Genomic DNA, 144179 nt, shown 5'->3' with positions numbered 1-144179 from the left:
CCTGCTGACCTGAGTTCAGTCCCCATAGTAGGAGAGGACTGACTCTTCAAAGTTGCCCCTTGTTCTCCCCACCTGCACCATGACATGTGTCCACTTCCCTCAGAATAAATGATAAATCAATGTAATAAAGATATATATATATATATATAAAAGAACATCACTGAATAGACCTGTTTTCAAAGCCTTTTCTTTCACGTTCTTGGTGTCCAGGAATGCCTGTAGAAGAAATGCTAAAAAAGATTGTATGAACCATATTTATCGAGACCTTAAAAATCCATTAAGGGCTGAGTTAAATGTCTTACCTGAATCATCTCAAAACAAACCTAAAGATGTGAACGACAATGCTCCTATTTTACAGAGATGTGTCTGGAGAACACGACCCAGCTTACAATCACACAGCCTGTACTTAGCAGAGTTGATAGCACAGCTCCATCTTGTCTGATGCCAAAGCCTTTGCTCCTAACAACCACCTTGGCCTGAGAAACTATGAGGGGGTGTCAGAATGAGGGCAGAGATATGGCAGATCATATGGGTGTGAAATCCATTCCATCACTAGGAATTCATATATGACAATGAATTTAAGACTGGAATGTTGGATAGTAACAAAAACTCAATTCAAACTAGCTTAAGTCAGGGAGGAAAATACTAATGGGTTGGCTTATTTACTGTAAAGGTTGTTAGCTTCCAGAAGAGAATCAGTCTACTTTGATGCTAGCTTTATTATGTAGACTGGCTGTCTCCCTGATGAAGATGATAATTACTGGCATTCTAGAGTTACATAGTCTTTGTAGTTGAGGACTTCAACTAAGGAACCTTCCTCCCCAGGCATTCACCCCAAGTCCTTTATTGTTGTTGTTGTTGTTGTTTCACACCAATTCTTAAAAGAGAGTCTGGTTGATCTTGGATAACATGCTCATTTCTGGATTAATTACTATTGAGGGTAAGTTCAGTTCTCTTGTTAGCTAGCTCAAGAAATACAGTATGTTTTAAAAATGACCCTTTAAAGTAGACTACACTACTTGGACAAGGAAATATTTAGCTTATTCTTAAACGGTAGATCAATACTGCTGGAATAGTAACCTCTTTCCCTAAAGCTTTTTTTTTCAGTGTGTGTGTGTGTGTGTGTGTGTGTGTGTGTGTGTGTGTGTGTGTGTGTGTAAATCATGGATCTGCAGAACCATTGCTTCACTCTAAAAAGAAAAATTACCTTAAGTTTAAGAGCCATTCAAAAAGAAGAAAAAAGTGGAATGAACTATTTTTATCTGAAATAAGTAGGTCTGGTAGATTGAAAATGATCTTTAACTTGGCTACTCTCCTGACAAGTTATCTACTGACATGCCTGCCAAGAGGCTCATCTTTGTCTTCCTCATCAAGATTCCTCTCTCCACCCTCCTCCTTCTGGCTAGTGCTGGGAGGATGGCTTGTATTAAGGACTTGAAGCTAGGGCTATAGACAAACTAACCCAGGGACTCCTTTTCCATTCTTCCCTTCTCTCTCTAATTGCCTAGAAAACCAAGCTTTTAATTCTCCCCGGAATTCTCTGCATTTCTTCTAGTGGAGAACTCTTCTTCCGTTGCATCTTATGTATTTAAGTGTGTGTTTCCTCATTTTCTCTCTACCCTTTATCAGTAGCAATGTTCTTAAGCCTACTTTTACTAATGTTTTGTGTGTTAATGGGAGCTATTATCTGTTTAACATATAGTGGTGATCAATAAATATTGGCTGACTGACTGAAAACATTATTATTATTTGTAAAGTGGTAATTCTCTGGTTTGGTAAAGGACAAGAGAATAGAATTCAGAAAAGCATTTGGTAGAATGCAAAGCATCATGGACACACCAAAGTTAACGTCTCATTATATAATCATATACTTAAGTGTATTTCATATTAGATTTTGTTATGAAGTAGCAGAATCAAATGTTTAAAGAGGCAGAAAATGCATAAATTTAGATGAGTCTGGGGGTCAAACACACTCAGGTTCCACTGAAAGCTATTCTGGTTGTTGTTACTACAATAAATGCCTATAACAAGTAGTGGAATGACACAGAAACCAGGTAGCATTCATAGAAATCTTTCACACTCTTGTCATACATAGAGAAATCAAGCTGGAACTGGACTGGAAGCTTCCTCCCTGAGAGTTAGCTTTCATGGTGCTGCAAAGTGCTGTGGAAACTGTGGAAGGAGGAAACTCACTTGCAACATTAATGGCAACCTAGAAGGCAACAGTTGCTTACTAGGCAACAATGACATAACTTATGTGGAAGTAATCAACCACCTTCTGATTAGATTTGAGGCCCACTACACAGGAAGAATGCACACCTGGTACTGTAAACCTAGTCAAAGACCATGGCTTTGAGTATCAGAAACCCTCAAGGGGAACATACTACTATTGTATTGTTAATTGGAATGATGTCAAACTTCCTTCTAGATATGTATGTTTATACACATAGGTTAGTGCTATTCTCAGCCCTGGTCAGAGAAACTTCTGTTTCCTGTAGGGAATAGTTGATGCATAGACCCATAACTGATCAATGTGCTGAGAATAAGTGGCTGTGGATTATCCAGCCCTAAACAGAGCTCTAAAGCTCTTTCCCTCTCTCCAAGGCTCAGGAAACATCACAGAAGAGAGATCAGGAAGAGTTTAAGAACTGGATGGAGTATGTGAAAGAATTCCATAAAATTCTGTCATTCTTAACACAGCATAGAATTTACATCCATGAACGTGCAGCAGCAGTGTCTACCTGCACAGGACTGGTCCTGTCAACACTTCATCTTGGATGGGGGAGGACTCATAAAGCTCCATCCATCCCTGAAGAGCTATAGGCAGTTAATGATTGTGGGAGGATAGGAACTCATTCCTCAGTTGGGTAGCCACTGGTATTCATGTAAATAATTCCCCACTCATGCTCATGCAGGCAATTCTTATTAAATTCTGTGGGCCATACATGCACACATACAAAAGGCATGACTATAAGACAGTTCATTGGCCGGGCGGTGGTGGCGCACGCCTTTAATCCCAGCACTCGGGAGGCAGAGGCAGGCGGATCTCTGTGAGTTCGAGGCCAGCCTGGTCTCCAAAGTGAGTTCCAGGAAAGGCGCAAAGCTACACAGAGAAACCCTGTCTCGAAAAACCAAAAAAAAAAGAAAAAAAAAAAGACAGTTCATGTCTTACATGGGAGAGAAGAAAGGATTTGGTGGAAGGAAGAAAGAAATGAGAACTTTGATTAAAGAACATTAAAGCATAAATCTAACTAATCTTATCAATAAAAACCAGGAGTCAGATATCAGGGTAAAACCTGAAAGATGAGAGAAGCAGGGGAGCAGCCACAGTTGCTTCCTTCATCTTCTGTTCCTTCAGTCTAAAAGGGCCAAGATCCTCTCTCCACCCCACTTATCACTTCCTGTCTCTGCCCTACCTTATCCAGTTCCTGTCTCCTGTCTGTACAGACCTCCAGACCTCTATGATTAACTAGTGGCTAGCTCCTCCCTCTGACTCCAAGCAAGCTTTATTTGTCAGAACACAAACAGAATATCACACAACAGGATAGTGTGTGTGTGTGTGTGTGTGTGTGTGTGTGTGTGTGTGTGTTATCATGAAAGAGTAATTTTTTTTAAAAAAGAAAAAAAAACAAAAGAAAAAATCTCTCATGTCATTGTAATCAGATATAGGGCTACAATATCTCATGGCTTCCTAGTGTTGGACATTTAATTGCCCCACTCCCGTAACTGATAATTGACACTGAACTATTGAGCAGAGTGCTGACATGTGGCTTCCCTCAGATGAAGGTCTGAAGAAGATAAGATTTCCTATACACCCCTTGGTTTCCACTAGAAAAAGCACCACAAAAGAGCAACGTGGAAGCTGCATGACCTTTTCTGACCAAGCTTCAGGAGCCACTCCCGGTGGATTCTGTTAGCAATAAGTGAGTCACTGAGGTCAGCTCAGTTTCAAGAGAAAGGAACATATTTGAAATTCACCACTCAAGCTCCACCACCTAGCATTTGAGTAGGCAGAGGAAAAATTATTCTTTTGAATTTTTCTATCTGTAAAATGTGGCCCTTTGAGGATTAAAGGAGATTATGAATGCATTTATCTCAGTAAGCTTTTAAATTTTCTTCTATTATTGAGAAAAGATACATGGGGGAACCCTTGTAACCAGGAAAATGGCATCCATGAATTCTATCACCCTATTAGAGAAGAACATCACTCTCTTGTATTTTTCTCTAATAATTCCTTGCAAACCTCCCATGTACTGTAGGAGTATATTTGTAAAACAACAAATTCTAAAACAATTTTTAGACATAATCATTCCCAGTTCAATTCAATTAACACAAATGTGAGTTTGCTGAACCCAATTCATGGGTTTGTAACTATCAATTCTTTCTCATATCTGTGCATATAGCTCTATCTTTTATTAGCTATATGTATTATATGCAACATTGTGATTCTGTCAGGCATATATGAAAACATTTTACCAGAAAAAACATCTGTTAGTTATTAAATGATAAGAATTTTATTAGGCAAAGAGAAAACACGAGAGACTGGGAGTTGATCTTCAATTAATACAAGAGCAAAATCTTCAGAGATTATCAGAGTCTTGGCTAAAATGTCACACTGAGTCAATAACTAGACAGACAATTAGTGAAGAACAGGAAAATCAGTAACATGGGTGGGAACAATCATCCTTATTATTAATCTTTGATCAATTCCTTGTGGGCAATTAATCTCATCTAGCAGCATTCAGGGTTGCTCCCTTCCGGTTCTTTGCCTTTCACAGAGCAAGAAATATTAGATCTTAGGACAGGAAATTTTCCCACAGAAATGTATTAAAAGGCTTAATCAATAGAAACACGGCATAGTATTTCTGTCTAATACAGGAATGATTTTGCACGGAGATCTTGGGGATTCCTGAGAAGCCTCTACCTTGGAGAGCCCATTGCTATAATCATTCTCTCACACATTACCTCTCTTTCTGAGAATCTGTGACAGACCTGGGTTTGCCATAACTTTTATATTCAACACAAATTTTATATTCTAGAACTTTCCTTCATATATGGATCTTGAAACTGACAAAGAATTTCCTCTTAACTCTGATTACATTTCCTCATCTCTGGAACCCTTTGCTCTGTTTCTCAGGCACTGCCTTGCCTTCCAGAGGCTTCTGCACTGGAAAATGTTTCCCGTGTAATGCAAGCATCTGGAGCACCCTCTCTCTATCTCTGTCTCTCTGTCTTTCTCTATGTCTCTGTCTCTGTGTCTGTCTCTGTCTCTGTCTCTCTCTCTCCCTCTCTCTCTCCTGCTGTGTTGCTAGGGGGAAGGGAAGTTAGATTCTTTAGCAGGGCTTTAGCAGTGACCACCATTCTGTTTCTGGGACAATATTCATATCTTGGGCACAGCTGTGTCCCTTCCCACTGGATCTTTCAATGGCTTTACTTCACTTTTCTTTCTCCCAGTGACTCATGATCACTGTCCGTTGGGGAGACTATCCTAATCTCTGAAACTTCTTCTTGGTTGCCTTCTATCTACCCTGGCTCTTCTCTGAAATATGGGTGATGAATAAAGATCAATGTTCAGAAAAACAGGAAAGAAGGTAAATGTTCTCCGTGCTTCTACAAAGTTGATGTTCATCCTTTATTACTCCCAGAGCCCCAAACAGGCTGATTGGAAGCATGGGAGACTCTGTCCCATGTATGTGTGTGTGTGTGTGTGTGTGTGTGTGTGTGTGTGTGTGTGTGTGTGTGTGTGTGATTTATTGTATAGTGACTGAGGTCAGGAAGAGACCTGAGAGGGTTCTGGGAAACTGGAGGTCTTTGCTATAATTTAGTAATTTAGTAAAATTCCCCTGGTTCTGAGAAAGATGGCCTGCCCAATCTCCTCATGGATGCTACTACTGCTTGAATAAAGACAGAACAAATGCATGATAAATAAAAATCAGTGTGTAAATTATGCCAGCAGCAGAATAAATTAGAGCAACCAAGAAAACTGCATCTAAGGAAAGGTTTGAGTTAGGATGTTCTATCTATTGTGGTTTAGTATCCCTGCAGAAAGGCAGATCTCCATACATTTAGTCATTTTACAACGAATGACTTCTTTTGTATTATCTTACTTTTCCATTATTAAATGCCTCGTGGAGAATCATAAGTATAAATGTTTATGAATTTTTCTTCTGATATTAATGAAAATTAAACATATATGCCCAAAATATCAATACCCAACTAATCTCACTATTTAAAAAAATCAGCCATAATCCAGCTTAATTAAATTGATAGCTATCTTTAGTTCAGAGTAATTCATTCCAGAACAGACAAAATATAAAAGCAGATATTAAGCATGAAGGAATCCTTTACTACACTTATTAAGTACATGTCAATCATCAAATGGACAAGGCTAGATTCTTAAGCCTTGAAGCAGTGATTTCGTTGTCATAGAAGCTTTTGTGAAAAGTATTAAAGGCAAAACTCTACATGAAATTGACTGTTGTTTTCTGAAACAAGCAAAACTTTCAAAATTATTCTAAAGGCTACCAAAGTAAGATGCCGCTTTCATCTTTCAAAATTTTTGTATGGTAGTAAATGCCATGCAGTCCATGGTAGTGAATCAAAGACTATAGACTAATTACAAGCTCCCATTGTTTCTCTGTTTTAAAAATAAATCATAATGAGATAAATCACATGTTATTCAAATCAAAATGTGTATGCATGCATATGTGTGCATGTATTCACATTGTGTGTATGTGTTGGTGTGTACGGTATTATAACCCACATTGGGGTTTCCTCTTAAATACAAATCTGGGGTAGATAATGAGCAAGAGATATATAGCAAACACATGGAAAGGATGCTTTAAATATCGAAATAAGTGAATTATTTGGGGTTTCAGGTGTGATGTGGGATGAGAATTTTCTTTCCTGAGTCCCCACAGACCATATGATCATATTCACCCAAATATCACTAATGAATATAAACAGAAAATTAAGCCTGTGAACTAGTGTGTTTTCTCTATGCATATCATATCTAGCATGTCTGAGAAAGTGAGAGTTTGGGGAAATGATTGGAAATGATTCTGAAGACAGTTTTAGTAATAAGCAGTCCTTGCTCACTGCCTCACCGTCTCAGCACACTTAGACACAATTCTCCAGGCTGCTCTTGTCTTCCCTTGAAGGGCTATCACTGTTCAAGGTAAAAAAAAAAAAATCCAGAGATTCAGCTGAGCCAAATGAAAGAAAATGTGCAACAGAACTGGTCTATACCTCATGTGAGCTACGTGACCTTGAGCAATATTTCTTCTTTCTGACCTTTAATTTTCTGCTTCATAAGATGGAGATGATCAAACCTTGAAGAAGTTTGCTGGGAGGATTAAATAAAATAGTGAGCATAGAGTGGTGACTCTTAGTAAATACGCCCTGGACTTTCAGCATGCTCCTTTATTCCCTTATTAGTCACACATGATGGACCAGAGTAGAGTTGCAGCTTGTCATCCAAAAAATGAATGAGATGAGAATGTCCAAACTGCCCTCAGAGTAACTGAGAAGGTAAATGCTATAGAAACCCAGTAGCTATTCACTCCAAAATTCAAAATAAGAGTAAACAAAAGAAGCCTTCTTAAGAAGGAAGGAAGGAAGGGAGGGAGGGAGGGAGAGAGGGAGGGAGGGAGGGAGGGAGGGAGGGAGGGAGGGAGGGAGGGAGAAGAGCCTATAAGGATCTTCTATTTCAGTAAGAAATAGGGAGGGAGGGAGGGAGGGAGGGAGGGAGGGAGGGAGGGAGGGAGGGAGGGAGGGAGGGAGGGAGGGAGGAAGGAAGGAAGGAAGGAAGGAAGGAAGACTTGTAGAAAAAGTACTAGTCACCAGGTAGATGCCAGGAACACAGACAGACAAGAGAAGTGCAATGGTCCTCAACCTTCCTAATGCTGTGACCTTTTAATACGCTTCCTCATTTCGTGGTGGTCCCCAACCATAAAATCATTTCATTGCCACTTCATAACTATAATTTTGCTACTGTTAGGAATTGTAATATGAGTATCTGATATGCAAGATATCTGATATATGACCCCCCCCCAAAGGGGTCATGACCCATGAGTTGAGAACCACTGCTTTATTGAGAGAAATAAACAAGAAAATTGAAGACATGCCTAGGAGAGCTCTGACTGCAGTGTAAGCATGGAGACTGGGAAAAAAGTGTTGGGTTGACCAATGACCTTAGTTTACATGGTATGTAGTCCTGCAAATCCTTCTTTGGAAATTTCTCAGTTCTACAAAAACAGGACAATTGATCACCCTAGCTCTGGGACACAGAGCAGGCTCGCCAATGCAACCTGGGAGAGCATAAACTTATTGAGATCCTGGATGAAGGAAGACATTGTCAACAGTCATTAAGTGGGGGCTTGGGTACACAGAAAGATTAGGAAGCACCGTGATGCATATGGAACATGGTTCCTAGAGCTCTGTGGAGAGGAACTGATACAGATATATCTGGACTTTTGATATCTGGAGAGAGAAGGCTGACCAGAATACTGCCTATAAGGATCTTCTATTTCAGTAAGAAATACGACTGAATGCACACACCGTTGTAAAGTGAACCATAGAATGAACGACCCGAGAGCAGTTCAGGTAAAACTGGAGGAGCACGTTATGGGGCAGGCCTGGAGTAGGTGTTCTTGAGGATCTTGGGGTGACTTTATGGAGTAAATCACCTGGGAGAAAAAGTGGAGGAGAGCCGCAGGAGGGTGCAGAGAGAGGCGCCAGTGGAAAGCCAGGCCTGCTCTGCGGGAGGGAAGCAGAAAATACACCTGGCACCTCGTGCTCTGGCAGAACAGCTGAAGTTATGATGAGGAGTGAGTCATTCATCCAGTTTGACCCTTCCTCCTCAAAGTTTCACTCCCACCAAATATTTCCTGAGAGTTCTGCAAAACAGACTCGGCTGGAGGTTGGTTCCACTACTTCTCCCTCTTTGTAATTAGAGTCACTAGCTCTTTCTCCAGTTGCTCTTGGTCATCACAGGGTTAGCACGAGCTGAGCTGGCCATAAGCATGTCAGTAACCATCTTCAGGGTGTTTATTCTCCACAACAGTTGTTTTTCAGGAATAAATGTGGTGGTTTGCATGGGAATGGCCCCCATAAGCTCATATGTTTGAAAATTAGCCCCCAGTTGGTGTAACTGTTTGGGAAGGATTAGGAGGTATGGCCTTGTTGCAGAAGGATGTGTCACTGGAGGAGGGCATTGACATTTCAAAAGATTCTCATTGTTCCCAATATTCCCTCTTTGCCTACTGCTTACCTTCAAATGTGAGCTCCTGGCTGTTCCTGAAGCCAGGCCTTTGCTTCACTGTCATGGACTCTAACCCTCGGAAACTATAAGCCCAATTAAACGCTTTCTTTTATAAGTTGCCTTGGTCATGGTGTTTTGTCACAGCAACAGAAAAGTAACTAAGATAACGAGCTGAATGGGAATTGATAGCAAAGTTGAAATTGTGTGTTTTTCTAGTGATCTACTTCCTATGTCACTCAAAACTCCCGTAAATTGAGTCACACTGCTGAGCCACACTCCTCCCCCACCTCCAGCCCTCCCATAAAACACAACATTCACGTCTCATTTCTCAGCAAAATTATAAGACATGTTGAGTGTATTTTCACATTAATAATATTTTAGCTAACAACACTTTGAAGAGTCTACAGACCATTTACCGAGGAAACTAAATTATTTTAAATACTTGTGTCAAAATTAATGAGCCAAAGCTTTTCTAAAGTAGTAAGCTAACATTTTATTGTGGGTAGAAGCATAATTCCCCAGTATCTGAAATTCAGCATTCCGTATTAGATTCTTTCTTAATTACTGAGAGTAAAAGAAAGTCATGCTCTGTATTTTTCCACAGTTTTGGTGGCAGCCATGTCCTCTCTATAAAGTAATTCAAATGATTATGAAGCCCTTTTCTAATGTAAATGTATCTTCAGAACATCATGGAATTATTGCAGATGGGAAATAGAATTTATGTTCTTGCTATCAAAAATAAATGTGGAGGTTAACCTATCCTTTGTTTTGGCTGTCTTTTTGCCTCTCCTAATAGGTGCTCTTGGTACCAAGGTATTCCCAGTTGCTGAGAAGCACCCATTCTGTCTGAACAGCAGGCTGACCTTTTCAGAAAGGAGCCGTTGTTTGTAGGCTAAAACACAAAGGAAGAGGAAGGAGTTCACTGGGTGACTGTGTGCGGGAAGGAAGGTCATCACATCAGCAGCCCTGAGCATTCTTCACGTTTCTCCATTCCCCCCTGGCATTAGACTAGACCGGTCATACTGCTGCTGCAGACACCCACCGAGATGGCCTTCTCAAGTTCTTTGACATCCTAAAATTCTCTCATTTCCTGGGGAAGGAGGTGCAGAGAGGAAGCAGTAGATGGCACACCAGCTGTGTGGAATACAGCCCCACTGCTCTCGGGGAAACAGTGCATGTGATCAGCCTGCTGCAGGAAGGCAGGTGACCTGGGTTACCCCTCCCCGCCACCCGGTCACACCCATACTATTTTATATGATTATAACCAGATGTCCTCAATTCCCCAGGCTACAAATACACTTAACCTTTCTTCCCTAAACTTGTCTAATCTAAATTCTTTACCCTTCCCTTAACTTAAAAAAAGGAAATGGCACAGAATCTGCACGTATCCATAGTTTGACTTTTTACCACAGCTTTGCATATCCCTTTCAAATAGTCCCTTCCTTTCTCTGTCCTTTTTAATTTTACAATTTTGCTTCTCAGCAACCCACTAAAGATTCTGTGACTTAAAAGAAATATTATAAGACAAACCTTTTCCTGGTCCAAGGGCTGTGAAATTATTTGCATATGTAATCTCTTCCCAAGACTTCTGCTAGCATGGGCCTTTTCATCCCCAGTTCTCATGATGTAACAAAAGAATGAATTATGGTATTACTGATAGAACACTAGGCCCACAGTCTTCTGAGGCTCCAGAAGTTTTAATGGCAACCAAAGAAAATTCAAATTATGCATTCTTTCGTGAGTTTATTTCTCTGTTCGGTTTCCCTTTCCTATATTATCAACTTTCTTACCTTTTGGTATTCAGTTTCCTATCTGTCATAGAACAACCCTAAAGCTGCTTTTGAACCTTTCTCAAAGCTAGTCAGTATTCATTAATAGAGACGTAAAGGATTGATGTATTGCTTTGTAAGGTGGTTAGGTTTATCATTAAAGATTTATTTAAATTAATAAACCACCAACTTCAAAAAGCTGAAATGGATTGCCTTAGCATTTTGTGTTTATACAGCGCCATCTCGTGGCAGATAAAATTTAAAACCCCATTCCATTGGGTCTGGCTTAAAATCTCCAAGGTGTTCATTCCAGAGCTTTTGGAGATTTTGGTTAGTTGGTTGGTTTGGCTTGGTTTGTTCATTTGTTTTGGCAGGGACTGTTTCTCACCTTTCTCTCTCTTTTCGTTGTCATCAGGAGTTTGACAGTCTAATTTGTTTTGTGGAGCACAGAAAAGACCAGTCTATTTTAATATTTAGAAGAATTATTGCCTTTGAACTTTGGACTTCTCTATACTTTTACCCCTGCCTGTCACAAGAAAATAAAAGACATACTTTGCAGATATTAGTAAATCCAACAAAACAAAAGCCCTCGCTTCACTGCTCTCTGTTTTAAACCCTTCTGACTTAATCTGTCTTCCTCAATTTTTACATGTACTGGGGTCTTTGAAAGGTGTCTCAATTATACTTATTAAAGAGATATATGTATGAAGATAATAACCAGGTTTTAGAAGCTGGCTCACTATGAGCAAGACTGAAAATCAGTAACAACCTTCCCTCTGTCCGCATGGAAAGAAAATATCGAAGATCCTACACAGACCAGAAACTTCTTATATGATTTGTGCTTCTCAGAATCCTTTGGCCTATTCGGAGACCTCAAGCTTGTCCTTGAAGACGGCTTTGCTTCAACTATGAGTTACTTCCAGAATGAGGTCTCTCTCTTCTGTTCCCACCTCCCTGGCTGCAGGGGTTCCAAACCCTCCCACCTTTCCTAGGGCCCCTCTTCAGCTGCTCCTCTCCAGCCCACCAAACCTGCAAGTGGCAATGGCCACCTCTGCACGCACACCCACACACCCTGCTGGCGTGTCCCCTCTGCCTCCAGAGGACGGCTGGACTCCCTCAGGATCTCTTCCATCCTGTCATGCCTTCTTACGCCGTGCCATGGTCTTGTGGGTAAGCTGATGGGCATGAAAACAAATTAAAACATAAAACACGCTGGGAAAATCTTACATGTTTTGACTAACAGGAGACAATGAAAGAAATGACGTTCAGACTTCACGTGATGTCTGGTGAACTTTCCAGTATAACCCATCAGCTGAACCTTCCTCGCTCGATTTACTCTTCTTCTTAGGGTTCTTTGACGCTCGGGAGAAGGCGTCTTTGTCTTTGCCTTTTCATCACTAGGATACAAAAATGAGTATTCTTTTTCAGGGTGGCAGATTTTCAAACACATGCACTGTGTTGATCAGAATGAGACTAGGTGGCTGAGATGCAGAGACAGTTCTGTTGAAAAGTACTCCAACACCTTGTTCTTAATTTCAGCTAAACTACTCCTGCATTCTCCTTTCAGACGCGGCATGACGAGCGCTTGATCTCACAGCGCCGCCCCCAGACTCTTAATTCAAAGGCTCTCTCTCATTCTGTAGATGGCATTAGCAGTGATTTCCTAATTGGTGGGTAGAACTGACAAGCAGTGGAGTTTAAGTGGTTGTTGGGGTCCTTGTTGATTAAAGATTTTTAAATTAAACACCAGTTCAGTACTCCATGTTATTTGAAAGGACCAATCTTCCACAGCAGGAAGAACGCCAGGCAGCATTCACTTTCAACCTTCTCTTGCAGTGCCAAGTTTATTATACGTTAGAAATGGAACAGGATTAAGCAGCATATTTCTAGAATGTAATCATCTAATTTTCACATCAAGATATGAAGGCAGTTTAATTATTTTTTAATTGCATAACCAGACCCTGTTATGATACAAGATCGAGATGTGATGAATACACCATGTTACAACCTTAACTATGGCCAAAAGAAAAAAAAAACCTCTCTCTTTCTCACACACCTGCACGCTCACATGCACACTTAAACCATATACAGAAATTTATTTAAAGTAATATATAATCTATAATCCTTTGTTAGTATCTCTCCTTTTTGAGTGGCCATCCACTCAAACTTTTCTAAGGGATATGTTTTTTTAATTTTTTAGAAAGAAACTTTCCTCAGTGTTGTTTCAGGTTATCTACTTCTGGGGCTTTCTAGGAGCCTATAAGATCCTGTGCTGGCTAGTTTTTGTCAGTTTGACACAAGGACAATGGACCCTCAACTGAGAAGATGTATGTCTCCATCAGATTGGCCAGCAGGCAAGTCTGTGGAGCACTTTCTTGCTTAATGATTGATGTGGGAGGATCCAGCCCACTGTGGATGGTGCCACCTCTGGTCCTGTGTGCAAAAAGCAAGTTGGGCAAGACATGGAGAGCACGTCAGTAAGTAATCTCCCTTCGTTCCTGCTTGAGTTTCTGCCCTGACTTCCCTCGGTGATCCATTGTTATCAGTATGTATAAGCCGAATAAATCCTTCCCTCCCCAAGCTGCTTTTGGTCATGGTGTTTATCATTGCACTAGAAAGCAGACTAAGATAGCTTATTGTACTGCTCTTAAAAGCGGAACGGTGAGACTCAGTAGTAAGGGAGGAGAATAACTTGATTTGAGAGGACCCTCCTCCTCCTCCTCCTCCTCCTCCTCCTCCTCCTCCTCCTCCTCCTCCTCCTCTTCCTGTAATCCATCTGCCCGTGGCTGGCCTCTGCTCTTGTTGGCTGCATGGAGAATGAACATACATAGAGGTTTCAAGCAGGGCTTCACATCTCCCCACTTCAGAAGAACACAAACACATCTGTAGTGTTTTATAAATACTTTATAAAGTGTGCAGATTTCTAATAAAAGTTTATAGAGTTTATGGGTAGAGTTAAGAGTTAAGGACATCCATATTAAGAGACAAAATCAAAGTCTGATAATTCTAAGGGACAACTGGTGCCTTATATTATACTTCTTATCTTATGGGGATTTTTGTGCTCTGGCTGCTTAAGAGTACTTGACCGCTAGAGAGGAAGATAAAGAGATGTTTGCATTTTCATGGTCTAGACTTTAGTTCAATATAGGCGAAAGGACTGAATAGTTTAGAAAAAGAACAAGTCATTCCTGTGGGTTACAGTAAAAGGAAGGCTCAGTGTCAGGAACCTGGACCTTCTGGGCTTCACCAAGAGAGGAAATGAGCTGGATTAGATAAGAGTTCTGTAAGTAGAGACCCCAGTGGGAGACTGTGAGGTGGGGATTGATCTCTGTGTACTAGGAAGTGTCTGGGCAGAACCAGATGAGGGACCAGACTTCTGATAGTCGGTCTTCTTGGGGAGATATTTGTAAGGTTTGGATGGGAGTAGGACCAGAAATTTCTGTAATATCATGAGGTACCAATGATAGACCAGCAGAGGTATAGACAGACAGTGCTGTTGTGGGATATTTGTACACTGTGAAGATGTACTGCTGTGACTGGTGTAACAAAAAGCTGAATGGTCAATATCTAGTCAGGAGAGATATGTAGGACTTCTGGACAAAGAGAGATCTCTGAATAGGAAAGACAGAGTTGCCAGCCAGATGAGGAGGAAGCAGAATGGGCAGTATGGAGACAAGGTAATGAGTCATGAGAACGTAGATTAAAAATATAGGTTAATTTAAGTTATAAGAACTAGTTAAGGCTGAGCTTTCATATTTAACAATAAGTCTCTGTGCTGTTACTTGTGAGCTAGCACCCCCCCCCAAAAAAAATTCAACTACACAGTGTGTCATCAAGGATAAACAGCTGTGTCTGTGGACTAAACAAGGTTCTGAATGATAAGGAGGATAGGCTCTGTTCATCCATCTCTCTGTAACTATGAGTTTGATTTGACACAGCATGTTTGTGTTCCTATCTTAGTGGCTAAGATTTGAAGAGACGTATACTACAATGACTATGGCTCATGTATCTGTCTTATATCAGATGTCTTACATCAGAGTCAAATGATGTATAGAAGACTCACACCCCAAGGGGATTTTTCCTTTTTTTTTCTTTTGGGTTTTTCAAGACAGGGTTTCTCTGTGTAGTTTTGGTGCCTGTCCTGGATCTCACTCTGTAGTCCAGGCTGGCCTCGAACTCACAGAGATCTGCCTGGCTCTGCCTTCCAAGTGCTGGGATTAAAGGCATATGTCACTGCTGCCTGGCTCCAAAGGGATGTTTCTAAAGTAAATAGTAAATATATGCTTATAAATTTATGTATATGTATACTTATCTTGAAATGTTCAATTAATAAGTATAAAATATATTATGTAAAATATAAATCTGAATATTTACACACTCGATGTATAATATGTATTGTTTTGAAGTAAAGGCTTTATTCTCAGACATAAGCTGATGCCTCATAGTCCCTAGATTCAATAGTTCTTTTTCAATCATTCTTTCTGTATTAGTTACAAATGATTCTGAGAGTTTCTGAATTTCTAGAGGAAAAACTCTTTTTTAACATTATACATTTTTATTCTTTGAGGATTTAAAATGTGTACATAGTTTATTTGGAACATATTCACTCCCCATTTCTACCCCTAACTCCTCTCAGGCCACCCCCAACATGCCTCCCTCCCAACTTCACGGCCTCTTATTCTTTTCTATAACTTTCTGAGTCCAGTCAGTTCTTACCATGTGCACATAGGCATTGGGGTATCCACCGAAGCATGGCCAACATGCCAGTGGCAGCACACACACCCCCAAAGAAAAAAATGACTCTTTCATTCTCCCAGCAGCCATCAATTACCAATAGCTTCTCATGTAAGGGGTGGAGCCTCATGGAGTCTGGTGAAACACCGCCTCCCATCCACGCTGGAATTCTAACTGGGTTGATCTAGCACAGGTATCAAGCAGGCAACCACAGCTGTTGTGAATTCATTCATGCAATGGACATGTTATGTCTAGAACACAGCATTTCAGACTACCCCTCTCCATCCCCCCATTCTGACATTCTTCTCATCCCCGCTTCATTTACTGTGTTTTTGAGTATTTAGTGTGAGCAGGAGTTGATATAGATGTCCCAGGAATTGATATAGATGTCCCGTTAGGGCTGAGCATTCATAGTCACAATTCTCGACACTTTGACTGGTTATGAACCTCTCTGTATTAACCGCTGCTCAGAGCAAAGATTAGCTTCTTGGACGAAGATGGACAGCAGCGCAAATCTATGAATATAATATTATATAAACATACTTAGAAGGCAGCTTGACAACATAACCATTTAGTAAAATAACAATGATTCCCCCAGCCACGGGCTTTTGACCAGGTTTATAGTATCAGACATGAGTTCCCTCCTGTGGAGCAGGCCTCAATTTCAATTAGAAAGCAGCTGGCTAACCCAGTAACGTTCATGCCACTTTTGTACCCATGGGCACAGCTCACTTGCCAGGTCAGTATGCAGGGCCTAAGATTACCAGTGAAGCACCACCGTCTACCGCTGTGAAAGGTAGCAGCAAAGACAAAGTTTGCTGATCGGTTCCAGACTGGTTTATTTATGTTCCACAACCAAAGCAGGTGGCGTCTTCAGCAGTAGTGTCTTATCATCTAGTTGTGGTGAAAAACCAAGACCAATGGCAATTGCCTATGTTGTTTGTGTGTGTGTGTGTGATTGTTCTAGGCTTCCTGACCAATAACTAAAAAGGAGGTATCCTAACACTGAGATTTTCATTTAATTAACTCCTATCTTCTAGCATTGTCTACCCACACAGGACATCTCTGTTTAAACTCCTCTTTTCTTTTTTTTTTATATTTTTAGTTAACTTATAAAGTAGTGGGTTTCCATAAGGCTTTGTTGTACCACCCCTTCCTCTCTTCCATCCCCCATCTCTGCTTATACATTTACACCCCAGTAGTTCTGTGTTCTTCTTTTTCATGTCAGATACGCTCTACTATCCTCTCCCCATCTGAGACCTCTTCCCTTCCCTCCCTGATATGCCCCCCTGCTGGGTTTCTGACCCCTAAACACCCTGCAAGTTAAACATACAAATCTAAAATTCAAAGCTAGGCTCCAAAATGAGAGCGAGTATGTGGCGTTTGTCTTTCTGGACTTGGATTTCTCACTTAGGATAATATTTTCCAATGCTATCCATAGAAGCAAAATTACTCATCTTGTCCTTTGTTTTTCTATCTTTGAACCCTTGAACTCTCATCCATACTCTAAAGTGTGAGGTACCTATTAAAATGTTCAAACAAGGCAAAATGGGAAAGATATATTATTAGTTACTTGAGAATTATGTGCAGATGAAAAGTATAGCATTAAAGAAAAATGTTTTAAACAGGATACAATCATGACTCTCATACAAGTATAAAATTAACATCAAAGATTTTGTACAGCTTATACCAACCAGGGAAGCTGGGCAGTGGTGGCACACGCCTTTAATCCCAGCACTCAGGAGGCAGAGGCAGGCAGATCTCTGTGAGTTCGAGGCCAGCCTGGGCTACAGAGTGAGTTCCAGGAAAGGCTCCAAAGCTACACAGAGAAACCCTGTCTCAAAAAAACAAACTAACTAACTAACTAGCTAACTAACTAACTAACTAACTAACTAACTAACTAACTAACTAACTAACCAGGGAAGCAATAAGATCCTACAACTGATTATAGAAGGATTAAATTAATATGTGTATGTAAATGTGTTCTTCAAACTGCCTGAGATGGAAACCGGTGGTTTAATGAGAATGGCCACATAAGCTCCCGTGTTGGAATTCTTGGTCCACAGTTAATGAATTGTTTGGGAAGGATTAGGAGGTGTGGACTTGTTGGAGGAGATGTGTCCCTGGGGGTGACTTTGAAGTTTCAAGAGCCCATCCAGGCCCAATGTCTCTTTCTCTCTGCCTGCTGCCTGCAGATCAGGATGTAAAGCCCTCAGCGGCCACTCCAGCACCATGCCTGTCTGCTTCCTGCCAGGAAGATCATGGACTAACCCTCTGGAACTGTAAGCAAGCCCCCAATTAAATGTTTTCTTTTGTGAGAGTTGTCTTGGTCATGGTGTCTCTTCAAAACAATAAAACAGTGACTGAGACAGGAACTTTACAGCAATGTCAAGAGTATCAAGAGGTAAGACTTCAAAGGGTGATCAGGCCACTAGGCCTCCACCACTATTAATGGATTAATATCATTATGTCAGGATTGTATAGCAGAAGAGCAAATTAGTAGATAAAGGTGAGTTTTTCTCTCTCTCCCTCCCTTCCCCCTCCCTTTCCTCCCTCTTTCCTTATCAGATGACATAACACAACACAACAAGGAACCACTTACCTCCTTGATTCAGGACTTTTCAGCTCCTAGAATTATAGGAAATAAATTCTTTTCTGTTTTTGTTTTCTTAGACAGAGTTTCTTTGTATAGTCTTGGTTGTCCTGGAACTGGCTCTATAGACCAGGCTGGCCTCGAACTCATAGAGATCTGCCTGCCTCTGCCCCCTGAGTGCAGGGATTAAAGGCGTGCACCACCACTGCCTGGCCACAAGAAATAATTTCTTGTCTTTTTTTTTTTTTTTTTTTTTTGGTTTTTTGAGACAGGGTTTCTCTGTGTAGCTTTGCGCCTCTCCTGGAACTCACTTGGTAGCCCAGGCTGGCCTCGAACTCACAGAAATCCGCCTGGCTCTGCCTCCCGAGTGCTGGGATTAAAGGCGTGCGCCACCACCGCCCGGCTAATTTCTTGTCTTTTATAAATCACCCAGTATCAGGTATTCTGTTATAGTATCACAAAACAGACTGCGATATTCGGTAAGGAAAGGTAGTTAGAGAAACCAGTCTTCCTACCACCTGAAATTAACTTCCACATCTGTCAACTGGAGTGGATAACCATCAGCATTACTCTTGGTCATCTAGATGATGAAAGACTAGTGATCTCAAAGAATCAGCCCAGCCACTTGGTTTCCCTTTGTAGTTGTTTACACATCTTTTGGGTCCAAGACAAATTCTATTCAATTTTTTCTCCATGTTGAAGACATTGAAATTATAGATTGCTTTCAGATGCTCAAAAATAAAATCTTTTCAAGCCCCAGTCATTCACAAGTAACTCCAATTAGAAATTTTCCATAACCCCCTTCAGGTGGCTATGATAGTCATTTGTACCTTGACAACTCCTTTGTCTCTTATGGGAGTTTTTACTTTACTATCAATGATATACTTATGTATCTATCTTATTCCATATATAGAAAATTAAGTGGGTTTGTGACCCTTTGCAGTGGCTTTCAGAGTACTTAATATATGTAATGTGCTTAATAGATAAGTGGCATTCAATTTAATATCTCTCTTATATTAATGTAGTTAGTTATGATGAGCTTTGCTTACAGGTATAGATAGCAGCTTCCCACCAAGTGAGTTCTTGGAATCTCTTCCTCCATACTCACACAAATTCCAATTCTCGGCTTTTTTTCTGTAGATCTAATCTATTCACCTCTCTTTTCTCTCTCTGTCTCTCTGTCTCTCTGTCTCTCTGTCTCTGTCTCTCTCTCTCTCTCTCTCTCTCTCTCACACACACACACACACACACACACACACACACACACACACACACACTATGAGTGAATGGAGCAATTGTACCCCCAGATTTACAAGTGAATTTTGAGAACCAAAACATCATTAGAAAGAGGCTACATGAGAGCATCACTAACCATTAGCCACTGTTAATTTCATCATTTAGAAGCTGACCATCTTGATAGGTCCAAGAGAACAATGGTGAGGGATAGGAAGTAGATTCTTTTTTCAAAGATGGAATGAAGAAGCAGAACCCTTGGACTTACTTACGGGTGTGCTATGTCAACAGCAAGTGAAGATGAACAGGACTCCTTTGTGGTCATTTGCGAGATTTCTTTAGTACTACTTTCTCCTTTGAGTTTAGAAGTTTAGGAACAATAATCATTGATAACCATATATTAAATTTATTAAAGAGAGAAAATATAGTGTTTTTTTTTCTGGGTCTGGATTACCTCACTTAATATAGTTTCTAGGTCCATCCATTTACCTGCAAGTTTCATGATTTCATTTTTTCTTTACAGCTGAATAGTATTTTATTGTGTATTTGTACTATGTTTTCATTATCCATTCATCTGCTGAAAGACATTGAGGTTGTCTCCATTTCTTAGCTACTGTGAATAGAACAGCAATGGAACATGACTGAGCAAGTATTTGTGGGGTAGGATCTCTAGTCCTCTGGACATATGACATGGAGTGGTATAGCTGGGTCATAGGTGAGATTTATTTTTAGTTTTTTGGGGGGGAATTCTCCACAGTGATTTCCAGAGTGGCTGCATTCTTTCTGCTCTCTTTTATCTGCAGTTCTTAGCTCCAAATCTTCAGGTATGAATATACAACATGGAGTAACCCCAGAAACCAGGAAATTATAAAGGGGGAGGAGGCTAAAAGGGGAAACAGTTGGATACAGGTGATATAAAGCTGGAATCAGAAAAATGGAGAGGAAGGCTCCAATTTGGGAGTAGGGAGGGAGGCCAATACAGAAGGGAAAGGGGGAGGGACAAATAATACTAAGGGTGTTTGATGAAGCACCTTAATAAGTAATGAATCTTATTACTTTGTATTTACCTAAAATCGTACAGAATATACTAAAGCCTAGGAATATATATATATATACACACATATATACATATGCATATACTTATATAAAGGGATTTGTGCTACTAGGGCTGTAGACTCCCAAAATCTCTCCAGTACTAGGCACGAGAAATCTCCTTTAGAATGATTGGTTTTTGTAGCTCAAGTGACTCACAACTTATAGACTATGGTTGTTGCCCTTAGTTGCCTCTCAGTAGCTGAAGGTAAGTTTCCTCATTGCTGAAGATATTGCCCGAAGTCCAGGAAGTCTGCTGTGAAACAATCTCCCACAGAAATGGCTGCAGAATGAGATCTCGGCAATGGCAGTATTCCTAGACATGCTGACTTGGCAGGAGTAAAAACCTCATAGGGTCACACCTCAGGACAAGGAATATAGGCAACTGATGACTGCCGAGAGAGGAAAGGGTAGCCTCTCCCAGGAATGAGTCCCCTAGGTGGTTATTCAATACAAAGTGGTCAGTCCTGAAACCACATACCCACAAACAACCAAAACAGATTCACAGGTTGTATCTATATTTTTGTGCATACATATACACAAATGCACATGTATCTGTAACAATAATAATTGAGGAAGAAGAGACTACCAATTTGAGAGTGATGGAGAACATGGAAGGAGATGGAGGGAGGTGACTTGGGGGGATAAGGGAAGAAATGATGTAACTATATTTTAATTAAATACATATAATTAAAATTTTTTAAATATTAAAAATAAATTTATCTTTTTTTAAAAAAATGTATGTGTATGTGTCTATATGTGTATGGGTGCCCAAAGCAGTTAGAAGAGGGAATCAGATCCTTTGGAGCTGGAGTTTCAGAAGGTTATATGCTGCCTAATGTGGATACTGGAAATTAAACTCAGGTCCTCTGTAAGAACTACAAGCACTTTTAACTACTGAGCCTTTTGACTACCAGTGCTTTTAACTATTAGCCCTTGCATTTAAAATTTTTAAGCCTGATTTAAAGGATGCCTCTTATATTTTGAAACACAGTTTAGATCATGTGTGGGTTGGTATTATACTGAAATCCTTCTCTCTCTCTTTCTCTCTCTCTCTATCTCTGTCTCTCTGTCTCTGTCACTGTCTCTCTGTCTGTCTCTCTGTCTCTCTGTCTCTCTGTCTCTCTCTCTCTGTGTATGTGTGTGTGTGTGTGTGTGTGTGTGTGTATGTGTGTGAGTGAGTGAGTGAGTGAGTGAGAGAGCATGCGCTTGAGTGCATGCATGCACAAATGAATGCACCTTTGTGTGCTCTGAGGCCGAAGGAGAATGCTGAATGCTGAGAGTCATGAAAATATTGAGTGTCCCGCTCTATCACTTTCCACCTTTTTCCCCTTAAGAAAAACTGTACCTGAAGCTTGCCCTTTCGGCTTGACCAGGAAACCCTAGCAACCTTCCTGTCTATACTGCCAACAACACTGGGGTTATTGGCCAAGCATGTGCACATGTCCAGGTTTTCACATGGGTGCTGGGGATCAAATTCAGATCCTTAGGCTTGTGCAGCAAGTGACCTTACCCACTGAGCCATCTCCCTACTCCCACACTGATTTTTTTATATCATTAGCAATTCGAATAGACAGGAGGAGTTTAAAATATTTCCTTCAAAACTAGAAATAAGTGCATTGGACCTCAGAAGTGGTTGGCATCACTGCATAAAAGATGCTTGGTGTCAATTATTTGTGCAGTAAATGGATCTAGAATTCCAGATTAAATTATTCACAGTTTGAGTCAATTAGCTTTTGATTCAATGCCTATATCTTTAATGGCAAAGTTATTCCAGGAAAAGTTGAGCATTGGAAAACTTTTTCCTACCTAAGATTTCCCTGAAGGGAAGATGTGAGTCATTCTGTACTTACATTGGCCAATAAAACCACAGTGCATATCTGCTCCCTGCAGATTTTAATTTGCAGCAACAATAAACTGCAAGTAATGGGCCTTAGGTTAAATGGTTGAACATAAAGTTCAAGTCAGAAGTGGGATAAAAGGCGCCTTGACAAAAGGTGAGGTAAATGTCATAGGCCACGTGGTCTGAGAGGCCTCACAGAGATCCACCTCCCTTCAGGTAGCTGACTTCCAGCCCCCACCCCAGATGTCACCAAGTATGCTTGCACTTACTTCTGGGGGTAGGACAGAAATGTTATATTTTTACGTCGTGAAAACAGGGATTTTCCTTCAATCTCCTCCCCCCCCCCCGCCCCCCCCCCAAACACACTTTAAGTTACACTTTGATCTTCAAGGACAGTGTTTGGGCTGATTCCCCCCATTTATTTATTCATAATTTTCAATGTTTTTTCTTTATCATCCTCACTCATTTTTAGACTTTTATTCATTTTTAAACATGCAACTATTGAGAACTCATTGGTTTCTCAATGGATGTGACCCCGGTATTTTTCCCAAGAGAATCCCTGGTATTAGATGGTCTCCTATATTCAAGACGGTAATGGGTGAGTCAGGAAGAAAGTGAATCAAGGTGCCATCTTTGACTGCCTCCTTTCCTGGCACCACTTAAGAGACATGAACGTCAGCATGCCAGCTTCTTCTGAGACTAAGGGCAGGATCGTTGGTTAACAATACCCTATACATAAGAAATTTAAAAGTTTAAAAAGCAGGCAGAGTTCAAGTACTATGAAGGAAAACTCCAAGCTGTCGGTCACTCATTTTCAAGCTCTGGCTTTCATTGACGAGAAGTGGAGTAGCCCAGGCTGTTCAGTGAGTAATGAAAACTGCAAGCTGCATATAACAAAGGGCAGCACTAAAGATAATCAAGGCCTTACACTGACCCAAGGATGATAACATAACTAGAAGGTAAGCTGACAACAATAAACATAACTAGTTAGTTATTACCCTTGAGTTATAAGAAGCAACTTCTATCTAACAGCGGGTTAAATAATACTATGGTAAATCATTTTCACCTTCATTCATCCAGAAGAATGGAATGCTGCTTTTTCATTTAAGACTCAAGTGGCAGAAGAGGAGAGCAATTGTGCCCCTTCAATATGGACTACAAGGAACAATGTCCCTGGGTACCTTTTTCTTTTTCTTTTTCTCAGTATGCCCATCTGGTCTTCCAAGGTGTCTCTTTTTTCACATTGTATTGTCTTTGTCAGTTTTCCATCTCCTAGAACTTGCCAATATCACCAGCTGTATGCCTTGCTGACTTTTTCTTTCTTTCTTTTTTTATTATTTATTTATTTTGGGTTTTTTTCGAGACAGTGTTTCTCTGTGTAGTTTTGGTGCCTGTCCTGGATCTCGCTCTGTAGACCAGGCTGGACTCGAACTCACAGAGATCCTCCTGGTTCTGCCTCTTGAGTGCTGGGATTAAAGGTGTGCGCCACCATTTTTTGTTTTTTGTTTTTGTTTTGATTCCAATAAATTGCCCTTGAGTTTCCTTCTGTGTCTTTCCTTAAATTCTTTTATCGAGGAGATAAAGACATGAAAGGAGCCGGGCGGTGGTGGCGCACGCCTTTAATCCCAGCACTCGGGAGGCAGAGCCAGGCGGATCTCTGTGAGTTCGAGGCCAGCCTGGACTACCAAGTGAGTTCCAGGAAAGGCGCAAAGCTACACAGAGAAACCCTGTCTCGAAAAACCAAAAAAAAAAAGAAAAAGACATGAAAGGAGACCCAGTGCCCCACTACCATAGCATAGACGTGGATTATCCATAGCCTCCTCAATTCCTGAACAACCTGGCCCCTTTGCCCTATTTTCTCCTCTAGAAATTGCAAAACAATTCATTTCACAGTTTGCATTTCCAAACATTGCTAAGGAACTCTGGGTAAGGTCTATTCCTAGAGAGTATCAGGATGAGTAAAACAAGATTCTGAACTTCAGGAACCTCCCAGGGAAAACAAGTAAGTAAACATACCACAAGATGATTTAGATAATCCACAGCACAAAATGCTGACTCCCAAAGAATTTCAAAATGGCTTATCAGAAGAAGAAACACTCAAGCCAGAGACTGAGCCAAGTCTTGAAGAACAAATAAATGTTATCTGGACAAAGATTTCCAGACTCAGAAGAGGCCAAAAGATAATCAAGGTTCAGACAAATGGTTTGGAAGAGTGACAGACTCATCAAAGTTGGTCAGTGAAACTGGAGTTAGAGAGATGATGCCTGATGGAATGGACAGTTGGAGAACACACCAGAAGATATCACAGGCAAGAACATATTCGGAAGCAATTAGGGCATGAGATGATACTACCAGATCCGAATCTCAGAAATACAGTTCTGGAAAGGACTCTAGGACATGCCTTGGAAGAAACAAGTCTGGATACAAAGAAAACCATTTTGTGAATATTTGAGTAATTCAGAAAAAGAGCGAAGGACACAGGTATGGATTTCAGAGAGTACATAGATATAATAAGGACTACAGTAACACTTGTGGCAAGAACCCACCAAAATATACCCTTCATCGAACCAACTGTCTGCATTGCTCATCACAACAGGAAAGCTTCGCATCATGAGGAACTAAGGAGTTTCAAGGTGGTAGTATTTGTTTTGAGTAATTTGGGACATAATTTAGGGAAGTGGACTTAGACAATGGGGCAATTTTATGTTTGGGAATTTCAATACATTTTACATCTATTAGCTAAAGAGGGACTGGGTCCATTTTTGTGGGTGCATAGTGACCTTTTTTGGACCCAATTTGTCGTGGTTTACATTGTGTAAAGACAGCTAATGTTTAGCCATGAGTAAATGAGGCAGCAGTCAAAAAATAATGATTTAGTGAGGATTGTTTCTGGATTTTATTATTAGAATATCTGATCAAATTAATAAACTGAGGAACAACACAAAACAGAGAGTGGAATCAAGAGGAAGAGATAACTAGAGTAATACTAATCCTGATGGTGCACTCCAAATATTGCTTGATGTTTTATTTTAATATGCACTGGCTAAAATATGAGAACATCAAAGAAATGTGCTACTTCTCTACAGTACCTTTTCTGTCTGTCTAGTAGCTACTAATATCCATTTGGTGATCCACGTGATTCCAAAGAAATTCTTCCTTTTTAGCTCCTATGGTAATGTAAGTCTGAGTTTCATTTTACATTCCTTTGTCTTTCATGGCCAGAGGGAATAGTTCAATGGTATATATATGACCTATGAACTTGACTGTGAATATTAGAACATACTCTTTATATTTACCTGTTCAATATTAATAAAGAATGATTTGCTAAGGACATCTTGAGACCATCAGGGTCTGGTATGGAGGTAGGGCCAACCCCAAGAAAGAAAGCTGAGTAGAAAGATAAAAAGAAGCTCAGCCTTGCTCACACTATTTGAGCCAAAAGATTAGAATTCACCTGAAGTCAATTTTAACTTCGGAATTTTCACTATAAATGTGTTTTGCTAATTGAGACGTCTAAGTTCACTTTCCCTTGGTTTATAACTTTGTCCCTAAAGTAACTACTGTATGGAGTGGACAAAGGTGTGTGTTGCCACACCTGACAACCTGAGTTCAATCCTTGGGACCCTCTTGATTTAAGAAGAGAAAAACTGAAAGATAATCTCTGGCCTCCATATGCATACACACATGCACACTCACTGCAAGATAAAATAAAATAAATAAAACAATAAAAAGAATGATTAAGATGATGGTGACAGATTTAATAGATAAAGACTACCTGGCCTACTTCACTAAATTATAGAATCAACCAAGGTGTCCATCAACAGAAAAACAGATGAGTTGTTCTGAACTGTATCTTTTGAGGGCCAAAATCTTACTTTCTTTGTGATCATATAATTTACTTAGTTTAAAATTAAAAACAAACTTATTTGTAAATACACTATGCTAAATTTTGTGAGAATGTATCTAGACTTTTAATTCTAATATTCATATTATGTAACCAGGGACCCAGTCTTCTCTCTCTCTCTCTCTCTCTCTCTCTCTCTCTCTCTCTCTCTCTCTCTCTCTCTCTTTCCTATATCTATCTATCATCTTTCTATCATCTATCTATCTATCTATCTATCTATCTATCTATCTATCTATCTATCTATCTATCATCTATCATCTATCTATCTATGTACCTATCATCCATCATCCATCTATCTATCTATCTATCATCTATCTATCTATCTATCTATCTATCTATCTATCTATCTATCACTCTATCATATCTACCTATCTACCTACCTATCATCCATCTATCTCTGTCTATCTATCTGTCTATCTATCTATCTATCTATCTATCTATCTATCTATCTATCTATCATTTATCTACCAATCACCTCTATCTCTGTCTCTCGGTTTCCCCTTTCCAGTCCCACTCTCCCTCTTTCCCGCCCCCTATTTACATGTTAAAAGCTTAAGAAAAGACAAAATATAAGGAAAGCCCAAGTGAGCTGGTCAGATGGCAAATGCAGTGGGGTTTGGGAAGCAGAAGGCAATTTGCCAGTCAGTGGATATGGAGCAATTACAGAAGATTCCCCCAGAGCTCTTTCTTTTTTCTTTGCTAATCTGTTGGTACTAGAGCGGGCAATGGGCTTATTCTGCTTCTGATATGGGAGATAGGAGTATTTGTATCTCTGTGACCTTCTGAGCAAGTCATTTAACCTCTTCAAACTTCATCTTTCTCATTAAAAATATCCTTATTCTAAAATTTAGGTGATACATAATGATGCACCTTCATCACAATATAATAAATCACTGTTACTTGTAGTCATCTCATTGTGCTGTAGAACAACTGAACTTACTTTCTAACTTTGTTTTTGTGTCTTTTATCCAAACTTACTCCATCCCCTTGCCTTCTAAAGTTCCTAGCATCTAGAAACATCTCTTCACTTCCATGTTGTGGAATATTAGTTTAAGATGTGTTACATTCATTCATACTTTGGGATATTTGTCTAATGATGCAAAGATGTGTTGCATCCTTTTATGTTGCATTTATTTAACTCTGTCAGTCTGTGTTACTTTGCCTGTCTAAAACACCTGATTGGTCTAACAAAGAACTAAACAGCCAGTATCTAGGCAGGAGAGAGGGATAGGCAGGGCTGTCAGTTAAAGAGAATGAACAGGAGGAGAGATCTAGGCTTGAGAGAAGAGGAGGTGTGAGAAAAGGAGGAGAAGAGGACCCCAAGGGGCCAGCCACCCAGTCACATAACCAGCCATGGAGTAAGAAGGAAAGAAAGACATATAGAATAAGGAAGGTAAAATGCCCAGAGACAAAACATAGAAGAAGAGAAACAGGTTAATTTAATTTAGAAAAGTAGGCTAGAAACAAGCCAAGCTAAGACCAGGTATTCATAAGTACGAATAAGACTCTATATATTTATTTGGAAGCTGGATGATGGGCCCCCAAAGAGTTAAAACACAAAAACAACAACATCATTTTGGTGTTCCAATGTGAGGCTCGAATTTCCACATAGGGCCTGAAAAAGCTGGAAAAAAAAAAAGGATACAGCTCTTTTAAGAATTTATGCTGTACATCAGAGCACTTAAACAACCTTTTCCCATACTAAATAGAAACGAAAAACTAAATAAAAATGTTTGCCACAATACAGGGCACTGGCATTTCTGATCTGGGGTGTTGAATACAGTTCTTGGCCACCTACCTCTGACCAGGCCTGTGAGCTTTAGACTTGACTTTCACGGACCTGGGAAGCAAGAGGGGCCAGCCATCAAAGGTTACAACTGATCTTCCCAGGACTTGGCCATTATCTCAGTTTTCTCAGGGATCCTAAAGATGTCATTGCCCACATACAACAGGAAGCAATCTAGAGAAGATGACACCCACATTCCCAAGAGATGGTGTGGGTGGTTGTTGGTTCTTCGGTGGGCTATGGATGCTTGTTATCATTTAGGGGAATATAGGAATATAGGATAAAAAGACAATAATTAGTCTCAAATATTTTGCATTCGCATGGATTTTGGTATGTTGATACAAATTTAAAGTTATTTTTGTTATACTTTATATATGTTTCTACTCTTGTTTGTGGTATTGTGATTATACAGCTCTTTTAAAAATGCAATGTGTCATTAAGAAATGAGGTTAGTAGTTAATCTATAATAATCAAACTTGTATTCACATTAGTTACATTTTCAAGGTTAAACAGGTATATTTTAGACAGATAGATGAATTTCAAACACTTCAAAGACCTACAGAATATGGAATTTATGATGTTTAATAACCTATGGCAATGAGACACATCTGCTCCTGGCAGCATCAATTTACTTCATAAAAAGCTGATGGGCATTGAAGAAACTCCATATGGAGTTTGTTCTCAATGTGGTGAGGCTAGCCATTTGGGCAAGAACCTGCTCTTGCTTTGAGTGCTGCTGATAGTGTGTTGTACAGACTGGACCAGTGGGCCCCAGGAAAAAGACTGTTGAACTTTGCCAAGACAAGGCAGGACAGTCCTTTGAGATTTCTGTTTCACAGAAGGGTCTACCAGACATTCTACAGGACACAGAGGGAAGCAATTGATGAACTTTACCAATACAAGGCTGGATAGTCCTTCAAATTTCCTGCTTCACTGAAAAGTCTGCCAGATGTTTTAGGTCTGTAGGTTGAAGATAGATCCCCCAACACTGCAGAGGAACTTTGGATGACTGTCCAGTAAGCCAGATGTCTCTATTGTTAGGTAATATTACATTCTTCTGGGGTCTTTGATGGAGTTAAAGACTAAATAATTAGAGTTATAGTTTTCCTTAGTTATGATAGAAAGTACATTGGGTGAAAAACTTTGGAATCACTAAGATAAGATAGATAATGGAGTATTTTCTCTGAATTTGCTAAATACAAATTTAATGAATATTGTAAATATAATTCTTACTTGATAACTGGTTTTGTTGTGTATAGTTTTACTATGTTAAAGTTAAAACCTCTCATTTTTATTTAGACAAAAAAGAGAAATATGGAATATTACTTTAAATGTGCTATATTTGTTTATGCTGTGAGTATTTGTTTAATGATGCAAAGATGTGTTGCATTCTTTTATGTTGCATTTGTTTAACTCTGTAAAGCTTTATTACTGTGCCTTTCTAAAACACCTGATTGGTCTAATAAAGAGCTGAACAGCCAATTGCTAGGCAGGAGAAAGGGATAGGTGGGGCTGCCATGCAGAGAGAATAAATAGGAGAAGTCTAGGCTCGAGATAAAAGGAGGATCAAGAAAAGGAGAAGGAGAGGAGGATGCCAGGGGCCAGCCACCCAGCCACACAATCAGCCATGAAGTAAGAAGGGAAGAAAGACATATAGACTAAAGAAAGGTTGTGGTTATATTGTGTCCCCCAATATATTGTGCACCCTAATAAACTTATCTGGGGTCAGAGAACAGAACAGCCACTAGATAGACAAAGAGGCCAGAAAATGGTGGCACACACACCTTTAATCCTATCACTTGGGAAGCAGAGATCCATTCGGATCTCTGTGAGTTCAAGGCCACACTGGAAACAGCCAGGCATGGTGACACACACACCTTTAATCCTAGCACTTGAGAACTCATGTCTTGCTTGGAAAAGACACATGCCTTTAATGCCAGGAAATGATGGCAGGAAGCAGAAAGGTATATAAGACATGAGGACCAGGAACTAGGGGCTTTTAAGTTTTCAGCAGCAGTTCAGCTGAGATTCATTCGGATGAGAACTCAGAGGCTTCCAGTTTGAGGAAACAGGATCGGTTGAGAAGTTGGCAAGGTGAGGTTGGTTGTGGCTTGTTCTGTTTCTCTGATCTTTCAGCATTCACCCCAATACCTGGCCCTGAGTTTTTTTTTTTTTTTTTTAATTAATAAGACCATTTAAGATTCGTGTTACAAAAAGTTAAAAAGCTCAGAGGCAAAATGTAGAGGAAGAGAAATGGGTTAATTTAAGTTAGAAAAGTTGGCTAGAAACAAGCCAAGCTAAGGCCAGGCATTCATAAGTAAGAATAAGACTCCATGTATTTATTTGAGAGCTGGGTGATGGGTCCCCAAAGAGTTAAAAAAAAATACACCAACAACAACAAAAAAAAACAAAAAAGCAACACTTCTATGAAGCAGAATTTTGTAGATTGCACAGGTGAGGAGAAGTATTTGTGTTTGGATCACTGACTACCACCATGTTCTTCAGTTCTTCAGTCCATGTTGCTGCAAATTATTAGATTTCAATCCGTCATGGCTAGACGAGGTACATCTGTATCTGTCACCTTGGTTGGTGCTGTGCTACTGTGAATAGTACTTTAGTAAACACGGGGGGGGGGGGTGCAGGTGTCTTTTGATACAGTGATTTCACCTCCTCCAGCTGGATTATGTAGCACTTCTGTTATCAGTTGGAGAATCTGCACGCTTACATTTTGGCTGTATTCATTTATGTTCCCACCCACAATGTATAGGAATCCCCCTTTATCCACACTCTCACTAGTGTCTGTTGTGGTTTGTCTTTTTTTTTTTTAACTATGGTGACTTTAAGTGGGTTGAGGTGCTACCTCATTATGATTTTGATTTGCCTTTTCCTGGGAATTACTAATACTGGGCATTTTTCCACATACTTGTATCTTCTTTGGGGGAAATGTCTGTTGCTCATTTTTAGTTACATTATTTTTTACTGCTGTTGAGTTTTTGAGTCCCTGATACATTCAATACATTAATCATTGGTAACTTGTATAGTTACCATTCTGTAGATTGTCTTTCCACTCCATGTTATTTCATTTGTCATGCATGATCCCATTTGTCTGCTTGTCCTCTCTCCCTCCCTCCTTTCCTTCTCCAGTTTTCATTTTTTTTCTTAAGAGATAAAGTTTCACTATATAGACCAGACAGAAACTCAGAATCCTCCTGCCTCAGCCTCTCAAGTACTATGATTAGTGTTTTTGTATCATTGCCTTGCATATAGAGTCTTATAAAATAAGTATTGCTTATAGTTATAATTGAAGTGTTCTCTGTGCTTTAGTATAGTGGTTTAGTAGTTTCATGTTTTACCTATAGTGTTTCAATCCACTTTGAGTTGTATCTTAATACAGTGAGAAATAGGAATCTGGTTTTATATCCATTTCCCCCAGGACTGTTTATTGACAAGACAATCCTTTCTCTAATGTATGTCTTTTGTTGTTGTTATTCTGTGTGTGTGTGTGTGTGTGTGTGTGTGTGTGTGTGTGTGTGTGTGTGTGTGTGACTGTCGCTGGTCAGGGAACTATAGCTATATGGGCTTGTTTCTGGTTCTTTATTATATCCAATTGATCCATGTGTTGGCTTTTATTCCAGATGCATGCTGTTTTACTTACTGTGGCTTTATGTCTGTTTTATGTCCATACTACACAAAGTGATTTATAGGTTCAATACAATTCTCATCAAAAGACTAACAACTTTCTTTACAGGAAATCTAAAAATCACAAATTTAATTTTTTTTAAAAAAAGCCTATGAAACACTGAGTAGTCAAATCAATTTCAGTGAAAGAGAGAAAGCTGGAGTTTTCACAATGACTGATCTCATTTAAATTCTTTTGAAAATATTTTAAGATTACACTTCTTTCCCATAATTGTAGAAAACCAGAACCATAAACAGGAAACAGAAGGTTTCAAGTAACTCGTAAATGGAAAGTACTAAAGAGACACCTAGAAACAAATGGTGGCCTTTGGCTGACATGGAGCTGCTTCAATTTCTCTGTTATCTTAAAAAAAAATCTAAATATCCCATGGTAGAAACTTTGAAAAGACAGAGAAGAAACAAAAAACAAGCAGTGTCCCCCTGACAGTCCCTTCTCCCAGCTCCATTTTGGGGCAATCCCTTTGAAGCAATTATGTATGACTTTAGGAAGTGCATACCCTGACACATTTTACTAACAACTACAAAGCTAGGACCAAGAGGAAGGAAAATTAAAGCTGACCACTTCTATATGGATCAGTCTGAGGTTCTATTCAAGTTATATGTGTCTGTGTTTCTGTCTTCATAAAGTGTATCAATTTCTTCATAATTGTGATCTAAGTACATGGGGTATAAAGTCCCAACATCGACACAAATTCTGTGCTAGACAGTTTTAATTTTCAACCTGACATACTCTAGAAACACCTGGGAAGAGTTTCTTAGTGAGGAATTATCTGGATCAGGTTGGTTAATTGATGGAGGAAGAAACTCAATCCATGGTGGGTTGCACCATTCACTAGACAGGGTATCTTGAATATGAGAGGAGAAAACTAGTTGAGAGGAAGTAAGCAAGTATGTGTTCATTCTCACTCTGCTGTTGACTGTGGATGTGACTTGACTAGATGCTTTGTTTCTGCCTTGACTTCCCCAAAATGATGGTCTGTGACTTAAAGATTGTAAGTCAAATCGATATTTTCTTCCCAACATTCCTTGTATTTAGATTATTTTGTCACAGCAACAGAATGTAATTAGGACAGATTCCTACCCACACACCCACATAAACATTCAGTACAAAGTAGTAACAATGGAAATCACTACAATGTGGATTGAGGTACCCTCTAAGATACTGCTCTGAGTTTCTCTCTCTTTCTCTCCTTTTTTTAAAACTTACTCCAAATGTAGGTCCTATTTCTTTTCTGAACTACATGTTTTATTTTTTCTTTTTGCCTTCTCCTTGAGTACTTTGCTTGACCTGAGTGTCACTCCTCATCACCATACTACTGAGGGCAACAGTAATGCTGTGTTTGATGTTCCCCTGTCCCATCAGGAGAACTGTCCATAGAGTCTTCGTCTAGCACCAAGCATGGGCATGAGGGTAGGACAACGCTGTATATCACTACATTAGTGAAAAAAAAAAAAGGAAGAGAAATTAAGGACCTTGGCATAGGTGTAAGAATAAACATTCCAGTTTCCTGAGTATTTCAGAGTGACACAAAAGGCCGACAGAATGAGGGCCCCCAACCTCCACAAGGCAAAATAGGGTCCTGTCCATTAATGGATGGTTAACAAAGCTGCTGTAATCAGGCTCTTGGAAAAGATGTTCCTGAGCCATATTAGCCATCCATTAATTAATTCCTTGCTTGTATCAACTTCATCAGTGGCTCCAGTGTATGAAGACAAATTAGCTTTACTTATCGCTGTCCTAAATCTCTTAGGAGATAATGACAGCTAATTGAAACTATCAGAATAAAAATCAGTCAGTATTCAAATCAGCAAACAAGAACCCACATTGTCTAGTTTAAACAGAAAAGTAACTAAGATGGGGGAAGCTTATCAAATCTCCAAGAAAGCCTCACAGAGGGTAGAGGGCCTATAAAGATTAAGCTAGAGGGCTTCAAGTGAAAATCTTCACTCCTGCTTCCAGAGAGGGGAAAGGAAGATTTCACCCTCACACTTTCAACACTGGACGCAGCATTCAGTTAAATCTGGAGGCCTTTAAAAATTGCATGCACTTCCTTACTTTGTACTTTGGAAAGAGTGCAGATTCCCAGGAAGTTGCAGAATAGCTCAGAGGGGCCCTTTCAAGCCATCCACTAGTGTCATTCAGTTACATATTACATAAATGGAACAGATTTAAAAGAAGAAAATTTGTGGGTTTGTGTGTATGTGTGTGCGCGTGTGCGTGTGCATGTGTGTGTGTGTGTGTGTGTGTGTGTGTGTGTGTGTGTGTGTGTGTGTGTGTGTTTAGTTCTGCATAACTGCATAGGTTCATAAAGCCACAACACAATCAGGATGCCACTCTGGTCCACTGCCATGATGCTTTCCTCCATACTTCTCCTTTATAGTCACACCCTCCCTCTCTCCTCCGTCACCACTAGCAATCATCCACCAATCTTCATTTCACTCTGTTTTCAAGGTCATGTAGTGGAGTCATGTGATCTTTGGAGATTAGACTTTGGACTCAGCACATCACCCCTGAAGTCCATTCAACAACTGCAGTGTTATCAATAGTGAGTTCCTTCCTGGAGCCGAGTAGCATTCTGCGGAATTGACACACCTAAGGACGTTTAGCCTTTCATCCACTGAAGGGCAAGCTGTTGTTTCAAGTTTTGTGTTATTCAAGTGAAGTATTGGGAATATGCCTGGGCAGAATCTGCCAGTGTTTAGTGTTGTTCCACTCTTGGATATTTTCTTGTTATGAGTGATAGTGCTCCAGCTAACTGTGAACTCTTCATGCAGATCAGACTGGCTTTGATCTCCTGATCCTCCTGCCTCAGTCTCCGGAGTGCCGGGATTACAGGCATGTTGTAAGGCCCAGCCCTGTAAAGTTTTTAAAAATCAGTGTCTTCCTTCACTGAGTTGCTCAGCAGAACCCAAGCAGCAATGGCTTGTTTTAAAGAATCCTTTGTTATCCTTGGCACCTAAGTCATTTGGAGTGGATAGAAGTATATAATGAGCCCCCATGTCTAGCACTGAATGTCAGTGAGTCTCACCCTCTGTCCTGTTTTCATATATTGCTGCTCTCACTCTTCCCACCAACCCTTGTATTTTGAGACATATACTCAGATAGTAGAGTTTTATCTGTAAACATTTCAGTGTATGTGTCTCCAAAAACTAAAATTTCAAAAAAAAAAAACCAAACTAAAAATAAAAAAAAAAACCCTAAATGCCATTATCTCAATTCCTCACTTTGTTTTCCTTTAGACATGGAAATAATAAAAATTCTTGAATGCCAACAGTCTATTAGGAAGGAGGCAAAACAGGTAAAGACAGCGGAGGAAATTAGACAAGAAAAGGAGGGTATAGATCCTTTGGGATATGTGGACCCAAAGAAACTGGAAGTGGATTGCTCTCCCCAGGAATTTCTCCTTTGCCTGTACAGAAAATCATTTGAACAGAAAACAGAACTTCTGTAGGCAGAGAATGCCTTCAGGAAGAAGGTGCAGCTGGCAGTGGCTGAGCTCAGAGTAGCCCACTCTCAAGTGTAAGGTGAGGATGGTTGTACCCAGGGACCCACAGCATCCCCCACAACAGGCCTAAAAGTAGTGAGCTGGCAGCCATGCTCACAGAACTTCACAAATTAAAAATAGTTTACACTTGGTGTGTCCAAATCATGATTCAAAGGATATCCATACATTAAAAATTACTTCCAGCTTTTTTTTCTTTCTCTGTTAAAATTTTGAAACATATAAGAAATTTAGAATTCTACTATGTACAACTGGATATCCATTAAGATCACACCATTAGCATTTAAGCATACTTTATCACATATCCATAGGCCTTTTCTCTTTTCCCTCTTGGATTCTTAGCTGCATTTCATAGAAAGTTGCAGGTATGCCCTTATCCTTAATTCAGCTCCCTTAAATAAAATGGCATCAATTTTTTTACTCAAGTCCATAATGTTTACCACTTTAAAAATTGTCCTTTAGTAGTTCATTTTTAATTTTTAAAGTTAGTAATATACATGAATATGCATATGTACCCAAATGACGTACAGAATGTACCTCTGTACGTCATTTGGGTACATACCCAAGAACTGTATAGCTGGCTCTGTGGAGGCCTGGACTTAACTTCACAGGCTCAGGAATATGCCATGATAACTTGAATGGATACAGAGCAGTATCCTGCTGCAGACATCCTGTCTGCTGTTTATACAGCAAAGGAAAGCTTAACAGGATCCTGTCTGTGGTTTATGGCCCTTGGAGATATCTAGATAATACTGCTGAGCAGTCCAGATAATCCTGTTCAGTGGATTGTGGTTCCCTGCCAAAAGTCTAGACCAATAGTTTCAAAAAAATCACCTTGCCCCTTCTACCCAATCCCAAGTTGCCAATTCCCGGCTTGTGGTTTTCCCCTATAAAAACCCTCTACACCTGGGCTTGTGGCCACTGCCACATTTCCTTCCATCTGCCATGTAGCGGCCCAGGTTGAACCTAAATAAAAGGACCCTTATATGACTGCATCGGAAACCAGCTCCTTGGTGGTCTCCGGGGGATTCTCGAAACGGGTACAACAACTCATGCTTTCTATTTTTAGTTTTTTTTTTTTGAGAAACTGCCTGAGGTCATGTGAGGTGTTTCCATCTTCTACGGTCTTCAATTTATTTCTTTAGGATTTTAAAAACAAAGACTTATTTTATGTGTATGAGCATTGTGCTTGAATATATTTATGTGTGACACATGTGTGCCTGGAGCCCTCAGAAACCAGATGGTTATTAGCCACCATTTTAGTACTTGTCTTTGTAACTGACCTTTTGCTGTGAAGAGACCAAGGCAACTTTTACAGAAGAAAGGTTTAATTGGGTACTTGCTTATATTGTCAGAAGTTTAGCCCATCATCATCATGGGGGGGAGCCTTGAAGCATTTGGGCAAACACTGGAGCAGTAGCTGAGAGCTACATCCTGGTCCACAGGCAGAGAGAGAGACAGAGAGACTGGGCCTACTGTGGGCTTTTGAAACCTGAAAGCCACCCACCCTGCCCCTGTGACACACTTCCTCCAACAAGGACATACCTCCTAATCCTTCTCAAATAGTGCCACTCCCTGATGACTAAACATTCAAATATATGAGCCTTTAGAGGCCATTCCTATTTAAACCACCACAGTACTCAAAACTCAACCTAGGTTCACTGCTAGCTGCATTTCTTTCCCAAAAGACATTCTTTACAGGTGAAGGAGAAATTCCTTTGAAGAGCAAGTGCTCTTAACCACAAGGCTCTCTTCAGCTCCTCTTCAAAGTCTTGAAGTGACCAGTATACAGGTCTCTCCCTCCTTGGTTAAGTTTATAGCAATGAGTGGTTCATTTCAAAAAAAACAAAATAAAAGGCAAAACAGAGATATGTCAAATAATTCCCTACTGGTACAATTTTTATTTTACTATTAATGTTTATATTATTTTGAAGGTATTATAAATATGATGTTTTCTGGTTTCTTTCTCTACAAGTTGGTTATTGGCATACAGAAGAATCTATTGCTCTTTAAATGTTGATTTTATATCTTTCCACTTTGCTGAAAATGTTTTTTAGTTCTCAGAGTCTTCTGAGGGAGTCTTAGGGTTTTTTACGTATAGGAATGTGTCACAGTTAGGGATAAATTGACTTCTTCCTCTCCTAAGTGTATCCCTTTTATTTCCTCCTCTTTTATTTTTATTCAAAAATAAAACACAGGCTTTGAGCACTATATTGAGTAAGAGCAGAGAGTGGGCACCTCTTCTAATTTTATTTCTGTTGCTGTGATAATGTATCTGGGCAGAAAGCAAATCAGGGGAGAAAGGGTTTTGGTTTGATGTGGTTTGGTTTGGTTGGCCTCACAGTCCACTTTTGCAAAGGAGTCAAAGCTGGGACTCCAAAGGCTGGGACTCTAAAGGCTGGGACTCTAAAGGCTGGGACTCTAAAGGCTGGGACTCCAAACTGCTAGCTGCATCACAGTGAAAAAAAAAAAAAGACAAATGCACAGGATCAGTGCTCAGCTGACTTTCTCTACTTTTCCACAGTAGAGAGTCAAAACCCAGGGAGTGGTGCCCCCCACTCTCCTGCTGGGTTTTCTCACACCTGTCAAGGTATTCATGATAATCCCCTACAGATACCAAAAGGCCAATTTGCCTGACACAATTACCCATTGATTTTCTCTTCCCAGGTGACACTGCTGAAATTAACAACAAAATTTAACTATCTCAGCACACTTGTCTCAATCCTGATTTTAAGGAAAATGCTGAGGTTTCCCTTACTGAGTGGAAGGTTGGCCACAAGTTTGTCAAATACAGTCTTCATTACATTAATATATGTTTCTTTTCTCTCTGCTTTCTTAGAGATTTTATTATTAAGATGTTGAACTTTGTTAAAAAGTCTTTTCCACATCAGTTGAGATGCTCATGTGATGTTTGTGTTGTCTATGTATTACATTTATTAATTTTGATATGTTAAATTGTCCTTGTATCTCTGGAATGAAAGCAACTTGATCATGGTATTGGGTCTTCATGTGTCCTTGAATTCGGTTTACAAGAATTTTATTTAGAATTTTTGAGTCTGTGATCATGACAGAAATTGGTTGTATACTTTTCCTAGTTTGGGTACAAGGTAATGCAGACGGCATAGAATGAGTTTGGTAATGTACCTTTCCTTTTTATTGTAGGAACAGTTTGAGAAGCCTTGGTGTTAGCTTTTCTTAGAGATTTCGAGGAATTTGACAGGAATCCATAATTTTGTTTGTTTGTTTGCTACGAGGCTTTTCATTGCTGCTCCAATCAAGGATTCATTTGCTTTGCTTATATCCTTTTAATTTAATTTTGGTAGGTCATGTTCAGTAGGAATTTATTTCTTCTAGATTTTCCGGTTTTTCTGGAATTTAAGTTTTAAAGTACTTCCCAACAATCCTCTGTATCTGTTGTAATAACTTCCCCCTTTCTTCTCTGATTTTATTAATTTTCATCTTCATTTTTTTTTAACGTTGGTGAGTTTTTCTAGCTCGTTTTGTTTTTCAAAGATTAACTCTGGTTGAGCTTCCTAATCTTTCTTTCAGTCTCCATTTCATTAGTTTCTGCCTTCATCTTTATTTCTTTCCATTTACAACTTTTGGACTTGCCTTGTCTTTGTTTTTCTTGAGGTACACCAGTGGGTAACAATCTCTGTGGATTTTTTTTTAATTTTAATTTTAATTTAAAAAATTTTATTGTAACCACTTACAGCTATAAACATTTCCCCTAGAACTGCTTTAGATGTGTCCCGAATAGTCTGGAAAGTTGTTGTGGTTGTTTTAATGAGCAGGGGCCCTGTAGGTTCACTTGAATACATGGTCCCTAGCTGGTAGAACTGTTTGTGAAGGATTAGGAGGTGTGACTGTGGTGGCAGAGGTGTGTCACTGGAGGGTTGGACGTTGAGGTTACAAACCATTCATGTTATTCCCAGTGTTTCTCTCTACCTCCTGCTTGCAGATCAAGATGTAAACTCTCATCTATGTGAGCCACCACACCTTTGTTCCATCATCACAGTCTCTAACCCTCTGAAACTACAAGTCCCAGATCAAACTCTTTCTTCTACAAGTTGCCTTGGGCATGGTGTTCTGTCACTGTAATTGAAAAGTAACTGGGACAGTTGTGCATTAATTTCCATTTGATCTCAGATTTTCACATCTCCCCCACCTCTGTTTTCTTAGAAGATCCACTGGCTCTTCAAAAGTTCAGCGTTCCATCTCTGACCTTTGAATAATTTCTCTTGACATTGGTTGCTATTTTTATTGCACTATGATCTTATACTACACAAAGAAACTTCCAGTTATATTGTATTCATTAAGACCTGCTTTGTGGCTGACTATATAGTCTATTTAAGAGGAGATTCCATGGGCTGCTGAGAAAAATGTATATTCTGCATCTGTTGGATGAAATATTCTCTCTCTCTCTCTCTCTCTCTCTCTCTCTATATATATATATATATATATATATGTATATATATATATATATATATATGTTGAGTCCATTTGATCTATGATATAAGTTAAGTCTGAGTTTCTTTGTTAATTTTTCAGTTTAAATGACCTATCTAGAGATGAGTAAGGTATGGAAATCATCCATTATTATTGTATAAGGACCTGGCAGGCTTCTTATGTTCATTAGAATTTGTTTTATGACTTTTGGAACCCAAATGTTTGGTGCATATATATTCCAATTATTATTATATCTTATTGTTATTTTATTTTTAAATGTTCTTTCAGAATTTCATACATGAGTACAATATTTACATTATTTCTGCCCAACACTCTCTCCTTCCAACTCTTCCCATGTCTCTCCCTACTTCCTCTCAAACTCATTACTCTTCTTTAATTATTATTGACATATACGTGTGTGTGTGTGTGTGTGTGTGTGTGTGTGTGTGTGTGTGTGTGTGTGTGTGTGTGACTTGTTAGGATTGACTACTTGGGATTAGATCATCTATCAGCAGCTCATTTCTGGAGAAGACTGATTATTCTTCTCTTAATAGTCATTAATTGCTGTAGCTCTTCATTTAGTGGTAGGACCTTGTGAGATTTTTCCTGACATGTCAACTGATATTGTCATTGTGCAGGTGTGGGGGCCCACAGAGGCTCCCTAGTAAGGCCTTACTCAAGGTCAGAAAGTCTGAGTTTGCTTTGCCCAGTAAGGCTGCATAATAGGATGATTTGACCAAAGGCATGTTTATCAAGTGTTTTGACGGGTCTACACTCATTGGTACTTTATACCTTGACTTTGAAAGTCTTTTGCCCCTCTCCTTGATGGTGTATGAAAAAGCCCATCATGAATAAACTTGGAGTGACTAGGTATTGACCCTGGGACCTCCCAAAGCTATCCTGTGTCTCTGTCATTTTCTTCATCTACATCTATATTTCTTCCTATTATTTCTCAATTCCTCACTCCTCCATTCAAGAACCCTTTGACTGGTCAGGGCTGGTCCCCAAAACATAGTTTTTTGTTTGTTTGATTGCTTGTTTTTGTTTTTTGAGACAGGGTTTCATTGAGTAACAGCCCTAGCTGTCCTGGAACTTGCTTTGTAGAACAGACTGGACTTGAATTCACAGAAATCCACCTGTCTCTGCTTCCAAAGTACTGGGATTAAAGGTGTGCACCACCATTGCCTGGCCTCCTGCAGGTCTTCTTTAAATGAGCATGTTGTCAAGGTTTTGTGCATGCAACTCCTTGTCATATGTAGCAGACGCTCCGGTCCTCTGGCTCTTACCTTCTTTCCACCCCCTTTTCCATGATGTTCCCTGAGCCTCAGTAATAGGGTTGTGCTTTAGATGTATCAGTTGCATATGGGCACCCACCCTATAGTCAGTTGTTCTTTGCATTTTGACCAACTGTGAGTTTCTGTGATGGTCTCCTCTGCTGCAAAACAAAACTTGCTTGATGAGGGGGTGAGAGCTGCACTTACCTGTGTGTATACAGACGGATAATTAAAACCTGATGAATTGTGTCCTTTATCAATATACAGTGGCCATAAAAAATCTTTTTTAAAGTTTATTCAACCATATATCAGCATTAATATACCATCTTATTTTCAACTTCTACTCACTTTATAAATTGATTTCCATCCTTTGACCCAGATTTCCTGAGTGTATACCAGTGAGGTATGTTTCTTAGAGACAGTGGATAGTTTGAATGTAGGTTTTTTGTTTGTTTGTTTTTTTAATCCAGTCAGCTAGTTTGCATCTCTTTATTGGTGAGTTGGGATCATTTACACTTAAATGTATTATAAAGATGTTTACTAAATCCAAACATTTTCTTATTGATTTGTCTGGTTAATTCCAAGATTGTTTCTCTGCCTCTCCCATAACATCTCTCTACCCTATTTGTATTAGGAATACGCTGGTTTACTATGTTGGACATGTGAGATTCCTTCTTACCCTTCATTAAGTTACTCCTCTCATGTTTGGTCTTGTGCTTAAGTCTATCTTCCTCCTCTATGTATAGTATTTCCATAAGTATCCTTTTGCAGATTGGTCATCAAGAATCATAGCATTTGTGTTTGTCTTGGTACACCCCCCATCTCCATCAATTTTAAGAGAGCTTTCCAGAGTGTAACAATTTTGGTTGACAGTTTTTCCCTTCAGGTCCTGAAAAATACGGTTCCTTCTCCTGGGTTTTAGGGCTGTTCATCAGATAGTGATGCGATTCTGATGTGCTTGCTTTTGTAGGTAATTTAGAGTTTATCTCTTACCACTTTTAATAGTGTTCTTTTTCTTTATGTTTTCAACATGAATGACTATAACATGTCACGAAGAAGTTCTTCTCTGGTCATGTCTACTCATGGTTTTAAATAACTTGTGTTTGAGAGTCCATTTATTTCTCTAGAATTGGGAAAACCTCAGTGAGTAGATTCTCTAGATCTTTAATCTTTCTATCAGTTCCTTCTTCTATCCATACTCTTCGGATTGGTCTCTTGATTATATTCCAGGGCCCTTGAATCTTGTGGTCATGCTTATTTATTTTTGTTTTATTGATGTTTGGATGTAGTATATACTCTACCTCATCCTCCATCTCCGACTTCTTTCCTCTGCTTGGTTAAGTCTATTGGTGAGAATTATTCTTGAACATTTCTTTTATATCCATGTTTTTCTCATCTATTTTGCTGAGGTTTTTTTCCCCCTCTGTGCCCCTTCCTTTCTTCTCTAGCTCCTAGATTGAATTCATCTGCTTGCTTGTATTCTCTTTAAGTTCATTGACAGGTTTTACTAGTAAACTTTTAAAATCTTTAGCTGATATTGTACCTATTTCAGTATCTTTAGATTCAATAATCGAGGAATTAGAGATGCAAAGGAGACTCTAAGGGAGTTATGTTTACGTGTTTTTCATGTTTCTTGTGTTTTTGTGTTATGGTTTTTACATCCCTTCATTGGAATCTCTCTCAATGTATTTTAGCTGTATTTGAGTATTTCCTTATAGAGAATACTTCTGCTGAGTGCTTAATACTCAGTACTACTCAAGAGAGGAAAAGATAAACTATTGTAACAGCAACATCAAACTGTGCAATAAAAAACACACCAAAATGAATTAAATCTCAGTAGTAGACAACCAATGACATAAAACAGAAAATGGCAAAACCAAAGTTGAGTCTGGTATGAGACAAACAGTCACTTACAGTTAACATTGCAATAGATGGAGAAAGGAGTCAAGGACTCAGAAAGCTGGAGGAGAAGCCAGGCTAATGAAGAAAGGAAAAAGGAAGAGAAGACTATGATGGAAGGAAAGAAAGGAACACGCAGTTAGCAAGAGAAAGGGGAAAAGAGTAATTCCCCAATAGTGAGAAAGCTCCAAAATAACATTTGATGAGTGGCAGAGGGGAAATAAAGATAGACAACACAAACTTTTACAACCAGTAAGATAAAATCCAAAACGTTACTAAAAGTAGACCAGAAAAGAAAAAGGGGGCAAGAGAAGGCAAGTAGGAAAAGTAGGCCCCAAAAGGAAGATTGCCCAGTGATGAAAAAAATATGCAGAAAATTTTTAGACAAAGGCATGGAAGGGAAAAATACTTAAAAATGTAACGACTTACAAATATTGCTGAACCTGTAGTAAAATAAAAAGGGGAGAGCAGAAGGGATGGGAAAAGAAAAGAAAAAGAAAAAAAAAAGATGAAGAGTTAGATCAGTGTCTTTCTGTCTCGTCCAAAGGTAAGCCAGGCTATTTACTTTCTGGTGTAATGTGGTTAATTTTCACCTTGAGGTAAAAGTTAGGTAGTTTTCTTTCAATCTACAGTAAAAGGTTAAGTTTTCATTAGCTTGGAGTTTCTTAACTGACATGGCCACCTACAACCACTACATATATGATACCTATTGGCCACCAACTAGCATTCCTTTTGGACCCAACAGTGTATAAAAATATGAAACTCATGCTGTTTGTGCCAGGGACAATAATATTATATCAGAGTGTCTCTCAATTTGGTCAGCACCATGACAACTGTGACAGGTGAGTTTCTACTTCGTAAGCAGTGTTCTAAGACTTTCTCCTCTGCTACTTCCTGAAGCAGGACCAGTTCTGTTCCCCCACCCCCAACTTCAAAGACATTCCTTGGCACGATTCTGTCCTTTCTTTTTCTCCATCATCCAATTATCTTCTACTTCTGACCTAGTTTGTCATTTCTTTGGGAAATCAGATGAAATCTGTAGTACTTTAGTGTATCTCTTCACATGTTTGTTAAAGTTGCACTTAATTCTTATGTATAGGATTATGGCTATATGAACATTTTGTGCCCCCAATGTTTACAAGTGTTTGAGACACGGCAACTTCCAGATGAATGAATACTTACAATAATTCAGCTAAGGACATACTTTATGTATAAAAATTAGCTGTGTGTGTTTGGCACTCTATTCAATGCTATCAATACATTTTCACCACAGCAAAATGTACTTTGCAAGATGAGGAAATAAGGCTTCAGAAAACCTAAAGGACTTACTCAGATACAAGGAAGAGGCAGATAAAAGATGTGAACTTAGGTCAACACGTTTATTTACATTCTTAGTTTTGGATCACTGGGCTTCTTTGTTCCAGAATGTGTGACTATCCTACACAGCTTCAAGTCATTGTTTATACATTACAGACTGGGTTTTGTTACGCGTCAAAGTAGGAAGTAGGAAAGCAAAGAAAGTCCTTGTACTGGGAGAGCTGGGGAGCTGGGTCTCAGTTTTCACTTCTTCTTCACGTTGATCTAGCAACTTAACGTCCTACAAAGTCTACAAAGCAGATAACCAGGCTGAACCAGTAAAAGAAGATACCGAGTTTAACTCTGTTTAATAGATTAAAGTGCTAGTGGCTCATACAGTAACACAAACATGGCAGAGGTTCAACCATCTCCGGGATCCTAGTGCTGTTTTCTTCTGAGTCATGCTACTCCTCCCTGAACATATGTTTACTAAGGCGCCTCTGTATCAGACTTCAGCAGCAGTATGTTTTCCATTCTGGACTGATTATTGGTTTACTTTCCTCCCTAACAGTTTCCAACTTTTAAAATGGCCTTTAGATCTAGATTTAAAGGGAGAAAACCTATTGCAAGTCTGGCCTCAGGTACCTAGCGGTGTGACCCAAGTCAGCAGCTGGTCGCACAGTGGCGATTTGAAAAAGCTGTGGTACCTTCTGACAAGGGGAGTGACAGACAATCTGGGCATAACAGGGGCCCACAGAGCAGCAGGGCTAAGACTTGGGAAGAGGACACCCCTGGATTCCAAGTCACCCCACTGCTAGGGACCGGGGAGGCAACTTAGCTAAGGTGTCTATGCTTCTACTGAGTGGTGACCGGTGCTCGGGCATCCAGCCAGATCCTTGTTTTCTCCATCCCCGCCTTATCCTCCCTTCCGAGTCACGAACTGCCGGGAGACACAACTACAAGGATGACACCTGCCATCTACGAGGGACACTACTGTTTCTGAGTCCAAGGCGGCAGCCTGTGTCTGCAGCCCCAAGGCCGGCAGGGTCAAGTTCCTCTGGGACCCTAGGGGAAGGCCACAGCCGAGGTGCTGCCACGCTAGGCCTTGTGGGCAGGCCCCGACCAATCACTGTGGGGCATACACGAACTCCAGCCAATCAGCGCCCGTCTTATTCCCGAGGCCCGCCCGCTCTAGCCCAGGTCCCCGAACCCCGTCCCGGCGCCGGCATTCGCGGCTGTCGCTTGCAGCCGCCTCCGGAGCCGCCTCGGGCACCCCGGTTCCTGGCTCCCCTCGTTGTCCCCGGTCGCCTTCACTGAAGATGAGTCCCTGCGCGGCCGCGCGCCTTCCCAGCGGAGACCCCCGGCGCACCTTCATCTAGCGACTGGTGAGGGCGGAGGCGACGGCGTCCCGCCAGCGCGGCGGGGGAGCAGGGCCCCGGGGAGGGGACTCGCGGAGGGGCGGCTTCGAGCTTCGCGCCGCGGCGCGTGGCACGGGCGGGTGGCCTGGGAGCGCAGCCCCGCCGCCCCCTCCAGCTAATGAATGGCCTGGCCCCGCGAAGTGCAACGTCGCCCGGCTTCCCGACACGCCCTCCAGCGACGTTGCATTTCTAGTTCCGAGAGTTGCCTGGCGTCACTTCCCTTGGAGCCCTTCCTGGAGGCGCCCGGGTCCCCTAAGCCCTTAGTGGAGTTTACCAAGTTTTTTTTTTTTTTTTTTTGCGTTCACGTGGGCCTTGCTGAGTTTGCAGAAGCAGGTCTTGCAGGAAGATGTGCTGCTGGGAGGAAAGGGACTATGTGTGTTCTGCAGAGATAGGCTAAAGAGGCCTTTGGCTCGTAGCTATCAGGTTGCAAGGGAATTCTAGTTCAGGGGGGACATGGCCAACCCAGACCACAGGCCATGTTTGACTCGGTTATCAGACATTCTAAGGTAGTCATGAAACTCGAGTTGTGTTAGCCCGAGGGGGTGTTTTTCGAGGAGCAAAAGTTGAGTAGCACCTGTTTCCGTTGACCTCGAAGTAGGGCATTTGAAGAAGTTCCTCAGAAATACTGAGAAGGGTGGTGCTTTAATTTTTTTTTTTTTAATAGTGCGGCTACCTCCCTAATGCAAATTCGCAGGCATTTTTGGTTAATTCCTGACTTCTTTGTTGAAATGCGTTCGTTTGTTTTTATTGTTTTAGAAACCTACTTACTTCATGGTACATGAGGTCAGAACTTTTTTTTTTTTAAAAAACGTGTTTTCTAAAAAAGTTTTTGCCAAACTTTAGTCACATCGCAGCTTCAAGACAAAAATTAATTGGATATGTTGGTTTTCATTTTTAATAAAACTTGTTTGAAGGACTTTCAGTATGCTAGTTTTGTGTGATGATTTCACTTCGTTTTTTAACTTTCAAGATGCTTCTGGATTCTAAAATTCTAGACTGAATAAGTATACCTATTAAAGGATGTTGGTATGACTTGTTACTTTCGACACACTAGTTTCTTATTATTCTTTGCCACATCCAGATGCACTTACTTGCTCCCTAAATTGTCGGCACATTTTCTGTTATGAAAATCAGATAGTTATTGAACTAAACTATGTTTCTAGGTCTTCTACACAGAGAGTATTTGAGAACATTAGATTACAATATTAATAGAGTTAAATTACTTAATGTCCTAGCCATTGTAAGCGCTTATTTTTAAAAATGTGTTTAGGCTTATAAAAACTGATCTTTGATTATGACTCATAATATGTAGCTTGAAACATTTAAATTAGTAAGGATATAGGTGTACAGGGGAGATATTTTGGTTCTAAAGAGCTCAGTAAAAACAGTCTTGCTTACTGATTGTGAAAATTATGAAGAAGGATTAACATGCTTTTCTCTCCCTTACTATAAGGATCTTAAAAGCCTTCCATGTCAGCAAGGCATGTATCTCCAAGGGAGGTTATTGTCAGTAGTTCACAAAGGAAGAAAGGGAGGAATAGGGAACTCAAGTCGCTTGTCTATGGTTCTATCGTCGCAACCCAAATGACAGTTTTCTTGACTACACTATATTACATCCTATTGACCATTCCTAACTGTGGTGAGAGAGCCAGTTGATTGACAAGTGGTATCCAGAGTACTCTTCTCACTGTATGATTTTTAGGTTACTTGTTTCCTCATAGTAAGGTGAAGGTAGTAATATTTATAGGGCCAATGATAAGGTTGAAATGAGACATAGTTAATTTAGGTAAAGCTCTGTATGTACATGTCCATATGAAAGTTCAAAGATGGTAGGTATTTTTTTATAAGCACTGAGAAGTAGCCTTTTAAAGATTTGGATGAAAACTATTTCAAAAAGAAAGGGCCCTAATATAGTATTGACGTTTTCTGACTCATCAAGATGTCCTATTTTCCTCCCTAACTTGTTGGATATTTGTGCCATGTGGATAAAATATCTCATTAATTTTTAGAACAGGTCAAGAGATACTTTAAAACTCCTTTTACAAATGAAAGTATTGAAGCTTAGAGAAATTAAGTGGTGTGTTCAGGATCCTTAGGTTCCTGATCCTTAGGTTCAGGATACTTGTGTTAACTAGTTCAGGTGTCCTGAATTCAGAATCTGAGCGTTGTGTGCTGCATAATACAGTCTTAGTTACTGTTCTGTTGCTGTGGAACACCATGACCAAAGGGACTTATAGTTGAAATATTTAATTATTAATGGCTTGCTTACAGTTTCAGAGGGTTAGTCCTTGATCATTTTGACAGGGAGCATGGCAGCAGACAGGCAGGCATGGTTCTGTAGCAGTAGCTAAGAGCTCACATCTGATCCTCAAAATAGAAGCAAGCAGAGAGAGAGAGAGAGAGAGAGAGAGAGAGAGAGAGAGAGAGAGAGAGAGGTGCAGAGGCTGACTGAGCCTGGTGTGGGCTTTTGAAACTTCAAAAAACCCACCCCCAATGACACACCTCCTCTAATAAGGCCACACCGATTCCAACATAGTCATAACTCCCAGTCCTTTCCAAACAGTTCAGCTGACTGGGAGGGAACCAAGGATTCAAACACTGGATCCTTTGGGGCATTATCGCTCATACCTCCACAAATGCCTATGCTCATATGAAACTCTCTACCTAGACTTTCAAGGATATTTATTTCTTGTTTGAGAATTTCTTACATGTGTATAGTGTCTTGATTAAACCCACACTCCCCATTTCTTCCTCCCTAATTCCTTCCCTGTCCTTTCTACCACTGTTCCCTTCCACTTAAATGTCTTAAACACACACACACACACACACACACACACACACACACACACACACACACACACTTGGACAACTTATGCTTCCTGTATGTGCATGGGTGTAGGGCCATCTACGGGAGCACGGGTAGCTTCTCAGGAACCACACCCCTGACTTTCTCTATGAGCCATCAATTCTCAGCTAGGGAAGTGACTTCATGATTACCTCCCTGCCCCACGGTAAGATTTTGTCTGGCTTTCTTGTGTTCAGACCTTGTGTATGCAGTCAGAGTGGTTGTGGGTTCATATGTGCAACCATCGTGCTGTGTCCAGAAAAATTGCTGTGTACCACCTCTGGCTCTTAAATTATTTTATCCCCTTGTCCTGAGCCTTGGGAGGATGGGTGTGATACAGATATCTCATTTGAAGGTGAACACTGCACAGTCTCTTATTCTGCATGCTGACCAGTTGTGGGTCTCTGTGTGAATCACCATCTACTGCTAAAAGAATCTTCTCTGATGAAGGTTGAGAGATGCACACTAATCTATGGATATAATGAAAAGTCCTTAGAAGTCTGTTAAAAGTTATTCTCATTTAGCAGAATAATAGTAGTAGATTTTCAGCTAGGGCCTATGACCTACCCAACCATTAATTGGCCCCATTAATGGTGCCAGATATGAGTTCTATCTTATGGAGCAAGCCTTAAGTCCAGTCAGAAAGTGTTTACTCCATAACGTTTGTGCCAATATTACAAGAGTGACCATACCTTGTCAGGCTGGTTGTTGTAGTTCACAGGGTTCACACTTGGTAAGACTGTTGATTACTGTTAGAATAAAGCTGTCTTTAACATGTGAGACATTGGTTTGTTTGTTTGTTTTGCTTTCTTTTGTTTGGGATGTATTAGGGGAGTAGGTGATTAGATTTGTTTTAAAATATAATTATACTCTTAATTATTGATGAGTATAAGGCCTGTGGATCATTGTTCAGAACTCAATGTTGACCTGCTAAAATCTTGGTGGTGGGACAGTCGTTGGGCTGAACCATTGCCGGTAGCTAAGCTAGCCAGCTATGCTGTGCCAGCTCTCTGCAGCAGTTCATGTGTCATGTATAAGACAAAGATTTATTATAATTTATTTGTTCATTTGTTTAGGCTCCTGTCTTAGTTTCTTTTTTACTTCTGTGATAAGACACCATGATCAATACAACTTGTGAAAGAAAAAGTTAATTTGAGGCTATAGTTTCAGAGGGTTAGAGTCTGATCATGGCAGAGCAAAGGGGGGTGGCTAGAATAGCTGAGAGCTTACATCTTTATCTGCAAGTAGGAGGCAGAGAGATACAATGGGAATGGCTAGAGTCTTTTGAAACTTTTCAGCTGGCCCCCAGTAGCATGTTTTCTCTGAGGCCACACCTCATACTCTTTCCCAAAATGGTTCCACCAACTGGGGACCAAGTTTTCAAAAATAGGAACGTGTGGGCCATTCTCATTCAAACCAGTATAGCGTGCTACATTTTTTTCTGATTTCCAAAGTGTTTAGCCCTTCCTTTTTTTCTTAGCCCATCACCCAAGCAGGAGCCTTACATTATCACTCCATCCTGCCTTTTAGAATTCGGTGCAGTGGCCACTTCAAATACAAAAGGCTGTCTAACGTCTAACCCATCCTGATGTGGGAAAAGCAAGAGTGGTGTGGGCTTTAGAGCTTGAAAGAGTGAGATTAGTGACTTGACTGGTTGGCTGTATATTGTGTTTGGTTTTGACATTTTAAACTACTTGAGGCATTGGTTCCTTTTCTTGGTGCCAGTTAAATGCCAAAGACTTTTTATTCTTTTAGGTTCAAACTAAGATTTTGTTTGGGTTTTTGTTTGTTGGTTGGTTGGTTGGCTTGTTTGTTTTTGTGGGACTGTGTTCAGTTAAAACTATAGGTTTGCAGAAACAGACCTGGAGTTAGGATTAGAATTCAAGTAGTTTGTTGCTCTCATTTCTAAAAGGTGACTCATCAGAATAGTCAGTATCAGAAAGCCAGTTAGATCTTAGACTTCTGATGTTGTGATTTCAGGTGGGTGTGGAAATAACTTATTTAGACTCTTCCATATTTGTATCTAATGTTCTGAAGATCCCCCTATGCACACAGTGGACTCCGGCCTGTCTCTAAAGAGTCTTGTAACTGTTTTGTTTTGTTTTTTTCCGTTCCCAAAGAAGAGATAGCAAGGAAAAGTTTGCACACCATGTAATAGGGAAGGTTTTCCTTTTTTTGTCTTTAACATTTTATATAGCTTTAAGAGTTACATTGAATCTCATCATCATTTTATACTTTGAGATTTCAGATCATGTTTTTTTATTCGATGACTATAAAAGAATACCCTTTTATGTTTTCATTTTTTTTTTGTCTCTGAGCCATCTAAAATTTATATTAATACAGGTATAAAGTGCCAAAAATTATTTCTTTCCAGATAGTGCTCCAGCTTTTCTGATACCCCTTTTTAATTATTTCCCCCCATGACAAGGGGCCATTCAGGTGAGAAGACACATTGCCTACCACAAAGTGAAGAGTAATGGGTGAAGTGTTGGTTGTTTTGGTAATGGTTATGATGTAGTTTTAGGTGGTGACCTTTTGGAAGACATTCTCTTGAAGGTAATAGATTTGAATGTGATTATAGCTCCTGGGGACGTAGCTTATAGAGTTTAAAAATACAGGAGATAATGAACATTCTGAAAGAGACCAACATGGAAAGTTGATAGCTTTTTTTTTTTTTTTAATGAATGAAGGGCATTTAGATGTGGAGTTACATTGTAAAGTACTTCAAGAGAGTTAGATTTGTAATTTTGCTTTTACTTTGTTTTCCTACAGGTCACCCTCGCAATTATGGATATTTGAAAGGCTCAGACGGTGTGGAGGGGGAGTTCCCCTCCTCACTCCCCCTTGGTGCTTGACTCCAGGAATCATTTATAAACTGGGATTTTTTAAAAAAATTAAAGAACTTGTATTTGATATGAACTTTATAGAACTATTTATAATTTTTTGATTTAAGTGCCAAAAGATTATACAAAGATATATAGTTTTATATAATTGCTGTGATTAATTAAATTATAACCCCCAGAGGGTCATATCTTCTCAATAATTCTTCCTGAATAGTATCCTTGTGTCCTAGCTTTTCATTTTTAAAATTTCCTTCAGTGACTGTTCTGAAGGAGTAAGCAATATAAAAACAATTAGGATGGATTCTGCCACCCCTGACTGCACATCAAAATGCCGATCCCTGAAGCATGCTATGGATGTCCTCTCTGTGGTGACAAAGGGGAGTGAGAACCAGATCAAGGCCTTCCTCTCCAGTCACTGTTTCAATGCTGCAACTGTCAAGGATGCCTTTGGCAGGAATGCCCTCCACCTGGTTTCCTCCTGCGGGAAGAAAGGAGTGTTAGATTGGCTTATTGAGAAAGGAGTGGATTTGCTGGTGAAAGACAAGGAGTCAGGCTGGACAGCATTGCACAGAAGCATTTTTTATGGACATATTGATTGTGTTTGGTCTCTGTTGAAGGTAAGTGTCAGTTTATTTAAAACTTATTTAGGCATGTGCTTTTATTTTCCTTTTTCTTTTTTTTGAAAATAGATTTTTTTCCTCACATTATATATCCTGATTAAGGTTTCACCTCCCTCTCTTCCTCCTACCTCCTTCCCATCTCCACTCCTATCCAGATCTACCTCCTATTTCTCATTAGAAAGTAAACAAGCCATGCCTTTAATACCAGGTTTATGCCTTTATTCCCAGCATTTGGGAGACAAAGGCAGGCAGATCTCTGTGAGTTCGAGGCCAACCTGGTCTACATTTTGAGTTCTAGGACAGCCAGAGCTATATAGTGAGGCCCTGTCTTGAGAGAGAGAGAGAGAGAGAGAGAGAGAGAGAGAGAGAGAGAGAGAGAGAGAGAAAGAGAAAACAGGCTTCTCTTGGATAAAAATAAAATAAAGCATAATGAAATAAAACAAAAACTAACACATTGCAATTGGATAAAACAAACAGAAGGAAAAGAGCTCAGAAAAAGGCATAAGAAACATACCTACTTGTTCGCACACTCAGGAATCCCACAAAAACACACTAAACTGCAATCTATAATATATACACAGAGGACCTGTAGAGTAAAAAGATAGAGAAAATATAAATAAATAAAAGTTAAAAAATAAGGTAAAATTAAAAAAAAAGTCCAATATGACAGATGTGACATTATGAGATAAAGAATCTCCAATGTTGCCATTGAGTTCATTTTCTTTTGGCCATCTATTGTTGAACGTACAACTACTTCTTTTCAGTTCTAGGACCCCATCTGATTGAGTGTGGCAGGCCCAGTGCGTGTTGCCTCCATCTCTGTGAGTTCCTACGTGTGCCAGTCCTGTTGCATCTAGAAGGTCATGGTTCCTTCGTGTCCTCCATCTCCTCTGGCTCTTACACTCTTTCCACCTCCTTCCACAGGGTTCCCTGAGCCCTGGGGGAAGGGATTTGATGGAGACAGCCCAGTTAGGGCTGAGTGTTCCAAGATCTCTCACTCTCTGCCTATTGTCTGGTTGTGGGTCTCTGTATCTGTTCCCATGTGCTGTGGGAGGAAGCATCTCTGCTGATTGGCTGAGCAAGGCACTGATCTGCTTCCCTGGCTGGAGTTTAGGCATGGCATTTTCTTAATCTATTTCGTGTTGTATTTTCTAAGAGAGGTTTATATGTGTTTGATACTCTTACTGCTATAATTCATCTTTAGATTTAAAATCCCTTATATCTTAGTTATTTACACATTTTATGTAAAATTTCAAATATATATCAAAGCTCACAACATACAGTGAGCTATTGTGCAATTTTATGATATATGCACTGTATGCTATTGTCAGAAAAAAACTTGAACAGAGTTTATTTGAACAAAGAATGGTTTATTAATTGGGCAGCACCTAAACCCAGAGAGGTTCAGTGTGGAGAAGTAGCTTAGGGGCAGAATACTTGCCTAGCATTCTCAAGGCCCAGGTTTCCACCTCCAGTACCCTGCTTACCCCCACCCCCCAGAGGTGTAGAGAGCTGTTGGAGTGGATGGGCAGAGTGGAAACCTCATGGAGGTTCATTGGTGCCTGTGACTGGTCAGGTCTTCCTTTGTTGCTCTGTTTATGTTGGACTTCTGTTTGCTTACAATGAAACCTACTGTTAAAGTTACTCCAGTCTAATGAGTTCCACTGAAAGTTTTAAAATAGTATCTTTGGGTATTTAAAAAATGACTTAAATTATTGTTGACTACTTTACAATTCTGTTGAGCATCAGAATTAATAGTTTTGAATAATATGTCCACTTCTTGTTTAACTAGAATAAAATGTTTTTAGTTTAAAAATTTGATAATTAAAATCAGCTTAATTTATATGAAATTTCTCACTCAGTAGATTCCATCTAGGTTTGTTTTGTGAATAGCTAGATTATGAAGTGTTTTGAGAAATACTCAGTGTTATGGCACTCATGAATACTGAGTCATTCATTCTAAATGTGTAACTTTGCTTTATATAGGCATTATTTTCCCAGAAAATACTAAACAAGTCTTTCTATCCTCAAGCAATATGTAGTTAAATTAGGAATCTTGCCATTAGTATTTTCAGCTGTTTTATTTTTTTAAAAAATAATTATTTACGTAAGATTTTTTTGTAATATATTCTCATCAAAATAATTTCTAATGTCTATTGGTAGTATAGTATCATCCTTATGTAGTTAAATTGTGTAAGTGCCCTACTTACCGAGTCATCTTGGATGAATTTCCAAACATGAGACCTCAGTTGTATCTATAAAAGGGGAGTAGTAGTCTTTCCTCCTCTCTGCCCCACGTCTGTAAGGAGCGTCACCGATCCCTTTTCTCTCCCTATAGGGAAGCTAAAGAATTAAAGCATCAGTTGGCTGCAGGCTTACCCCTTCTTACCTCTGAAACCTTGGCTGGAATATTGCATTGCTGCTAATTCTGTTGAGCTTTTGAGGGTTCTTTGGTTTTCTTCTGTCTGAGAGGTTGCTAGGCATGTGTCTATATTTAGGGCTTCCATTTGAAACATTTGTGATTTGGCCTGAATTTTGGACTTTTGCTTGCTTTAGATTTTCATGGTAGTATGGGTGTGTACTGGTATGAGAAGTTGGGAACTTGTGCTTTGGCTGCCTTGTTTAGCTTGTTTATCAGAGCCTTATTGACCACTAGTAGTGAGTGAAGTTCACTGATAAGACATTCCTGCCAAATTGTTCTTCCAAAACTGTTCAGTATTCTCATGTTGTAAGCTCAGCATGTCTTCTCCTTTGGCCTTGCAATTCTCCTTTCAGGGGAAAAGGGTACAGGACTAGTCCTTCATTGAAGGGCTTCATGTCAGTTCTCTGATGTACACGGTAGTACTTCAAGTGTTACTTGTTGGCAACAAACACTATAATCATGAATACAGGTTCAGTGAATTTGCATCTGATAAACTTCAGAACTATAGAAATTTTTTATGTCAAATGCCAAAATAAATTGCTCAATAAATATACACACATACTGATAGTGTCAACACTATCAGTCCCTGATTTCGAGATACAAGAGACCTTAGCAGAAACTCTTTGCCTACATAAAGGTACAATAGAGATAACAGTCTTAAGTAGCCTTGTTTTGACCATTTTATTCCATGATGAGATTGGATGCCAAAGGCTTTATGTTTATAGAGTTTTTCTACAAGTGTCCTTTAAACTGTTTCATTTGTAATACTGGGGTGAGCCTAGGGCCTCACACATGGTAGGGAAGTACTCTGTGGCTGGACTGCACTTAGTCTTGTTTTTAAATTTTGAGACCCGATTCCGTTTAGTTTTCCAAGCTGAATTCAAACTTGTAAATCCTACTGCCTAGCAGGGATTGCAGGCAGGAGTCACCCTGCGCCTGGTGCCATTGTATTTTTATACTGCTGTTTACTCACTGGTCTGGAAGAACTTGCTTTGCTTTTTCCTGTTGTTATGAAAACCTAATAGAATCCCAGAGTTGCATGGGTTGAATGACACACTAACTGCAAAGTATTCAGAACAAATCTCTTTTGAGTATATGATACATTCCATAGCATGACCTATGCATTACAGACAATGTAGTGAACATGACTGAGCTTTTTTTGATTGAGTTTTTCTACTAGTATGGGGAGATAGGCAAGAATCAAATAATTAAATATAAATGGAAAGTGTTTTTAAAATATTGTAGTGTTAGGGTTTTGTACATAATAGAGACCAACAGTGGTAACATAAACAAAAAGATCTTAGGGTGTCAGACACTCCACAGAGGAGACAGCCAGAACATCCAAGTGACTGTAGACTTGGAAACAAAAAACACATTTTAAAACTAGAATATAATACCCATAAACTAATTAGAAGAATTGATCTGAAATTTTATCTTCTTCTAAACCCCAGGAATAATAATTTTTACCTTGCACTGTTTTAGGACTACATAGTCAAAATGAAAGCAGATATTAGTGTTTCTAGTAGCATTAGGGCTCTGTGATGAAATGATGTATAAAGCCTAGCTGTTGCCCGTAGAAGACCATCACAAACTACTCAGGCTCTTAAGCCTGCTATCCACTTAAATGCCATTTTGTAAATTACACATTTGGGGGACATATACAGAAAGAATTGATCTTAAATAAGTGGCATATACTATGCTCAGCATATGTACCTTTAGCATTCAAGATAAATATATTAGGAAGTACGGAAGTCCATGAGGGAACTCTAGAGAACAAGAGTCCAAAGTCTTGCATTCTGTTGAGAGGTTGTTTCGGGCGATACAGATATATGTGGTAAGTAAGGTCTAGTAGGAATACAGACAAGATAAACTTTATGAGTCTGAGTTACTGAGTTCTCATTTGTCACGCTTATAGTTTGGAATATTATGCATCTCAGCTGCCTTTCTTAGAAGACCAGGGCAGGTGAAATGAAAGAGATGGGGTATTGATGATCACATTGTAGGAGGCAAACCCTGACTACTACTGCCATTGTTGTGAAATCTTTGCAATCCTTATATTTATAGACATGAAACCTAACTATAAAAAAAATGAGTGTGTCCGTAAATATGCTTAACTACATGTATACAGATGTAGGTCCTTCTAGGCAATCAGATCTACCTTATTTGTTTTGTTAGAAGTTACTTGTAACAAAATACTTGAGGTAAATTACCTTATGATGAAGAAATTTTATTTTGGTTTATGATTTTGTAGATTTCAAACTCATTGTCCCATTGCTTTGGGCCTGTGATAGTACAGTACCAGGAGACTGTAGTGGAGCACTCTACTCACCTTGTAGTGTTTACAAAGAAACAAAGAAGAAGAGACCAACATTCTGTAGTCCTTCAGTAGTACAGGACCAGAGATGGAAGAGTATCCACTTGGCCCTATCTGTCAAATGTTCGTCTACCTCCCAGTAGTGCCACATATGGAGACTAGGCGTCCCACAGTGGAGAAGTATTTACTTTGAAAGATTGTCTTAGGTACTTCACTTTGATTTAAAATGTTACTTCTGGGCTGAAGAAATGAATGACTCAGCAGTTAGAAGTGCTTGCTGCTCTTTAGGGGACTGGAGTTCATTTCCCAGCACTCACATTGGGTAGTTCACTGTAATTCCACCTCTAGGGGATCTGATGTCCACTTTGGCATCAGTAGGCACTTGGACATACACGCACGCACACATGCACACATGTACATGCACACATGCACACACCAAAACCAAAATTTTAAAATTTACTTCTTTTCTTGCTCTACCAATAATTGAGCATTTAATATTTTTTAGTTCTTTTGTATATCAGTGAAAAAATGTATGTAGCTATGAGAGATAATTACTACATGGTTATCTGTCTTTTTTCAGTGTGTTTATGGTGTTGATCATTTGATTTTGATATAGAAGTTACTAGTTGGGAGGATATTGATAATACGTACTTTTTTTTTCTAGCATGGTGTTAGCTTGTATATTCAAGATAAAGAAGGATTGTCACCTTTGGATCTTCTAATGAAGGACAGGCCAACTCACGTTGTATTTAAGAACACTGGTAAGGATAGCTTTACACAGTCAGTCCAGCAAGGTGCAGTTCTGGAAACTCCTACTAGTATTTTTTTCTGATTAAGATACTGAGGATTTATTTGTTTGAATATTTACAAAGAACTTTTACTTTCACATCTGTTGATTATTTTTATTTTTTTTATTCATAATATCTTGTTTTGCCTTTTTTAAGTTGTGTCTTTAAGAGTTAAAGCACAACCCAAAGGCTTGACAGTTTATAATTGTTATTATTGTAAAGCCATAATGTGCATCCAGAAAATAACATCAGTACCCAAAGTAACTGAAAAAAAAGTAACTATTTTACCTTAAAAAAAATTACCAGTTTATTTAGTAGACACACATTGTGGATGTGTGTGTGTGCATTTGTGTGTGAATGTGGGCCTGCTTATGTGACAGAGTGCACATGTAGAGGTCAGAGGGTAGCCCTGGTATTGGTTCTTACCTTTCACCTTTTTGGAGATGCATGGCCTCTGCCAGGTGAGCTGTTGTGCAAGCTTCTGGGGTTCTCCAAGAAGCCCATCTTCTTGTTGGAGTGCTGTGATTGCAGATGCTCACTCCATGTCTGGCTGCCCCCTGTCTGGGGGCTTTGAACTTAGGTCCCCTCACTTTTGTGGCAAGCATTTTTGCCCACTGAACCATCTCCCAAGTCCTGCTTGCACAGATTAGTATCACTTCTTCCAGTTTCTTTGCCCTTGTGAATTTACAGGAAGGGAGAGGAGGATTAAATGGGGTATCGCTTAGTTTTTGTCTAAGTGAGAACAGCCATCCCCCCCACATTGTACATGACAATCACAGTTTCCTTCTAGAACGTTTTTCAGTCTTCCAGAATCAAACTGAAGACTTAACCACAAACTTTCTTCTGATTAAATTTTCTATCAGTTTAAAGGCTGTTTCCCTTGTCATTGTGATTTTGTGTATCAAGAGTGAACTGTGAAAGCTAATGTTAGTCTTGGATGTGTTAGTTCACACCTGTAATCCCAGCACTTGGGAGGTGGTAGCAGGGTGAGGAGGTCAAGGCCATGTTCTGTTACATAATAAATTCAGAGGCCATTCTGCACTCTGGGAATCCCATCTCAATCCCTCAATTCCCCTAAAAAGGAAAAAAAGTTAATGTTTGTTTAGTAACGTATAGTAACAGTGATACTGTGCTCACTTTTATAAACGCAGGTATAATTATAAATCTTATACTTAGATTTTCTTGGAAACAAGATAGACAGGGCAGGTGATGGTGCTTTCAGCTGGAGGTTACATGTTAGCTCTCAGTGAGGGCCAAATGCTGTGATTGTTTACATCAGATTCTCGCTTTCACTGATTTGGATTTTCTTAGTTTTAAAATTTTCTGGAATTATATATACTGTGTTAATAGATTCATATTTATAAAGACTGCAATCTTTAAATATGGAAGCTAAGTTAGTTTCTGTTGAGTCATGTTTCAGGTAAACTGATGATTATTGTGTATCTATAATTAGGCTAAGTTGTCATTCGCTTAAACTATAACAGTATAAAATCTTAATTTTTATTTCAGATCCCACAGAAGTCTATACTTGGGGCGATAACACAAACTTTACTCTGGGTCACGGAAGCCAGAATAGCAAGCATCACCCGGAGCTGGTGGATCTGTTCTCCAGGAGCGGAGTTTACGTCAAGCAGGTATTTTGAAATACCATCTGTGTACTTTGGAGATAGGACAAAGTATTGTATTTGATAGTTTGGATTTTGCACATTTTTACTCTTGTGAAGTTCTCATAACACCTGAATGATGAAATTCATTAGGAATTTGCTACTTTCAGTTTTTACTGCATTAACTTTGGTCATATCAAGACTAAGGTACCCTGGACATATGTGTAGTGGGTGCTAAGCCATTTATTTCTCGAGTGCATGTGTTGCAGGATGGTGTTAGTTTTGGTACATGATCCTGAATTCTTAAATGTGAGTGAGTGTGCACTTTGAACTGGTAACTTATGAAGCTTTTCTCCATGCTCTCTGTCCTGCTGCTGAGCGAAGTGTTTTACTTCCACAGACTGCCACTGTCGGTCGGCTCCTCCTCTCTAACATTGTGTGTGTGTGTGTGTGTGTATGCTTCATTTTTCTTTTACGTTTACAGGACACTGGGCAGTCCTGAAAAGTATTTAAATTTAACAAGCCTGAAGTCTTATTTTTGCCACTCAACACTGTACTCACTGTAATGCTAAGATGTTTACATTTTATACCTCAGAGCCCATCATTTGAGTTCATCTTTGTCTTATGAGCTATGTTAATCTTTGTTACTATAAAGAAATGCCTGGGATTCATTGAAAGGAGGAAAGATTTATTTTGGATCAAGTTGTGGAGTCCATATTTAGTTGGCTTTGGTTTTTGGGTCTTGTGAAATAGCACAGCCTGTCAGGAGACTGATGGAAGACACTGCTCACCTAAAAGCAGCCAAGAAGCAAGGAGTGTAAAGGAGAGGCTGGTATCCCATAGTCCCCTTTGAGGGCATTCCCTCCTATTTGCCCCCTTGTTGAGTTTCTACTACCTTTTAGTAACACCAACCTGAGAACCAAACCTTTTACACAAGAGACTTTGGAGATCTTAGTAATGTACTGACTTCACCTAAGGTCACGTGTCATTACAAATCCTTAGTTTATATTTAAAAATGGAATGCTCAGTTTTAAAATTACTGTGCATGCCTGGCTTGCCTGTGACAGTTCTGGTTTTGATGGGTTTTCTGGTGGAATTGTTAGTGTCATTAACTAAAATAATATTTGGATATGAATGATCCGGGCACCGTATTAGGCCTTTGTATAACATCACAAAGCCAAGCTCTGATGGATCATAGCTAGCACGTTTTTTGTTTGTTCATTTGGTTTTTAATAAAAAAATGAATTATAGAGAATGTTCAACTTTGAAAGGCCAGGAACAGGAGCTTGTATAGGAATGGGAAGAGACTGGAGAATGCGGAGAATGGTAGGATGGTGTCATAAAAGCTGTCTCTAGACCTGGAAAAACCTTTCCATAATGGAAGAACAGCCTGGGTGGGAATCCTGAGCCCAGTGTCAGAGTCAGTAGTGAACATGAGGAGATGGGCTGTCAGAGCACGAGTGGAATAGATGCACAGGCGTGTCGTCCCTTGGGCAGGCGGTGCTACTCAGTATGTGTTAGTCTGAGCAGGTCCTCAAGGGCTTTTACGGTGGTATGCCATCCCTTCAGTTTTTTGTCTAAGAGCATAAAATGGTAATCTATTCATAGGTGTTAATGACTGACCGTATAGGATATTTGAAAGATGTTTTTCCTTTTTTAGTTTTTATGTGGTAAGCTAGATTTTGTGGTCTTGAGGAGTGGGGAGCTTTTGCCTGCAGTGAGGGAATAATGGTGCTATTAAGAGACCTAGAGTATGAGTCTACCTTCTGGTCCTATTGTATATGGAGTATAAGAAAATTGAGTCCGTTTTACTTGATGGTATAAACTTTAGAACAAGACATTAAAAAAGAAAATTCACTAATGAAAGGAAATAGTATTATTTGTAAAGAAACTGAGGATCAAGGGAACTTTATTTACTATAGAACATGAGTAAGGCATGCTGTGTGGACAGGTGTGAGAAAAGAAAAGGATTGTAAATTTCAGTCCAGGAAGTGGAAGCTGGATGGGAATATATACTGAGCACAGTTGGATGAAGAGCCAGCCCCTTTCCTCACTGAAAAAGAGCTCTGTAGTGTAGCACCAAATGAACTGAACATCATGGGGCAGAGATAAAATCGTTATATATCCTAGAGAACTGAAGTGAAAGCCATGTCTAATTGTTTAAATATTCAAAACATTAACTTCTGGTATCATGGGTTTAGTAGTAGAATAAAAATGAATATATAATTGAACCAAATATATTCGTTTTGACTCAAACAATAATTTTTTTCCTTTAAAAATTCTAACTATAAACTTGAGATTGGCTTTTAGACTTTTATTGTATTTGTGGTACAGCTAAATGAGTATTTTATATTCTTTTTTTTTTGGACAGGCATGTGTTACAGAACTCTGACTCACCCATCGATTTCTATAGCTCAGTTTACAGTTTTCTTATTTTCCAAGGACCATGCCTTTCTGGAGAATGATTCTAGGATTTCTTTCTTTCTCATCTTTGTGTATCTTAAGAGGAAGGAGTTGTAGAGTAGTAAGGCAGAGTGATGTAATGCTGGTGTGAAAGCAGCAAAACGTGGCCTGTGGGGTAGCCTGTAAGCATGGGCATGTCTACAGCTGCTGTGAACTGAGTGTTGCTACCTTCTCATGGTGCAGTCTACCTGTTTGAGTATGCTTATTTGTGGAGTATGTGAGTGCCAAGTGTGTGCCAGCAGCTGGTTGATGTTAGGAACTGAGTAAGGAAATGGGAAGAGAAAGACTTGAAAACAGATACAGAATTCTTTAAGGCAATGTAAAGACATTAAAGCTATATTTGATTAAAAACAGAGATCAAAAAAGGATACAGTGCTTCTCCCGTTGTGCATTACCAAACCTATTATCTAAAAATGCTCTTTTGATGTTTAACTATTTAATAACACAGATTCTGTTTGATAATCTTTTTTTTTTTTTTTTTCTTTTGGTTTTTCGAGACAGGGTTTCTCTGTGTAGCTTTGCGCCTGTCCTGGAACTCACTCTGTAGACCAGGCTGGCCTCGAACTCACAGAGATCCACCTGGCTCTGCCTCCCGAGTGCTGGGATTAAAGGCGTGCGCCACCACCGCCCGGCCTGTTTGATAATCTTACTCTCCATTTTGCATTCTGCTCAGTTCTTGCTGTTTGACACCTCACTAAACAGGAAAACAAAGGACAATGATTTTGTCATTGAGGACTGAAAGCTTACACTATATGCTTCCCACTATAATTGCTCTCTTTGTTCCCCTCCCATGTATTTTATAGGTATAATTTAAAATGAGGCATATATATTTTTTATTTTTATTTAGAACACTTGTAAAGAGAATAGTATAGTGAGTACCCCTGAACACATTATCTAACTTATACAATTAACAATGTTCCTCTTAAAGAAATGAAATAAATGATTTTTTTTTTCAGAGAGTTTTAATAACATAATTCTGTTTTCTCCTTAGGTGGTGCTTTGCAAATTTCATTCAGTGTTTCTGTCCCAGAAAGGGCAGGTTTATACCTGTGGGCATGGTCGTGGTGGACGGTTAGGCCATGGAGATGAGCAGACATGCTTGGTAATTGAGTCATTACATAGTAGACATCAGTAAAGCCATGATGAATTGGAAACATCAGTTAATTTTTTATCCTAATTGTAAAGCAAAATAATGTTCAAAATTAGTAATAGTTTTAAGAAATCTGCTTCCTAGTATATAGCATAAAAATTAAAGACTTAAATAAAAGTGAAAGTATCTCAAAAATATTTGGCATAACAGCAAATACTGAGTAAGAAAAAATATATGTATTTATAATATATGTATATGTGTATTATATATGTATGTATATGTGTATATATAAGTTATAGAGTTGAAATTAAAGGTCAGACTAATTGTAAAACCCCTTCTCTGAAGAAGTACAGATTTTTATTTCCTTAAAATATGCATGATCTAAAAAGGTGAAAAATACTTTATTATTAGAATGTTAGTTTTTATGTTATTGAAACTTAGTGACAATTGGAAAAGGCTAATTTTTTTTTTAAAATTATCTATTAAAGGAAAGAAAGCTACAACATTACTAGCTTCCATTTCTTGGGGATTTGGTGAACTGTTGTTACTTACAGTGAACCTCACAGTGGTCTGGTCAGCTGCAAGGGCTTCTGTCTGTATTGTGTGCATTATAGTAACACTAAGAAAGCAGTCATTTATTGATTGCTTAGTTCTCAGATGAGGAAAAGTTAAAAATTTGATTGAGATCAAATAGCTAGTGAGTGGCTGATGTGAACTTCGAGTCCAGTGTGAGTAACTGCAAAGAAATCGGATAGTGTATGTTTGGTTATTAGGTAGGGTTTCTGTTGCTGTGAAGAGATACCTTGCAAGGCAGCTCTTACAGTGGAGAACATTTACTTGAGGTGGTGGCTGACAGTTTCAGAGGTTTAGTCTATTATCACGGCAGGGAGTGTGACTGTGTACAGTAGACATGGAACTGGAGAAGGAGCTGCCATATGTTGATATGCAGGCAACAGGAAGTAGACTGTCTCACTGGGTGTAGCTTGAGCATATGTGAGCCCTCAAAGTCTGCCTCCACAGTGACACACTTCTTCCAACATAGTACACCTACTCCAACAAGGCCATACCTCCTAATAGTGCCACTGCCTTTGGGGACCATTTTCTTTCAAACCACCACAGGCTCCTTTTCCTTTTATTCACGCCACTAAATTTGCATTTGGGATGCAGTAAGGACTTAAAAGTCACTTGAGACCCAATGGGTTGGCTAAGCAGGTACTGCTAGGCCTGACATTATGGGATTGGTTCTCAGATTTACAGAAGAAAACCCACAAGTTTTCCTCTGACCTTCACACATGTGCCATGTGATGCTCACACGCATGCACGCATGTGCATGCACACATACAAAGAAAAAAAATTAATAAACAGTTTTTAAAATGTTTTAAAACTCACTTAAATTATTTGATTGAAGTTCCCTACTGGTCTTATATCCATTGCTCATAAACCATTGTAGCTTGAATTTTCCTGCCTGGCCCACAGTCAGGACAAATCTCTCTCACCCGCCAGTCCCACAGCCTCTCAGACCCGACCAAGTAAACACAGAGACTTATATTGGTTACAAACTGTATGGCCGTGGCAGGCTTCTTGCTAATTGTTCTTATAGCTTAAATTAATCCATTTCTATTAATCTATACCTTGCCACATGGCTCGTGGCTTACCGGCATCTTCACATGCTGTTTGTCATCGTGGCGGCTGGCAGTGTCTCTCTGACTCAGCCTTCCACTTCCCATCTTTATTCTCCTCCTTGTCCCGTCTATACTTCCTGCCTGGCCACTGACCAATCAGTGATTTATTTATTGACCAATTAGCAACACATTTGACATACAGACCATCCCACAGCAAACCATGAACATAATTTCATTAGTTTACCTGCCCCTTGATGAGATGCAGACTTTGCCTTTGGAAGGGGAAGTCTTCTAGTTGTACCATTTTGGATGTAGTGTCACAGAGTCTGTGTGCATTTTTATATAAGTGATCACTACTGACTAGTGTATTATAATAAAGTTAACTGTGTCCTAGGTTCCCAGGCTTGTGGAAGGATTGGCTGGTCACAATTGTTCCCAAGTAGCAGCTGCCAAGGATCACACTGTTGTGTTAACTGAAGATGGATGTGTTTATACATTTGGTCTCAACATTTTTCACCAACTAGGAATTATTCCCCCACCTTCCAGCTGTAATGTACCCAGACAGGTAAGCTTCTGTTTTTAACCAATAAGGTGTCTATTTGCTATAAAATTTATATGGATAAAAGATGTAGCTTATCAATGGAGTAACTGTATCTACTTAGTTAACTTCAGTGATATGATACATACTTCTCCGATGTGGCTTATGCAGCTTGGGTCCTGGAGTCCTGGCTAGCAGTACTGAGAGAATGAAGAAAGGACAAGCAGACGTATGTCTAGGGAAGTTGGGATCAAGTGGCAATGTGCTTACTTTGATGAATGGTTGCCTACTACCCCCAGCATCCTGGAACCTCAGCATGTATATTAGGTGCAGCACAGGGGGAGGGATAGCTGGTCTTGGTAGGAGGTCTCTCCACAGTCCCAGGCTGTAAACAGCCAGGAGGAGGAGAAAGCTGCAGTTGTTAGTCTTTGCACACACTGGCCAGTTGTTCATAAACACTCATACTCAAGCTCCTGAGGGAAGCTTTGCCATTGTTCCTGAGCTTCACCCAGGTGAGGCTCTGCTACTCCCTGTGGCTGAGGAGTTAGAGCCCTCCACATAGCTCTGCCATGTCAGCGATACACATTAGCTCAAGACCTCACTCAGGGTTTCCTATGCTCCCTGTGTTTATCTTTTTCTATAAGAAAATGACAGTACAAATTAGCATTCATTTGAAGTTAAAAATAAAAGCACAGGGGAGGTTATGCACTTGGGAGATTGCCTATTAATTACCATAGAGTTAACTTTAAAGATTAAAAAAAAAATTACTTGTAATTGTGTAAGTGCACCTGAGGGCAGGTGCCTTTTGGATGTCAGAAGAGTCCCTTGGAGCTGGAGTTATGGGTGGCGGTTGTGAACAGTCCGACATGGTACTGGGAACTGAACTCAGGTTCTCCGCAAGAGCAATGTGAGTTCTCAACCCCTGAGTCATCTCACCAGCCTGCAGATTTAACTTTAAATGTTTAGAAGCTGAGATGAATGTGGTTTGATTTTTTCATTTTTGTTTTTCCCTTTTAGGTGCTAGGGATTGAAGTCAAGGTTCTTGCAAGCTAGACAGGATTTTTACTACTTAAATTTACTCTCAGACCCAGATTTTTGAGTTTGAAACTTGCTTTCCTTAAAAAGAAATGTATCAATATAACATACACTTACACAAGCAAGGTACTAAGAAAAAAGCCTTTGCATTATTAAATGTGTCTCTATTCAAGTGTCACACTTGCTGACAAAAGGGTATGTGGGTCAGAGTTCACCATTTTCTCACTCCCATCAGCACATGACCACCATCAAAAGGTACCTGTTCCCCAAATTTAGAAACCTTAGATGGAGTATTCTAAATTGTTTTATTAAACTCATCACCCATGACAGATATTTTCAGTACATCACACTTTACATATGTCTTATGTGTTAAATTCCCTTTTGGTTTAATCCTTTGTATCTAAAACTGTCATTGAATTGACAGTTTTAATTAAGTGTATAAATCTTCCTCTTTTCACTTCTGAATTGCTAGTGGGTCAGTAGTATTACTCCAGGATATTTGGGTGTAGTCTCTAGTCTTATTGTCAACTTGTGGGTATTTAGTTTTGTGGAGTTCTTTAGGAGCAGCAAAATGATTGCACTCCTGTTTTATTGTCATTAGATGCCACCTTGGAATCCTAGGTTGATAGGGAAGCTTCGATTTCCCAGGGGTCACATGGCAGTATTTGAAGACAGTTTCAGCAGGAGTGGGATGGTGGTGCTAATGATAGTTAGCTAGTGGGTAGAGTCCAGGTATGCATAAGACAGTCCTTCATGAGAGAAGATCATCTGTGCCAAAATGTCAAGCGTGTTACCATTGTGAGATCCTGGATTTGGTAGATTAAAAATCACTGTATATATTTTTTTAAGAGTGATTATTTTGTAAATGTTTACTATTACTAAAATTGTAATGATTTGAGTTTTACACAATGCTAGTTTAGTTCGTTAAAACTGATGGCTGAAAGTGACTTCATCAGTGTGTTCTGCTGATCTGGGTCTTGGTGTGATGGGGAGATGTGTTCGTGGTTGAGAAGACAGTGGTTGTGAGGAGGATGTTTATTACCTGGTGGACTGTATCTTAGAGAAGATTGCACTAGATTTTAGATCCGTGGTCAGCTGCAGAGTCTTACTTCTCATTTTGAATAGATACAGGCAAAATACCTGAAAGGAAAGGCTGTCATTGGAGTAGCAGCAGGCAGGTTTCATACGGTGCTGTGGACTCGAGAAGCCGTTTACACACTGGGACTGAACGGTGGACAACTGGGTAAGAAATTTTTCATGGCAATATCTAAAAACTACAGTGTGGTCTTAGAATAGGTATTTTATGGTTTGCTTATTTGTGTAAATTTTTAGGTCACTTACTGGATCCCAATGGAGAAAAGTGTGTCACTACCCCTCGTCAAGTCTCTGCCCTTCATCATAAGGATATTACTATGTCTTTGGTAGCAGCAAGCGATGGCGCCACTGTCTGTGTTACCACAAGGGGAGATATTTACTTACTTGCAGACTATCAGTGCAAGAAGATGGCCACTAAGTATGTATGTTTCTGGAAAAGAAGCCTGTCATTATAAGAACTGATTTTAGATCTGCTCACCAGCACGCTGTGCTTCACGAGAAGACAGAATGGAAGGGAAAATTAAGCATGGTTTTTTGATGATTTTTTTTTGTTTTTTGACAAGAACCTAGTAGACATATAAAAGTTTTGTTTGCAAATTGTAGAATACTGTTTTTGAATCATATTTAACGTAAGTTATGCCCCACAAGGTTTAGTTTCCTTTTTAATGTATCTGGTACACAGAACTAGACTAATCCTCATTCTTGCTTTCTATCAGGGTCACTGTTGCATCTGTAGACTTTACTGTCTTATCCACTGTTTATTAAAACAGCTGTTTACCATAAACACTCTTTCCAGGCTCGCTCTTTACATCTGACTGGTGTGCTGCTTCTCCTGGTACACTGTAGCTTGTTGTGTTTACCATGCTGCAGTAACATGCACTAAACTAGCTGTTACTTGGGATATCAAAGAATACAGAATCAAATTTAGGTGTGGGTGCACATGCCAGCTGTAGCTCTCTGCCTTTCACTTATCATGTGTTTCACCTGTGATTTTGTTTAGAGTGATACAAAGAGCAGATGTTTAAAAATAATTGGGAAGTAATCTTGTGTTCCTGATACATTATGGTCTTTAGTCATTTGTTAATTTATATCTGATTTGACAGTGGTGTATTGTTTTAGGTCCTTCCAAAGTATTCACCTTTTGTAGAAAATGTTTTTTGTTTCAGACTGATATTTAAGAGCAATATGTGAGCAATGTTTCATTCCATCATATTTCATTAAAGTAGGGAATACAAATGTAGAAATAATTTTTTTGCACAACTATAACTGATTCCTGGAAAAATATAACTTAGCTCTTTGAAACACAGAGATTTAAATTTGAGTGCAGTGAACATGTTCTTGCTGATGCATGAAGGTGATGATGAGATGGTGACTTCTTCAGGTTGTTAAGACATCAGGTTACCACAGTTACCACAGAAACTTCTCTGTCTGACATTGATTGTAGGTTGCATTTAGTTTCAGAATCATGGAAATGTGATCACATGTGTTTCTTAGAACCAATTAAATAGGTGTGAGTTGACTTGTAGAATGTTAAGTTGTAGTTTTTAATTAATATTTATAAAACATTTTAAAGTTTCCCCTGAACACATGAAGTTGTATAAATATACCTTCCTTCCAAATTTTCACTAAGAAATTGTTTTGATACAGATTAAATTACTACATTGTAACTTTGAAAATACTGTTTTTTCAAAGCAAGTAAGCTTTCTGAGAGGTAAGACAGTTGTAGAGTAGCCGTGAGCAGGTTCTGCCCTGTGTTCTGTACATCAAACACACAGAAAAACAAATGTGTGGCCGATGGGTGCGGTATTAGCCGAGGCCATGACCTTCATGGGATGTATGACTGGTTAGGATTAGCCATATTCAAGCATTTCTATTTTATTTTTAATATTTTTTTTTCTGTTAAGATATGGGCATACTTAGGAGCTGATAGCCTTCCAGTGGATGAAACTCCAAGTGAATGTGTACCTTAGCAAGTGGGGTTCGGGAACCTGTGGTGTTAGTAGAGGCTCTGAGAGGAAGAACCACATGCTGTAGGAAGAAGAACGACATGCTGTAGGAAGAAGGAGCTGCCGGGGAGGGACTGCAGTGAGGGGAGCTGGGCTCTTCCTCCTTTCCTCGACAGTTATTGTTTGATTTATTCTTTCTGTAAAATTAAGGTGTGTGTTTTAGAGAATGCTAATTTATGATTTTTTTTTTTACACTCAGACAACTAAACTTGAAAAAGGTTCTTGTGTCTGGAGGTTGTATGGAATACAAGGTTGATCCAGAACATTTGACAGAAAATGGGGGCCAGAAAATATGCATCCTTGCTATGGATGGAGCCGGAAGGGTGAGTCTACGTTATGTTGAAGACTAGTAACGTGCTCTGTATAGAGGTGATAATGTGAAGTGTAGTGCCTGGTTTTTGATGGTTGGTACTGATGCCCCTTCCTTTCTTTGACATCCTAGTGAGGAGCTAGGGTTCCAGAGACACCCTGGACTGTCTCTAACCCAACGATGCCAGTACTGTTGCTAAACTGCAGCCTAAAGCTTCATTTCCTCTTCTTAAAATAAAAAACAAATAGTTTGAATTATTTGGTATGTAAACCGAGTATCCATAAACAGAGTTGAAAGGTGTAGATAGAAGATAATGTCATATAGTTATTTTTATAACAGTAAACAAGCAGTATATTACACATTTGGGCCATAGTTGTAAAGATTGTCCCCAATTATAGTTTTATATCAATGTACACATTATGTGTGTAGAGATTATGATACCCTTTATTCTATTACATATATAAATAATGTTGTGCTTCTAGGTCTTATCTCTTAACTGTAATTTTCATCCCTTTTATAAGTGTATAAAAGTGCCTTTCTCTAATAGAATTGCCAGTTTTAGATGTTTTTAATTGTTAAATTATGTGTATGAGCACATGCTGTGGTATACTTTTATGGAGGCCAGAGGAAAAGTTTGGGGAACCCCTTCTCTCTCTTTATACTATGTAAGTCCTGTGTATTGAACGCAGGTCATCAGACTTGGCAGCAAGCATTTTTAACTGATAACCCATTTCACCAGCCCTACCTAAATACATTTTTTAAATTATATATTTAAGGACAAGCTTAATATAGGTTCATAATTATATTATAAATTATAAATATTTTAAATTTTAAATAGTATTATAGAGTTTAAATATATTTAAATTTAATATTATATCTAACTTTCATATATTAGTAATGCTGATAAAATTACACACTTGTTAAGAAAAGTTTTCTTCTGACGAAATAATGACATGATAAGATATTTTGTGAGGTTTAAATAATGATATGAAGCTTCACATTTTAAAAATTGAATAATCACATCTGGACATGTTTGTCAGTACTACAGAGTGCCCCTTCCCTCCTCATGGACCATCATAAACTTTAGAAAGGCACAGTAGTGCTTTCCTGTAATCCTAGCATGCTGGAGCCTGAGGCAGGAAGGTTGTGAGCTGAGCCCATGCTGGCTACATAGGAAGATGCAGTGCAGCTTGGGCTGTTTAGAAAACCCTGCTTCAGCCCCATCCCTCAGAGATAAACAGATACCACAAGATGTAATTGCAAAGCTCCACCTGCTGGTGTGTTTATAGGCACAAGTTGTAGCCATTATTTTCAAAAATCGATTATGAGGAGTCAGACTTTGGAAATCATCAGTTTTAACTGGGTATGGTGGAGCACTCTTTAATCCCAGTAGTTAGGACAATGAGACTAGGATTCATGAATTCTTAGTCTAGCCTGGGCTGTATAGTAGGCACTGGGCTTAAAACAAGTCAACAGCCCCTCCTTCTCTGTCAGCAGTTTTGAATTTAGAATGTGCCAGGTGACCAGACAGGCGCCGCTTCTGTAGTTGAAGTTGTGCAGGACAGCTCAGCACCCTCCCTTGCATCCTCTACCTTAGCGCCACTCCCTGTCCTGTTCCCAGGACTACTCGGGGTCACTGAACTGGGGTGACTTCTTTATCTGATACTTTGTTTTAGTTGTACAATTAAGTGTGTCTTCTTTTTGGATTGAGTGTGGTAATTACCTGACATTAAAGTGTTGGCTCTAACGTTTTAGTATGCTATAATACTCCAGCAGGACTGTTTGCCCCAAGCAAGTCATATGGAAAACAGCTTCTCCTTGGGGGAGTGCCATGGTGCCATGGAAACACATTTAATACTTCATGTTGCTTAATCTACTTTCCTGAAAGATGTAATTCTCTAACATCATCTTGATTTTTTTGTAGTCTCTCTCTCTCTCTCTCTCTCTCTCTCTCTCTCTCTGTTCTTAAGATTTACTTAATTATTTTACATGCATTGTTGTTTTGCCTGCAGCTATCTCTTTTTTCTGTGGAAGAATAATCATCAAAACACACAAGTTAAGACTTTTATTTTGACAGCACTCTTTAAATTCCGATTTTGCTTGTTCTGATGCTGTGTTGCTTTATATTGTGCTGTGGTTTGGTTTCGTTTTAGGTGTTCTGCTGGAGATCACTTAGCAGCTCTCTGAAGCAGTGCCGATGGGCCTATCCACGCCAGGTGTCAATCTCCGATATTGCTTTAAATAGAAACGAAATTCTGTTTGTCACACAGGATGGGGAAGGATTTAAAGGGAAATGGTTTGAAGACAAAAGAAAGAATTCTGAAAAGAAAGGTCAGTTTGTATGATTGTACTTAAGAACTCTAGTCAGCTATTAATGTGATGGTACTGCTAGGTTTACCCCTAAGCATTGTGTATTTGCCTTTGTGATTAGTTCAGTATCTGTCTCCTGTAGATAGGTCACTTATGGTACAGGGCATGGGTATTCCTCTCTGTTGTTAGTATTTAATGTATTCTCTGGCACATCGTGGTCCTTCGTTATATCTTCTTGAACCAATAAATTAATTGTTACATGCTTACAGTATATCTTAAAACATTTATGATTACTTCGAGTGTTATAGATTCTTCAAAATTATAAAATGTAAAAGAAATTTTACATAATATTGATTTATTGTGTTTTATTTCTTTATAGATGACTCATGTCTGTAAACATGCAAGGTTCGTTGACTGTGTGGTAGATACAGGACAGCATTTTAATGATATAAAAATGTGGGAGATGAGCCCCCTGTTCCCAGGCATCATAGCTTATAGAGCCGAGACACATTTTATTTCAAAGTTCCCTGAGACAGATAACTAATGTAATGTTCACGTGAGTTTCTTAAGAGCATTGGGATGGGAATAACAGTGTTAGAGGAAGAATAATAAAGTCCAGGAGACTAAAATAGACTACATTTGAAAGTGTAACCGGAGCACAGGTCTGTCTTGTAAGAAGATTTGCGAGTCTTTAGTTTTACATCACTCTTTAGTGGTCTGATAGAATTCATGGTCTCATGCACCCTCAGCTGCACTTCAGTGGTTTCACCCCATCGCCCTTCCTGTACATCTAACAGTTACCAAGTTGTGCTACTCCTATCTTAAATGTGTTTTTAAATTGTTCCTTTCTCCTCTCTGGATTGATTGCTGCAGTCCCAATCTATATCATCTTTTATTACTTCTGTGTGTGGAATTGAAGTAGTAGAGTCTCTGATTTAAAATTTTTTTGTGCTGCAGCCAGAATAATTTCTTTGAAAGTGCCATGTCTACATGGAAACATTTTAATACTTTTTTTTTTTTTTTTTTTTTTTTGGTTTTTTGAGACAGGGTTTCTCTGTGTAGTTTTGTGCCTGGACTACAGAGGGAGACTACTACTCCCTCTGTAGTCCAGGCTGGCCTCAAACTCACAGAGATCCTCCTGCCTCTGCCTCCCGAGTGCTGAGATTAAAGGCGTGCGCCACCACCGCCCGGCTAATACTTTTCTATAGACTGAATTTGACTAGTCATTTCTCTGAGGTATGATTTCCTTGCTAGATTGGACTATTGAGGGTAGGGGCATTTCTGTCCTGCTGACTCTTGATTGCCCCTTATTGGTGATCACTGAATCACAGTAGCACAGTGTGGTCACTGGGGTATTTTCTCAGAGCCTGCAAGAGAAAGGAGGAGCTTGTGGTGACACTTAGGTTCATGCAAAGCTAATATGGATAGAGCTACCAGTGTGAAAGGTGACTTCGGCTGCAGTGTGGAAGGTGTTTATTGGGAGAAGAAATTGTGGCTAATACTGAAAATTCTCTGTATGTATAGTAAGGACGCAGCACCTAATCTGTGTTGAAGATGGAGAGGTTCTCAATTCTTCAGAAGGACTTCATGTGTACTTTCATATTTTTCACATCATTTTTTATTCCAGTTCCTCCAAATCTTTTTAATAATTTCATTGCAGCCTTGATTAATGATAGTTCATTTATTTTCTTTTTAGCAGACGTTTTACCAAACCTCCATCATCCCTCATCAGATGTGTCTGGTGTCTCTGATACAAATAGTGTGTATGAAAGAATTCGACTTGAGAAACTTCCTTTTGCCCATAGAGCTGTTAGTGTCAGCACAGACGCGAGTGGGTGCAACTTTGCAGTCCTACAGTCAGACCCTAAAACAAGGTACAATTGTCTTTAATACACTTTATTTCTAGAAGGAGTGATCATTAGACCTTCTTCTGTTTTCGGTAGCTCCTGATGCAAGCACATTGAGGAGCTGTTACCAAGACCTAGAGACCTTCAAAAATGAGTGCGTCACAAGGGCGATCGGAAGCGAGTGTTTGTTACACTGGGGATAGTGTATGTTCCCCTACTTTATAACTTGATTTTGAAAACATTCAAGAAAAACACACATGCCTACATAGGGGCTGTCTTTAGTACATGTTAGACTTGGGGTTCTCAGATTCTGAAGAATGGATTGTAAATATTTCCTAGGTAGTATAAAAATTTCTGACTCTTAAATGTGATAATTGACAAAAAAGAGGTGGTGTGGTCACATGTTGGGTAAAATCCCAGTGAACATGTTCTAACTACATTAGTAAAGAGAGAAGATAAATATCAGGGGCATTTTTGAAGAGGGAGGAGGGCCTGGAAGTTAGGTGATGATCCATTCTGGTTTGCCCAGGTTAACAGTTTAGCACTGAAAGTGTCCTAAGCTGGGAAACCCTAGTCCAAGGTAAAGCAAGAGCATCAGTCTCCTTCCTTGGTAGAGTGAAATGTAGATGAACAGGTTGTGATTATAGGCGTACACTCAGGGTTTAGAGTGATTGCATATATATTTTTACTTGAATGAGTAACTATTCTTGATCTGTGATCTTATTTGCTTAGTTCCTGTTTTTTCTTCACTTGTAAAATAAGTTATGTAAAAAAGGAAAAACTTTGGAACTTTTCTTATTTTTATTGTTTTCAGTTATGTTGTTTAAACATTATATAAAAACAAATAGAAAAACATTAAAGTGTAATAGAGTATTTAATATTTTTTGGGTGATACTCTTATATTTACAAAACACCAGAACATTCTAAGTTTAAGTAAACCGTTTCTTTTCAAGGGAATCAGCTTGGGATCCATTTTCTTGTTTCTTTGAAGTAGTAATTATCTTTGTTTCATTTCCAGCCTTTATGAAATTCCAGTTGTGTCTTCTTCATCCTTTTTTGAAGAGTTTGGCAAGCTCCTGAGGGAAACAGATGAAATGGATAACATCCACGATGTGACATTTCAAGTTGGCAACAGACTCTTCCCTGCTCATAAATACGTTTTAGCAGTGCGCTCTGACTTCTTCCAGAAATTGTTTCTTTCAGATGGCACTCCTTTAGAACTGACAGATGTGTACCGGAAGGATGAAGATGCTGCAGGGTGCCATCTCTTTGTGGTGGAGAAAGTTCATCCCGACTTGTTCGAATACCTCTTACAGTTCATGTATACAGATACCTGTGACTTCTTAACTCATGGCTTCAAACCCAGAATACTCGTGAACAAAAACCCAGAAGACTGTAAGGGCTCCCCAGATTCTCATATGAATAAGAAGAATTGCCCTGCGGATGATAACCAGAAGGCAGCATTTGAGGTTTACAAAAGCAACCAAGCTCATACAATTAGTGAAAGGCAGAAAAGCAAACACAAATCTTCTAAAAAGGGAAAAGGTGTTGGGGAAGATGATCCTGTAAGAATGTTGCAAAATGTTGCAAAGAAATTTGGCCTCAGTAATTTGAGTAGCAGGTACCATTCCTCATCCTCTGCTTACCTCATTCAGTCCTCCTGTGAAGTATTTGTTGCCTTTTCTTTCTTTCCTTACACTCCCCTCTCTACCTTCTCTTTTCCTTCTAACATTGGGAGAGAGGGACTGCTGTTTTCTGGTACAGTTACCACTTAGGGACCTCTTTATTTGAAATGAAAGAACAGAAAGGTTGCTGGTGGGTTACAGGTGCTATGCCCTGAGTGTGTGCTGGAAAGACCTTGGGTGTCAGAAAGACCTACACAGTGTGTGCTTTGTCTCAGACCTCAGTTTCTCAGTATGTGAAGTCCTTGTGTTGTTGATAAAGACTTGCCTCATGGCACTTGTCACATTATGAACCAGCACTGATAGGCTCTTTCTCTCACAGGCTTTCATATGAAGCTGCTTGTGCTGGAATAACCGTTGTCATGGATTTGGGCCAGGGAGGACTGTGTACTGTGATTCCTACTGGAAAATACAGAAAGACTGTGTTACAGCTTTGATTTGTCAGTAATGATATTAAGCATATTTTAAATTCAAATTAAGACTGATATATTATAGGTTGGAATGAGGTTTGTTGATACTTTCTAGGAGAATGACGTAGCTGTGTTTAACTGTAAGCCTGACTGTTAGATTTTGTTGTGTGTTGGTCTTAGGAGAAGACTATATCCACCTGTTGTTAATTTACGTTTTTCCTTGATAGGTTAGATGGAGTCAGATTTGAAAATGAAAAAATTAATGTTATTGCGAAGAAAACTGGTAATAAACTGAAGCTAAGTCAGAAAAAATGGTAAGTTAGTAAATGAGGATCAGCCTTGCATATTTAGATTTTTGGCTCATTAGATGGAAGTGGAGCTGCTTGCAGCTGTCATGAGAAGGGAGACCGTTTACCTCTGCTACTTCAGGGGGCTTAGGGAGCCATTGAGTCAGCCAGAGCATAACTGCTCAGGTCATTGGAGGAGAGCATGCTTTCTGGTTTATGCAGGTGAAGAGAGGGATTTCAATTTTCGCTTTTTCTTCAGTTGTGAATCTTACAAGTGGGGTTTTATGTAGACCTCATCTCTCCCAATCAAACTGTTTATGTATTTTCATTATGATTATGATTGTTTTGCTTAGTATGCCTTTTTTCCAGAATAAATAGACTAAATACATTGTTAAAAGTTTCATGTTAGATACTTTATAGGTGATAAATCTTGAAGAAAGAGATACTGAAAATTTCTAAGGATTACTTGGCGTGCAACAGATTGTTCAAAAAAGAGAGTTAAAGGGCTTGGAGTGTACCACTAACTGCCACTAATACAAAAAGAAATCAAGTGCAAGAAAAGAGAAAATCAAATGGAAGGTTTTTAAGTGTTAATATTCAGTTCTCCTAAAAAAATTAAAGATGATTTGGCTATTATTGTCTTTCCTGAGATAGTGAGAGATGAGGTGCATGTGTATCCGTGAGTGTTTTTACTCTTGCCAGCATTTGACTAAGATTAAAGTTAAGCCAAATCCTTAGGCTTCTTTACCCCTGTGTAAATATGCAAGAAATTGATCTTTGTTTGAGTAAACTTTTTTTTTTCCAGTTCATTTCTGTATGATGTTACCATGAAGTCTGTAGATGGAAAGGAATTCCCCTGTCATAAATGTGTGCTCTGTGCAAGACTTGGTAGGTGGCATCTTGTTAGCTGCTGGGTCCTTTGTTTGGGTTCTGCTTCTCTGTTCTCACTGCACTGTTTTTCTTCCAGAATATTTCCACAGCATGCTGAGCAGCTCGTGGATTGAGGTAAGGTGTAAATAGAGAGTGTGTAGGCAACTCTGCATGTCTGGGGTTAGGGGGTTAGACATTAAGACATTCAGAATTAGAACGTGGTATTTTGGATTAGTTCATTTCTGTGTTACCTTATGTGTGTTCAAGTTTGCTAGAAAATACCAACATTTGGAAGTTAAAATTATTGCCATAAAGCTGCTTAAAAATCACAGTCTCTGAGTCTACCAGGTTGATCTCAGTCTGTGGGGAAGGCTTTGCCCTGGAGGAGATGGGAATGGGGGGCAGGCTGGGGGGAAGGGGAGGGGAGCGGGAGGGGGGAGAACAAGGGAATCCGTGGCTGATATGTAGAACTGAATTGTATTGCAAAATAATAATAATAAAAAAAAATTAAAAAAAAAATCACAGTCTCACCACCATTATTGAGACACACATTACGACTGTCCTTGTGTGTCTTGTTTTCTGAATTTTCTATGTCCCTTTTTTATGTTGTGTTTTAAAATTAAGCATCTCATTTTAGATTGGTATTTTATAAATTCTTCCAAGGGTCTTTTGTGTTATTTCCTGTCCAAAGTTTTCATAGTACTAACTCAGCATAGAGTATGATAGTATTTTGTTGTTTGAGGTTAATGAGTTTGTTATGTCTTATATCCTCATAGGCCTCCAGTTGTGCAGCTCTAGAAATGCCAATACAGTCTGAGATTCTGAAAGTTATTCTGGACTACCTCTATACTGATGAAGCTGTGGTGATAAAAGGTACTGACATCATAAGAGAATGATGAAATCAACAGGAATCATAGTTTCCTCTTGTGCTGTCTTTAGGGGTTTAATTTAAAATGTAACAGATTATTACATAGTAATCAGCAAAAAAATTACATTTTCATCGCCCTGAATCATTTTAGAATTGTGTGTCATGGTTGAAGTTAGTGTTAGAAATTTCATCTCTGGCTACCTCTGTGTTAAGATTGGTGAATACAAGGAGTATAATTTTTGACAAATTCTCTATGAAATTTCCTCTTTCTAATAATGTGTCAGCAGTGAAACAGACAGACTCAAAGGAAGTTTGTGAAGGAAGTGATTTGTGCACGTTGTCCAGCAGAACTCACGCTTTGATTGTGGGTCTGATTTGCTGCAGTTCTTCTGAATAACATTTGTGGGGTTCATTGTGCCATTAGTTTTTAGGCACAGATGTACATTGAAGAATTTTTAAAGTGAAAAGACCCTCTTTGCAAGAAGTTAGAGTCGAGCGGAGGAGAATCAAACTGTGTTAGAAGACAAGTGTCTGTAGCAGGGACAGTACCCCAGTCTGCAGGAGGAAGTCTGGGTGGTCTTTGTTAAGATGTGTTCGACTGAGGGTGAGATTCAGATTTGTGTACCTGATGTGTAACTTCGACTTTAAAATATACATTTGTTATTTATATATTTGAAATGAATAGTATATTTTAAAAAGAAATGTATATATATTTCTTTTTAAAAATTGAGATATTCACATCAAATAAATGACACATTTCTAAAGTACATATCTGTTGTTATAATTTAAAATTGTGCCCTTGTCACCATTTTCAAATTGTACAGTATTTTCACCTGTAGATTAATGTGAGAAAGCTGCCATTTTAACAGTAACCTGAGTATAGGGCATTGAGTGTGCAACCATAGTTTTAATCTGTTGATTTTTGTGTATAGGTTTTGCAGTTACTTCCTTTGTCAACATAATTGTTCTCAGAATTCTTTTTGCCACTATTTTAAATGGAAATGTTTTTTGTCTTTATTTCTTTTTTAAAGTGTGTGTGTGTGTGTGTGTGTGTGTGTGTGTGTGTGTGTGTGTGTGTGTGTGTTGTATATGCAGGTGCCCCTAGAGGCCAGCTGAGGGTGTTGGATACCCTGGTGCTGGAGGTCAGGATAAATTACTGGAGTTGGTTCTCTCCTTCCACCCTGTGGGTCTTGGGGATTAAACTCAGGTTATCACACTTGGTGGCGAGTGGATTAACCAACTCAGCCATTCTGCTAGCCCTTACTATGTTTAGAAAAAGTGATTTTTTAATTTTCTAGTTTTAGGGGAGGTTTTTACTGTCAAAACAATCCTGTTTAATTCTAACTCAATGTCAGTATTAGTCAAAAATGTATTTTATAGCCCCCTTTCCACCTACTTTGTTCTGTTGTCATTATGTCTTTATAGAATATTGTATGCCCATCATCATAGTCTGTTATTGATGTGTACGTTTTGGAAAAAAAAAAAAGTGTCATCAAGGAAAAAATACATTTCTACCATTGTTGTTTGGTGTGTAGTTATGTTTATGATATTTTGTCTTTATAATTTAATTGAAAGTTTTTTATTCTTGAAAATTTCATACATGTGTACAATGAAATATGATCATATTCAGCCCTGCTTCTCCCTCCAACTCCTCCCGTGTATCTCCCAACTTTTTTGCCTCCCAACTTCCTTTTCTTTTTTCTTTCTTACTTATTTTTGATAGACCACTAAGTGTAGTTCGTGCTTCCCATATGTATGGCTCTGTGGCCCTGCACTGGAGATGGGCGACTTGACTCTCTATTTGTTAGTCTAGGAATATTTCTTGATGAAATGGGAAATTAGACAAGTCAGACATTCTAGTAGCCTTTTTCACTGAAATAGTCACTTCAGATTGACCATTTTATGGTCCCATGGTGAGAATGTATGAGCCAAGTGTGGTTAGTGGTTAATGTCAACTTCATAGAACGTAGAATTAACTGGGAGGGGGATTGTGCCTGCCAAGGATTGTCCTAAATATGGTAGTGGAGATAGGAAGACCATTAACTAGGGTGGAAGAGCCATCCACTGTGGGGGGCTGCATCCCCTGGACCGGGGTCCTGGATTGTCTGAAGAGAAAAGGGGGCTGAGCAGCAGCATGCATCCCTTACTTTCTTCTCACTAGTTGCAGTGTTAGCAGCGGTTTCAGGCTGCTGCCGCCCTGACTCCTGCTGTACTCGAACTGTGAGCCGGAACAGACCCTTCCTCCCCAAGGTGCTTTAGTTGGGGTTTTTATCGTAGTGATAGGAGGAGAACTCTCAAAACCAAGGCATTTTAGGGGATTTTTTTTCTAGTTGTCCACCTGAAAGGTGCAGATAATTTGATGTGTTTCATAAGCCTCTGCACCTTGATATCGTAACTTTTTGTTTTTTACTAGTTAAAATGGTTACAGAATAACAGTAATCTTTTTCTTTTTCTTTTTCTTGTTAGAGTCTCAAAATGTGGATTTTATTTGTAGTGTTCTTGTAGTGGCCGATCAGCTTCTCATAACTAGATTAAAGGAGATTTGTGAAGGAGCGTTGACTGAAAAACGTGAGTAATTGGAAGTAGAGTACTACCATGTTTTCAGATTGATCTAGTGTACTTTATTTTATTATCTTTATTTTTCCATTATGGTGAAACACCGTTGTTATGTGTGTGTGCTTTTAAAAAAAGTCAAGATGGTTGGTGACACACACCTTCAGTCCTAGCACTTGGGAGGCAGAGGCAGGTGTATCTTTGTGAGTTTAAATTTAGTCTGGTCTGTACAGAGTTCCAGACCAGAGCTCCTGATCTACATAGAGAGTTCCAGAGCTACATAGTAAGACTCTGCCTCAAAAGCAAACAAAAAACAAAGAAAGGGCAAGACATTTAGATTATTACATGCCATCATTTGTAAACACATTCTTTCCTTAGAAATAATTGAAAACATACACACCTTAGATTTAGAAAATATTTTTATTAACATGCTATGAAACCATGAACAATGACAGTGATATCCAGTCTATTTGGGGATTTCAATAGTGAAGGTTTGAAAGCAGGCTGTTACCGTTATCCTGGTCTTGACTGCTTATTTTTTCTTTTTTTAACCAAATCATTTTCTGTTTGCTGTAAATTTTATATACTTCTCCCCTTACCTTATCTCAACAAAATCAATGGACTTTTTTCATCTTAGAAATGAAATATTAGTTTTTATTATGGTTTACCTGTTGTACCCTGCTTCTTCAAGCTGTAGGAATGACTTAGCTGTGCAGGCCATGTGTTTTCCATTTGTCCACTGTTTGGTTCTCACTCTGTTGAGCTCAGTGTTGTTGATCCTTTCAGTACCACAGTGGTCTTGAAATGCCCTTTTTCCTTTCTTCATTTAGATAATTTTGTTTATTCTAATATGAAAGTTGTAGTTTTCAAAACCTGATATGCAAACTTTTAGGCCAGTTTTATATGTTTTAGTTCATGACTGCTTTGGGAAATATGGAAGAAGTTCTGCTAAATTTTTTTTTTATTTTGATAGGAGTTTGCCAGGCTCTCTCGTCTTTTTGAGTGTTGTGGGCTGTCTTCTTGATTAGTAATAGGCAAGTAGCCCCGAATTTCTTTCCATAGGCAAGAAAAGATGCTGCAGTAAAGGACTTCCTGTGGCATAGATGTACAGTATGTACCTAGGTACTCTCCTTGACTCAATGGTCTCTGTTGACCCCCTAGGATATTCCTTCCTAGTCTTAGCTGCACAGTTGATTTTACTGGTAGGTAAATTCCTAGCAGAAGGGTTCCATGGAAGCCTGTCTAGTCATTACACACATCATTTCCAGCTAAACAGTTCAAGGAAAGCTTTTATGTGATCTGCTTTTGTTTTGTGAGATGATTTCATCAGTTGCAGTTTTAGCTTAGTCAGAGGGAGGCAGACTGTTATTGACCGTGATTGTAGCTTTTGACAGTTTAGGGGAGAAAGAAAAAAGAAATGAGAGAAGACAGACTATAAAAATCTGCTATATTCTTCTGTTGGCTGGAACTCAGTATAAGTAAGAAGATGAGAGTTTTAGGTAGCTGGAGTTACAAGCAAGTGGAATATTCTTGGAGGGTTTTGAGCAAGACAGCATTTCACATAGATGGAACTAGAACATTACTAAATGTTAGTAATCCTGAGCTCTTGTATAGTTTTATGCACTGGCATGGACAATACAGTAAGATTTAGTTATATTTTCATATATACAGATTAGTCAACATTTAGAATTAGCTTGACAGTTTCTCCTAGACTTAATGCCTGTTTTGGTTTGTAGTTGTTGGTTCCGAGATAAGATCTTACTATGTAGCCCAGACGGTTGAATGCACAGAAGTCCTTCCTCAGCCTCTTGAGTGCTGGGATTGATTACAGGGAGTTCACTACTATGGCCAACTGTCTTTTTTAGTGTTATAGAAGACTATTGTACTATGTGAATGAAAAGGAATGTTCACTGGTGAAAGTGAAGAATATTCAAGGCTTTGGGGAGGAAGAATGGTAGTTGTTACATTTTTGGTTGTGAGCTATCCCTCCAGCCCAGAATGGTAGTTCTTATGTATATACTTTTAGCTAACACAAATACCCTTATGTATTTTGTTCTAAAACTTTTGTGTGTGCAAGCTTATTTTTTCCCCTCGAAACCAGTCAGTGAAAATTACTTTACTATTGTAATGAAACTCATTTCTGTATTCACTTCAGCATTCCTTTCTTGGTTTAGAGAACAATTTTCTTGTTTTAAATGTTGAAATCTTGTAACTTTGGAAATGCAAGCATTTCCCTCGCTAAAGTATGTCACTTGTCGTCTAATTTTGCAAATCTCTTTTCTCTGCAGTCACCCTTAAGAACGCTGCTATGCTGCTGGAGTTTGCAGCGATGTACAATGCTCAGCAGTTGAAACTGTCTTGTTTACAGTTCATAGGGCTGAATATGGCAGCCTTACTTGAAGCAAGGTTGGTTGAGTTCCCATGCTGTATGATTTTTGCACAAGCAGATGTTTATATGTAAATAAAAGATGGACTTTAAAAGTGAGTAATGTATTTACTAAGATGGAAAGAATTTGACAAATGCTAAGGAGTCATCACTTTCAGATTATCGGGACCATGGAAACTTCCAGGGTTTCTAACAGTGATTTAAAAATGATTTTTTGTTGAGATAAGTTCTGGCTATGTGGCCTAGGGCAGCTTTATGGTCCTAATCATTAGGGTTATGTGTATGAGGCCTGTTTACAGGTGAATTCTTTGTTTTTTGTTTTTAATGAAAATTTTAACCTTAAAGAGGATAAAAATATTACTTCTCACTGTTAAGTCAGTGGTAAGAAATGAGGCTACATTTGTGAGCAAAGATTTTTGGAATTGGAGCCTTTGGTGCCAGTTTGCATTTTAAGATATTTAAGATAATTTATCTTTTCCTTTGTTCTGTTTTTAGTTTCAGTAATAATAATAGTAGCTAATACTGCTTATTATATACGTAGTTTTATATTTTGTTTGAGTAGTTACAATAATTAGTATTTAATGTTTTATATATACTGATCATTTTTAAAAGTGTTACATAGACTAATTAATTTTCACATACTTGTGAAATAGTTTTTCTTAATATCCTTGTGCTGCAAATGAGAAGGTGTGGTGATGTTTTGTTTGTGATCTAACAAATAAAGCCTGAAGATCAGAGTGCGGAGCTAAGCCACTAGTTAGTCATAGAGGCCAGGCAGTAGTTGCACACACCTTTGATCCCAGACCTTGGTGTCTCAACACCTTTTATCCCAGCATTAGGGAGGAGGAGACAGGAAGTGATACGGCTGGGTGGAGAGAAGAATATAAGGCCACAGAGATAGGAGCTCAGGCTCTTTGAGATTAAGGAGTTAGTGAGGTAAGAGGTAGTGGCTGTAGCTTGCTCTTTTGTCTCTCTGATCTTTCAGCATTTACCCCTATAGCTGACTCCAGGTTTTTATTATTAAGTCCAATTAGGATTCGTGCTACAAGAAGGCTTGGGGAACTTTTGTTCTTTTTAATTTGGGAGGAAAGAAATGAGAAAATCTTGATCATTACAAATGATAACAAATGACATGGATGTGCATGCCATTAATCTTAGCAATCTGAAGGCAGAGGCAGGTGGAACTTTGTGAGTTCAAGGCCAGCTTGTTCAACATAGCAAGCTCTAGGCCAGACAAGGCTATATGGTGAGACTGTGTATCAAAACAACAATAAAATGAATAAACAGCCGGGCGGTGGTGGCGCACGCCTTTAATCCCAGCACTCGGGAGGCAGAGGCAGGTGGATCTCTGAGTTCGAGGCCAGCCTGGGCTACCAAGTGAGTCTCAGGAAAGGCGCAAAGCTACACAGAGAAACCCTGTCTCGAAAACCCAAAAAACAAAAAAGAATAAACAAAGCAAAACAAATAACAACTTAGCTATCCACTTTGCAAATTCAATATGATTTTTAATTAAACTTATTCTAAAACATTGAAATAAAGTACTCTGCTGTTTTCTTGAGATGAATCACGAATGGTCTCAATCATGAGCTAGGACTGATTTAAAGAAAATTCTATTGCTATTTAAGAATTATTTTGTAATTTTTAAAATTAAAATAAAAATATATTAGAAGCTAGTTAGGTTTCTGGACTTAATTTAATTTCTGACATTAGTGATTCTCTTGAGAGCAGGTTTATTATTCAATATTGTAAGATTAATCTCATTCAGTTTGTCAGATAAGAGGCTACCAAAAAATAAAGCAAATATCAATTCTTTCAAAACTGCTGTAATAGAAAATGCTATATATCACATCGTTTTTCTATTATACTGAGACAGATGTGTCCTCTGAGCCACTTCAGGATAGCTCCTGCTGTGGTAATGTCTCTGAGTAATTTTATATGAGTAGACAAGCTTAACTTTGTTTGTAAAGTTAATTGTTCTTAATCAGGTGTGTGTTTGCTAAAAGTGAAAACAACATGTACAGAGATATTAAGAAAAGGAGGGCTATATCAAATTTACTTAGCATTATAAGCTAATGTAAGTAATTATCCTACAAGTGTTGAAAACTGTTATGGTACAAATTTGAATATGAAAGTTGCTTTGTACTAGTTGTAGAAATAGCTTTAAAAAACAACAGTATATGTGTGAACGCATACACATAACACTGTATATATAAAACAATATATACATATATACACACACACACACATAAAAATGGATGTAAACCTTGTTTTAAATTTTCATTGATGCCTAAAGTATCTTTTGGAACCTGTGAGACTTGAATTTATCTTGAATATAGTTGATGTAATCCATTTTTCATTTTATACTGGAAGATGTTAAGACTCAGAAGCAAAATAAACTGTTCTTGGTCATGGAGGTAGTTGAGAGTAGTGATAATGTTAGGTAGAACCTTGATACTCTGATGCTTAAGGCAGTCTTCTATCATTACAGTACTCTTTACACAGACGTTACAGTTTGCAGAAGAAGATTGAGAAATGAGGACTTGATATCATGTTATAGAAGAAAAGATCATATTTATTCCCTTTCCAAAGACTTGCTTTAGTTTTATCAAGATATTTGTATAATATGTTTGCTGGTTACCTGAAATCCATAACATATAACTATACACATTTCCAAAAGGAGTTTTCATAGCTAGTGTATGTAAACTTGAAAAAGAACTTTGTTACTTATTTGACAACTTGAAATAAACATACTTGAAAATCTTGATAGCTGCTAAGTCATTTGAGTCTAAGCTAGAATTTAATTTCCTGTTTTTCAGGTCTCTTGATGTTTTAAGTGAGGATGTTTTGAAAGATCTTTCCACATTTTACCGAAAAATGGTAATATTTTTGTTTTCTCAGTACAGTTTTTGTAAGCTAAGGTATTACGGTAGTAGAATATTTTAAGGTGTGTCACTTTTGTTTATGTTGACTTTGTTTAACTCTGTGAGCTGTGTTACTGTGCCTGTCTAAAATACCTGATGGTCTAATAAAGAACTGGCCAATAGCAAGGCAGGAGAATGGATAGGCGGGGTTGGCAGGCAGAGAGAATATATAGAGGGAGAAATCTGGAAAGGGAGATTGAGAAGGAGCCAGAGAAGGGGAGGACATCGGGGGCCAGCTACCCAGCTCCACAACCAGCAAGCCAAGGAGTAAGAGTGAGATTTATGGAAGTAAGAGAATGGTAAAAGCCCAGAGGCAAAAGGTAGATGGGATAATTTAAGATAAGGAAAGCTGCCTAGAAACTAAGCCAAGCTAAGGCTGGGCATTCATAAGTAATAATAAGCCTTGTGTGTGATTTATTTGGGAGCTGGGTGGTGGACCCCCCCAAAAAGAGTAAAAAGCAAAAAACATGTTACTTTTTAAAACAGGGTATGAGACTAGACACAATGGGGTAATTTTATAATGAATGCAAATACATTATCTTTTAGAAATTAGAATATAAACTTCCTTTCAAGTCCCATAGATAAGTGTGAAAATCAAAATTGAAGACATAAGAAAATTAACACATCTCTTATAATTTCTTCATAATAAAAATTGCTGTGTCAGAGTTTTAGTTACAAATGTCAGGACAGTACGTACAGAGCATGGGTTCACATGACTCCTGAGAGATGGGTCAGTCTGTACTTAATAAGAAAGCAGAGCTGCCTTTCAGCCCCCACCCCCAGTGATTTTATATAAAATGCTTTTTACTGAATCTATTCAAAAAAATTTCCCCATTGTATTTGAGAGTTATTAGGCATCCTAGGCTTTTCCTAGTTAATGTTACCACCTGACAGTGTAAGTGACACACGTTATTAGTTTTTAAAAATCTTTACAAATTTTGTGTTTACTGTCTTTCATTCTGTAGATTCCAGCAATGGAGAGAAGAGTCATTACACCATATCAAGATGGACCAGATATTAGCTACATGCAAGTAGATGATGGAGATGTCTTTTTTAAAGAAGAAATAAATATGGAACCAAATTACTCGTAAGCTGTGTTCTATTTTTTCTTTCCTTCTTTTTCTTCTTCCTTACTCCGTGGGACACCTGACACTTTGTATTAACACTGGAATTATAAATTGAGAAGTTCTGATATAGGAAGTATGAATGTGCAGTTCAGTTTTGATATAGTACACAGTAATTATACATGACTGATATTGTAACTCTAAACTGTTTAACACGTAAGTATAAAAATACTGTAGCCTTCAGATAGACAGACAGGTTAGTCAAGTGCGTTTGTCTTAATGACCTCCTCCAAGCCTCCTGAAGTTACAGTAAAGACATTTGAAAAGGCATGCTGCTTGCCCTAGACAGGAAGAGCAGCAGAGGTGCCAGCCGGGGTCAGGAGATGCGGCTGCTGTTGGCTGAAAAGTAGTGGCTCTGTAGTATCGACAGCACACATCTTGAAACAGTTCTGGAAGTGCTTGGCAGTTATGGCAGCCCAGCTCATGAAGATTAGGACAAGTAGATGCCATCCCTTCCTGAACTCCGTTCAGTCAAGTGATTGTCTCTCCTCCATCTTGTTAGAAGACTACAGGTTTGTCCTCAGGAGGCTGGACTAGAGAGCGTCCAGAGAGGAATGCAGCAGCCATAGATGGGTTGTATTTTCTCAGGAGTCCTCTCTGTAGACCCGGATCGCTTCAGTAGATGGTGACTACACTAGCTTGTAGGCATTGTGAGGAGATCCCTGAGAAAAACAATTCAGGGGGAAAGGGTTTACTTTATCCTCCAGCTTCCGAGGTTTGTCCATGGCTGCTGGCGCTGTTGCTGTTGAGGCCAGAGGCAGAATGTCACAGCAGTGTCGGCATGGCAGAGCAGGGCTGCTCACCTCAGAAGGCCAAGGTGAGAGAGAACAAGGGACCAGGTCACAACACACTCTTCCAAGGAACGCTCCCGTGATCGCGTTTCTCCAGCTAGGAACTTACTTCTGAATAGCACATTAAGATGTAAACTCATAAATTTGATATTCCATTAATGAAGTCGGACTCCTTATTATCCAAGTCTTTTCTTGTGACCCTGCTTTTGAGCCTTACTCCATCTGGGACCACTTTGAATATATGAGTCTGTGGGAGGACATTTCATATTCAGACCCCAACAGTAATCCACAAAAATTGAGATTTGGGAGTCTATCACCAAAATGTGACAATTTTGACAACCTTTGCATAGAATAGATACCTAATTAGTATTTTAGGCTAATACATTACTAGTATTTTAGGCTCACATCATAGAATTATCTGTGGGACAAATAACTTGGTAGGGTGAAGTCTTTGGGCATTGAGGTCATCTATGATAGACAAACAGCTATACCTCATTGAAAAACTATTCTTGAGTTCTAGAAGTGTTCTTTTAATTACTTTCTAAGCTTTTTTTCTGATGTGTGATATCATTTTGGACAATAGAAGTTAAACATAATATCCTTAAGTGTATAACATATATGATATTAATATTACAAAATGCATTAACATTGAGTTAAATAATTCATATTAACTGCCACAAAATGATATATTCACAGCTGGCTTGCATGACTGTAGTATATAATGATATGTTAAATATTTCACTAAAATAAGACAGTTGTTGCACTCACAGATACCTACTTTCTCTTTCCTGATTTATAGTACTTAATTCAAGCAATTAAACATTCACTCAACTACTCTAAAAAACCACCACAAGGGCTGAGGAGGTGTTTCCATGGGAAAGAACACTGCTGCACAAGCATGAAGGTCTGAGGTGGGACCTCAGCCCAATGTTAAAACCCAGGTCTGGCCATTAGTCCTGGAAGTCCAGCAGCACTCGGAGGTTAGAGGCAGGAGCCTAGGTGTTAGTGTGAAGTAACACAAGCAAATATTGAGAGAGCTTGTCTCCAGGGAATCCGGTAGAAGGTGATGGAGCAGGACCCCTGATGCCTTCACATTGTACAAACAAGCATTCAATCTCATACACACACACACACACACACACACACACACACACTGTACATTGTACAAACAAGCATTCAATCTCACACGCGCGCGCGCACACACACACGCACGCACGCACCAAATGTTTTTATTTGAAGATTATAGTTTATGTAACTATGTACAGTGTTGTACTTTTTTTGGTGAAGGCTTTTTTATGAGGAGACGGGGAGGAGGCTCAGTCTTTGGCACAAGTTTTCCTTACCGTCGGCAGAATGCTGTTCAGTCCTCACTTCCTCGTGGTACAGATGTATGTCCTCTTGTCTTGGTGAACTTGAGGGTCGCTTTGCCCTTGGAGTTCTGGAGCATTTCTGTAGCATGCTTCATATACGTGACTAGGCCCAGATCTCAGATCAAGTCTTGGTGAACTTGGTGTTCTTGGGAAGCGCCTGTGGAAGTGAGTGGATCTCAAGCTGCTGCCATCACTCGGTAGCCCTCGTGGTGACTTGGAGATGTGGCTGCACGGAACTCTCAGTGCTGCTCTTTGTTGGCTATTGTGGCCAACATTGTGTTTTTTTAACTTTAACAGTAATTTTGGGGCTAAAGCACAAATAGATGACACTAATGAGTAGCAAGGTTAGTGATTTCCCCTGGTCTGCCTAAGCGCATGAATGGTACCTGTATGTCCTTATGTGGTTTGTGCTTGACCAAACTTTTTGCCCTTCAATTCTATGTTTGCATTTTCCTAGGGAAACAATGTTCAAGAAGGCCAAAACAAGAGCTAAAAAGAAGCCACGGAAGCGCTCTGACAGCTCCGGAGGCTACAACCTTTCAGATATTATTCAGAGTCCACCATCTACAGGTTAGTATTTTTGAGCATGTTTCTGGTCTGTGTGTGGAGGTCAGAGGACAACTTTTAGGAGTGATTTCCGTCCTTCACCACTATGTAGGTTCCAGGGGTCAAGTTCAGGTCATCATGATTGGTGACAGAAGCTTTTATTTGCTGGTCCGTCTGCCAGCCTTATTTTGAAGATTTTTTATTAATTACTGAAAATATAAAGGATGCATGCAGGCACACACATGCGCGCGCACGCACGCACACACACACACACACAACATTATGAACACCTTTATACTGTATTTAGACTCAGTGTTAATTTATTGCCACAATTTCTTCCTTCTCTCCCTCCTACCCTTTCCTTTCTGTGGTGCTGAGGCCTGACCCTGGGCAACATACATGCCAGACAGTGCCCTGCATTGTAGCTCTGTCCAGATTGTGTCTTATGAGAAGCACAGTTGCTTGTTGCCCACAGTGGTCCTCTAAACATTCCACACATAGTGTGTGTGTTGACAGAGCTGTTTTTAACTGATCTGATTGGAATACTTTGTAATATGCTGTTTCTCATAAATAGTATAATAAGACTCTCCTCTAAAACCCCAGTATCAGTATCAGATAGTTAACACGGTTGGTTAGCTTTACCTAGTGTTAGCGTCTGTATCCAGATTTTCAGGAGTACTCAACAGTGTTTTCAGAGCTCTGTTCAGCGTTGTCTCTTGTTCTATCAAGGGTCACACTGCCTTTGCTTGGTGGTGTCTCTTAGTAGAACAGTATCCTCCATGCTATTTGTTTTGTGTTGTTTTCTCAACTGTTAGGCTAGTTGTTTTATATAGTGTCCCTTGTGTTAGATTCATCTTATCTATGTTTAAACTATGCAAAATGTTAATGGTTTCTCTAGATAAAATTGTGAAGTATGACCAAAAAGTAACGAGACTATAGTGTGGCTTTTGAGGTGGTAGGTGTATCTGCGTATGGCAATCAGACATAATCTGGTATATTTTCTGTCACATCATTCACAGGCAGTCTACCCTGTGTATTGACTTGTGGTCCTTAGGAAAAGATGGCTGTTATGCAAGGCAAAGAAAGAATGAGATATTTGATATTTGTTACAACTAAAGGAAATAATGTCAAGAATTGGTTTAAGTAACACAAAAGATACCTAAAAGGAGAGATTATTTGCCTAGATTGATTTATGAAGCATTAAAGGTAGGAATCAGGAGATCTAGAAATGAGAAAGACACATTTTAGGGTCTTTCCAAGCATAACATTCTGTGATTTTGTATTCTCTGTTGAATGCTTTACTTCTAGCCTGAAGACAAAGCATAGGTAGGTTGATAAAGGATGAGTAAAGGGCCAGACAGTTGTGAAACTGGGGATCTTTCAGTTACCTAATGACTGAAGGAAAAAGTAGATACTTGATTTGCTTTAAATCGTATGAATCAATTGAATGTGTGTATGTATATACATGTGTGTAGTAGAGTCTTAGAGTCTCATGGACTAGGGAGTTGTTTAGTGGGTAAAAGCATTAGCTGTGCAAGTGAGGACCTGAGTTATAACCCTCAGAACCCAAGTAAAAGCTGGATGCGGAGCAGGAAGATATGAAATCTCAGTGCACCTCTGGGAGATGAAACAGACAGTAATCCGTTTAATCACACAGGCTAGCTAGCTTGGCCTGGTATACATGGCAGGAAAACAACCAAGAAATCCTGCTTCAAAGAAGATACAAGATGAGGATGGACACCCAATATTATTATAATCTGATCTTAACACCTTTGCTATGACGTGTTGAGTCATGCTCACACATGTGGATATAAACACACACACACACACACACACACACACACACACACACAAAATCTTGACATTTCAAAGCTGGAGGAGATTAGTGAAGAAATACTTTATGCTCCTTACTTTAAACTTTTCATTTAAACATCAGGGAATGGATCTAGAAAGTTTATGATGATCTGAGATAATGACAAAAGGAATAAATAGTATTTGTTCTCTTGAGTCAAGTTCCATATACATTCTGATGTTGCATAATTTCTGTGGCCGAAGCGGATAATGATGAAAGGGTGAAACTTAATTGGGAGCCAAAAGGAACATTTGAGTACAAGGCATGTTTCATCAGAAACAATTGTGTAGAGACCTGACATGGATGCTGATCCTTAAAGTTCCATGAGTGATCCTGTTAAGGTGTTTTGTTTTGACCAAAAATTATTGCTTGTCATGTCAATCATTTATTTGATTGTCTTGATTTTAATGGGTTTGGAAGCATACAGTTTTAAGTGTAATATATGAAATTAAAATTTACTTAAAATACCTATGAAAGTAGGAGAAAGTTTAGATGTCATTGCCAACCTGTGTTTAGTAATAGACAAGAGAAGGCGGCTACAGTGTGCGGTGATCTCCTTAAAGGGATAACTCTTTTCTGAATGTGTAAGAGACAGCACATGTTATTTTTAATCAGTTGTATAGCTTTTACGGCTCAGATAATGTCTGCATCTTCAAGTTTCTTTTGGCACTTCATATAGATTCTAATTAATTTGAAATGCATGAATTATCACCTGAAATCAAGTAGAAGTTTATTTTGTAGTATGTGTGTGGTGAACCTGAACTTAGGGATAACAGAGGTGAACATTTAGGTCATCTCTGGGGGTAAGATAATTAACAATTTCAAATGACAGATTTTTTTTGTACAGAAAACAAACTGATGAACCCTCCAACAGGCTGCCAGTGGGGTCAGTAGGAGCCTGTGTTCCTGGGCTGCCTGCTGACCCAGAGACCCTTAGGTACTTCCTCTCTCACAGCTGAGCCATTGCCTCCCTGCAGAGCACAACTGAAAAGGGACAGGCAGGGATGGGTTGCTGTGGAGTCCGTCACCTCTTCTCCCTCCTTACCTTTCTTGAGGAAGGAAGTTAACCATCTCTCAAAGCAAATGCTGTGTGCTCTATGTTGTTGAGATTGATGAGTTATTCGAGACTTGGGGTGAATAAACAGTTGTGTTACTATCTCCTCTGTGTTGATCTTTCACTTAATGTCTTTGTCACCGTAGCTTAATTAGTGTGCTGTTAGTGTGGTGAATATAGTTTAAGTGTTAGTGTAGTCTGGAGCAATAAGCCGCTCGCTTTCCATTTGGCTCGTTGAGTGAAATGCATCTATGCTTACTATGTCTGGTTAAAGTTTATTTACTTTATTTTATTTGGCATTTTAGGATTATTAAAGTCTGGTAAGACCAATTCTGTGGAGTCTCTTCCAGAACTGTTGACCTCAGACTCTGAAGGAAGCTATGCAGGAGTGGGTAGTCCCAGGGACTTACAGTCGCCTGATTTTACAGCAGGATTCCATTTGGAGAAGGCCGAGGTTGGTCTGATACAGCATTGTTTCCTCACCACATGTTTGGATGTCCCCTTAGTTTTACCTCAGTTTTCATGATATTCTCAAAGTTTCAAATACTTTCCTGGTGTTAACAAAAAACTAAAACTAATATGTATAATGTATGTTTTCTTCCAGAGTTATATAATTATTCTTTTTTTAAATATTTATTTATTTATTTATTTATTTATTTATTTATTTGGTTTTTCTTTTTTTTTTTTTTTTTTTTTTGGTTTTTCGAGACAGGGTTTCTCTGTGTAGCTTTGCGCCTCTCCTGGAACTCACTTGGTAGCCCAGGCTGGCCTCGAACTCACAGAGATCCTCCTGGCTCTGCCTCCCGAGTGCTGGGATTAAAGGCGTGCACCACCACCGCCCGGCTTATTCTTTTTTTTTTTTAAACAGAGTTTCTCTGTGTAGTTTTAGTGCCTGTCCTGGAACTCGCTCTGTAAACCAGGCTGGCCTTGAACTCACAGAGATCCGCCTGGCTCTGCCTCCCAAGTGCGCCACCACTGCCCGGCTAAGTATTCTAATTGTAGAAATTTTAATACAGTTTTCAATCCTTTATGATTTCATTTCTAATCTTTTTGCAAGTAAAATATATCGATGATAAATATATTGATATAATGTGGTATTATTCAATAGACATTCAATATTATTCAGTGGAAAGTATATTTGTAGCTAAATTCCAGAAATATTTGAAGAAGTGGCTATTAAAACGAAATACAATTTATCAGAGAAGAATGATTTGAAAGTAAGCCTGGTTCCAGATGTCGTGGTCTCTTTCTTACCTGGTGCTAATGGACACAGCCAGCCGGAAGCTGTTCTGCCGGGCTGGCTGGCTGATTTCACAGCTGCAGCGCTCCTCCTGGGCTTATCTCTGCGGAGGCTTTCTTCTCGACATCCATTAAGACCTGCTCTGCAGCTTTTCTTTACAGGAAGGAAAATGGGTCCATGTTTAGAAATTGAGTCATTTTCCTATAACCTTTGCCACATTCACAAAACATCTTGGAACATCTAGGAATGTCTGAGACCATAAATTTATTCTTACAAAGTGTTCAAGTTTAATGCAGACGTTTAAAGGAAATTGTTTTCATAAGGTCAATCTGAAGGACAGTGAGGTGTCAGGAGGTTGAAGGTGCATAGTGAATGTCTTGTGAGGCTAGAAGTAGTACACATACCATTTAAGACCTTCCTGAGCCTTTTGTAATAGCTGTGACCTAAAGGCCCCTGAAGTGTCAATATTATTTACTTTCATTTTATTTAAAATACTACATCATAGAGTAGATTATAAGACATTTGTACCACGTTTTCATGTCTAAAGTGAATTTTCTTTCTAAAATAGGAATTTTAATATTACTGTTTTGTACTTTATATGTACTACTTTTATTGTCATTTTGTTTGCTCTTTGTCTGAGTAGAATTTTAAGGTGTTCTCTTACTCTCCTGTGTGCGCAGCAGCTTGTTGTAAGTGATGAGGGTCAGCAGGCTAAGTGGGGAGCCTGGAGACAGACATGGCGAATGCTGGCTGATCGGGTGTCACTGACTATCCACGCTAAGCTACCAAGTTAGATGCTTGCCATTACTACTTGGGTTCTCCTTTTTCTCACAGGGGAAAGCTAAACCATATGTGAATGGTACACCTCCTACATGTGCTAGGGAAGATTTAAAACCATGGGAAAAATCACCAACGTCTAGATCTGCTCCCCAGTTCATCCCCAGTAACAGAGTCAACACTGCAGGCTCTTCCAGTTGGGTTGCTGGCTCTTGCAGGTAGGGTGCTCTTTTTTTTCTCTTACTTATTTATTTATTTATTTACAATTATTTTTTTTCCATATAGTATATTCTGGTCATGGTTTCCCCTCCCTTATCTCCCCTCAGATCCTCACCCACATTCCCACCCATCCAACTCCATGCCTGCCTTCTCTTTCTTTAGAAAACAAACAGGCAACAAACAAACAAAAAAAATCAGCAGAATTAAAACAAAAAGAAAAACCATAGGAAATACACATAATAGATACACACACACACACACACACATGCGCGCACACACCTATAAAAACACAAAATCAGAAACCATAATAATACAAGCAAAAGGCACGAAACATTTTAAAAAATGCTCAAACAAAGCAATGTAAGACAAAACATCTGCAAAGTCACTGTTGAGTTCATTTTATGTTGGTCCTGTTCTCCTGGGCATGGGGTTCTACCCTTAAGAGTGGCTTGTTTCCCTAGTGAGATTCCATTGGAGAAAACTAGTTTTTGCTTTGCAACCATTTGTCAGTTGGAAATATGAAGTATATATGTAATAAAGTGAATTATTCTTAGCTATATCATAGATTTCACTTGTATCAGAAACTATTTCTAGAGATTTTGGTTTTTTTTTTTTCCCTAACAGTGCAGGCCCCATACCCCTAAGGGCCTCTTTTTTCCCCTTAGAGTACAGAGGGATCTGGGGTATGTCTTCAGTATTGCTGAGCACCCCCGTATTTTTTGAAAAGTCCCTGTTTTTGTTAATAATAGATGATAGTAACAATTTCATTTGTTTTTGAAAATGAAATGATTTTCAGCTTCATTCATCTGTAAGGATAAGATTTTAATTAGAATTTTAGTGAATTCTTTTGCCTAATTTAGATGATCTAGGACTCCTTTTGTTTTGTTAGAATAACTTCAGGTTATTGCTCAACTTGAAGACTTCAGTTATTTGGTAATGTTATATATGTATCTATGGGAGTAGCTGTCATTCAAAATATCTTTTTTTGAGGGTGGCTGAAGCTAACAAAATGAATTTAATTATTAGTCTATAAGTTAATTATCAATCTTATATATATAATTTACAGGCTCAGTTAAGTTTGGTGTTGGGCATTATAGGTAATGAATGCTGGTTTTTTTGTTTTGTTTTTGTCTTTTAGTCCCGTGAGTCCTCCTGTTGTGGATTTCAGAACCATCATGGAAACAGAAGAAAATAGACAAAAATATGGCGCAGCACCAAAGTTAAACTTAGGGTTGGTTAAAAAGAAAAAAAAATTAAGACAAAAGACCATGTTGTGTTGTATTTCTGTCCTACAGAATTGGAGCAACATACTGGATCTTTCCTATTATTTTTGTGCAGTTGATACAATAGTTATACACCCTTCAATAGGTGCCTTAGCCTCAGTACTGTTTGCTAGCTATGTGCTGATGATTGAGTTGGTCTAATGCTCTAGAGCATTAGAGTCAGTGTTACATGCCAGAGGGCCAGGGTACCGTTGTCACGGAAGTGATTGTCATGAAGTTTTATTTCTGAAGAAATGCACAAGCCTGATGCGAAGTCGTTTGAAAAGAATGCTGTTCTGGGGGCTCATGTTTAACCACTGTTTGATCATCAGCAATATAAACTGAAACTTTAACTTTTGAAACTTAATAGAAAACATGTTACGATGACCTTGATTAAGCAGACATTAATGCTGAGGGGTTTAATTTTGTTTTGAGCATAATGATTTCTTAGGAAACTAAGATTTCTTAGAAGCAGTGAAGCCATTAGAAATAATTGGTTTACCCTAATTTAATTTTTAGGAAAATTATTTCTCATGGAGTCAAACTTTCTCAGAGGCAAAGGAAAATGATTGCATTGACCACCAAAGAAAACAATTCAGGAACAAACAGCATGGAACCAATTCTAACAGCTCCTTCAAAGTCCCCCAAGCCAGTGAACGCATGGTATGCTCTTGTTAAAATTACAGAGGTCTTCCCTTGGCTTCAATGGTGGTTCTTGGCTTCTGAGTTTCCCCTGCATGTGTTTCTAAAGTCCTTTTAAATATTTCATTTCCCCTATTGGCTTTTAACTTAAATGTTGGAACTTGTGCAGTACAGACTTCTAAAGTATTTTTGTTCTATTTTAATTTTAGATATATTAACAGATATCATGGTTTCAAGAGTGTGGATTTACTTTTTACTTTTGGATGTCAGTCTTGCTATTCTGTAGTTTCTGTTGAAAAGAGATTCAGTGTTTCATTTTAAAATAAAGAACAAATAGATTAAAATTTCAAAACAGCAAGCTTGATCTTTAGTAATCTGACCCTCTAGTCCTTCTGTGTGCATCCTTGGTTGTCTCACATGGAACAGCCGAAGCAGCTGTCCGTTGTCCGAGCAGTTTTGTTGGACTCTGTGTCACATCATGGCAGTTTGAGCCATCACAGTCTTCCCATGGTGGCCACATTGCTAGGAATCATCTCCAAAGATGAGCTGTGTAAAATGTTTTTTTTTGTTTCCTTCCTAGTTTCCCTTTTTGGAAACTCAATTCATAATGCTTGGAACCCAGTTTAAGAGAAAGGTGCATGGATAGAGGGATAGAGGGAAGGGCAGGGGAGGGACAGGAGAATCCTGTCTCAGGATTTAGGGGGATTCCGTCAGTGTTCATGTCTGTCACTCTGTTCCTGAGGGGTTTTTTGTTTTCTGTTTTCCCACCACTGAAAATATAAATTATTTTGAAGAGAATAGCAAACAATTGATTTTGTTCTGAGTGTCGCCGGTAGAACTGGTAGTGCCTGCCAAAGGTACCAGTAGGTGTGAAGCATTGTCAGTGAGAAAGGAAACAAAGAGACAAGAAATGGGAAAACCCAGCTAAGAGTTGTTGGAGATTGGAGGTGGCACTGAGGTGTTTCTCTAAACACAGGCAAAACCCGGTTGAAAACCACTGTCACAGTTCTGGATGTTACTGTAGTCTGAGAGAAGTTGTTAAATACTTGAGGATATGTTGGGCTTAATATTGTGGATTTCGCTGTGCCATCACTTGGCTTATTTTAAAAGCCAGCAGTAAACAAGGATAGGGAGTTTCAGGATTTTTCCTGGCAACATCTTTCTTGGCATCTGTGTTCTGTGGTCTGTCTCGTTTGCTGTGGTGCTTTTTGGCCTTTATATAGTGTTCATGATTCAAATACTATGATAGATCCATCTACTCTGAAATTGATTCTCTGTGTGGTATGAACGAATCAGAAATTTGTGTCTACACACTGTAAGAATGTCTATATTATCAATACTGCAGTACCTAAAACCTGGTACAGCCTTGTCATTGATGAATGGCTAAACATTTTTAGAAAGTATAATACTGCAGAGTAATGAAAGAAGTATGACTAAATATAACCATAGCTGGATCCTAGCAATATATTAATATAGGAAGTCAAAAAGTCATACTGTATGACTCATTCATAAAACATTAAAACTAGCATTTCATTAAACACTGCCCTTTGCTTCAGAGGTCTCTGTTATGGTTCGTTTTTATGTCTTGCTGTATTAGTATGTTGATTCTTTTGCTTTTGTGCTACAGTTGGAAATACTGTGTGCCTGTGTGTATAACTATGATTCCTTGCAGTCTCCATTTTAGGACCCCACATATGTTGGTGATCTTTGGTGTCTTTCCCTCATCTCCAGAGATCTTAGTTTTCTAACGGGCATCTTCTGCTTCCACTGACAAAGTCTGCATATTTAGGTGCTGGTATTCTGGAAGCTGGTCAGGGTAAGGAGGTTAGCGCTGGTGCTCGGTTCTCAACATTTGGTATAGATTTTCACATGCTTTACCATTTCAAGTTGAGACGACACACAGCTTATTATTCCTGTTTTCCATTTGACTTGTGACTTCAAATCAACATTTCCTTGTGCTAAGGTAGGTGATATCTAGTAACCCAGCCACACCACAGGGTCTGGTTCCAAAGGTGTCTCTAGCAGACAGGAGTTTGTGGGGTTTCGGTCCTGCTAATTCAGTCTTCCTGCACACTCAAGCCAGTTGTCCCTGTAACTGTCTACTAATTCAGTGTCCCTGCACACTCACACCAGTTGTCCCTTAGCTGTCTACTAATTCAGTCTTCCTGCACACTCAGACCAGTTGTCCCTTAGCTGTCTACTAATTCAGTCTTCCTGCACACTCACACCAGTTGTCCCTGTAACTGTCTACTAATTCAGTCTTCCTGCACACTCAAGCCAGTTGTCCCTGTAACTGTCTACTAATTCAGTCTTCCTGCACACTCAAACCAGTTGTCCCTGTAACTGTCTACTAATTCAGTCTCCCTGCACACTCACACCAGTTGTCCCTTAGCTGTCTACTAATTCAGTCTCCCTGCACACTCACACCAGTTGTCCCTTAGCTGTCTACTAATTCAGTCTTCCTGCACACTCAAACCAGTTGTCCCTTAGCTGTCTACTAATTCAGTCTTCCTGCACACTCACACCAGTTGTCCCTTAGCTGTCTACTAATTCAGTCTTCCTGCACACTCAAACCAGTTGTCCCTTAGCTGTCTACTAATTCAGTCTTCCTGCACACTCACACCAGTTGTCCCTTAGCTGTCTACTAATTCAGTCTTCCTGCACACTCACACCAGTTGTCCCTGTAGCTGTCTACTAATTCAGTCTTCCTGCACACTCACACCAGTTGTCCCTTAGCTGTCTACTAATTCAGTCTTCCTGCACACTCAGACCAGTTGTCCCTTAGCTGTCTACTAATTCAGTCTTCCTGCACACTCACACCAGTTGTCCCTGAAGCTGTCTACTAATTCAGTCTTCCTGCACACTCACACCAGTTGTCCCTGTAACTGTCTACTAATTCAGTCTCCCTGCACACTCAAACCAGTTGTCCCTGTAGCTGTCTACTAATTCAGTCTTCCTGCACACTCAAACCAGTTGTCCCTTAGCTGTCTACTAATTCAGTCTTCCTGCACACTCACACCAGTTGTCCCTGTAACTGTCTACTAATTCAGTCTTCCTGCACACTCACACCAGTTGTCCCTGTAACTGTCTACTGCTGCGCTCGTGCTGGCCTCAGGATGCTGTGGAGTTATGTCTTTATTCTGATTATTTTTGTGTTCCCGTTATATGGGATTTTAGTGAAAGTAATGAGGTATTTGAAACTTCAGCTGTTGATGTTCAAATTTAGTCGACTCTCTTTCCCTGTAATCACTAGCACCGTGAGCTGAGCTCCACGTGGATGGCACTGTCTTCCTAAAATGCTCAGGGAATCGGGTATTGCTTATTAAGGAGAGTTCTAGGAATATGGGGAGAAAAATGCTGTTAAGTTTGGCAGAAATATGAAGATATTTTCTTTGAAAAATAATTGTGCCATGATCAAATATAAAACTTAAGTGCAAACAAATAAGTGATTAATTTTTATATCTTATCAAGACAATTTATATAACTGACCAAATATAGATTATTTTGACTTCTAAGTAGAAGTGAATCTACTGAATTAATTTATTAATATGATTGAAAATAAGTCAATGATTTATGTTTAATGTTCTTTTATAATTTTAGACTCAACTACATTTCATCTTAAAGATTTTATTTTCTTTGGTGCTAGAGATTGAACCTAGGACCTTAGGTTTGCAAGGCAAGCGCTCTGCCATTGAGCTGTGCTGCAGCACTCCTTTAGGATCTTTCAAAAACTGCTTTTCTATGAAATTCTTTAGGATATATTATACATTGCTTGTATTTATACTCATTAAACACTAAACTGAAACAACTTTTAAAAATGTATATGCAAGTATATATGTGAAGATCTCTATTTAGAATAATATCCATGAGTGTAATAGACTGTAAGGCTATGTGGATTTTATCTTAAGTTATTGGCACGGACCAGTGTTGTTGGTTTTTGCTCTTTTGGGGGGCCCACCACCCAGCTCCCAAATAAAGCACACACGGAGGCTTATTCTTAATTATAAATGTCTGGCCTTAGCTTGGCTTGTTTCTTGCCAGCTTTTCTTAAATTATCCCATCTATCTTTGGCCTCAGGGCTTTTATCTTTCTCTATTCTTGTATACCTTTTCTTTCCTTCTCACTCCATGTCTAGCTGTGTAGCTGGGTGGCTGGTTGGCTGGTCCCTGAAGTCCTCCTCATTCCTCAATCTCTTTCTCTCAGATTTCTCCTTTTATATATTCTCTCTGCCTGCCAGCCCCGCCTATCCTTTCTCCTGCCTAGCTATTGGCCATTCAGTTCTTTATTAGACCATCAGGAGTTTTACATAGGCACAGTAACACAGCTTCACAGAGTTAAACAAATGCAACATAAATAAAAGTAACACAACTTAAAATAATATTCCCCAATATTATTTGTTAGAAATGTAAAGAATACATTTATATAAAATAATTAGTTAATGGTTAGTTTTTAGGAACTTTGAGGCATGTTTTAGGGATAAATTGAAATAAATATTAGTTGTTGAGTGATTTTCTTTCTTGAATTAGTATATGTCTGTAAAGCTTAAATTAAGCTTAAGAAAAAAATGAATATAATATGCTGCTTTTGATAGATTTATAATTGTTAATTATGTACAAAATACTAAAAATACAGTTAATTACATTATTCAATATAATACATAATTTGATTTTTAATTCAGACACATGTGCTGTGAAAACATGTGTAATGCATGGTGAATACTCTGAGATACTATCCCTTGTACAAGCTAGTTGAAAAGTAATTGGCAGAGTTTAAATTATATATAGTTTAGAAAGTAGAAAATAAATCTAAAGTTAGCATTTTAATCTGATTTGTTAGGCTATCTTTACAGAAAGTATTTACGATAGTAGTGATTTTTTTTTTTAGCTGCTTACATTTCATTATCTATAGGATCACCTAATGAAATTTTACTTTTGTAGATGTTTTTATATTTGTCATTAGATTAATGTTAAATGTGCAGTTAATTAAAGCACAAATGAGCCTGCTAAATCTTACACTGTGGTTGTGGTAGTGTTTACTGGTCTAGTCACATATCCATGCAGTAACTCTCTACATTCCCAAAATATAGTTGTACCCCTGCTACCTACAGTTGGCTGTGGCCATGGAAAGTGCTAAATAGAATGGGGTTTTGCATTAGAATGAAGTTCTAGCCAGTTGAATTTTAAAATTAATGTGAAACATTGAGTGTGTGTGGGATCTGGGCACTTTTCATTTTCAAATGTTTTACTTGGCGAAATATATTTTTCACTATCATCTTGTGGAAAATATATGGTCTTTGTGGCCTGGCGTGATGTTTGAATGTAAAATTCTTTTGAGCTAGCTTATGTAAAATAATTGCAGTTTTTTAGCCTTTTTGACCTGGAAATTTTATTTATTAAAGTTTCTGAGGCTAAGGAACAGAATCCTGACTAATTTTTGTATGGATATAAATTTCTGCAAATATTTCTCCATAAATTTTCTGTGGCTTTTAGGATAGAAAATAGCCAAAGCCCAACTTCAGAAAGAAAAATTGTGGGAAACAAGACTCTGTTTTACATCTGGGCATAACCAATGGAAAGGGCCAGACTTGCTCAGACTGCCGAATTAGCTGCTTTATAGGTGGTTACTGTGCACAGTTAATGAGTGTGTGTGCTTAAGATATTCTCTAACTGCTCTTGGTACTTTTTAGTAGTTTTATTATCCTAAGCAAAGAACTGTATTTGTCTGGAAAGAACCTGGCAGGGTGTATGCTGTTTACTACATGTGGGAATTCCTAACTTCATGAGTGAATTTGACAGCTTGTCTTTTCGTAGTAGGAGTTACAGAGTTCCTGGATTTAGAAGCGAGCTGTTGGGATCTTCAACAGTGATCCCAGCCACTCATGGTCCCTGTCTTTTGTGGTATCCTTACCTTCAGATATGTCTGGCTTAGGGCCAAGGCTGCAAAGGAAATGAAGGTGGTTCTTCCAAATGGACTTTGGATTTGTGTGTGTGTGTGTGTGTGTGTGTGTGTGTGTGTGTGTGTGTGTGTGTGTCTTGAGTACAAAATTTTTATGATAAAGTCAAATTCAGATTAATTTTTTTAAAGTTTTTTTTTAAACACAAATTATTAGTTCATGGTTCCAATACAAATTTGTAAAGAAATTATTTTGTCTCCTACTGTTTGAGATTTTATTTATAGTAAGTGACCTTAAATAGGGACCGTATCTGCTGATGAAAGGTTATGTTGCTGGAAGTAAATGTGGGTCTAACCTAGACCCGTTACTGAGTTTGTTAGGTCTGTGTCCTCCTCTACTCCACTGCCCTGAGAAGTGTCTGTCAGCATTGAAATTAGGGACCATTAAGTTCTCAGACTTTTTCCAAAATTATTTGCTTTATCTTTTGCATGTTTACACGAATTTTGTCAAAAATAAATAAATTATAAACAGGTAAAAGACTGATGGACTTTTGTTGGTAATTATCTTAAATTTAATGTGCTCCGAATCATGAGCATAGCAAATCTTAGGGTTGTTTCAACAGTTTTCATAATGTACATATATATATATATATATATGTATATATACATATATATATATATTCGTAAGTATTTTGTTTGTGAAGCCTCTGTTGACTGAATCATAGAATTTTTTCATAGGATTTTTCTCATCCTGTCATCTTAATATGATGAATTATATATATTGATTGACTTTTTGGGGGTGTTTTAGTGTTCCTAAAATAAATTCCTCTTCTTAATTGTATATTGTTGGTTTTATAAATTACTCGACATTACTGTCACTCTAGAACATTCCCACTGGAATATTCTCTTTAACCATGTGCCTTTCTTGTCCCAGAGCCAATGACTGGTCATTTTCTACAGTGGGTTAGTTTTACCTACTCTAAAACATAATGCAATTAGAATATATGTAATTTGAATATTATATGTAATTTCAGTAGAATTGGAAATAGGTGCATTTTCTGGTTTCTTCCACTTAGCCTGTTCTGCAGATTTACCTCTGTTGGGTATGTGAACATTTAATCTTTGGTAATAGATTTTGTTTTAAATATATTTGCCCATACCATGTAAATTGTCACATTTTCTCCATTGAGTTGTTTACAGTAGTTCCTCGTTACCTTTGTAATTCCTGTGGTGCATTGTATTATCTATTGTTCCATAGCGTATCTTCCCTACAAAGCAGCTTCAGGGTTTATTGCCTGGTTCAGGGGTCTTGGCTCCCATCTAACACAGTCAAGGCCTGTTTATGGCTTCAAAGTTTTGTTTGGAGATGTAGGCTAGCTTGACATTTTTCTTTTTCTTGGTATGTTAATGATTTCTTTCTACTGCTTTTTGGACTCCCTTGTTTCTGAAACAAGCTAGTTATATTCATATTCTGATGTATTTCTGTGTCTGCTTTCAGAGCACCCCACCCCACCAGCATCAAACACACACGCGTGCACACACGCACACACACACACACACACACACACACACACACACATACACACACACACACCACACCCCTTTTCTGGTCTTGGTATCAAACTCAGGGCCTCTTGCATGCTAGGCATTCTGTACCACTGAGCTAAGTGTGCTGGACTCTCCAGCTTTTCCTTTTATCTTTAATTTAAAGCAAATTTTTAGGGTTTTTTTTGCGTTTGGCTTTGGAGTTTGCTAACATTTTTTAATCTTTAAATTTATGTCTCCTACCAATTGTGAAAAGATTTTGGCCATTGTCTGATTTCCATTTTTGTCTTCTGTATATCTCCGCTGGTTCTGGTTCTCCTGTAGGGAAATCTGTAGGTTAGCCACTTAATGTCTCATAACTCACCAAGGCTGACTTAAATTAGTGGCAGTCATCTGTCTGTCCTTCACATTCAACAATTCCAGTGATTTATCTCCTTTAGTGACTTTCAGTCTGCAAGTCCATCCAATTAACTGTTTTTAAACATTGTGTTTCACTTTTGAAATGCCATTGTTGTTTTATCATTTCTTTTTCTCTGCTGCATTATTTATGTCATTTAATTCATCCTGTCTGAGCTAGAGTTTCTGTTGCTGTGATAAAACACCATGACCAAAAGCTACTTGGGGAAGAAAGGGTTTATTTCTCCTTAGCACTTCCACATTCACAGTCTATCATGGAGGGAAGTCTGGGCAGGACCTCAAGGCAGAAACTGAAGCAGAAGCCAGGGAGGAATGCTGTTTATTGGCTTGCTCAGCCTGCTTTTTATGCAACCCAGGGCCACCTGCCCAGGGTTGGTACCACCCATAATGGGCTGCACCCTCCCTCATCAGTTATTGATCAGTGAAGTGTCTGACAGATTTGCCAGGCTTATAGAGACATTTTTTTCAATTAAAAGTCCCTCCTTCCAAATGACTCTAGCTTGTGTCAGTTTGACAAAAAGCTAGCCAGCACACATCCCAAACATAAATTTGTTGCACAACTATAGTAACTATTTTAGTATCCTTGCTAATTTTTAACACCTAGAGTTTATCTCCAGCACAGGTATCTAGTAATTCCTTTTTTTATGGCATAATTTTCATTGGTACAAAATTGACAAAATTCTAATACCACATTGAAAATCATAATTAAATCATTGTATATTCTCCTCTCTTATTTTTTTGCATGTGCTGTGAATAGTCATTTAATGAAAGTGTTTTTTTGTGTCTTAGTTTGTTTTTCTTTGCTGTGTTAAAGCAATGACCAGGACTAACTTGGGGAAGAAAAGGTTTGGTTTACATGTCCCAGGTCACAGCCCAGGAAAGAAATCAGAGCAGGAACTTAGAGGCAGGAACTGAAGCAGAGGCCATGGAGGAAAGCGTGCTTATTGGCTTGGTCCCCATGGTTTAGGACCACCTGCCCAGGGTAGTCCAAAAGTGGGCTAGGCCTATCTGTATGATTAACTAAAGAAAGCCCCTCACAGATTTCCCTACAGGCTAGCCTGATAGAGACGTTTTGTCAGTTGAAGTTCCCCCTTTCAAGATGATCTTAGCTTGTATCAAGTTGACAAAATAAATAAATAAATAAGTATATCATGTCCTGTTCAGGCATGCACACTGAAACTCTGTTGGAATAAACAGTTGTAGGAGAAGAAAAAAAAAATCTGTGAAGCTCGTCTGTTTTAAATGTTTTTGTTGAAAAATTTATGAAATTGGTTTTTACATTTTTTTATTCTTTGACAGTTTCATGCTATGTATTATCTCCTTATACTGCCCCTTTACAAAGTGTTTTAACATGCTCTTTGCTTTCTTCTGCAGGGCTTCTCTGCACTCACCTTCATCCAAGTCATTCCGGGATTTCTTACTAAGAGAAAAAAAACCTGTTACCGGCCATGGTTCAGGAGATCATGTCAAAAAAGTTGGTTTGAAAGGAATTGAAAACTCTCAGGCCCTAAATGTTGTGAGGTAATAAATTCAAAACTAATATATTTTCTACCTTAAAAAATTCTCTGGTGACTTCTTGTTCTGAAATGATGTTAAAAATGTACAGGGCAGATGTTATAACTTCTTGTAATTCAGGATTAAAGTTAAAAAGTCCATTTCCTCTTTCTTTTTATTTTTACTTTTGGTAATGGTTTTGAAGATATTTGCTTATAATAAATGTCATGTTGAAGCCATAGTTTGGAGTTTTGGCATATGTCTACACCCATGGTGTGGTCACATATACTCAAAGGAGTGAATATAATCACTGCTCCCAGAGTCTGCCTCATGCCCCTTTTCCCTAGCAGTTACCCATTAATTTTTGACGATCTAGAGCTTGTATACTTTCTAGAATTTCATGTTAGTGGAAACCACACTGTTATAGTATCTTTGAATTTCTCTTGTTCACAACTGTCCTTCTTTGTATCACCTTAACTGTGATCCCAACTCTTCATAGTCTATTTTAAAGGGTCTTCCTTCTTTTAGTTAGTCAGTTCTTGTTACTTATTTCTGTTACATGGTTATAGTTGTTGCTAATGATTCTTTTGTTTGTTTGGAAACAGGATCTTAGTAAATAGTTCTGGCTGGCCTGGAATTTGCTATGTAGACCAGGCCAGTCTCAAACTCAAAGAGCTCCACCTGCCCCTGCCCCTGCCTCCTCAGCAGCTGAAATTAAAGATGTGAGCCAGCTTGTAGCCTGATGTATGTGTGCTGCATTTGTTTTTTAGCAGTATTACTAAAGCAAGGATGATGTCTCTCTTTGCTAGTCATTGCACACACATATTTAGAATGGGCATTTAATGAATATTTGGTGATTTAATAAATAAATGAATTAAAACTGTAGCTCCTTTTCAGGTAATACTTGTTTTGAATGTCATGAATTGGGTATCTCTGATGCACAAATTTGAAAGTATAAAAATTAAGTTTATTTTTTATAGTATTTTACATTTTGAATACTAGCAGTGTCCATTAGGGTTTTAATTCTTCACTGAATATATTGTCATTGGTCATGGAACTCAGAAAATCTTAAGGACCTGTGCTTTGCTCATTGGTCACTAGAGTGTGCTGTCACATTGGAACTTAACTGTGAGAAGTATGTGCTGTTGTGTGACTTTGGAAGTTTGAGTTGAGAGATTGTGTGTCAATAGCTTGATGGTTGATGTGGGAACTAATTTTTATGTAGATGGTTCTCACTGATAAGGATATGGAAAAAAGCGTAGGTTGTGTTTCGTGTTTTATTTAACCGTAGAAAACATGTAATTCTCCAGTAAGTTTTTTCAAAAAGGACATATGAACACAGCAGACAAACAAAATACCAAATTATGGGATACCTGGTAGGGGCACAGCGTTGTACTGACTTCTGTTGGGCGTATATAAAACTATAATGTGCAGGCCCAGGCCTTACTGGATTTGAGGTCTGGTTAATAAGTGAGACTGTATAGACATGAAGTTAAACGCCAAGGCAGAGTAAAGGACAGTGCAGTGCAGCATGGAAGAGGACCCGGAGAAGGGAAAGTCAGACATGCTGGAAGTAAGGTAGAGAACAGCTCTGGCTGTTGCAGCCCTGACCGTCCTGCTCTACTGTGGGACTGTGGGAATAGCAGAGAAACAGGCCATGGCAGGAGTTAGCCTTTTGGTGTCACAGGCTCGGGAATACTGACTGAGATCTTTACAGAAGACATTGACAAATAGGAGAAAAGATAGCATACACAGGAAACAGTGGGAGAAAAGCAGGAGGACAGGAACACAGGTGGTCCTCAGGGGTTAGAGTGTAAGGATCGGACTCAGCTGAGGAGGGTCTGTCTGCACACCACACATGTCTTAATTGTACAAAATGTGACTTAAAAAAATGCTTCGCAATGGCAAGCAAAGGAAAGCAGTGTCCTCTGGGGATATTAAAATGCAGAAGGGAAGGATTTTGTGTTCTGTCTTTTAGTTCTTTGTTCGGTGTGGTTGTTTGTTTGTTTGTTTTTCGTTTTCCTTTCACCTAAATAACTGTGTCTCTGCACTGGAAATGTGAGCTGTGCCTCTAATCACATCAAAAACTATTCCTGGAACAAAATTACTAATATTGTTATGTTAGTTTTAGTATTAGGTAAATTTTTAAAGTAAAGCTAGTATAAAATCTTATAAATAAAAAGATATTGTCAAAACAAAAATAGCTCAGTTAACTTCTAAAATTTACAGTACTTTTTAATTTAAAAATCTTTAAAGAATATTTTAGATAACCTTTTGGTAGTTTTTAAGAAAGCTAATTATATACAGATTGTATATTGGAATGTCTGGTTTTGTTTTTATATCTGAAGCTTACTAATTTTATATTATTTGGAAGCTTAGAACTCTTAAAAATACTCGTTGTTTTATTTAATAGCTTTCCTATATTTTATGATGAAATTTTGATGGACTCCCAAGTTTTTTGGGTAAAGAAGTGATTAATATAATTATCCATTAAATATTATTAGTGGAAAGAGTTGTGGGATTATAATATTATGAAACAGATTTTTGCCATTTTAAAATTTTTGGAGGACTTGCTCACCAAGCGCTCACTTAAATTAAATGTACAGTCCCCAGATTGATGTTTCAACATCACATCATAGCCCTTTCTGAATGTCATATATGAAGTAAGGGCCACAATACCCTATCATACAAACCTACTGACTCTTCTCATAAAATACGAAATGTTATGTAAAATTGTTATTCTTTTTTTTTTTTGGTTTTTTGAGACAGGGTTTCTCTGTGTAGCTTTGGAGCCTGTCCTGGAACTCTCTTTGTAGCCCAGGCTGGCCTCGAACTCACAGAGATCTGCCTGCCTCTGCCTCCCGAGTGCTGGGATTAAAGGCGTGCGCCACCACCGCCCAGCTGGAATTGTTATTTTTAAAGCTTTAGTTTACATTGATTTAATAGGCCCTGGGTCTGAAACCTCCTTAGATTGGTAATTTTCTTTTGTTAGCCAGCAACACACCTTTTTTTAATCCTTTATTTGCTAATAGTAATTGTAGAAAAGAGCAGATTTCCCTGTGACATTTCCATGTATAACTATGTTGTACTTTGATCATATCTACCCTTTATTCCTCTTCAATAGTTGGTAACTACTGATTTACTGTAGTTATATAACAACTAAGTAATTATCGGTTCTACATTATTTGTGCATCTTTGAAAGTGTCAATACATTTTAATTGGTTCCCAGAACCACCAGGATAATTTTCAGCATCTGAAGTGTGGTTGTTGAGTGAGTTGTCTCCAATAGACTCAGGCATTTGAATACTTGGGTCCCCACCTGGCAGTACTGTTGGGGGAGGCTTATGAAGCATGGCCTTGTTGGAGGAAGGATGTCACTGGAGGCAAGCTTTGAGAGTAACTTGGGCCATTTTCGGTACACTCTCTCTGCTTCCTGTTTGTGACTGAAGATGTGAACTCTCAGCTTGTTGTTCTAGCCATCGTACATACTCTCTCTGCTCTGCCATCATGAATCTTAAACCTTCAGATCTATACAAGAGGGTAGCATAAATGGGAAATAGTCTATATTCTGATGGAATTAACTTGGATGGAGAGCAAATGCAACTTCCCTTGGTGAAGTCCTTGGGACGATCTCACAAGTCAGACCAGGGCTAGAGAGCAGAGGCTTGCTAGGGTGTTAAAACACAATAAAAGAACAAATGTGGGCAATACCTTCATGTATCAGTCTCTTTTCTATTGTGATAAAACTCCATAACCAAGGCAGTTTACAGAAAAAGGTTTATGTTCCAGAGACAGAAACTCTTTCAGATCGTGTCCTATTTCCTATTCTATCTGTCATCTAGAGCATATCAACAGTATGTTAGTACTGAGTGCTAGTTATTTACACAGGCCCTCATACTCATGGATGCCTCATTACCATATATAATGATGTATGAACATCATTAGAAAAAGACTGCTTCTTACGATGCTTTCCCTGTGTGGTTCAGTTCTCTGTAGGTTCCTTTGTTTGCTTGTCTTTCTTAAGCTATGTCTGACTGCAAACAGTAATTTGTCTCTGAGTTAGAAGCTTATGGTTCTGCTATATCTATTAATAAGTAATGTTACTAATATTACTGAAAGTCTTAATCCCAATTTTTGGAATTTGTTTTGCAGATGTTCAACTCATGGAACTCCAGGACTAGAAAGCAATCATGTTTCTGATTTTCCACTTCTAGAGAGTCCCAAGTAAGCTTAATTGATTGCCTGTGGGCCTCAAAAGCTAAGCTGGTGCTATACATTGACACAAATACATGTTTAAGAAATGGATAATTGGTTAGTTGAAATTACTAGACTGTATTGTTTGAGTATTGTCTTTTCTAAATAAGAGTTAATTATTTCTGTTACACCTTTACTTTTTAGAATTTTCTAAAATTTTATCTGTAACACTTATTTAAGTAAAATAATAGTTTTCCTTTCCTGTGTTTTTACTCACCATTCTGTAATTTCTACAAAAGTGTCCAGGTTACATTCTGGAATAGTCCCTGGGGTGGGGGACAGCATTGCTAAGTCATGTTCATAGGAAATTGTACATGCGAAACTCTGAGGACGTGAATGAAAGTCGTTGTTGTCATCCTTCCAGTCCCTGGCTGTCTTCCTCACTGGCTGCTCCGACGGTAGTCGCTCCTGTCACTTTTGCATCTATCGTAGAAGAAGAACGGCAACAAGAAGCCGCACTCATCAGAAGTCGGGAGAAACCCTTGGCTCTCATTCAGGTGAGGGACACACTGGCATGCTTCAGCTTGGCCAGGACTGCTCTCCGTTTCAGTCCGAGGCCCATGGGTTTGGTGGTTATTTGTTGTATTTTTGAGGCAATGTCTAACTCTCTAGTCCAAGCTGGCTGTCTTCCTGCCTCTGCCTTCCAAATGTCGCATTATTGGTGTGACACCACATCCATCCACAGGTCTGTAGGACATTTTATGATTGGCTTGGAGCATTTGACTAGATCTACTAGATAAAAATTTAAGTGCATGTAAAACTAGACTGAAATATCCATTAACTTAAGTCATTAATTGGAGTTATTCAGGATAATTTGAACTAGCATGTTGCCATCAGGTTTCTATTTTTAGTATTGGCAATGCTCTGGGCTGCTCTAAGCTTTAAAAGAATTTGATGATGTTTACTGCTCTTCTCAGTTTCTACTGAAGCTTATAGATTATAGACAACAGAGACCATCTTGGGCTTAATTTATGAAAAAGAGGATTTATTTGAGAGATGGAAGATTTCACAGACATATCTGAAAGATTAGAGAGGCTGGCTGGGAAAAGATAAACCCCATGACAGTGGAGAGGGCAAAAGCAAGTTGTAGAGGAATGTGCAGTAGCAGGAAATACCTCACAGGGTGAACTGCTACCATGAATGGATCCCAGAAAGTCAATTCCGTTTCTTTTCCCTTAACTTAAGATTCAAACTGAGGGGCTGGCAGATGGCTCAGCAGCTCAGAGCATGTATTTCTCTTCTCAAGGACCTGGATTTGGTTCTCAGCACTAGCTAGCATTGGTTAGCTCACAACCATTTAACTCCAGTTCTAAGAGTTCCGAAGTTCTCTTCTGACCTCCCAGGACATTGCACACAGAGGGTGCACAGACATGCACTCAGTCGCTCACACATGCCCATAACCTTTTTAAGAAGAGATTCGAATTGGAGTGAGAACAGGTATCTGATTATTCTCGCTCAGACTCAAGGTTTCTAGCAAGGCGGCGGGCCTAGGAAGGTATTCAGTTCTGCTGTGTTGTGTCTATGTAAAGTCTCAGTTTCTCCAAAGGAAGTCAGAACACTGCTAACCGCACTAATGTGCTCTACTTAAAAGAATGAAGCAAACCTTCTTGGCTTCTTTCTCCCAGGTTGAGGAGCATGCGATCCAAGACTTGCTGGTTTTCTATGAGGCATTTGGCAACCCTGATGAGTTTGTCGTCGTGGAAAGGACACCACAGGGGCCCTTGGCAGTGCCTATGTGGAACAAGCATGGGTGCTAGCTCACTGGAAAGAGGATGCTGCTGCCGCCGAGGTTGTGGTTGCTGCACTGCCATGAAGAGAACCCGTGCACAAGTGTTCTTACGTGTTTGGTAGCACATTGCTCTAGTCAGAGCAGATGTGGATATGATTTCTTCCCATAGTTTATAATGTTTGTATGACTAATGAGAAATTTTTCAAAATTGTGATTTTAGTAGCTTTTATGTGAAGATGTGTCAGGAAAAATGTTAGGTTAAGGTTGGTTGGATTGTTTATTCTAAATTACCTTACACAGGAAAATATGGGTGAAGTGTAAAGTTTAGGAATGATCCATTAAATTTTTTTTTTTTTTCATTTTAGAATATGGAGTAATTTAGAAGAGTTTGCCATATATGTTTTTAAGTAAGACATTGATGAGATTAAGGCAGGAGCCTCAGTCATTACTTCAGATCCACTACTGGCCAGAATGTTCTGTTTGCCACAGGGGATGTGTCTTTTGTTGCTTTTTCACTGGGCTGTTAATGTCTTAGGCCTCTTTAAAGTTGGACCTCTTGAAATGCTGTGTTCTTCCTAACTGCTCTGGACATTTTGGTCAAGAATCATCACTTCTATGGGAGATTTGGATTCATGAATTTTTGTTGGGTGGGAAGGTGGCAAGAGAGGTCATGGATGCCTAATTGTGAAAGAGTAAATGTCTTCAATGTTGGGATTTTCCAAAACAAACATGGGATTGCTGAGTAGTTTGCAGAGTGGCTGTTTACAGTTCCTTCTTAGTGCTGTGTGATCAGAAGTTCTGTGAGCCGCGGATTATACGTCGACATGTCAGTTTTGATTATCTTCTTTCTAGTATGCTGTTTGGTTTGTTTTTGAGTGTTTAAAATGAAAAGAAAAACATTGTTAAAATCTGTGCTTTGGTATGTAGATAGAATAAGAATGTCAATGCCTGAGTTCTGGGAGAGAATCCCTGGGCACATGTAGGCAGTTCACCGCTTGACTTCAGTTGATGGGAAATTGGCTGAAGCTAACTCAGTGTTTCAGTTCAGTTCCACCCGCAAGCAGCAGACGTGTAAGCAAACGTGCAATAAAAAGTAATCTTGATCCACTTCGCTACTAATGTGTGTCTGATTGAAACCTTGAGGAAAGAATTTCTAGCTATTCTTAATTATTTCCCTTATGTGCCACACTGATAACCAGTGTATATTTTTATTCTGCTAAAAATCCTGTTTTGTATTCCATATGTTTGAGTAATTGAGAAAAAAATGACTTTTACGATGTCTTTTTGATGTCAGTAAAGAAGCTTTCCGAAGTCATAGGCTTACTGGAAGCTTTGATACTCTGAAGAAGAATGTAAGTGGTGCTTCTCTCCTGTCTTCCGTGCCTGTGATGCATCCGCAGGAGTCCTTGTTGCAGATGGAAGGTGGGAAGGAGGAGCTGGGGCTGAGCTTGGGACCCTTGTCCTTTCTTATAAACCATGACCACATTGCTTGTACTTTATGGTCTGTTTTATGTAGTGAGCTACTATATAAAATTTTATATGGGAAGAAAGTCTCCTGCAAGAAAAGTGGAAGATAAGCCCTGCTGTGAACTCTAGTTTTTCATGAATGAATCCATGAAGATGACAGCTGTTATATTGCCTTGAAAACCCAGGAGGATGATGGTAGTTTTTCCTAACAGTACCTTCTTCCTGTAGTAACTCATCCATCTCTAGTGCATAGATTCAAGAGAATCCAGTAGAACTGAAGGAAGCCTGTGAGTCATCAATTGAAGTGATCAATGGGATGGAGAGGCCCTTTAAGACTCACAGACCCAGTGCTGGAGTCTAGAAAGGTGATGGTGTAAGAAACTGGGCTGGGGGAATGAGTACCAGCAGCAGAATGTGCTGAAAGTTTGTGAAATCAAGAAACTGCAAGTCAAGTCAAGTGAAGTTGTTGACAGAATACTAGGATTTGGGTCTCTAAATTATAAAGACAAGTCTTAGGAAATCCTGTTTCACATGGGAACAGCTTCAATCTGAAGCCCAGCCATGGTAAGCAGCTTGTCTGGGGCTCTTCTGGAGGGCAGGGTGCATGTGTTTGTTTTTTAAGATGGGGGTTGATGCCCATTTCTCACAATTTTAGATCTAAAAAAGCCCTATTGATTTACCTCAGGTGGTTTGTTTTATATACTGAAGAAATCAAAGTCCAGAAAGTGAGCAATGAGAATGATGTCTTCTATCTTTATAGTGTGGTTCTCTAACTACATACAGCAGGCTGTCTCTTTGAAACTGTCATTTATCTATAGCAGTTAGCCAAGAAAAAAATTTATAGAAGACCTCTTAATAAAGCAATTATAGTCCAGAGACTTCGAGATTTTCAATATAGATAGGTTTTCAGGAAAAAATAGAGCTATCTTCCAAGAAGAAATTGGAAACACTGATCTGAGACATGCTGAAGTCTAGGTGTCCTCTCTTAAGATAATGTCAAGCTGTGACAGATATCAAAGCCGCCTTGGTCCTATTATGTGTTACCTAGCCAGCTCTACCTTTGCTCCAAGGCACACATGGTTCATTTTCTAGCTGTTCCTCTGTTGTTCCTGAGTCAGCCTTTGATTTGTGTTGAAGTGCTATTCTACTATCCCATTCTCTTCTTGTCCCTTATTTGTCCACCCAAATCATTCAGGCCGAGCCTGTGGGACATTCCTTGCTTCTCTGTTTCCCCATTCTACACACTTGCTGGTCTCAACACCTATCACCGTGTCTCCTCCATATCTTCTCTGTCCTACATTGTCCTTATTACTTCTAATGTCTTTACTGTGTTTTATATCCTTTAAAGTAAACCCAAACTTTTGGTCTCAAAATCCTTTTATCCTCATTTTAAAAGGATTTATTTATTTGTATATGTGAGTATTTTGCCTGCTTCTATGTCTGTACACTGTGTGTACATTGCCCACAAAGGCCAGAAGAGGCATCAGAGCCCTGGAACAGAGTTACAGATGACTCTGAGCAGCCATGTTGGTGTGGAAAATCAAAGACAAACACATCTCCATCCTGTTGTCCTTGTTCTGAGTGGATTTTCTACTGAAGTCTGACGATGACTAAAAATTATGCTGCACACTAAATGGTTCCTGCAAAATATCTAATTGAACAAAGACACATCTCCTTCAATCTTTCATCATTTCATTAGCCAACAACTCAACCTAAATCCTTTGTGTGGTAGGTGGATCATTTTCAGTCTTTGCTACTATTTATTTATGTAGCCAGACTTCTGAGATAGGGAAGTAGTCCTTGCATTCCTACATTTGGCAAACTTTGATGTACAATAATAATTCCTACTTGACCAGAGTGTGGAATACTGCTGATTCATAGAAGAACATAGCAAGCAGTTGGTGAAGCAGAGATCACAGATGCAGCCAGTACAGTTCCTCAGCAGAAAAAGACGGAAGAACTGTGGCATGTTAGAAGACAACTGCTTTGTAAGAAAAGAATTCCATCTCTTGTATTAAAATACACATGGTTTGTAATTCACTGTTAAAGTGGGTGTTTTCATGTGCATTTATCATTTAATTGTCATAAAAATGCTGCTGAGCTTGCATGTCCTTCATGTCTCCCTGTTCCTCAGTAGCTCCATAAGGCATTCTCCCAGTCCTCTTATGTAGATTTAAGCACAATGGAAATGTGTCCTTAGTTCCTTCTAAGGGAGAAACTGGCCGTCAAAGCATTACCTGTTTGGCAGTGAAAGGCTCCATTCTAAGTATGAACAACAAGCTCCAGGCCCTAAATACACATACACACACACACACACACACACACACACACACACACACACACACACACACATCACTATAAAAAAACAATCTGATTGCAAAATAGGGGGAAAGCAGCTGCTGTTTCACCATATGAGGGGGTAGAGCTGACAGGTAAGCTCATGAAAACATGTTCATTAGCTAGTAGAAAACAGCAATTAAAACCACAGTGGCGTATCATTGCACACCTACTACCATGGCTAAAATGAGAAATAGTGAAAACAGCGAGTGTTGATGTGGACCTGGAAGAACTGGGTTTGTTATTGTCTGGTGGGAATGAAACCAGATACAGCTCTTGTGGAAAACTGACCTTGTGACCAACAGTTCCACCTAAGTATTTTTCCTAGAGATATAGAAGGTTATACTTACACAGAACTTGTACTTGGATATTCTTCTTAGGTTAGTTGTGATTGGAAATTGCTGGAAGCTAACCAGATCTCAACCTACATCCCTTGCATTGTGGGTGGATTGTTTTCAGCCCTTACTACTGTTTACTTATGTAGCCAGGGCTGGAGACTTCTGAGATGAAATAGAAATAGTCCCTGAATTCCTATACTCTGCAAACTTTGATCCATAAACAATGGAAAGGAATGGGCTGTTGATACATGACTCCAACCTCCATAGACCTCAAGGACTGTATGGCTGCTGAAAAACAAAGTCAAAAGATTTCATATTGTATTAAAAAAACATCAGAATAAAACTATAGAGGATAACAGATATGTGGTTGCCAGGGGACAGGTGCCAGTTATGGCAGGGCCCCAAATCCAAGGTACCCACCCAAAAGAGGTGGAATGGCTCTCTGTCTCCATTGTGGAAGCTGTTACATGAAAATATGCATTATGGCCGGGTGGTGGTGGCTCGAATTTTTAATCCCAGCATGCGGGAGGCAGAGGCAGCTAGGTATCTGTGAGTTCGAGGCCAGCCTGGTCTACAGAGCGAGTTCCAGGACAGGCTCCAGAGCTACACAGAGAAACCCTGTCAACAAAACAAAACAAAAAACAAAAGAAATGCATTATATAAAAGTGCTCTAAAATGAGTACAGGCTAAAAGATGAAAACAGTAAAGTCTACCGAGCAGTAATAGACGGCTACCCCTTTCCTGGTTTGTGCATCATGCTAGGTTTGTGATAAGCTGTAGCTCTTCTTGGGATGTTGCTGGTGGGAGAAGTTAGTTGATGGTTTTCTGGGATTGTAGTATTTTTGCATCTTTCTGTGAGACTGTAATTATTTCAAACTTAAAAAGTTGTGGGGGTTTTATGTTTGTTTTTCTAAAAAAAAAAAAAGAAAGGTGAAATAATAATGATTGTTGCTCCATCCTGTTCATGGGCTACATAGTCGCTCAGGTTTTGAGGATCTAGTGGTACAGAGACTCAGAAGTTGGAATTCTTGAGCCAGTAAATGCCATGGTCCCAAATGATTACCTATATCTTGTTGAGAGCACTGGGGACAGGACTCAGTTCTTGATATTGGTTGGCAAGAACCATCAAGGCCCCATCTCCATTAACTCCATTAATGCCAGTCTTTGAGGGCAGAGAATTTACTGCACATGGAAACTATCAAAGAAAATGTCAAAAGGCAACCTAAGCAGAGACCCAGTATTGAAAACAAGGCTACTTTGAAGGAACAAATGAGTCAACTTTGGGGTAGGCAGTGTCTTGGGTTTCTATTGCTGTGATTAAAAACCATGACCAAAAGCAATTTGGGGAGGAAAGGGTTTATTTCATGTTACACTTTCACTGAGGTAAGTAAAGGCAGAAATTCAAGGTAGGAACCTAGAGAGAGGAACTGAAGCAGAAGTCATGGCAGGCTGCAGCTTACTGGCTTGCTTCCTAGGCTTATGACCAGCTACCTTTCTTATACCTGCCGGGACCACTTGCCCAGGGATGGCACCACCCACAGTGGCTGGGCTCTCATATTAATCATGAACATGCCCTAGACCTGCCTACAGGCCGATCTCAGGGGACATTTTCTCATTTGTGGTTCCCTCTTCCCAGACAACTCTAGCTTGTGTCAAGTTGATAGGAAAAAAACGCACAAGCCGACTCTGGCAACGTCACCAGGGAGAATCTGATCCAATTGGTCCTATGAGGCTGTCACATCCTATAGGTGGCTTTCATAGTAGATGAAATGGGCCGATTCTTAGAAGGTCTCTGGCTTGGGACAGAGCTGATGGCAGAGAGCGAGGGAAGGAAGATAAGGCAAGTCAAGAAAAGGGCAAAGCACAAAGAAAACCATCACTTTGCTCCTCTCCAGGAACGCTGGGTCGTGCTCCCTTCCCTTTGCTGTGGCGTCTCTTCCACATGCTTTCAGTTAAGTGACTACAGAGTTCTCTACTTCTTTATATAGCAAAGATACTGGTTTACTAAGCAGTGTAAGGTTATATTTAGGTGGAATCAAACCACATCTGGTGAGTACAGTCACTGGTTCTTGAAGTATGTGTTATGTTACTGAATGTCAATGTTCTTCATGGTCACTGCACAAGGAAGCAAGTTTAGTTTGTAATTTGTGAGCCAGTATTAGATGTTGCTGTCAGAAGAACTAAAATTTCCACACTGATACAAGAGATCAGAAAAAAAATTTTGTTTTGTTAGGAAGACAATATATTTAAGAGTGGTGCCTACTTTTCTACTTGGTACATTCCATGACCTGCCTACAAATCATCTAAAATATCTTAGTAACTGAGTGCATTGTCAGGCTTTGCTAACTGCTGTATGTTTTAACTAAATAAAAAACATGGATTCTGTTTGCATTCTGGAAATCAACCAAGAATCTCACCCAGTCTCTTCTGAACATTAAATGAAGATCTTAAAGGTCTGGGGAAATTGTTCATTGGTTAACAGCAATTGCTGCTTTTGTAGAAGCCTTGAGTTTGGTTCACAGCACCCACATGAAGTAGCTCACAACTAATGGCCTGGTACTCCAGCCTCAGGAGATTTGATGCCCTCTTCTTTCTTCCCAAGGCACACGTGTGGATACCCACAGGCACACAACATACATATAAGTAATAGTAAAATAAATCTTAAAACAACAAAAAGACTAACAGGCAGGTGATGGACTGCTTTGTTAACTGGTCTTCACTGAGACAACCTTTGCTTGACTAAATCCACCAACAGATGTTTATAATCAGCAGTTCCGTTCTTAGGATGGAGCAAGAGTGGGATGGTTTGGTTTGATAATGTAACAACATCTTGATTGTCATAGAGGTGATTGCATTCTGTAGATAAATTTGTGCAATTAATATTGTGCCATGAATGCCTTTCATTGGGGGTAATATAATGCATAATACCAAATAGTAATTTGCCTATACCAGAACTTATTGACACACACTAAGTTTGAACAAATGCTTGACTTTTTAGAAAGCATCCTTTAGATGGAAAGGCCTATATCAAAAAGGGTGTGAAGGGGTGAGGTGTTTCAGCAATACTTAACATGGATGAAAGCACAGTAGAATTCCAGGAAGACTAAAGTTCTTTGCTTGGTAGTGAGGACTGCAGGTTTTTTTGCTGTGTTAATTATGCCACAGCATTGATTCTGTGCTTTAAGTAGACCCCATCTTGACACCTAAAGTAACCTCTGATGTAGGACTTCAGGACTTCCAAAAAACAGCTTTTCCCTCTGACTTTATGCTATATTCCATAAACTATCAAGTGGAAGCTTTTACCAATATTACCTACTCACACCATGACTTCACCGTTCACTGCAAATTTAGCAGTTTGGCAAAAGTTCACTCAAACTGAAGAGCCAGAATGGCCTGGGTCATTTGAAGTCTCAGTGATTTTAGAGGCGCCTGTTCTTTGGACATAAAAGAAGCAAAGACTTCCCAGTTCTGAGGTGTCACCGATAAGGGCACCTGATGACCTACCTGCCCGTTGCTTGCCTCACAGGAGTGCTGTGTGAACTTGTGCTTGGTCATCTTTTTTCTGATCCCCATTGTGAAGCAAGAAGAGGTCACTCAGACCAAACAAGGCTTGCTAACTCTTCCTTGCACTTGTAGACTCTTGTAAGCACTGTTAACTAATTGCACAGACTCTAGGCAGCCTTCCTGGAATGCTAGAAATAGCATCCAATTCTTTGACTATTTCTAGCTGAAGTGAAAAACTGTGGTAAGCAGCAGTATTGTCACCATGCAAACCCAGGACATGGAAAAGTTAAAGATGTGGTATGCCTGTGGGTTATAATGGATGTGAGCAAGATGCTCATTTACCAATTGCAAAGAGTGCTAATGTTTGGGCATCAAACTGGAACTCTTCCTGGGACTTGCTTAAACTTGCTTTCTAATTTCTTAAAATAGTTTTGGAACCTATAGTTAAGATATGAATAGTAATAATCACAATATTGATTTTGCTTTTAAATTGAATCAAGAAGTAAAGTTGACTAACATTCAAGCATTAAGTAGGATAGACTCACAGCCTATCAATACATTCTCATTGGATTTGGACTTGTGTGCATTGTGTGGGGTGCGTTTTGAATGTTTTCTCTTAGAGTTTTAATTAGGCAGGGACTATTGCCTTATTTATACTCTTGCATGGTGAATGTCTGAAAAGGCAATTCCACTTGCCCTGAATCCACTGAAGCTGTAATTCTGTGGGAATGTTTATCATACCACATTTTCTGTCCCTCTTTCCCTAGGGGAAACTATGGGAACCAGTCTTTCTGGGGCTTTTTCGTGAGTCAGTGAGCAGTCACCTCTAGTATGAGTTATTTGCTGGTGCTAATGTGCCCATCCCCTACCATCCTGGGAAACACATCTTTATCACTTCATCTTGAAATTTTTTTTCCTGTAAAGGAAGTCTCTGTGCGTGCGTGCGTGCGTGCGTGCGTGCGTGCGTGTGTGTGTGTGTGTGTGTGTGTGTGTGTGTGTGTAGAAAGAGAAGGAGTTATGTACATAGGTGATTCCATTTGGTAGGGGAATCACATACTATTTCCAAGACTGAGACATCCTGTGAGAAACAGGTTTTATTAAAGAGCCTGCAATGACAGGAAAGGAATGGTTTAGATTTAGCGTCGGAGGGAATGCTGCCTCTAGGTAACATACAAGTAAAATGATCCCAAATGTTTCATCTGATGCCAGCTGTGCAACCTTCCAGACAAATCACCCCACTGCGTACACTTCAGAGCGTGTAGTGCCTCAGAAGACAAGCAGCCATGGCCTGCTATCATCCCCGAAGGAGTAGTTCCCTCAGGCCCTGTCCATCACAACACTTCCTGTGGTGTCCCCTCAGCTCCAAGCTCAGTGTGGTACAGACCAATCAACTACGCCCGTTGGAATTGTGCTACCGAGTACATCAGCCAGTCACTCCTCCTTTGCCCCGGGACCCGGTGAATCATCGTTTGTGCCATTGTACGCTATGTGATTCATTTCAGGCTATTTTTTGCCCAGTCTTAGAGGGATGGCTCATCTGGGGGAACAGCTTGCTCATCTGTTAAATGTCATAGTTCACAACATTGCACTTTGTCGTAGGAACCCCGTGTTTGCTTCACTAGGGATTAGCGTAGTTAAATAAGAAGATGACAAAGAAATTGCTTTTGTGTGGGTGAGGCTATCCAGGCCTCCCAGGCGCTTATTTTAAGACAATAACTTTCAGAGCTTTTTACGGTGATGACATTGTCAGGCTTTATAATTTCATTCCCTTTGCTTTTATCAAGAGACATATGTGCCTCAAATGCGGAGTGTGAAATCGGCACCCGCTCAGCAATATCCTCAGAATGAATGTGATTAGTGGGTCTTCCCGTTTCCTGATGGCCTCCCTTATGCTCCCTTCCGATTTTTTTTTCTCTTTTTTTCTTTGTACGTTTTGGAGCTAGCAAATTGTTTCTCCTTGTGTGCTCATTAAAATTTATGACAAAATAGTTTTTCCACAAGAAGTATTGTTAATTCCATCAGAGAAAAAATTGATTCCTTTAGTATGTGCAGAGATGATGGAGTTCACCTTCTCCAGAACTATTAAAGAAGCTAATAGCAGTTGTTTCTATCCAAGGAGCAGAAAAAGATCAGAAATGTCTATGACTGTTTCTGCTAGACAGGGTAAGCATGGCCACCTTCCTACCTTGGCCAGGATTCCTAATGGCCAGGCTGGCTGGGGTCCGCAGGCTCTGTTGAATTTTCTCAGCAGAACAAAGAAAATATTTTTCCAAATGCTGTATTTAATTGCACTTGTTTTTCAGGACAAATTTTAGTTGTTTTTTTGTTTTGTTTTATTTTAAACGGGTAAGATTCAGCTTTTCCTAGATTAGGAAATAGATTATAAAATACTTTCCTGGGTCAGAAAAAAAAATACCACCTCTCCCTAGGATGAAGTCAGGATGTTGTTGAGGCCCAAATGCCTAGAAAGTTTAGGGGAAATGGGACAGGAGGAATTTCATATCCTTGCTCAATGGTTGCCCGATGAGCAGAAAGGCCTTGTTGCCTGCTCAAGGGTTGTCTTGACTCGAGAATGGCTTTCACAGAGAGCTCCCACCTGAGCCATCACTGCTGAGGCAGAAGCCGCCATCCCTGCAGCTGCAGCCCAGAGAACCCAAGAAATGGCCTGCTTTTGCTGTGTGTTTTAAATTAGCTTCGTCAAGCTATAAATATTTTTAGTAATTTCTAAAAAATGAAATATTTCTGTCTACACCAGAAGGCTGAGTTGTGCAACACAAATTAATTTCTTATGGAGGTGAGCTCTGGAGAACAGCATGGAGGTGTTTTCGACTCTGGCTAGTCTGGTTGCTTTTAATTGCTGTCACGTGGTATGCTGCTTAGTTTTTTTTTTTTTTTTTTTGTTTTTTTTTTTTTGTTTTTGTCTGGATACAATCTAGAGTCATCTGGGAAGAGGGAACCTCAACTGAGAAAATGCTTCCATCAGATTGGCCTGTAGGCAAGTCTAGGATATTGACTTGATGACAGGTGTGGGGGGGGGGTGGGCCAGCCCACTGTGGGCGGTGCCACTCTTGGACAAGTAAGTGGTCCTAAGTTATATGAAAATGCAGGCTGAGCAAGCTATAGAGAGCAAGCCAATAGGCAGACTTCAAGCTGTGAGATGTAAGAGACCCTTTTGTCTTCAGGGAGCTTTTGGTGACACTGCTTATCACAGAAGCAGAAAAGTAACTAAAACACTTGCTCTGGGGATTTCCCAGGTGTGAAATGCAAATTCCTGTCCGTTGATTCTAATGGCTTCTGTTGAACACACACAAGGGCCTCCTGGGAGTGTCCACTCCTCAGGCAAGCATACTCGTGAACTGCCAATCTGACTGGCTTTGCATCAATTCATAGTATTTTTTTTAAACTAGCATCATTTCTGTCTTCCTCCTCTCATTTTGATGTCTCCATTTCCCTTGTAATATCAGTGGAAATGCTCTACTCCCAAGAACCTTTGCTGAAAAGATTTAAGAAATATCTAATTATTCATCCCCACCACTTCTCTCTTCACCATGTAAACAACACGAATTATATGTATAGTCTACCTGTGGCGTTCACAGGAGATCCATCTAGATGCTCTTAGAATATCAAACTACTTCAAACTACACTCTGGGTTAGAGTGATATAAAGTTTGAGAGGGTGGAAATAAAGTGACATGTACGGAGCCTTCCTCCCTCCCTTCCTCCCTCCCTCCCTCCCTCCTCCCTCCCTTTCCTTTCCTTTCCTTTCCTTTCCTTCCTTCCTTCTTCCCTCCCTCCCTCCCTCCCTCCCTCCCCACTCTTCCTTCCTTCCTTCCTTCCTTCCTTCCTTCCTTCCTTCCTCCCTTCCTTCCTTTTTCCCTCCCTCTCTCCCTTCCTTTGATTTTTACTATCTTAAAGCATGGACAAAGTAAGATATGATGAAGAACATTCTAGTTAAAGCTGGAGTTTTGAGCTGAACAGACTTGAGCTGGAAAGATCGCTGTGTACTAAAGGTGTTTTGTTTTTGTTTTTGTTTTTTACCTTTGGGAACAGTTTTAATGTTCACACAGGAGCATCTGGTAGCCAGAATTCCATTAGCATCTTTGCAGTGTTACCTGGTTATCACCCTTTATTTCCATGATCAAGAAAACCAAATGATATAGGGCCAATCTATTCAACGATCTTCATTTTCTGCTGGTCCCAGAGTGGGTGGGAAGGATGCCAGCAGGAATGGCTTAAATAAACAAATTCTCCCATATTCAGATGACTGCATTCTTATTATTTGTGGAGTTGTTTCTTGTATTATGATAGATACAGCCAGCAGAAGTTATGCAATCCTGTTTTTTAGTTCTAATGATTACAGAGAACACAAAGTAGTGGAAATTGGGGTGAAAAGTGTAAATTCAGAGTTAGCATCAGGACAATGAAATGTAGAAAGCTTGAAAGCTTTGGGAGAAAATGGCTGACAGAAATAAAAGGCCTGATTTAGTATGGCATGGAAGTTTCCCCTCTGAAAACAGGGTGAACAGAAGTGTCAGTGTATGAAGATGTGTGTATGTCAGCCTGATTAGTGTTGGAACAGGGTCTGCATTTACATGGTCCCCAAACACTGCAAAGTTCAAATGGCCCAAATCAGAACTTTCTAATTTCTGTTCTTTACTCCCCAAACCTACCTCTTGACTATATTTCTCTTTCCCAGTAGTGGCATCCATCAAAGAAACTCAGTTACTCAAAGAAAAAAAAAAAACCTCAGAGTAATTCTTGGTTCTTTTTTTATTTGCTATTCCTCCAACCACAATGTATGTCAATCTACTTCCAAAATATATCCCGGAGACGTCTCTTTTTGTCTCCATTGCTACCACTTTTCTACCTCAAATAGAAGGTTAAACCAATGACTGTTTTAATGTCATAATCCTAATTCCCTCCTCTCGTTTGAAAACAAAAATAGGAAATGACCATCATAATGTAAGGCTGTGAGGCTTCGAGCCTCCGGGCACCTAACAATGTCTAATTGCCTCTTGTTTTCCGTACCTCAACCCTTGAAAGGCATCAGGAAATGAGAGAGCTCTTCTTGACAGGGACAAGAGAGGAAAATAAGATGCTTAGTGACTGGACATGGTGAGCTTTCCCCTTTCTGTGGTGATGGCAGGGCTTATGAGTTAGATTGTATGTTTATGGGTCTCTGGAGGTGTGTTCCTTTCTCCTTCCCCATTTCTTCTCTGCCTGAATTCTCCTCCATAAACCCATCTTCAACCATGGGAACCTCAGAACACAAATCCTATGGTACCATTTCCCAGAGTAAGACTTCCACTTCAGAATACTTGTGGAGGGAAGAATACCAAGATAACACTTCTCAGTCTCAGGGGAAATTAGTTGAGAGACTACGAATGATCAGAGCTCTTCTTTTCTTATTCCTTTTTGTAGACTGGACTATAATAAAATTTTGTTGAGAGTTCATTTACTGTTGAAGAGGCTCTTTAGTCCATGTGAATTTTTGGCTCCATTGTTGAAAGTCAAATGAGTGTAGCTGCATGGGTTGATTTCTGGGTGTTTGATTCTGTTTCATCAGTCCACATGTCTGAGCTTGTGCCAGCACCATGCTGTCTTGTTCCTATGGCTCTGTAGGGTAATTTAAAGTAGGGTATCGTGATATCGCCAGCATTGCTGTTCTTGCTCAGTATTGCTTTGGCTATTTGAAGTCTCTTGTGCAGCAATAGGCAGTTTTGACTTGCATTTACTTGATGGCTGAGGATGATAAACATTTTTCCTGTTCTTTTTTTTTCCTTTTGTATTTTATCCTTTGAGAATCATCTGTCCATTTCTTTCTTAGTTAGGGTTTCTACTGTTGTAATAAAACACCATAACCAAGAGTAACTGCTGTGGGATGTTCTGTATGGCAAATGTGTTGCTGATTAGTCAATTAATAAAACACTGATTGGCCAGTGGCCAGGCAGGAAGTATAGGTGGGACTAACAGAGAGGAGAATTGAGAGAACAGGAAGCTGGGTGAGAGAGACACTGCCAGCCGCCATGATGACAAGCCACATGTGAAGATGCCGGTAAGCCACAAGCCATGTGGCAAGGTATAGATTAATGAAATGGATTAATTTAAGCTGTAAGAACAGTTAGCAAGAAGCCTGCCACGGCCATACAGTTTGTAAACAATATAAGTCTCTGTGTTTGCTTGGTCGGGTCTGAGTGGCTGTGGGACTGGCAGGTGAGAGAGATTTGTCCTGACTGTGGGCCAGGCAGGAAAACATTAACAACAAATGGCGCCCAACGTGGGGCAAGAGTTTCCACCTAAAAACTAAAAAAAGATTCTAAAACGGAACTAAAAACAGTTCCTAATTGTCTCTCTCAAATGAGCGGCAGCTGCCAGTTTGAGCTACTGGTGGGTTCCTAATGTGCGCGCTCGACCTGCGGTATGGCGGGAATGAGGCCTCTGCAAGTGGCACATTAAGCTGCTTGGTGGATTTAGCCTTTGCTAGTACAAAACCAAAAAAAGAGGTTTCTGGGCTACATGCTGCTTGGATAAAGGCATGGACCCACGATGGATCCCAGAGCTGGCGGTAATACCGCCACCATGTTGGGAAGCTGAAGTGGGTGGAGCCAGCAGCGCCAGCACCGTTTCAGGCTTAGAAGGCTGCAGTTTAAAGCAATAGACTCAAGCCAATATAAAAAAATAAGCCACGTAAAGATGGCTACCACACAGAGAATCTGGGCTATGTTGTCTTTGATATTTGTAACTAAAGAAAAACATTTGATTACAAAAGTTGTTGAGTTATGCCAAAATGTATATTTTAAAGGTACCTTGACTTTAAAATTTAGATGTAAGGATATATTGCTTTGGAAAGGAGGCTCTGCTTTTGTTTCCACAGAAAGCCAGAGGCTATGGATTTGTTCCAGATTAAAATACATCAGGTTTGACCAGCCAAGACCCCCTGAAAGGTCTCCGATGACACCATGGCCTAGATGATCCAACATCCAGAACCATTTCAAGGCAACTGGCTCAGATGATACAGCCTCATGGACTATTCCATAATCCTAAAATTTTCTTTGTTTCCCCATAAGATACAGCGCCCCCCTCCAACAGGAAGTAGTAAGAAAAGCTACGCCCAAATTCCCAAATTATATGTAATTTTACTTTGTTAAGGTTAAAACCTTCCTTTTTTTTAAAAAAAAAAAGGGGGGGAAGTGCTGTGGGATGTTCTGTATGGCAAATGTGTTGCTGATTAGTCAATAAATAAAACACTGATTGGCCAGTGGCCAGGCAGGAAGTATAGGTGGGACTAACAGAGAGGAGAATTGAGAGAACAGGAAGCTGGGTGAGAGAAACACTGCCAGCTGCCATGATGACAAGCCACATGTGAAGATGCCGGTAAGCCACAAGCCATGTGGCAAGGTATAGATTAATGAAATGGATTAATTTAAGCTGTAAGAACAGTTAGCAAGAAGCCTGCCACAGCCATACAGTTTGTAAACAATATAAGTCTCTGTGTTTGCTTGGTCGGGTCTGAGTGGCTGTGGGACTGGCAGGTGAAAGAGATTTGTCCTGACTGTGGGCCAGGCAGGAAAACATTAACAACAGTAACTCGAGGAGGAAAGGGTTTATTTCAGCTTGCAACTCTCAAGTCTCACTCCATCACTGAGGAGAGTGAGCATAAAAGCTCAAGGCAGGAACTGAAGCAGAGGTCATGGAGGGGCACTGCTTACTAGCTTGCTTCTCATAGCTTGCTAAGTCTGCTTTCTTATATATCCCAGACTACAAACCCAAGATGAGCTGATACCACCAATATAAATTATTAATAAAAAATGCACTTACAGACATTTTCTCAGCTGCTAGTCCCTGTTTTCTGATGACTCTGGCTGTGTCAAGCTGTCGTGCATTTATTGATTGGAGTCTTTAGCTTGGGGAGTTTTTATTTTTATTTTATTGAGATCTTCATAGAGTATAAATTTTAATCACTTTCCAGATATGTAGCTGACAAAGATTTCTATTCCATTCTGTAAGGCATTTCTTCATTCAGTTCATTATTTCCTTTGCTGTATAGAAGTTTTTAAATTTTATGTGGCATCCTTTAAGAAAATCCTTGCTTATGTAAATATCTTGAAATATTTTTTTCTGAAGCATTTTCACTTTCAGGATTTGCATTAAGGTCTTTGACGTGTTTTAAATTTATTTTTGCTATTACCCCACTCAAAATGACTATCATTAAGGAAACAAAAAACAAATCCTGGTCACAATGTTGGGGGAAAAGGAAAATTTACTACACTGTTGTTGGGGATGTAAATTAGTCTACCCACTATAGCAATCAATATGTAGGCTCCCTCAAATACTTTAAAATGAAAATAGAGCTACCATATGATTCTGCTATATCACTCCTGGAGACATATCCTTAGGAGTCTAAACGTACTACAAAGGTACCAGCTTGTCTGTGTTTTTCATTGCACTATTCAAGTTATAAATCAGACTAGATGTCCATCAGGCTGATAAGGAAGATGTAGCATATACACACACATGGTATTTTAATCAGCTATGATGAAAACTCAATCATGTCATTAGAAGGAAAGTAGATGGAACTGGAGATTATAATTTTAAGCAAAATTCAGAAAGACAAATATCAATTTTTTCTTATATGTTGATTTTAGATATGTATCAATATATTATTTGTCTTGGTTTCTCTCTCTCTCTCTCTCTCTCTCTCTCTCTCTCTCTCTCTCTGTGTGTATGTGTGTGTGTGTGTGTGTGTGTGTGTGTGTGTGTGTGTGTGTGTGTGTGTGTGAAAAGGACAGACTGGTGGGAGAGAGGTGGGAAAAACATATGGGATTAAATATAGTTAAAGTATGTAGTATACTTTACTGAAAATGTCTAGGGAATTCATCACTATGCACAGTGAATATGAACTAATTTTAAAAAACTATCAAAGGAGTTAATTTATTTCAACTGCATATGGTTAAAAACTCTTCAAAAAGAATTCAGGATACATTCTATTTATTTAATTTCAACTCTAACGGAATTGAGGGACATTTTGTTTTTGTTTGTTTGAGACAGGGTCTTATTATATTGCCTTGGCTGGCCTGGAACTTACTATGTAAGCCAGACTTATAGGGATTCACCTGCTTCTGCCTCACAACTGCCACCCAACCCAGCATGAAGACTGCTTTTAAAGAGGACCCTACCCCAGGCAAAGTAAGCCAATGTCAACTAATGTTCAGAAAGTAAAATAACAGTCAATACACTTTAAGTAGCAGGACTATATAAAATTGTTCCATACCTGAAGAACTTAAAAGTATTTTAAAGAATTCCTAAATATTTCTTTTTTCTAGATTTACTTATTTATTTTAGGTATGTGGGTGTTTTGTTTGCATGGTTTGCACACCAGAAGAGGGCATCAGGTCCCATGGGGCTACAGTTGTAGACAGTTGTGAGCCATCATGCGGGTGCTGGGAATCCCAGGACCACTGAAAGAGCAGTCCATGTTCTTAACTGCTGAGCCATCTCTCTATCCCCTCCCCCAGAATTCCTAAATATGTCTTAAACAAAAATGTTAAAACTGTGACAAGTAAAAGAACTAGACTGACAGTTTTACAACATTGGCCTAGCTTCCACAGCCATTTCCAGAGCTGGACACTTGTTCTTTATTCAACATGCATGCTTCCATTCTTCCTGAATTCAAAATAACATGAACGTACTTTCTATTTGTTTAATTAATACTGAGATTAATAAATATATGGATCTTATGTTGACATTTTGAGAAAATATATTAAAAGTTTACCCATCTCTGTATTGGCAATTATTTTCATCATCGTTAATATTTGTATGCATAAATGATTCTGATTATAGTTAGAATACCTTTTCTAAAATTCTCTTTAGAACCCAAGAAAACAGTAAAATCTACCGGGTGGGAACATCTAGACAGTGTTCTTGGAATCAGGAGATCATTAGCTTTAGTATAGATTGGATATGGGACTCATAGACCCCACTGATGGTCTAGATGGTGGGAAGATGGAAACCAAGTCAAGTTAAAATAATCTGTAAACTTTGGTCATCAACAAAGTAAGTGATGTGTTAGCATTTACTGGGATACCGGAGAAGATACCAGATCTAGTGATGGCAGATGGCAGTAAAAGAGTTCTAGCTTGGGCATCTCACATTGGAGTGTGAAACATAATTCCGGAAATGACGTGTGGGGTAGTGGCACCCTCTCCCACCATCATTTCTTTCTCGTCACCATGTGTGGCACCTGCCGTATTTGGAGGGCTCTGGTTCCTTACTTGGAGACTAACATAGATTTGATGGCTGTGTCTCAATATTTCCTCTCTTATATCATAGTCATTGACTCACATGACATACACTTAAGTCACTCTCCAGATGATGTTGATTTACTCAAGGGAATTAGAATAGAAGTAGGTCTGTAAAATATTTGGCAAATAAAATGTTAATAGTCTCAATTTCTGTGAGTTTCTTTAGAAAGAAGCAGGTCATGTCTTTCTGAGAGCACCAAGGAAGCTGCCAAAATCACTCTTCTGAATCACTTTGTATGGCATGGTTTGCGGATATGGAGTTAGAACTGCTGCAGTGACTTGGCCAGTGTAAGAGACACTGCTTTGAGGATGAAGCTAACAGCATGAATGGATGCAGAGATGCAAGGAAATTAACCTTCCAATAACATCATTGAGCTTCATTGGAGGGGAGATGGGTAACATCAGCAACATGAGCATGTCTTTGAGCTGTTGGAATAATCCAGAAGAAAAATAAATAGAGGAAATAAGAAATAATTGCACAAGTGGCATTCTTGCAATGGGTTCCCCAAGAACAATAGAATTTTTATAGGGACAAAGACATTTTCCCTGTGGTTAAAAAGGAGGTGGAAATGGCTATTTTATTTTCTGAGTTGTGAGCTAAACAGCTATCTTTGCCAAGATGTAGGAAAAGTTATGAAACTGTCCTAGATGTCCATAGACAGATGACTAGATAAAGAAAGGGTATTAAATGTACACAATGGAGTGTGAACAAACATCAGAATGAAATTATGTCATTTTCAGAAAAAAATGATGGAACTAGAGATCATCATGTTAAATGAAATAAGCCAGACACAGACAAATGCCACATGTTATTTTCTCATATATACAATCTAGATTATATGGAAATAAGACATGAAAATAGAAGAGAGATTACTTGAGAAGAGGAGGGAGACCAGAAAAAGGTAGGAGGAGTCAGGAGAGAAGAACAGGAGGTGAATATTGTCAAAGTACATTATATACATGTGTGAAAATGTCAGTCAAGCCATTGTTTATTCAATGATTATACACTAATTTTAAAAAATCTTCAAATCATTACATTTCTATAGAACAGAAATTGTCTCTTCTAGGCTCTTGAGAAACTACCTTTTGTAGTCATGAGTTTACAAAACTCTTTGGAGTAAATTTATCTACCAAATTTTAAAGATTTACTGTGAGGTAGTTTGAACATTTTGCTGTGAGTAAATGGGGTTAGAGAAACTAAGGATGGTAGCTGTTTTTTGTGCTGTAAAGTTTAAGGATTATGAAACTGGGTTCAGATTCCCTTAAAGCTAGTTTTGACCAAAAGGAAATTTGAAAAATTCTACCTAAATACAAAAAAGTCAAAATGCATTATTCTTCCTCTGACTCCGAGCACCTATTCACTGTGACTGGGTTCACATCTGGACTCTTCATTGACACCATCCTTACTTTTTCTTTTATGACACTTCCTCCAGTTCTTTGATTAGAAAACCTTTGTCAAAAGTTGGAAAAATAATTATAACACTTATCCAAAGCTATAACTAAAATACATATCCCCTAATAATAGATGATGAATAAAATATCTATTCTAATTCTTTGCATGGTTTAATAATGAGCATCAAGTTAAGAAATTATATTTCAAGATGATTAGTTGTGACTCCTAGTGATAACGAAGTGGGAGGCTCTTGTTAGTTCAATTACAGGCTTTACCTAACAAAATAATTCAAGTTAATTAAAGTATTATGAAACCATGTGGAGGAGGAAAGCGTGGGTTGTTGTTTTGTGAACACACTACTGTGTTAGAGCTCATTTTAGGTAATGTAAAAATAACTTGCTTTGTATGAAGCTTCTTTGGTGTGTGGCTTCACTGATGAGCCGGCTGGTCCACAGGCCTACCTGCAGAACTGCCTTTAAATCCCGATGGGAACAAAAGATCCACTTTATTTGGGTGACTATTAAATCTAGGCCATTTTCATTGGCCATGAGCCAAGAAAGCTTTGGCAGAACTGAGAATATATAAGTTTTAAGTTAAGGTGTTAAAAGGATGGTTCATAAAAGGATAAAACTATACATTCATGCTACCAAATTACCTTGAGGATGTTTAGTTCAAACAGATTATTTTGATAACTGCCTATTAGTGCAGAGTTATTTGGAGTAACAGAAATGCATGTGAGATCCATATATAATTTGTAATAAATTGAGTAAGAAATATATATTTATAATTTAAATAATAAATAATAGTTTACATTATATATTATATTTGTGTACATAATTTTAAATCCAAATACAGTTTTAGCTTATATAACTATGTATGCTACATACACATTTGTGTGTATTTTCTTGTGTGTGTAACTCTAAAATAGTTTGTATGTTATATTATAATATAAACATGAATGTGTTTATGCATACTTTTTATGTATGCATGCATGCTTGAATGTGTCTGTGGGTGTGTGTTTATTTCCTTTGGATATAACTAAAATTTTATTATATATAATATATTATATGTATATTTAATGGCAGGGACAGTGAGTGGTAGGTAAGCTAGAGTCCAGGTAACTGTGGTCTGGATCACTGACTTTGAAGGTAGTTCTCTTACGACAACTTCATGTCATAGGTGTAAAAGGTATTCTTTGAAGATATGGAATTCACTTGAGTGAGCCTTACTCTCAAAATATTTGATATGGCTTTATTAATGTGAAGTTGTTCTAGGGAATACTGTTAAAACATTTGACATACTTCTGGATGTTAGCCCAGGAGACTGAAGTTTATAAGAAACTAGGTAGTTTGTAATTATAGTAAACTAAGTCTATTATTTAAATTTTAATTTTTTTTAGTTGGAGCAAATGATCTCTGTTCCATGTCCAATACACACACAAAAAGAAGTAAGTACAAGAGGCGAGGAGAGAAAATAAACCCCCAGGCATTTGTTGTTGCCTTTTCTTTTCATTCTCCCTTTGACATTGACTTTGCGTGTGTGTGTGTGTGTGTGTGTGTGTGTGTGTGTGTGTGTGTGTGTGTGTGTGTGTGTGTGTCTCGTGTGTTCATTCCATGGCCCCCTTGTGGAGATCAGAGGACAACATGCCAGGGAGTTTGGAGTTTTCTTTCACCCTGTGAGTTCTGGGGAATCAGACTCAGGTTTATAGGTTTGGTGGCAAGCCCTTCACCCACTGTATCACCTCACCAGCCTCTGGACACTTTTTTCTCAGTAAGAGAAGGCCATGTTCCATTAGTGAGATTCCAAAACCTCTCACTGCTTTGTCGTTAGTTCCGAGATAGCTGAGAGTCAAGTTGTTATTTGTATAAACTGTTTGCTTCCCATCAAATCATCTAAGCCTATCTGTGGTGACACATTGGCAGGAACACAAGAAGAAGCACACAGCCCTGCCAGATGAGCTGCCACTTGAGCAAGCAAGGCCTGTGGCCGCCGGGAGTTCAGAATGTGTGAGGCTCAGCCAGGGTAGCATAGAGAAGAAAACCAGACAGATCCTGTTTTCTTCTGAGAGAAGAATGCACAGTATATGTGTGTGTGTGTGTGTGTGTGTGTGTGTGTGTGTGTGTGTGTGTGTCTGTATGTGTGTCCTTATCTGATAATCAGAAGTTTTAGGCAGAAGGTTAATATTTTAACTTAAATTTTTTGCAAATTTATACATGAGCACTAGACTTACATAATTTCCAGCTCTCTTTCCTTCCCTTTCAACTCCTACTATGTCTCTTCCCCTCTTGAATTCATGAACTCTCCTATAGTTATTATTGATGCACACACATACATGAACATGAAACACACACACACACACACACAAACATGAATATACACACATAGAGTCAATTGATCCATTTAGTATTGTTTATATGCACCTGCGTTTACGACTTCCCCCTTGAACTGAGGAAATAGATTCTCCCTTTCTCATCAGCCATTGCTTTACCAATAGCCCTTCATCTAAGGTGGGGCCTTGTGAAATTTCCCCGTCTACTCATGGTCATTATGCAGGTCTTGTTTAGGTAACCATGCTGTTGAGATTTCATGGGTGCAGTACCTTGTCACGTCTAGAGACAATGTCTTGCAGCAGACATCTTGGATCTATCTCTTACAGTCTTTCTGCCCCCTCTTCCACAAATGTCCCATGAGTCTTAGCTGTTTGGGTTGTACTGGAACAACTGTGTCTGGGCACCACATGTGTGTCACTTACTATCAGCCTCTTAACCAGGTGTGGATTTTTTGTAATGGTGTTTGCTGCACAAAGAAGTTTCTTTGGTGAAGACTGACAGCTATACTCATCTGTGAGTATAAGGATAAGTATTTAAAATACAGTTAGAAGCTGTATTGATTTAGGAAAATGGCAACCATAGGTTCTCTTCGAGGGTCTGTGACCTCTGTAGCCACAGATTAGCTTGGTTAGCAGTAGCAGCCATGAGTCTCCTCCTACTGAGTAGGCCTTGTCCACAGGCAATACAAGATGTCCTCTCCAACTCCAAACAGATGATAAAGACACTGCTAGAAAGATTTCACTACCCTAGAGAGATTTTCATTTTCTGTACCCCTAATAAAGGCTCTTAAAAAGTGTGGTCTGAGGAGCAGCTTGGCAGCCTCCATCCTGGGAGAGTGTTGTAGATACTTACACCATTTACATCAGCTTGGCCATGTGACTTGTTCCAGACAATGCATCGGCACAGAAAGTACTCGGCTCTACTTCCAGCAGCAACACTGACCCCTGAGTAGCCAAGCTTCCCATTTCACCACATTGATGTCTCCCTCACATGCAAACTCCTACCATGACGCTATCCATGTGTCATGTGTGGCACAACTGGGGTGATGCTTATCAGAAGCTGAACAAGATGAAGCCACCCAAGATTAGACTTTTACTCTACAGAACAGCACAGTATGTAAACCTTTTCTTTATAAAGTCTCCAGACTGGGGCAGTTCACTACAGCAATGGGGAATGGATTGCTAAACGGTGCTGATTTTCTAGTTTCATAGTCTTGGGCACATCACCTGGACTTTTCCTCTGTGGCTCTGATGATGTTTCCAAGAAGCCAAGTTTGGTTTCTTGCTTTCAGGCCATGATAGGCAGAATTCTACAATGGTCTCCAACATTTCTACCCAAGGTGTACATACCTCTCCTCAGTCATCCAACCAAAGAAGCAGAGTGAACTAGCGGATGAGTAATATTCTTTAATAGCTTTCTTCTCACAAAGTCACCAGCTTTAACAGCTCTTCAAACTCCTTTCACAAAAGCTGAAGAAGCCACGGGAGAGCCCATGTCTGGTACAATAAAAGGGAAAGATGCATTAAAGAGCACAGGAAGGAAGATGTCCTCTCCAACTCCAAACAGATGATAAAGACACTGCTGGCTGGGGAAAGAAGAGGAATTCAGTTCAGGCCTTCTTCTTGAAACCAGATACCAGGTATCCAGAGTGAGTATCTGTGCCAGAGACGAGCCCAGCAATTCCTAGCATCAGGCAAGTGGCCACAGCACAAGTCAGCAGAACTTATCAACCGGTGTCTGACTGCCTCCCCCGCTCCTACCCCAATTCACTCTGATGATGCGGTGGATGGAGGGACAAGACTACCTGATGAGGAGCAGGAAATGCAAGCTAGCCTAGGACTCTGATGAGGGGCTCAGAGTGGCATCCTTGATGGTGAGTGGGTGGGCCAGAGAGAAACAGAAAGCCTCGACACTTACGACAAAGTTCATGCATGGAAATTCTAGACCTGCCTGGCATCGAGTGGTGACCTGCACACTTGTGGGATACACTCAAGTTTTAGCCTGAATCATTGCCATCTTTGAAGTGTACCTGGAGCATCATCAGCCTCAGGTGTGAGTCAGCTTAGCACCAGCCTTGGTGGCCAAATGAATACTCCATCACACATTCCCTAACCTTATGCCGAGCAGCTATCCGAAGGCTAGCGCTCACGCATACAGCCTCTAGACAGGCTTCCAGCATAAGATGGAGACCTCTACCCTAGTGGGACCGACTCATATTTTGGTCTGCATTACTATCAGTTGGTAAAAGGGTCTGGGTGCTCCCTTGAGAGTGTGCAGGTCCTTGGGGCTAAGAGACTCAGATGTGGCCCAGTTTAGAATCAACCTCAGTGGCCAACAGACTACTTCACCAGCACTCTCTCAACTTCAAGTCGCACAGTATGAAGAATGACTTTTCACTGTCGGCTGAAGAGGATAGGACAGCCAAGGACAGTTTCAGAACTTAGTGATGGACTGGTGCAACCTCACATGACATGTCCTTAGGACCCTGTCTTCTGACCTGCTTGTGGCAAGAGCCACTGGGACAGCCATGGTGTTTGGTGGAGACATGTGGGTCTACTCCATCTGAGTTTTATTTGCACCAAAATTACTTGTGGCTGCTCATAGCAGGGTTGAGCCATGATTCTGCCTCAGCAGAAGGCAGCCCTTAGTATTGGTTCTATCTAGCTGGTTTTATCTTGTGTTATGCTGCTGTTGGTGGGCTATGGAGTGCGGGTGGCCATAGGCATAGCATAGCACCCAGGCCTGGCCTTGTCAGAGTGACTTCTTCTAGAACTTAGGGTCCTAGAACTAGACCATGCAGGTCAGCGACTGAGGATGAGGCTTCAGGTGTATCACACCCGTAGGGAGAGCCCATTTTTTTTTTTTTTTTTTTTGGAATGTGGGTATTATTCTCTAGACTGATTCCTATTGTTTGGGGTCACTGACAACTTTAGGGGAACCTTGAGAAAAATCAGGATAATTGTTAAATCTTGGCTGGAATAGTCTGTGAGGCTGGATCATCTCAGCCAGCAGTCTTGAAGCTGGTCTGAATGCAGAACTCAGAGGAAATTGTAATAGAGGTGCTCTGTGATGTTGGATAATCTGGGTCATCCATTTTTATTGGTGTTTGGTCTCCTTGTTCTGAAAATATACAGACTTTAGAAGGTAACATACTTTTTTTGTATTGATACAAGTATAGACTGTGTATTGTTCACAAGTTAGCCAAAGATGATTTTTTGTTTTATGTTTGAGCAGGTAAAATATATGCTATTTGTTTTATAATTTTTTATATTTCTTTCTTTATGTTTGTAGCCAGGATTTTCAGGAAGTCTACCTCCATCAAACCTGATGATCCTTAACTTTGAATGAATCCATAGCCTTTTATTTTCTGTGGAAATAAAAGTATAACCTCTTTCCCAAAGTAACATACCTTTTGACTTAAATTTTGAAATCAAGCCGGGCGGTGGTGGCGCACGCCTTTAATCCCAGCACTCGGGAGGCAGAGCCAGGCGGATCTCTGTGAGTTCGAGGCCAGCCTGGACTACCAAGTGAGTTCCAGGAAAGGCGCAAAGCTACACAGAGAAACCCTGTCTCGAAAAACCAAAAACAAAAATTTTTGAAATCAAGATATTGTTAAAATATGTAGGTTGGTCTAACTCAGCAGCTTTTATAATCAAATGTCTCTTAGTAGCTATCGCTTCTTTTTTAGCAGTCAAAAAATTCAAAGACAACACAATAACATGCAGTACCCAGACTCTCTGTGTATTTTCCATCTTCACATGGCTTTTTAAAATTGCTTTACTCCCTTTTAAGTACTTTATTATTTTAAAACTATATTTTTTAATCTATGACTGTACATACTCTTCCTCATCTCTCTCTCAAGCCTGTGTATATTTTTAAACACACTATAACCCATTGAGAGGTGTTTTTCAGTCTGGATCTGTTTTTTACCAAGAATCTGTATTGGGTTTTGATCTTATGAGATGAATCTTAAAGTGGTTTGTCAGCTGCTGCAGGTGTAGCTTACTAGCATATGGTGGTAGTACATGGCTGCTGGCTCTTCCCACAGGCAGCTGCCAGGAGACACCTCTCTGTACCACTGCCTGCATGAGAGACTGTGTGAACCTGCCAAGTGGCTTACCTCAGGGCATGCAGGCAGGGCTCAGGCTGGCAACTCAAGTCCGCAGGCAGTGGCTGGGAGACACATCTCTGCATTGTGCCTGGCATGAGAGACACAAGAGGGAAACCATACATTGTTCCATTTCTGTGTGTCTAGAACCCTTTCCCAAGTTCTCTTAGGTTTTATGTGGTGTAGGTGCCACACGTTTGTGCGACATTTGTAGGGGGACTTTTCTTTCCTGTCTGCCAGTTCCCAAATAATCAACACGGAGACTTAATGTTACTTACAAATGCTTGGCCTATTGCTCAGACTTGTTGCCAGCTAACTCTTACATTTTAAATTAACCCATACTTCTTATCTACCACCTGCCACGTGGATCATGGCTTGTTATGTCATTTTCTATATGTCCTGCTTCCTCTGTGTCTTCTGGCATCTCCTCTGACTCCACCCTTTTTAATCCCAACATCCTTAGTTTGGTTGTCCTGCCTATACTTCCTGCCTGGCTACTGGCCAGTCAACTTTTTATTAAACCAATTTGAGTGACAAATCTCTATAGTGTACAAATGGATCATTCTATAGCATTAGAGTTAACCAATAGCTATCTAATTGGACTCAATTCCTGGTTAATAGGAGGGACTCATGCCTGCTACTTTAAAACTAGCTAAATGCATCTGGTTAGTAAGGCCATGAATCTTAGAGGAGAACCTACTGCTGTCACTTTCTAAAGTGGTATAATTTCTAACTACATTCTAAATATTAATCCTTATGCTCACAGATAAGTGTAGCTATCACCCCTCATCAAATAAGTTTATTTTACATCATATAGAGACCATTACAGAAAGCCACGCTGGTCAAAATGAAGAGAATGACTGACTGTAAAGTGCTCAGCCCCAAGTGATACATTTACAGCACAGCTCCTACATTCAAGGCTTAGGGAACATCATGGAAGAGGATGTAGGAAGATTGCAAGAGCCAGAGGACCAGGACGTCCTCTGTGAGATTGTGCCTTCTAGCTATGACAGGGAAGCTACATCCATGAATCTCAAAAACATGGATGCCTAAACAAGACATGAACCATTCCATGTTCATGTTTACATCTGTCTTAGTTAGGGTTTCTATTGCTATGATGAAACACCATGACCAAAATCAAGTTGGGAAGGAAAGGGTTTATTTGGCTTACACTTCCACATCTTAGTCTATTATTGAAGGGATTCAGGACAGGAACTCAAACAGGGCAAGAACCAGGAGACAGGAGCTGATGCAGAGGCCATGGAGGGGTGCTACTTACAGGCTAGCTCAGTCTGCTTTCTTATAGAACCCAGGACCACCAGTCTGGGGATAGCATCACTCACTATAAAGTTGGCCCTCCCTTGTTGTGGAATATTTGTTTACACTGTGAAGATGTGTGTTTGTGAAGTCACCTTCTGATTGGCTTAATAAAGAGCTGAATGGCCAGTAGCTAGGCAGGAAGAGGTTAGGCAGGACTTCTGGGGACAGAGAAGATGCTGGGAAGAGGAAAGGCAGAGTCACCAGTCAGATGCAGAGGAAGCAGGACTGGCAGTATGGAGAGATGAGGTAATCAGCCATGTGACAGAACATAGATTTAAAAATATGGGTTAGGAATAAGCCTAAACTAAGGCTGACCTTTCATAATTAATAATAAGTTTCCCTGTCATTATTTGTGAGATGATGGCCCAAAGAAAACTATTGTTATACTCCCCTGTCAATCACTTATTAAAAAATTTCTTAACAGATTTTATGCAAGCATTTTCTCAATTGAGGTTCCCTCCTTTCAGATAACTCTAGCTTGTGTCAAGTTGACATAAAACTAGCCAGCAGAACATCCCAACCTAAATGGGGAGATTCTTAATGGCCCTACTCCTAGGTGAATGACTATGGAGAGAGGGAGAACTAGTCTTCTCCATGAATGAACTCTGTTGGTTCAGAAGCATACACATGCAGACAACACTGGGTGTAGGAGAGTGATGTAATTATAAGTTAATTAAACTATGAACAATGAAAAAGTTCCTAAGCTATAAGAAAGCATAGAGAATATTCTTATAAACGACCAGGACTCACTCAGCTTCCAATGTAAAAGCAGCTCTTCTCTGCCTTTCTCACTTGTATGCCAAATGCTGATGACCTGTCTGAGGTACATAGTCTTAGTCAAGAGGAAGGCTGAGGGTGTGGTCATCAGAACAGGTCTGAGGAGTATATGTTAATCCAAGTGTGAGTGTGAGTGTGGGTCTGAACTGCAGATGAGTAAAACATATTCCAACAAGTCTCAATTAGTAAAAGGTGTGTGTGTGTGTGTGTGTGTGTGTGTGTGTGTGTGTGTGTGTGTGTGTGTGTATACCACATGGTGTGTATAGTGCCCACTGAGTCCAGAAGAGGGCATTAGATCCCCTGGAACTAGAGTTATGGATGATTAGAAGCTGCCGTGTTAAGTGTTGGGAACTAAACCCAGGCTCTTTGCAAGAGCACCTAGATCTCTTAACTGCTGAGCCATCTTTTTGGCCCCTCCACCTAATTTTTGAGATAGAGTCTCTTGTGGAATTTGGAGTTTGTCTCCAGCCTTTGAGATCCCCAGGCCCTGAACTCAGGTCTTCATGCTTGCACAACACTTTTCACACCTCCAACAAAATAATTTGATTGTCCCCATTCTCCTTTGGTTTCCAAAAGTGCTCCCACTCCCTCCCATTGAAACCATTCCCCAGGAAGTGACTGCCCTTAAAACCCTGATTTCACTCTCTGACTCCTGTATAGAATTCTGCATCAGGCTATCCCTATCTGTGTGCTTCAGTTTGCTGCTCTAGTCTCTGCCTTCTCTCCCCTCTGCCTTAGTTAGCTTTTATTGCTGTGAAGAGACACCATGACCACAGCAACTCTTATAAGGAAAACATTTAATTGAGGTGGCTCTCTTACAGTTTCAGAGGTTTGGTCCATTATCACCATGGTGGAAAGCATGGATCTGTGCAGGCAGACATGATGCTGAGAGTCCTTCATCTTAGAGGCAACAGGAAGTCAACTGAGACCCTGGGTGGTACCCTGAGCATAGGAAACCTCAAAGTCTGCCCCCACAGTGACACACTTCCTCTAACCAGGCCATATCCACTCCAACAAAGCCACACCTAATAGTGGCAGTCCCTATGGGCTTATGGGGGCCAATTACATTCAATGTACCACACTCTCTCTTTCCTCCTCTCTCTGCTCCCCTCCTTTTTTCCTTCCCTCATTCTCCTTTCTTTTGTTCCCTTTTCCCTCTTTCCCCTCCAGGCTTTCCTGACTCTGGCCTGTCTTAGCTTGCTGACTGCAAACTGGCAGGAGCAGCCATGTCCTCAGTATGCTGAAAGAAACCAGCCCCTGGTTGCCTTGTGAACTCTAGGAGGCAGCCCCCACCCCCACCCCCCAAGGAACAGATACATCACTCTAATGCCATAGCATGGGGTTGCTGCTTGACATTTGAAAAGTGAGGTAAGCTTTAGATTCTCTGAGAAAATTCTCAGCAGCAAATTTTTTTCCCTTTGATTTTTAGACCATCATTCTTACTTAGCTCTTATTTTTGGAATAGTGACCCTAAACCACAGGAAAAATAAAAAGGAAAATGAACAACAGCCACAACAAAGCCAACACAAAGGAGTGCCCTGTCCTCCTAATGCTGATTGCTGGCTTTCCGTTCACCTCTAGTCTATGGCTGGGAACACAGAGATGAGGTCAGGAATTTAGTCAATTAGAATCAGAAGTTGAAAGAAGGCTTCCTTTAAGAGGTAGGCCTTTTGTGAACACCATTGTTTTATTTCAGAGACCCTTCACAGCATCTGTTACTGCAAAAATGACTTAGAATAAGAGCCAATAATTAGCACAATGGCTACTTAATATTTATCATGTAAGTTTTTAATAACCTTTAATCATCACTAATCATGTAAATTCACCAAGAATGCCAACATATCCATGAGGAACCATTTCTTAGGGTGATTTATCAAACCAAAGAGACCACAAAACTTGAATAAATTATTTCACGAAGAGAAAATAAGTTCAAATGAATATATGTATAAACAAAAGTGGTGTCTGATTGTGACCCTCGTGAACTGCTAATGCAAATTCTGAGCTGCTGCTTGTTATGTCATGGAAAAGTAGCTTACATTTTTATTATTAATAATACAGAAAATTCACTCAAATATTCATGATTCTGAAAAGCTTACAAAGTCTCAGTGGCACTGTTTATGGTCTGCAAGATTCAAGTGAGAACAGCAGTGTCTGTGGCTGTGAAATTTGTTTTGTCTCAATACTTACCCATCAGTGATCGAATTTATAGAAAAGATATTTGCCACAGAATCAATGCACCGTGTATCAAATAAAAAAATTAATTCATACTTTTTCTAATTTGTGTGCTTTGGGACTTGAAAAACAATCACTTTGAAAGGCAGCTTCCATTCCCTTTCTACAGTGCCCACCTTGGCTTCTCTCAGCAGCTCACACAGGCACTTTCATTTGCAGGCATGTTCTACGATGGAAATGCTGATTTTCTTCTCATGGGGTGAGGTTCCTCTGCATGAAATTCAGGATGATGACAAGGGATCCTCACAGCCAGTTACTCCTTCAGCCTGCTATGGAGGAGTGGATTCCATTTCCAAAGAATGAGTTTTGTTTGGATACAATTTGCATAACTATAAGCTTGCTATACAGATCATTTAAAACATGACTCGCACTAGATTTCTGAATATAAAGGCTAAGATAAAAAATTGGAAATCTCATACTGCTGCAGGCTGCAGGAATATATCATAAGAACTCAGCTGGTTATGGCAAAGTCACTACCTGGAGGAATCAGGGAATTCCTCCAGAGGAAGCCAAATCCCAAGGAGTTTTTGGTGTTACTTGGCTTGTTATATATCAGCTGTATTCTGTTATGAAAATCATGTGTGCCTTCATAGTTTTCCCAATTGACTTTTCCCTAAGAAGGGCTAACAGTGTGGACTGATCACTCTCTGGACATACACATTCCAGGTATTTGGAGAACAGCCTCAGGAAAGGCTTTTTCTTGAATCAGATATCTCCGTTAGCCACTTTCAAGGACTACAGGAAACACCGCCCAGGTGGGCGCCCAACTTCCAAGGACTAACAATGATAACAGCCCACAGGCAAGTCTCCTGACTTAAGGTAAATTCCACAAGGAGACACCGCCTAGGAGAGGTGGATGTTAAGTAATAGCTTTACACAATTTAGCTAGGACCCTCCCTTTATAAACCGGGACTTTCAGGGCACAAAGGAGAGAAGAGAAAAGAGAATGGAAGAACTAGATGGGTAAAAACTTGAGAGGAACAAACTGAGATGGGAAAGAACTAGATTGAAGAGCTAGAAAAGAATACTGGAGGTACGAGATGGAAGATGAGGAAGAGCCAGATGGGGAAGTACTAGCTGGGTAAGAACAAGGTGAAAAGGACCTAGATGAGGCAGAATTAAGACGAGAGAATTAAGACAGAATTTAAGAGGGAACAGTAGATAAACAGAGAGAAATCAGGCAAGAAAGGAGCTAGGCACAAGAACAGAACTGAAGCTGTGTATATGTGGATGTTATGCCAGAGGAATTAAAGCAAGTGGACGATAGAGCTCAGTGTGCTGAGATTCTATTTCCTGAAAATAGTCCTCGCCATTAGTAGTTCTCTCTCCTGAGTCCCTGGGATGTATAATATTAAGGCTGGTCCTTATAATATTATACAAGATCATACCAATTTAATGAGCATAAATGTCAGAAGAAATCCCACCCTGGAGAGAACTGTTGTAACCACATTGCATTCTATGTGGTTTTCTCTCCTTTATCTGCTTCAACCAGTGATGATCATAAGAAATACATATAGTATTATGAATAAAATAAAGGTGTCCATATAAATGTGAATTTCAGATAACCGATAAATACCCTTTTAGTGTTTGTACATCCCAAAGATTATGCTATATTTATGACAGAAAAGTTTTCGTTGTTCATCTGAAATCTAAATCTAACTGAATTGGAGTCCCCATCTTCATTTGTTAGACCTAGGCAAGTCTAAATAGATGCTTATCACAGCAATATTTTTAAAAATACAAAACAAAACAAGAAGAAATGCAAACCTGTGCCTACTGTCTTGGTTCATTAGCTAAGCCTGTGGATGAATAATTGGAACTGATTTGCATGTTTTTCAAACAAACATGAAGGAAAATATTTCAAAAGTAGTGGCATCTTTGGCTCCTTTGGGTCTTCCTGCCTTTCCGGAAGCATTTTGTTAAGAGGAATGGACAGGACAAAGGCCAGAGCAGGGTAAGCCAGAAACACTGCTAGAGCCTTGGATTTTCAGGCTGTTGAATTTGCTAAAATATTGATGAGGCTATCCAGGCTACAGACAACTAATTACCTTCCAGCTTGGCAGTTGGCACATGCAGGAGCTGCGTTTGCCTGTAAGGACATGTGTAGGTGTGCATGTCCATTCTGTCTGATGGAAACTTCATTGACAGAGAGAGGAGTGGCAGGGGGAGGGGGGGAACATTCTCCAGCCAAAAGGTTGAGCTAATTTCCTTTGCTGAGCATGCTTCTGATAATCTGAGTGGTTATCTCTGCTAAGACCAAATGGGAGCACTGCCATTAATTTTCCAAAGGATTTTCTGTATTCTTCTTGATACCAGGATACTTGCATGAGTAGAGAAATCTGTGTTGGCAGAGGGCTTTGGCTGTGTTAAGGGGGAGAGAGA

The 144179-nt window shown here is 39.4% G+C and overlaps 1 protein-coding gene across 3 annotated transcripts; it reads left to right on the top strand.

The window, feature by feature from the left end:
* Positions 1-45607: 45607 nt before the first annotated feature.
* Positions 45608-112798, top strand: Ibtk (inhibitor of Bruton tyrosine kinase). Of its 3 annotated transcripts, none has more exons than XM_052715638.1 (29): positions 45608-45721; positions 51372-52059; positions 57463-57559; positions 59096-59220; positions 62645-62755; positions 64760-64930; positions 67064-67181; positions 67271-67451; positions 69239-69362; positions 71503-71680; positions 73359-73533; positions 74525-75127; positions 75826-75912; positions 76691-76773; positions 76853-76890; positions 77532-77628; positions 80090-80191; positions 82465-82582; positions 85379-85439; positions 86449-86570; positions 89226-89338; positions 92526-92674; positions 94295-94455; positions 95595-95687; positions 96238-96381; positions 105589-105735; positions 109861-109932; positions 110327-110459; positions 111588-112798. In XM_052715638.1, exons 2-29 carry the CDS (start codon positions 51739-51741, stop codon positions 111717-111719), a joined length of 4056 nt encoding a protein of 1351 aa, XP_052571598.1. In that variant the 5' UTR covers positions 45608-45721; positions 51372-51738; the 3' UTR covers positions 111720-112798. The 3 variants fall into 3 exon arrangements, with proteins under 3 accessions (XP_052571598.1, XP_052571591.1, XP_052571608.1); XM_052715631.1 differs by having other exon boundaries at positions 73356-73533; XM_052715648.1 differs by lacking the exon at positions 75826-75912 and having other exon boundaries at positions 73356-73533.
* The last annotated feature ends 31381 nt before the right edge of the window (positions 112799-144179 follow it).

Source organism: Peromyscus californicus, unplaced genomic scaffold (genome assembly GCF_007827085.1).
Source record: "Peromyscus californicus insignis strain IS unplaced genomic scaffold, ASM782708v3 Scaffold_11__1_contigs__length_118956290, whole genome shotgun sequence".
Taxonomy (NCBI): Eukaryota; Metazoa; Chordata; class Mammalia; order Rodentia; family Cricetidae; genus Peromyscus; species Peromyscus californicus.
Note: the sequence above shows the minus strand (reverse complement) of the source record. Positions and strands in the feature narration are given on the sequence as shown.

Coding starts and splice junctions, on each gene's coding strand:
- Ibtk (XM_052715631.1), top strand. CDS start 51,739: ATGGATTCTGCCACCCCTGACTGCACATCAAAATGCCGATCCCTGAAG. Junction 67,452..69,238: donor TGCAAGAAGATGGCCACTAA/GTATGTATGTTT, acceptor TTTTACACTCAG/ACAACTAAACTTGAAAAAGG. Junction 80,192..82,464: donor AGGAGCGTTGACTGAAAAAC/GTGAGTAATTGG, acceptor TTTTCTCTGCAG/TCACCCTTAAGAACGCTGCT.